This window comes from Coregonus lavaretus (genome assembly GCF_964263955.1).
Source record: "Coregonus lavaretus genome assembly, chromosome: 31".
Lineage (NCBI taxonomy): Eukaryota > Metazoa > Chordata > Actinopteri > Salmoniformes > Salmonidae > Coregonus > Coregonus lavaretus.
The window spans coordinates 18,288,760-18,432,938 of NC_140018.1; the positions used below are offsets into that span (position 1 = coordinate 18,288,760).

At 45.1% G+C, this 144,179-nt stretch overlaps 4 protein-coding genes across 7 annotated transcripts in view; 3 read left to right on the forward strand and 1 right to left on the reverse strand.

Annotated features, from left to right (window-relative positions):
* Window positions 1-48,362: 48,362 nt before the first annotated feature.
* Window positions 48,363-60,038, forward strand: LOC311106394 (adenylate cyclase type 3-like; the record flags this gene model as incomplete). The annotated part of the gene is made up of 20 exons (XM_084148728.1): window positions 48,363-49,040; window positions 50,868-51,017; window positions 52,346-52,482; window positions 52,652-52,763; window positions 55,020-55,147; window positions 55,322-55,480; window positions 55,603-55,768; window positions 55,909-56,010; window positions 56,100-56,209; window positions 56,341-56,502; window positions 56,644-56,731; window positions 56,831-56,947; window positions 57,845-58,116; window positions 58,228-58,309; window positions 58,522-58,680; window positions 58,828-58,974; window positions 59,104-59,220; window positions 59,354-59,480; window positions 59,559-59,683; window positions 59,850-60,038. The coding sequence occupies 20 exons, from the start codon at window positions 48,363-48,365 to the stop codon at window positions 60,036-60,038; spliced, it is 3,327 nt and encodes a 1,108-aa protein (XP_084004854.1).
* A 3,916-nt stretch (window positions 60,039-63,954) lies between these two features.
* LOC311107200 (WD repeat-containing protein 26) lies at window positions 63,955-87,163 on the forward strand. 3 transcript variants are annotated; one of them, XM_084149693.1, is made up of 14 exons: window positions 63,955-64,717; window positions 66,724-66,823; window positions 67,380-67,436; window positions 71,165-71,301; window positions 71,847-71,944; window positions 75,672-75,846; window positions 79,538-79,676; window positions 79,958-80,098; window positions 82,028-82,147; window positions 82,644-82,789; window positions 83,076-83,154; window positions 83,301-83,430; window positions 84,841-85,035; window positions 85,125-87,163. In XM_084149693.1, exons 1-14 carry the CDS (start codon window positions 64,428-64,430, stop codon window positions 85,148-85,150), a joined length of 1,833 nt encoding a protein of 610 aa, XP_084005819.1. In that variant the 5' UTR covers window positions 63,955-64,427; the 3' UTR covers window positions 85,151-87,163. The 3 variants fall into 3 exon arrangements, with proteins under 3 accessions (XP_084005819.1, XP_084005820.1, XP_084005821.1); XM_084149694.1 differs by having other exon boundaries at window positions 63,988-64,717; window positions 75,672-75,828; XM_084149695.1 differs by lacking the exon at window positions 63,955-64,717 and adding an exon at window positions 64,987-65,068.
* Window positions 87,164-88,910: 1,747 nt separating this feature from the next.
* On the forward strand, window positions 88,911-111,237 carry LOC311106916 (fasciculation and elongation protein zeta-2-like). Of its 2 annotated transcripts, none has more exons than XM_084149305.1 (8): window positions 88,911-89,548; window positions 103,222-103,330; window positions 103,538-103,654; window positions 103,778-103,919; window positions 104,712-104,977; window positions 107,522-107,597; window positions 107,793-107,858; window positions 108,539-111,237. In XM_084149305.1, the coding sequence occupies exons 1-8, from the start codon at window positions 89,247-89,249 to the stop codon at window positions 108,553-108,555; spliced, it is 1,095 nt and encodes a 364-aa protein (XP_084005431.1). In that variant the 5' UTR covers window positions 88,911-89,246; the 3' UTR covers window positions 108,556-111,237. The 2 variants fall into 2 exon arrangements, with proteins under 2 accessions (XP_084005431.1, XP_084005432.1); XM_084149306.1 differs by having other exon boundaries at window positions 89,158-89,548; window positions 104,736-104,977.
* Window positions 111,238-135,248: 24,011 nt separating this feature from the next.
* The window catches only part of LOC311106727 (estrogen-related receptor gamma-like), a gene marked incomplete at both ends in the record, with an annotated part of 22,489 nt that continues 13,558 nt past the window's right edge, over window positions 135,249-144,179 (reverse strand). Inside the window, 4 exons of the mRNA XM_084149128.1 lie at window positions 135,249-135,493; window positions 135,667-135,936; window positions 139,168-139,350; window positions 139,514-139,624. Coding sequence (XP_084005254.1) covers window positions 135,249-135,493; window positions 135,667-135,936; window positions 139,168-139,350; window positions 139,514-139,624 — 809 coding nt within the window. The remainder of the gene's footprint in view (window positions 135,494-135,666; window positions 135,937-139,167; window positions 139,351-139,513; window positions 139,625-144,179) is intronic.

Below are 144,179 nucleotides of genomic sequence, written 5' to 3' on the forward strand. Positions count from 1 at the left end.
GCTTTGTGTCAAGTCACTCCAGTTCAGACTGACCGTAGCGTGTGCAGAAAGTAGCCCATCACTTTTTCCTACTGATCTGTCGATAGCGCCTGCTAAATTCAGGGAATCGATGTTGTTGAGAAAAGTAGCAAAACTTTTGTAGTTCTCGATGGCTAACGTTAAATCTTTCAAAAACGGTGCGGTAGAAAGGACTGTCAACACATACTGAACAGCTCACGTTATAGACAGAAGCGTGCTACATGGCAGGCCAATCCAAACTCATCTCCCGGCATGTCCAGTCCATACATTATCTCAGCCAATAATGGCTAGTGGGAAGGTTCCTGTCTTTTTCCATGGCTAAACCAACTAGTCTCGTAACTTCACAATGTTATTTGTATTTATGGATGGAATACAAGTTTGTTATTAAGGCACATGAAAGTTCACATGTTCCAGAAGGCATTTCTGCCTAAATGCATTTTGATAAAAAATGTTTACGTTCAAATGGTGCTCCTGTAAAGTAGTGATGTGAGACATATGCCTAGTTTCCTGGAACGAGTCACATATGGCCCCCTGCTGGCCAAAGGCTCTTCCAAGACACAGACTCGTATAACACGCTTGTTTGGTCAAAGGCTCTGTCGTAAAGAGCTTTGTGATTTCTGTCTTTAAATGAAAAAACGCTCTACAAATGAAAGTATTATTATAATGAGAAACAGGTAAGGGACACCTATGACATAATGGTGAGTGGATATACAAATGACAGACGGTCATTATAGGTGAATAAATGGAAATGAAACAATAAGAAGCCTTATTATTATTCTTATCATTACTAAAGCTTTAAAAATCTTTCATCAGGGTACCTCCAAATGGGGAAAAACACTAAAAGACAAACTAAATTAACTTCAGATGGGCCACCTGCAAGCTAATGGTAATTCATTTGCGAATTGAAAACACTCTATGATGATTGGCTAAGCATGAATCATAGTCTCGTTCCATGACTCTTCTATTGCCTCCAAGCCACCACAGCTGTAACAGACCATTACTTTCTGGCTCGCTATACAGCTACGTGCCTGTACTGTTAGCCTGCCAAGCTACAATGGCAAACATTTTAAAAGCCATGGGAGATACGGCACTTTGCTCCCTGTGTTACTTGTTGGCAACGTAGACATATGACTCATATATACAGTATGTGAAAGTCTTCACATACCCTTCTCGATGTGATCAGCTGTCTTATCTGTGGCTAACTGTCTCTGTTACAGAGCAAAGAGGACATTTACATCAATGTTTTGAAAGTGTCTCTTTTGACACAAAGCGTCCACTGTGTTTGCTACATGCTGCACTGAGAGCATAGCTGTTCACATACTGGCTCCAAGGCTGTGAACACAAGTCTAGAGAGAGTCCCACTGCGCAGGTGGGCCCCCTGGTGCAGGTGGGCTCCACAATGCAGGAGGGCTTAAGTTTGGCAGTAGGTCCCAGTATGCAGGTGGGCCACATGGTGCAGGTGCCAATGCTAAGGTGGGCCCTATTGTGCAGGAGGGCATACATGTTGGTCCCAGTGTGCAGGAAGGCCCTAGCATGCAGCAGCATCAGAGGGACTCTGCTCTGATTGTGCCAATATAACAGGAGTCTCTGCACCCTGATCGGTGTTTGGTCAACTGCGTAACCAACTGATTATGGAACAGATTATGGAGGTTGAAGAACAATTTCTCTCTCTCTCTCTCTCTCTCTCTCTCTCTCTCTCTCTCTCTCTCTCTCTCTCTCTCTCTCTTTTTTTTCTCTCTTTCTCTCTTTCCAAGTCGCTCTTCACCTCCCTTTTTCTTTCACTTATGCTCTCTTACTATCTATCATACTAGACTTGTGTCTATGAGGGACAGTAGGTGAAACTTAATCAGTGTTAGAGTGCCACGCTTACAGCAGGTATTCGATTAACATCTCAAATCACTCTGCAGCATTCCAATGGTATTCCATTAACAGATTATTTTTCCCCAGGGTTAATGTTTAGAGGCATTATGCCTGCAGTGATAAAAAGCCTCAGCCCAGCAGACTGAATGTTATCCCTACAGCCACTGTTTGATATTTTCCCTCTGGAACGACAAGGGAGGAGGGGTTGGACCAAAGACAAGACACACACAGATCACTTAACCACTACAGCCTACTGAGGCAAAGTCAACAAGCCTACGTAAGGAGATTCGCTCACCTTGGTGCTGACAGAGGTAGGTCGTCAGAGAGAGAAAGGAGATAGGATAGGATACAAGACATCAGAATTAACAGCTTTTGGTTTTGAGAATTCATTAAGCATTATTTTTCCACATTGAAGTTATAACAGGAACTCTTGTAGGAACCGGTGTCGGAAGACTGGTAGTAGTTATCAAATCAAATCAAATTTTATTTGCCACATGCGCCGAATATAACAGGTGCTGCAAATGCTTACTTACAGCCCTTAACCAACAATGCATTTATTTTTTAATAAAAAAGTAAATAAAACAACAACAACAAAAACGTGTTGAGACAAAAAGAGCAGAAGTAAAATAAAATAACAGTAGGGAGGCTATATAGAGGGGGGTACCGGTACAGAATCAATGTGAGGGGGCACCGGCTAGTTGAGGTAGTTGAGGTAATATGTACATGTGGATAGTGTTAAAGTGACTATGCATAAATAATTAACAGAGTAGCAGCAGCGTAAAAAGATGGGGTGGGGGTGGGGGGGCAGTGCAAATAGTCTGGGTAGCCATGATTAGCTGTTCAGGAGTCTTACAAGCCATAAGACTTATAAGCTGTTGAGAAGCCTTTTGGACCTAGACTTAGCGCTCTGGTACCGCTTGCCGTGCGGTAGCAGAGAGAACAGTCTATGACTAGGGTGGCTGGAGTCTTTGACAATTTTGAGGGCCTTCCTCTGACACCGCCTGGTATAGAGGTCCTGGATGGCAGGAAGCTTGGCCCCAGTGATGTACTGGGCCGTACGCACTACCCTCTGTAGTGCCTTGCGGTCGGAGGCCGAGCAGTTGCCATACCAGGCGGTGATCAACCAGTCAGGATGCTCTCGATGGTGCAGCTGTAGAACTTTTTGAGGATCTGAGGACCCATGCCAAATCTTTTCAGTCTCCTGAGGGGGAATAGGCTTTGTCGTGCCCTCTTCTCGACTGTCTTGGTGTGTTTGGACCATGATAGTTCGTTTGTGATGTGGACACCAAGGAACTTGAAGCTCTCAACCTGTTCCACTACAGCCCCGTCGATGAGAATGGGGGCGTGCTCAGTCCTCTTTTTTTTCCTGTAGTCCACAATCATCTCCTTTGTCTTGGTCACGTTGAGGGAGAGGTTGTTATCCTGGCACCACACGGCCAGGTCTCTGACCTCCTCCCAATAGGCTGTCTCATCGTTGTCGGTGATCAGGCCTACCACTGTTGTGTCTTCGGCAAACTTAATGATGGTGTTGAAGTCGTGCCTGGCCATGCAGTCATGGGTGAACAAGGAGTACAGGAGGGGACTGAGCACGCACCCCTTAGGGGCCCCCGTGTTGAGGATCAGCGTGGCAGATGTGTTGTTACCTACCCTTACCACCTGGGGGCGGCCCGTCAGGAAGTCCAGGATCCAGTTGCAGAGGGAGGTGTTTAGTCCCAGGATCCTTAGCTTAGTGATGAGCTTAGAGGGCACTATGGTGTTGAACGCTGAGCTGTAGTCAATGAATAGCATTCTCACGTAGGTGTTCCTCTTGTCCAGGTGGGAAAGGGCAGTGTGGAGTGCAATAGAGATTGCATCATCTGTGGATCTGTTGGGGCGGTATGCAAATTGGAGTGGGTCTAGGGTTTCTGGGATAATGGTGTTGATGTGAGCCATGACCAGCTTTTCAAAGCACTTCATGGCTACAGACGTCAGTGCTACGGGTCGGGAGTCATTTAGGCAGGTTATCTTAGTGTCCTTGGGCACGGGGACTATGGTGGTCTGCTTGAAACATGTTGGTATTACAGACTCAGTCAGGGACATGTTGAAAATGTCAGTGAAGACACTTGCCAGTTGGTCAGTACATGCTCGGAGTACACGTCCTGGTAATCCGTCTGGCCCATGCGGCCTTGTGAATGTTGACCTGCTTAAAAGTCTTACTCACATCGGCTACGGAGAGCGTGATCACATAGTCATCCGGAACAGCTGGTGCTCTCATGCATGCTTCAGTATTGCTTGCCTCGAAGCGAACATATAAGTTGTTTAGCTTGTCTGGTAGGCTTGTGTCACTGGGCAGCTCATGGCTGTGCTTCCCTTTGTAGTCTGTAATAGTTTTCAAGCCCTGCCACATCCGACGAGCGTCAGAGCCGGTGTAGTACGATTCAATCTTAGTCCTGTATTGACTCTTTGCCTGTTTGATGGTTCGTCGGAGGGCATAGTGGGATTTCTTATAAGCATCTGGGTTAGCAGCAGCTCTACCCTTTAGCTCAGTGCGGATGTTGCCTGTAATCCATGGCTTCTGGTTGGGGTATGTACGTATGGTCACTGTGGGGACAACGTCATCGATGCACTTATTGATGAAGCCAGTGTCTGATGTGGTGTACTCCTCAATGCTATGTGAAGAATCCCGGAACATGTTCCAGTCTGTGCTAGCAAAACAGTCGTTTTGTAGCTTAGCATCTGCGTCATCTGACCACTTTTTTATTAACCGAGTCACTGGTGCTTCCTGCTTTAGTTTTTGCTCATAAGCAGGAATCAGGAGGATAGAGTTATGGTCAGATTTGCCAAATGGAGGGCGAGGGAGAGCTTTGTATGCGTCTCTGTGTGTGGAGTAAAGGTGGTCTAGAGTTTTTTTCCTCTGGTTGCACATTTAACATGCTGGTAGAAATTAGGTAGAACGGATTTAAGTTTCCCTGCATTAAAGTCCCCGGCCACTAGGAGCGCTGCCTCTGGATGAGCATTTTCCTGTTTACTTATGGCCTTATACAGCTCATTGTGTGCAATCTTAATGCCAGCATTGGTTTGTGGTGGTAAATAGACAGCTATGAAAAATATAGATGAAAACTCTCTTGGTAAATAGTGTGGTCTACAGCTTATCATAAGATACTCTACCTCAGGCGAGCAAAACCTTGAGACTTCCTTAGTATTTGATTTTGTGCACCAGCTGTTGTTTACAAATATACACAGACCACCACCCCTTGTGTTACCGGAGTCAGCCGTTCTATCCTGCCGATGTAGCGTATATCCCGTCAGCTGTATGTTGTCCATGTCGTCGTTCAGCCACGACTCGGTGAAAGATAAGATATTACAGTTTTTAATGTCCCGTTGGTAGGATAACCGTAATTTTAGGTCATCTAATTTATTTTCAAAGGATTGAACATTGGCTAATAGGATTGTTGGAAGAGGCAGTTTACTTGCTCACCGTCGGATCCTTACAAGGCACCCCGACCTACGTCCACGATATCTCTGTCTTCTTTCTCCTGCGAATGACGGGGATTTGGGCCTTGTCCCTGCTAATTCTCAGTTATTTCCATGATAACAATTACATTTACATTTTAGTCATTTAGCAGACGCTCTTATCCAGAGCGACTTACAGTTAGTGAGTGCATACATTTTTTTCATACTGGCCCCCCGTGGGAAACGAACCCACAACCCTGGCGTTGCAAGCGCCATGCTCGTGATAACTGACGAATCACGAATCTACAGCCATCAACATACTGTTGTCCTGCACATCTAATGTGCTTCCTTGTGTCTATCGTCAGATAGTTACATTTATTGTATTTTGTACTATTTTTGTCATTATGTTTTTTTTAACAAAATAACCAGTCTGATATCTACATGCAAGTGTCGAATCACGAATCTACAGCCATCAACATACTGTTGACCTGCACAACTAATGTGCTTCCTTGTGTCTATCATCAGAATAAACACCAATCAACTGGGACCACTGGCTGGGCATTCCTTTCTTTAAAAACACAACGCCAGAGAGTTACGAAGTATGATCACATCTGTTACACTGGTGTCCCGAGACCAGTCTTCTTGTTTTCTGTTACATATGACGTCATGTGAGATCCGGTGAAAATCTGGTTTAAATGTTATCTGAAAACGAGTCTGAACTCCATCTTAACCACTCCTTCTCTTCTATCTCACCTGCTCTTCTCTGTCTTCTCACAGTCCATGCTGCTTGAGGGTCGTTATTAAACACCCATCGGTCGCTCGTTGGTCGTCCAGCATTTGCCCATTGATAGTCAGTTGCCAGTTGTTCCTCGTGGTCTGTTGTCATCAAGCATCTGTGGCACCCAGCCCATTGTCAAATAATATCAAATAAAATGTAATTGTATTTGACATCCCTCTGGACACACACTGGTTGAATAAACATTGTTTTCACGTCATTTCAATTAAATTACATTGAACCAACGTGGATAGATGTTGAATTGACGTCTGTACCCTGTAGGGTGCTTCGTAAACAATCTGCATTGCTTGCTCTTTGGGGTTTTAGGCTGGGTTTCTGTATAAGCACATTGTAACATCTGCTGATGTAAAAAGGGCTTAATAAATACATTTGATTGATTGATTGATTGTTTGATTGAGGTGTAGACTAACAGTGAAATGTTTACGTACGGGTCCTCTTCCAACAATGCAGAGTTAAAGATAAAAATCAATAAATCAATAGAAATATTGACACGAGGAATAAATACACAGTGAATAACGAATAACAGTAACGAGTAAAAAATAACATGGCTATATACAGGGAGTACCTGTACAGTGCGGGGGTACGAGGTAATTGAGGTAGCTAGAGTATGTACATATTCAGTGGGGAGAACAAGTATTTGATACACTGCCGATTTTGCAGGTTTTCCTACTTACAAAGCATGTAAAGGTCTGTAATTTTTATCATAGGTACACTTCAACTGTGAGAGACGGAATCTAAAACAAAAATCCAGAAAATCACATTGTATGACTTTTTAAGTAATTCATTTGCATTTTATTGCATGACATAAGTATTTGATACATCAGAAAAGCAGAACTTAATATTTGGTACAGAAACCTTTGTTTGCAATTACAGAGATCATACGTTTCCTGTAGGTCTTGACCAGGTTTGCACACACTGCAGCAGGGATTTTGGCCCACTCCTTCATACAGACCTTCTCCAGATCCTTCAGTTTTCGGGGTTGTCGCTGGGCAATACGGACTTTCAGCTCCCTCCAAATATGTTCTATTGGGTTCAGGTCTGGAGACTGCCTAGGCCACTCCAAGACCTTGAGATGCTTCTTACGGAGCCACTCCTTAGTTGCCCCGGCTGTGTGTTTCGGGTCGTTGTCATGCTGGAATAACCAGCCACGACCCATCTTCAATGCTCTTACTAAGGGAAGGAGGTTGTTGGCCAAGATCTCGCGATACATGGCCCCATCCATCCTCCCCTCAATACGGTTTAGTCGTCCTGTCCCCTTTGCAGAAAAGCATCCCCAAAGAATGATGTTTCCACCTCCATGCTTCACGGTTGGGATGGTGTTCTTGGGGTTGTACTCATCCTTCTTCTTCCTCCAAACACGGCGAGTGGAGTTTAGACCAAAAAGCTCTATTTTTGTCTCATCAGACCACATGACCTTCTCCCATTCCTCCTCTGGATCATCCAGATGGTCATTGGCAAACTTCAGACGGGCCTGGACATGCGCTGGCTTGAGCAGGGGGACCTTGCGTGCGCTGCAGGATTTTAATCCATGACGGCGTAGTGTGTTACTAATGGTTTTCTTTGAGACTGTGGTCCCAGCTCTCTTCAGGTCATTGACCAGGTCCTGCCGTGTAGTTCTGGGATGATCCCTCACCTTCCTCATGATCGTTGATGCCCCATGAGGTGAGATCTTGCATGGAGCCCCAGACCGAGGATGATTGACCGTCATCTTGAACTTCTTCCATTTTCTAATAATTGCGCCAACAGTTGTTGCCTTCTCACCAAGCTGCTTGCCTATTGTCCTGTAGCCCATCCCAGCCTTGTGCAGGTCTACAATTTTATCCCTGATGTCCTTACACAGCTCTCTGGTCTTGGCCATTGTGGAGAGGTTGGAGTCTGTTTGATTGAGTGTGTGGACAGGTGTATTTTATACAGGTAACGAGTTCAAACAGGTGCAGTTAATACAGGTAATGAGTGGAGAACAGGAGGGCTTCTTAAAGAAAAACTAACAGGTCTGTGAGAGCCGGAATTCTTACTGGTTGGTAGGTGATCAAATACTTATGTCATGCAATAAAATGCAAATTAATTACTTAAAAATCATACAATGTGATTTTTTGGATTTTTGTTTTAGATTCCGTCTCTCACAGTTGAAATGTACATATGATAAAAATTGCAGACCTCTACATGCTTTGTAAGAAGGAAAACCTGCAAAATCGGCAGTGTATCAAATACTTGTTCTCCCCACTGTAGGTGGGGGTAACGTGACTAGGCAACAAGATCGATAATAGACAGTAGCAGCAGCATATGTGGTAGAGTGGGTAGAGTCCAGTGTGTGTGTATAGTCAGTGCAAGAGAGTTAGTTCAAAAAAGGGTCAATGCAGGTAGTCCGGGTAGCCATTTGATTAGCTATTCAGCAGTCATGTTTAGCAGTCTTATGTCTTGGGTGTAGAAGCTGTTCAGGGTCCTGTTGGTTGCAGACTTGGTGCACTGGTACCGCTTCCGTGTGGTAGCAGAAATAACAGTCTATGGCTTGGATGGCTGGAGTCTTTGAAAAATAGTTTGGCCTTCCTCTGAAACTGCCTGGTATAGAGGTCCTGGATGGCAGGGAACTCGGCCCCAGTGATGTATTGGGCCGTACTTACCACCTTCTGTAGCGCCTAGGAGGTTGGGTGCCTTGCAGTTGCCGTACGATGCGGTGATGCAGCCAGTCAAGTTGCTCTCAATGGTGCAGCTGTATAACTTCTTGAGGATTTGAGGGCCCATGCCAAATCTTTTCAGCCTCCTGAGGGGGAAGAGGCACTGTCGTGCCCTCTTCACAACTGTGTGGGTGTGTGTGGAACATGTTAATTCCTTAGTGATGTGGACACCGAAAAACATGAAGCTCACGACCCGCTCCACTACAGCCCCTTTGATGTCAATGGGGGCGTGCTCGCCCCTCCGTTTCCTGTAGTCCATGATCAGCTCCTTTGTCTTGCTGACATTGAGGGAGAGGTTGTTTCTGACCTCCCTATAGGCTGCCTCATCATGATCAGTCATACCACCATCATGTCGTAAGCAAACTTGATGATGGTGTTGGAGTTGTGCGCGGCCACGCAGTCATGGGTGAACAGGGAGTACAGCAGGGGACTAAGAACAGACCCCTGAGAGGCCCCCGTGTTGATGGTAAACGTGGCGGATGTGTTGTTGCCTACCCTCACCGCCTGGGGGTTGCCCGTCAGAAAGTCCAGGATCCAGCTGCAGAGGGAGGTGTTCAGTCCCAGGGTCCTGAGCTTGGTGATGAGTTTGGAGGGGACTGTGGTGTTGAATGCTGAGCTCTAGTCAATGAACAGAATTCCTACATAGGTATTCCTTTTGTCCAGGTGGGTGAGGGCAATGTTGGATTGGGTCCAGGGTGTCTGGGATAATGGTGTTGATGTGAGCCATGACCAGCCTTTCAAAGTATTTAATGGCTATAGATGTGAGTGCTACGGGGCGATAGTCATTTAGGCATGTTACAATGACGCTCTTGGGCACGGGGACTATGGTTGTTTGCTTGAAACAAGTTTGTATTACAGACCAGGTCAGGGATAGGTTGAAAATGGGCTAGGTTGAAAATGGCCTTGCGAATGTTAACCTGTTTAAAGGTGCTACACAAAGGACTTTTTTTTTTTTTTTTGCATTGTAATTTCAGAAAATGTCCATAATATATCTGCATTAATAGTGGAATGATAGTGTTTCACATTATTACTTACCCACTAGTGTTGTGATTGGCTGTGATATTCACCTACGTATTTCTCCCGCCGAGCCGGCTCTGTTGTCAATATGGGAAAGCTGTTTTTTTGTGGCTGTGTTATCTAGTGGAAATCGGGTCAAGTGGCTACTGTAGAAATTGCTCAGTCATTTCTTGGTTGCTAAAATTCTACACTTTTCGCTCAATTTCAGTTTATGTGAGAAAACAAGCACTGAATAGTGTAGGGATCATTGTACCATCTACACTGAGTGTACAAACATTGGGATACCTGCTCTTTCCATGACATAGACTGACCAGGTGAATCCATGTGAAAGCTATGATCACTTATTGATGTCACCTGTTAAATCCACTTTAATCAGTGTAGGTGAAGGGGAGAAGACAGGTAAAAGAAGGATTTTTATGACAATTGAGACATGGATTGTGTATGTGTACAATTCAGAGGGTGAATGGACAAGACAATATATTTAAGTGCCTTTGAACGGGTTATGGTGCCAGGCGCACCGGTTTGTGTCAAGAACTGCAATGCTGCTGGGTTTTTCATGCTCAACAGTTTCCCGAATGTATCAAGAATGGTCCACCGCCCAAAGGACATGGAGCCAACTTGACACAAATGTAGGGAGCATTGGAGTCAACATGGGTCAGCATCCCTGTGAAATGCTTTCGACACCTTGTAGAGTCCAGGCCCCGACAAATTGAGGCTGTTCTGAGAGCAAAAGAGGGGGGTGCATTTACATTTGCCCAATACCAATTATGAGTTTGCTATAACCTAGCCTACAAATGAAACATTATAACGTAGGTGCACAGGTCGAGATACGAATTGGAGTAATCAAGGTGACAGACAGTGACACATTCAATACCGCCTTGCACACTCTTACCTGCATCTACAGTTGAAGTCGGAAGTTTACATACACTTAGGTTGGAGTCATTAAAACTTGTTTTTCAACAACTCCACACATTTCTTGTTAATAACAATAGTTTTGGCAAGTCAGTTAGGACATCTACTTTGTGCATGACACAAGTAATTTTTCCAACAATTGTTTACAGACAGATTATTTCACTTATAATTCACTGTATCACAATTCCAGTGGTTCAGAAGTTTACATACACTAAGTTGACTGTGCCTTTAAACAGCTTGGAAAATTCCAGAAAATGATGTCATGGCTTTAGATGTTTCTGATAGGCTAATGGACATCATTTGAGTCAATTGGAGGTGTACCTGTGGATGTATTTCAAGGTCTACCTTCAAACTCAGTGTCTCTTTGCTTGACATCATGGGAAAATCAAAAGAAATCAGCCAAGACCTCAGAAAAAAATTGTAGACCTCCACAAGTCTGGTTCATCCTTGGGAGCAATTTCCAAAAGCCTGAAGATACCATGTTCATCTGTACAAACAATAGTACGCAAGTATAAACACCACGGGACCACGCAGCCATCATACCGCTCAGGAAGGAGGCGCATTCTGTCTCCTAGAGATGAACGTACTTTGGTGCAAAAAGTGCAAATCAATCACAGAACAACAGCAAAGGACCTTGTGAAGATGCTGGAGGAAACAGGTACAAAAGTATCTATATCCACAGTAAAACAAGTCCCATATCGACATAACCTGAAAGGCCGCTCAGCAAGGAAGAAGCCACTGCTCCAAAACTGCCATAAAAAAAAATGACTACGGTTTGCAACTGCACATGGGGAGAAATGTCCTCTGGTCTGATGAAACAAAAATAGAACTGTTTGGCCATAATGACCATCGTTATGTTTGGAGGAAAAAGGGGAAGGCTTGCAAGTCGAAGAACACCATCCCAACCGTGAAGCACGGGGGTGGCAGCATCATGCTGTGGGGGTGCCTTGCTGCAGGAGGGACTGGTGCACTTCACAAAATAGATGGCATCATGAGAAAGGAAAATTATGTGGATATATTGAAGCAACAGCTCAAGACATCAGTCAGGAAGTTAAAGCTTGGTCACAAATTGGTCTTCCAAATGGACAATGACCCCAAGCATACTTCCAAAGTTGTGGCAAAATGGCTTAAGGACAACAACGTCAAGGTTTTGGAGTGGCCATCACAAAGCCCTGACCTCAATCCTATAGAAAATTGGTGGGCAGAACTGAAAAAGTGTGTGCGAGCAAGGAGGCCTACAAACCTGACTCAGTTACACCAGCTCTGTCAGGAGGAATGGGCCAATATTCAGCCAACTTATTGTGGGAAGCTTGTGGAAGGCTACCCGAAACATTTGACCCAAGTTAAACAATTTAAAGGCAATGCTACCAAATACTAATTGAGTGTATGTAAACTTCTGACCCACTGGGAATGTGATGAAATAAATAAAAGCTGAAATAAATCATTCTCTCTACTATTATTCTGACATTTCACATTCTTAAAATAAAGTGGTGATCCTAACTGACCTAAGACATGGAATTTTGACTAGGATTAAATATCAGGAATTGTGAAAATCAGAGTTTAAATGTATTTGGCTAAGGTGTATGTAAACTTCCGACTTCAACTGTAGCTGATCTAGGGTGTAATCATTAGTCCAAACAGTTGAAAATCGTTACGTTTTGCAACTACAATGAGAGTTTCAATTGGACAAATTCAGGTAGGTCCATCCCCATTTCATTCCGTTTAAGAAACGTTTTGCAACAGAATTAAGGCACACACAGTTCACTTTCATAGCAGCCATACAAACAGCATCATCACATCTACACACTCTCCTCCTCTCACATTTTCCCTTTGCTTGTGGACTTCAGTGCACAACACAACAGCTGTCTGTGACCAGGCGAAAAATCCTCTCCAAACCAAACCTTCATACCATAACCGCTACACACAGCCTAGATCATTGTCACCAAATTAGCTAAAGTCATACTCAACATAGCTACTAGAAATTAGTAAACCCACAATCCAATCCATGTGTACAATCACGCAGTAGTGTATATCAAACAGTTTAGCAGTTACACCGGTGTGCCCCGGTGGCAATAAATTAATAAAACTGAAAGCTTACCTTGAATTGGAAGAGTTGGAGTGTTGGATATGTCAGCTAGCTTACATAAATATAATTCCTCTCTGTTTGAGTCAAGTTGTTGAGTAGGTTAAATTTGCTGCATTAGCTAGAGTAAGTGAATTCTCCTTAATTTTTTTAGAAATTAATTTGTTCAAAACTGTCTTCTCCCTCTTTGACTCAACTACTCACCACATTTTATGCACTGCAGTGCTAGCTAGCTGTAGCTAATGCTTTCAGTACAATTTTTATCTGCTCCTTTGATTGGATGGACAACTAGTCAGTTCATGCTACAATAGCTCTGGAAGGTTGGAGGATGTCCTCCGGAAGTCATCATAATTACTGTGTAAGTCTATTAAAGGGGGTGAGAACCATGAGCCTCCTAGGTTTTGTATTGAAGTCAATGTGCCCAGAGGAGGATGGAATATAGCTGTCCTCTGGCTACACAATGCTGTTACCCTACAGAGTGCTGTTGAAGCTACTGTAGACCTTCATTACAAAACAGTGTGATCTAATCAGTTATTTGGTGACGTGAATATATTTAGGATAATGGTTTTAATGGTTCATTCTTTTTATTTTTAGGAAATTCACTGAGTAGGATGGTCCTCCCATTCCTCCAAAAAATGCTAACCTCCCCTGTTATTGTAATGTTAGCATGGGGGTATGATATTTGTGCGTCTGTAACTTTCTCACTCATCATTATTCACGATTCATTCAGGATTATCCGTAATCATGGTTGCATCCACATTAATGTAGAAGTGTTTAGAAACATATTATATTCTTATTTACAATAAAAGTGACTCAGAAATGACACAATACATTATGTACCATTAATTTCTATTGGGCACAAAATAATCTGAAACACAACCAAAACAAAGATCAAATGCATCCAAGATTTAAGTCAAAAGATTGATATAATCATTGCGTGCTATGAATATGGGAACAAATACTTTACTACTTTAATAAACAGAAGTGAATTTGTCCCAATACTTTTGGTCCCATAAAATGAGGGGACTATGTACAAAAAGTGTTTTAATTTCTAAACGGTTCACCCGATATGGATGAAAATACCCTCAAATTAAAGCTGACAGTCGGCACATTAACCTTATAGTCATCAAAACCAAACTTTGGGAGTATAGTGCCAAAATATGAAAAAATGCTTCACTGTCCCAATAATTACAGAGGGCACTGTATATAATAAAGGTCACTGCAAACTATGCAAAATACACAAATGAAACAGTACGAAAAAGTATGAAAATATATGCACTCACTACTGTAAATCGCTCTGGATTAGAGCGTCTGCTAAATTACTATTTTATTTTATTTTGTATTATTAAAAACAAAAAGGGCTGGTCTCCAAATGGGGAAAAACTAGGCAAGGCAACATGGGACATTGACATTGGCCCATCTTGCTTTTCCCACACTTGAGACTTGGTCCAGATTGTGGGATCCTGGGGGGAGCCTGAGTTTTGTGCTGGTGCCCGGACACTGGAGTTTGAATACAGTCATAGAGAGAAAGGAAGAAAAGCGAGAGAGCCAAGTAAAGCAGTAAAATGAGAATACAGTACCAGTAAAGTACAGTTAGAGAGTGGGCCCACGCGCACACCCGTGCACACTCACACACACACACACACACACACAAACACACACACACAGAAGTAGGTAAATGTGTTTGCACTGTAGGATGCCATCCTGGAGTTGTGGGCCTACAATTTACAGTGTTCACAGAGGCACAGACCGAGGGAGATAAATACAGAAAGAGGGAGGGAGAGAGGGGGAGAGAGAATGTAAGGGTGTGGTAAAGAGCAGAGCTCAGTTATCATGCCCTCTCTGCATGTGTGTATCCTTTGCGCATAATTATGTGTGTGTGTTTGTACGTGTGTGCATGAGTGTGTGTCAGCGGTTTCTGGCTGGCATCTCTGACTTTGACCCACACAGTAGGCAGCTGACAGCCTGGCACGTCGCCACGCACACACTTAGCGCCGCAGCAACGTGCAGTTCGCCTCATACACGGCCTTGGCAACGTAGCGTCGTGGAGATGGCTGTGGCTGTTCCACTGAATCAACAGTAGCCACTGCCGGACAAATGGGAAACTCATTCATAAAAATCACACAGCAGTGGAATATGGCATTAGCTTTGCCTACCAATACATCCATATATGGCCATATAGGCCTACACAGAGTCATAAATAGCCATGCAAATAACATAAAGATTAGCAGAGAAATTACACATACAGCAACGTATTGTAAAAGCTAGAATCTGGCAATCTAGTTGACATTCTTTTTAAATGGTACATTCTGACCGTTTTTTCTATCTCCATCTCAGTCTCTCTCTGTGTGTCTCTCTATATGTGTGTCTCTCTGTCTCTCTCCCTGTGTCTCTCTCCTTGCTTGTCTCTCTCTCTGACTCTCTCCCTGTGTCTCTCTCTCTGACTCTCTCCCTGTGTCTCTCTCCCTGCTTGTCTCTCTCTCTCTCCCTCTCTCTCTCTCTCTCTCTCTCTCTCTCTCTCTCTCTCTGTCTCTCTCCCTGTCTCTCTCTCTCTCTCCCTGTGTCTCTCTCCCTGTCTCTCTCTCTCTCTCTCTCTCTCTCTCTCTCCCTGTGTCTTTCTCTCTCTCTGTGTGTGTCTCTCTCTCTGTGTCTCTCTCTCTCTGTCTCTCTTTCTCTGTGTCTTTCTCTCTGTGTGTGTGTCTCTCTCTCTGTGTCTATCTCTCCCTCCCTCCCTACCTCCCTCACTCTCACACACACACACATACAGTGCTCCCATTATTTAGCACAGTAGGCTATATTACTCACAGTATTTATGTATATGAATGGAAACATTTTTGCAAAGATAGACACAGTCTTACAAGCACACACAGCTTGACAATACTATTTTGGGGAATTGTACAGTACAGGAGGGGAGAATCACGCTCCCTTTGAAAAGCAGGATGACCCACATTCCCTCTCCTCTATCCCCCACCCCTCCATATCCCCCAGCCCCCCTGATGTAGCCACGTGCCATGCGGTCAAGCCCCTCCCCGTCCGGTCTCTCTTGGTGATTGAGGCGAGAGGCAGAAAGCGTGACTGGGAGCGTGACTCTGGGGGAGGTGGGGGGGAAGGACCAGATTTGAGGGCGGATGGGGGGGTGGGCGCAGGGGGACAAGAGTAGCAACTGCAGCTCTGCAGCTGTGGGCCTACGTGAGCATCGGCAGGAACACACTATTTTCCCCTCTCCCTGCCTCGTTCCCTTGCTCTCACATCTCTCTTCTTCTCTCTCATCTCTCTCTCCCCCTCCCTCACCCACTTGCTCCTTGTCATACACACTCTTTCTTTCGCTACCCCTCTCTCTTGCTCCCTCTCTCACACTCCCTTGCTTCTCTCTCTGTCTCTTCTCGTTCCCAAAGGGCGGAGACCTTGACAATGAGAGATGTGTCACATTCGTCCAGCTGGCGGATATCTGAGACGAGTGAAAGGAGGAGAAAGGAAGGCAAAGATCCCTTTCCCCGAAATACACACACACACAAACACCAAATGTGGCCTGAGACAACCTGCCACACCATGTGTGTCCTTGTCCGTGTGCATTTGCAGTAGCACATAACAAATTCTTATTCACACTTACCAATGTATATTATTCTTAATCTACCCAGTATAATCTGTAACATACTCAGACAAAATAAGCCATATAGCATTCAACAACACTTACGGTGTACTCTACATATCCAAGGCCCTATAGCATAAATACAGGCCCTCTGTCTTTCATTGCGATTAAGAGTAATCAAGTACGCTTATGTGTGTGCATGTGTGCATGCGTGCGGATATCAGTAGAACCCCTTCTTCCCTCCAGACAGATAAATCGCTCCCTGAGTTTACGTGTGTCACACAACACACACACTGATGTGTCTACCTTCCAATCATGTAACCAGACCAAAGGCTGCAATCTGGTCTGTGTGCACACACTCCTTTCAGGCCAAGGTCAGACACAATACAATTCACAAAGCACGGGAGGAGGAGGAGGAGGAGGAGGAGGAGGAGGAGGAGGAGAAAGGGAGGTATTGTCTGTCATTGTAGTATGAAGCATGTGCATGACACCATCTACAGCTTATGTGTGATTGCTCTTTTGTGTCTGACACTCCAGCAATTCCATTGCTGCTCAGCTGCATTCAAAAACTGTCTCAACAGCAATGCACTGTGGTCTACTGCTACCTCTACTGGCTAAATATAGATCTACAGCAAACGTCAATAGAGCTTCCCAGATACTGGTTTGGAAGCCGAGACCAACTGGTGAGTGTGTGATGTGTGTGTTTTATTTTAAGACCAGCACAGACTAAACAAACAACAATCCTCAGGTTCAAGGTCAGAGCACAGCCTCTTTCAAAGCACAGCTTACCCTCCACAACAGCATACTGTCTGTTATCCACGGAGTATACCAAACCTTAGCAACACCTTCCTAATATTGAGTTGCGTGTGTCCCATGTTGACTCCAATGCTTACCACAGTTGTCAAGTTGGCTGGAAATGCACGGCCCCATATCGCAAGGATCTGTACACATAATAAGAAAACAATTTTAAATAGTTTTTATTGAATAATTAAAGTCAATGTATTTAATTTACTACTTATAATGAACTTGTAAATAAATGTTTTGATATGCCTATATCAAACCTAAACCTGTTTTGATGTGACTATATTTATTTAATATAGAATTAATAAATAAAACTGTTTATTTTCTTTAAATTAATTTAATTTCAGGTTCTTAATTTTTGCCACTTCACTTCTTCAAGCTTTGGAGGATGTTTACTACAGTGATCTGTTGTTCCAGTAGTTGTTTCATCATGGCCATCTTCTCTGTGTGGCATGTCTGTGCTTTCAATGCCCTTTTTCCAGCTGCCAGCTGTCGTGTATCAACCTCCACCCTGTAATCTTGAAGCCAAGCTGGCTCCTCTGCAGGTTTCCTTTTCTTCATGTGGTGGCTTCACAGATTGGGTTGTTTGTCCCTCATCCTCTGACTGGTGTGCATTGTCCTCTGGCTCAGTGGACTCTGCTTGTGTCAGGTCAGGTTGAGCAGTGGGCTTTGGAGCAATTGGTAGACCTAACATGGGCTGAAACCCACTGGCGTTGCTGGCTATTCAAATCAAATCAAATCAAATTGTATTTGTCACATACACGTGTTTAGCAGATGTTATAGCGGGTGTAGCGAAATGCTTGTGCTTCTAGCTCCGACAGTGCAGTAATATCTAACAAGTAATATCTAACAATTTCACAACATATAACCAATGCACACAAAACTAGTAAGGAATGGGATTTAAGAATATATAAATATATGGACAAGCAATGACAGAGCGGCATGGACTAAGATACAGTAGAATCCTATAGAATATAATGCAGTATATACATATGAGAGAGTAGTGCAAGATATGTAAACATTATTAAAGTGACTAGTGTTCCATTTCTTAAAGTGGCCAGTGATTTCAATAGGCAGCAGCAGCCTCTAATGTGCTAGTGATGGCTATTTAACAGTCTGATGGCCTTGAGATAGAAGCTGTTTTTCATTTTCTCGGTCACAGCTTTGATGCACCTGTACTGACCTCGCCTTTTGGATGATAGCGGGGTGATCAGGCAGTGGCTCGGGTGGTTGATGTCCTGGAGGGCGGGTAGTTTGCCCCCCGGTGATGCGTTCGGCAGACCGCACCACCCTCTGAAGAGCCCTGCGGTTGTGGGCGGTGCAGTTGCCGTACCAGGCGGTGATACAGCCTGACAGGATGCTCTCAATTGTGCATCTGTAAAAGTTTCTGAGGGTTTTAGGTGTTAAGCCGAATTTCTTTAGCCTCCTGAGGTTGAAGAGGCTCTGTTGCGCCTTCTTCACCACACTGTCTGCGTGGGTGGACCATTTCAGTTTGTCGGTGATGTGTACGCCAAGGAACTTGAAGCTTTCCACCTTCTCCACTGCGGTCCCGTTGATGTGGATAGGGGGGTGCACCCTCTGCTGTTTCCTGAAGTCCACGATCATCTCCTTTGTTTTGTTGATGTTGAGTGAGAGGTTATTTTCCTGGCACCATACTCCCAGAACTCTCACCTCCTCCCTGTAGGCGGTCTCCTCATTGTTGGTAATCAAGCCTACTACTGTTGTGTCATCTGCAAACTTGATAATTGAGTTGGAGGCGTGCTTGGCCACACAGTCATGGGTGAACAGGGAGTAAAGGAGGGGGCTGAGCACGCACCATTGTGGGGCCCCAGTGTTGAGGATCAGCGAAGTGGAGATGTTGTTTCCTACCTTCACCACCTGGGGGCGGCCCGTCAGGAAGTCCAGGACCCAGTTGCACAGGGCGGGGTTCAGACCCAGGGCCTCGAGCTTAATGATGAGCTTGGAGGGTACTGTGGTGTTGAATGCTGAGCTATAGTCAATGAACAGCATTCTTACATAGGTATTCTTCTTGTCCAGATGGGATAGGGCAGTGTGCAGTGTGATGGCGATTGCATCGTCTGTGGATCTATTGGGGCGGCAAGCAAATTGAAGTGGGTCTAGGGTGACAGGTAAGGTAGAGGTGATATGATCCTTGACTAGTCTCTCAAAGCACTTCATGATGACAGAGGTGAGAACTACAGGACGATAGACATTTAGTTCAGTTACCTTTGCTTTCTTGGGTACAGGAACAATGGTGGCCATATTAAAGCATGTGGGAACAGCAGACTGGGAAAGGGAGAGATTGAATATGTCCATAAACACACCAGCCAGCTGGTCTGCGCATGCTCTGAGGACGCGGCTAGGGATGCCGTCTGGGCCGGCAGCCTTGCTGTGACACTCTGGCTCCATGGACTTTGATTATTGAGCCAGGGTTGTTCATTTTCATTGTTTGGGTGTATTTCTATGTTGGGTATTCTAGTTGTTCATTTCTATGTTTGGGTATTGTTCTTGATTAGTCATATGACTCCCAATCGGAGGTAACGAGTGTCAGCTGTCGGCTCGTTATCTCTGATTGGGAGCCATATTTAAACTGTGTGGTTTCTCCTTGGTTTGTGGGTTTTTGTTCCAGGTTCAGTCATAGTCACTGTAGGACTTCACTTTCGTCATTTGTTTGTTGTTTTCGTGGTTGCTTTTATTTAATAAAGTCATCATGTTCACTCCACGCGCTGCGTATTGGTCCGTTTCCTCAGACGATCGTGACACTTGCGGGGGTTAACATGCTTAAATGTCTTAATCACGTCGGCCATGGAGAAGGAGAGGCCACAGTCCTTGGTAGTGGGCCTCGTCAGTGGCACTGTGTTATCCTCAAAGCGGGCGAAGAAGGTGTTTAGCTTGTCTGGAAGCGAGACGTCGGTGTCGGCGATGTGGCTGGTTTTCTTTTGTAGTCCGTGATTGTTTGTATACCCTGCCACATACGTCTCCTGTCTGAGCCGTTGAATTGCATCTCCACTTTGTCTTTATACTGATGTTTTGCCAATTTAATTGCCTTGCAGAGTGAGTAGCTACACTGTTTGTATTCTGCCATATTCCCAGTCAATCTTGAAGCGTGGATTCCGATTGGTCAGACCAGTGTTGAATAGTCCTTAGCACGGGTACTTCCTGTTTGAGTTTCTGCCTATAGGAAGGGAGAAGCAAAATAGAGTCATGGTCAGATTTGCCGAAAGGAGGGCGGGGGAGGGCCTTATAACCATCCCGGAAGTTCGAATAGCAATGGTCGAGGATTTCAGCAGCGCGAGTACAACAGTCGATATGTTGATAGAACTTCGGCAGCCTAGTCCTCAAATTTGCTTTGTTAAAATCCCCGGCTACAATAAATGCCGCCTCAGGATATGTGGTTTCCAGTTTGAATAAGGTCCAGTGAAGTTCTTTGAGGGCCGTCGTGGTATCGGCTTGAGGGGGGATATACACGGCCGTGACTATAACATTTTACATTTTAGTCATTTAGCAGACGCTCTTATCCAGAGCGACTTACAGTTAGTGAGTGCATACATTTCCATACTGCCGAAGAAAATTATCTTGGGAGATAATACGGTCGGCATTTGATTGTGAGATATTCTAGGTCGGGTGAACAGAAGGACTCGAGTTCCTGTATGTTACTACAATTACACCATGAGTCGTTAATCATGAAACACACACCTCCGCCCTTCTGCTTCCCGGAGAGATATTTATTCCTGTCTGCGTGATGAACTGAGAACCCATCTTGCTGGACCGATTTCAACAGAATATCCCAAGAGAGCCATGTTTCCGTGAAACAGAGTATGTTACAGGCCTTGATGTCTCTCTGGAAAGAAATCCTTGCCCGTAGTTCGTCGACCTTGTTAACCAAAGATTGAACATTAGCGAGTAGAATACTTGGAAGCGGTGGGTGGTGTGCGCGCCTCCTAAGTCGAACCAGCAGGCCGCTCCGAGCGCCTCTCCTCCGCAAGCGATGTTTTGGGTCAGCCGCTGGAATCAGTTCAGTTGCCCTGGGGAGAGCAAACAAAGGATGTGCTTCTGATCTGATCTCCATCACCTAGGACTTGACATAGATTAAGTAGATTAATCAAATCTCACATTGTTATCAATTTCTGCTCAATCTGCATGCTTTCTCAATCAGCTTTAACTGTATGTGCACTCGTAAATCAGGTTATTTCTCGAGTTGGGCTCTGGGATATAACAGCCGTTGAGTATCTGATTTTATGGTGGATTGTGGAGGAGGGGGGTTGAGTGTGTTGGAGTATGTGAGTATGTGCATGTGTGCTTGTCTGGCATCTGTTGTGGGGGGGTGGGGATGTTGGGGGGGAGGGGGGGGTATGGGATGGACCACGGGAATTGTTTGCTAGGATAATAATTGCTTGTCAATGAATTAAATGTAATACAATGGCAATCCGGGTTATATGTTAGAATCCTACGCGTGAACTGCCGACATTATTACGCATATTAATTGATAATGACGGAAAATAGGATATGCATAATATTTTTTAAATAGTTATATAGATATATATATAGAGGTGAAAGCATTGGAAATGCTTTTGGCGGTTAATCTGCTTCTGTTTTGTAGGTGGCACTGTGTGCTGTTTTCGATGGATGGGTCCTGGCCTCTCGGGGCCTTAGGGATCCGGAGGGACGTGGGTGGGATGCTGATCACTGGGATGATGGCTCAACTTGGGATGGGGAGGGGCTTTAGCGGGGGAATTAGTGGAGAACAATTGAAGGTTTACTCCGTAGCAATGCAAATATCACGGTACAGCTATATGGACACTCAATCATTACGGTGTTTTTTATTGGTAAATTTACAAACATATATAATGATAAATAGACTTGAAACTTGTATCTCATTATGGTGTATGGTGAAATAAGTATAGCCAGTTATAATTGTGATGGCTTATCTGATAATAACAAAAGAATAACAATATTTACATGGCTCAAAGAGAAGGAATATAATATCTATTGTATACAGGAAACTCATTCAACAATTCGAGATGAAGTAGCGTGGAAAAAATAATGGGGGGGGGGGGGGGGGGGGGGGGGATATACTTCTCCCATGGGCAACAAAATTCAAAAGGGGTGATGATATTAATTAATAGTAATTTCGATCCGAATGTGCAAATTGTCCAAATAGATACGCAAGGTAGATGGATTATTTTAAATATGTTATTGGACCATAAACAGATATGGCTCATTAACCTTTACGGACCAAATAATGATGATCCACAATTCTTTGACAATATATATAATAAATGATCAACCCTGCAAGCAATTCAAGACAATATTATTATGGTGGGGGATTATAATACTGTTTTAAATAGCTCAATGGACCGTAAAGGAAATCACACCACAAACAATCACCCACATGCTCTTAAGGAAATTGTGAATGTCATGGATACATTAGAACTAGTAGATATATGGAGGCTTAAATATACTGATCTAGTGAGATATACATGGCGGAGACTGAATCAAGCTAGTCGTCTTGACTTCTTTCTTATCTCATTCTCGTTGGCACCAAAAGTAAAAAAAAGTGTTGATAGGGGACAGAATGCGGTCGGACCATCATACAATAGGCATATACATTACTCTTACTGAATTTCCATGTGGGCGAGGATATTGGAAATTTAATCAAAGCCTATTGGATGATAATTTATTTATAATTAGAACAAAGGAATTTATAACTGACTTTTTCCAACATAACATAGGTACAGTGAATCCCCTTATTGTATGGGACACATTTTAAATGTGCCTTTAGAGGCCATGCAATTCAGTACTCATCTCGAAAACAAAAGCAATTTAGGTCAAAAGAGTTTATACTAAGAAAGGAAATAGAAAGTCTAACAGAACAGATAGATGGCAATAAAAACTGTAACATAGAGGCTCAGAATAAATTAGAGGAAAAACAAAAAGAAATGGAGAAACCTATTCAAGAAAGATCAAGTGTAATATATTATAAAAAATAAAGCAAACTGGATGGAATATGGGAAAAAATGCACAAAATTATTTTTTCATCTTCAACATAGGAATGCTACCAAAAAGAACTTAATGAAACTGGTTACAATTGACGGAGTCACCCATAATTCACCAAATGATATTTTGAAGGAAGAAACAAAGTACTTTAAGCATATGTTTTCTTTTCAGTCGCCTCCAAATGACTACCGACCCGTAGCACTGACGTCTGTAGCCATGAAGTGCTTTGAAAGGCTGGTCATGGCTCACATCAACAGCATTATCCCAGAAACCCTAGACCCACTCAATTTGCATACCGCCCCAACAGATCCACAGATGATGCAATCTCTATTGCACTCCACACTGCCCTTTCCCACCTGGACAAGAGGAACACCTACGTGAGAATGCTATTAATTGACTACAGCTCAGCATTCAACACCATAGTGCCCTCTAAGCTCATCACTAAGCTAAGGATCCTGGGACTAAACACCTCCCTCTGCAACTGGATCCTGGACTTCCTGACGGGCCGCCCCCAGGTGGTAAGGGTAGGTAACAACACATCTGCCACACTGATCCTCAACACGGGGGCCCCTCAGGGGTGCGTGCTCAGTCCCCTCCTGTACTCTCCCCTCGTACGGTGGTACGGTGGTCGGGAGAGGTTGTGTTTTCTCTAGCAGGAGGTAAGCTTGGCTTCTTATATGGTGTTGAGTAAAGCTTAAACCATGTATTTAGATTGTAGGTAGGTATTGTAGTTAGGTATTATAGGTAGTTTACTCAGGTAGTTATTGTAGGTTATTGTAGGTAATTATTGTAGGTAAGGACTGTATTCGGCGGACCCCGGCGAAGCACGAGGCTAGCTTACCCACTACTTGGACCAACAAAGCTAGCTAGCTAGCTAGCGGGTAGCTACTGGTAACTTTTAGCAACAGTGGTTAATTGTTTCCAATGTTATTTCACGCTTAAGAGTACCTGTGATTGAGCCAGCTAGCCGTCACCATTCAGCTGTTTTTCTAACCTCATTATCATTAACGTTAGGTGGTTGGTAGCTGCTGTACTTAATTACGGCTACAGATTGCAGTCTGCCAGTTTGGCTTTATACATAGCTTGGGCTTTGTCGAGTAAGGCTTAAACTATGTATTTAGATTGTAGTTAGGTATTATAGGTAGGCATCGTGGGCTGTATATTATTAAGTAGTATAGGTAGGCATCGTGGGCTGTTGTGGGTGTCACGCTCTGGCTCCAGGACTTTGTATGTTGAGCCAGGGTGTGTTCGTTTCGTTGTGTTCTGTTTGGTTGGGTTGTCTATGGTGTTGTTTCCTTGTTTGGTCGTGTGACTCCCAATCAGTGGTAACGAGTGTCAGCTGTCGGCTCGTTATCTCTGATTGGGAGCCATATTTAAACTGTGTGTTTTCACCTTGTGTTTGTGGGTTTTTGTTCCATGTTCTGTCAGTGTTACAGAGGACTTCACGTATCGTCATTGTTTGTTGTTTTGGTATTGAGTACTTTAATTTAATAAAGTCATGTTCGCTCAACGCGCTGCGCTTTGGTCTCCCTCATTGGACGATCGTGACAGAAAAACCCACCGTAAAAGGACCAAGCAGCGTGTCCAGGAGCAAGGAGACTGGACATGGGAGGAAGCGCCGGGTAAGGAGATAGAGAGGCTGGCGATGGCCCAGGTGGGCAAATCGTGGTCCTGGGAGGACATGCTCGGGGGCAAGGGACCTTGGGGAAGGATCAAGGCCCTGGCGAGAGAGGAGCAACGGCGTCAGCAGGGCCATCGTCGGAAGGAAGAGAGGCAACCCCAAATAAATTTTGGGGGGGGGCACATGGCTTGGGCGGCTGGGCAGCAGGAGGCTGCCACAGGGCAATTTGGAGAGGAGGCCACCGGGTTTTGGGGGCCAGAAGGCAGATTGGCGAGGCCGGGATGGAGAGCGGAACCAACTTCCCGTACTCAGGCATGGCAGCATGGGACGGGGCAGGTTCCGCGGTATGCGGAGCAGCGTACGGTGCCACGAGTGGTCCGGCACAGTCCTGTGCGAGCACCCCGCACGTGTCGTGCGAAGGGGGGTATGCAGCCAGGACGGAGTGTGCCGGCTCAACGCTCGTGGTCTCCTATGCCTCTCCGCGGTCCCGGATATCCTGCTCCAGTATCACGTGCTGTCATGTCGGTACGGGTACACAGCCCTGTACGTCCTGTGCGGATGCCTCACACAGAGTGTGTGAAGGTAGGCATTCAGCCGGGACGTATTGTGGCCGCTCTTCATTCCAGGTCTCCTATCCGTCTCCACAGTCCGGTGAGGCCTGTTCCTGCTCCACGCACTAAGTTAATGGTGCGCGTCGCCAGCCCAGCCCGGCCTGTCCCTGCTCTACGCACTAAGCCTACGGTGTGCGTCGTCAGCCCAGCCCAGCCGGTCCCTGCTCCACGCACCAGGCCCACGGTGTGCGTCGTCAGCCCAGCTCGGCCTGTCCCTGCTCCACGCACCAGGCCCACGGTGTGCGTCGTCAGCCCAGCCCAGCCGGTCCCTGCTCCACGCACCAGGCCCACGGTGTGCGTCGTCAGCCCAGCTCGGCCTGTCCCTGCTCCACGCACCAGGCCCACGGTGTGCGTTGTCAGCCCAGCCCGGCCGGTCCCTGCTCCACGCACCAGGTCCACGGTGTGCGTCGCCAGCCCAGCCCGGCCTGTTCCTGCTACTCGCACCAAGCCAAGGGTGCGAGTCGTCAGCCTGGTCCAGCCCGTTCCTGCTACTCGCACCAAGCCAGGGGTACGAGTCGTCGGCCCGGTCCAGCCCGTTCCTGCTACTCGCACCAAGCCAAGGGTGCGAGTCGTCAGCCTGGTTCAGCTCGTCCCTGCTACTCGCACCAAGCCAAGGGTGCGAGTCGTCAGCCTGGTCCAGCCCGTTCCTGCTACTCGCACCAAGCCAGGGGTACGAGTCGTCGGCCTGGTCCAGCCCGTTCCTGCTACTCGCACCAAGCCAAGGGTGCGAGTCGTCAGCCTGGTTCAGCTCGTCCCTGCTACTCGCACCAAGCCAAGGGTGCGAGCCGTCAGCCTGATCCAGCCCACTCCTGCTACTCGCACCAAGCCAGGGATGCGAGTCGTCAGCCTGGTGAGGCCCGTTCCGGCTCCACGCATCAAGCCTAGGGTGCGTATCGTCAGCCAGGTCCGGTCCGTTCCTGCCTCACGCGCCAAGCCAGGGGTGCGCGTCGTCAGTCCAGATCCTACCAGCTGGGTCAGATCGGACCGGGGGCGCTACGGGGGGATTGAAGAAGGGTGGTGGTCAAGCCCGGAGCCGGAGCCGCCTCCGAGGAGTAATGCCCACCCAGCCCTCCCCTGTTTGGGGTTTTTGAGGCGCGGTCGCAGTCCGCGCCTTTAGGGGGGGGTACTGTCACGCTCTGGCTCCGGGACTTTGTATGTTGAGCCAGGGTGTGTTCGTTTCGTTGTGTTCTGTTTGGTTGGGTTGTCTATGGTGTTGTTTCCTTGTTTGGTCGTGTGACTCCCAATCAGTGGTAACGAGTGTCAGCTGTCGGCTCGTTATCTCTGATTGGGAGCCATATTTAAACTGTGTGTTTTCACCTTGTGTTTGTGGGTTTTTGTTCCATGTTCTGTCAGTGTTACAGAGGACTTCACGTATCGTCATTGTTTGTTGTTTTGGTATTGAGTACTTTAATTTAATAAAGTCATGTTCGCTCAACGCGCTGCGCTTTGGTCTCCCTCATTGGACGATCGTGACAGTGGGTAGCTGTTGTGTAGTTATTGTAGGTTACTTTTGTATTCGGCGGTGCCGGGTGTAGCACGAAGCTAGCTAGCTAACTCACCTCCTGGATTAGCTGGCGAGTAGCTATTAGCAACGGTAGCAACTAAAAACAATATCCTTTTAGCCAGCTACATTCGTTCGCAGCGACGCCGTTTTTCAAACAAAGTCAACACAGCAGCCATTGCTAGCCAGCCAACACTACCAGCTGGCTGTACTGTGGTAGCTAAATACAATATCTTTGTGCTAGCTACCCAACGTTTAATCATTGCTGCGTTATGAAAGGTAAGCTTGGCTTCTTATATGGTGTTGAGTTAAGCTTAAACCATGTATTTAGATTGTAGGTAGGTATTGTAGTTTGGTATTATAGGTAGCTTACTCAGGTAGTTATTGAAGGTTATTGTAGGTAATTATTGTAGGTAAGTATTGTATTCGGCAGACCCCGGCGAAGCACGAGGCTAGCTTACCCACTACTTGGACCAACAAAGCTAGCTAGCTAGCTAGCGGGTAGCTACTGATAACTTTTTGCAACTGTGGTTAATTGTTTCCAATGTTATTTCATGCTTAAGAGTACCTGTGATTGAGCCAGCTAGCTGCTACCATTCAGCTGTTTTTCTAACCTCATCCGAGGCATTAACGTTAGGTGGTTGGTAGCTGCTGTACCTAATTACAGCTACTGATAACAGTCTGCTGTAGTTTACAACAATTCTAATTTCTAAAGTGGAAGTTGGGAGAGTTTTACTCGGGTGGTTCAGTGAAACAATTATAGTTTCTGAGGTGGAAGTTGGGAGAGTTATATATATATATATTTTTTGGGTGAGGGAGGCCTGCTCTCTCCTTTCCCAGATGTTTAGTTCATTTCATTCCGATCTCCTCTGCATTATTGTAGCCATCTGCTGCAGCCTGTCAACTATGCCTCTGCCTATCCCTGTTCTCTCCTCTCCGCACAGGCTACACAAACGCCTCACACCGCGTGGCTGCTGCCTCTCTAACCTGGTGGTCCCTGCACGCACCACACACCTGGAGTTCCAGGTCTCAGGCAGCCTCTGGAACTGCCGTTCTGCCGCCAACAAGGCTGACTTCATCCCAGCCTATGCTACCCTCCAGTCCCTCGACTTCCTGGCGCTGACGGAAACATGGATTACCACTGAAAACACTGCTACTCCTACTGCTCTCTCCTCGTCTGACCATGTGTTCTCGCATACCCCGAGAGCATCTGGTCAGAGGGGTGGTGGCACAGGAATCCTCATCTCTCCCAAGTGGTCATTCTCAATTTTTCCCCTAACCCATCTGTCTATCTCCTCATTTGAATTCCACGCTGTCACAGTCACTAGCCCATTTAAGCTTAATATCCTTGTCATCTATCGCCCTCCAGGTTCCCTTGGAGAGTTCATCAATGAGCTTGACGCCTTGATAAGTTCCTTTCCTGAGGATGGCTCACCCTTCACAGTTTTGGGGGATTTCAACCTCCCTACGTCTACATTTGACTAATTTCTCTCTGCCTCCTTCTTTCCACTCCTCTCCTCTTTTGACCTCACCCTCTCACCATCCCCCCCCCACTCACAAGGCAGGCAATACGCTTGACTTCATCTTTACTAGATGTTGCTCTTCTACTAATCTCACTGCAACTCCCCTCCATGTCTCCGACCACTACTTTGTATCCTTTTCTCTCTCGCTCTCCTCCAACACTACTCACTCTGCCCCTACACAGATGGTAACGCGCCGCCGCAACCTTCGCTCTCTCTCTCCCACTACTCTCTCCTCTTCCATCCTATCATCTCTTCCCTCTGCTCAATCCTTCTCCCTCCAATCTCCTGATTCTGCCACCTCAACCCTCCTCTCCTCCCTTTCTGCATCCTTTGACTCCCTGTGTCCCCTATCCTCCCGGCCGGCTCGGTCCTCCCCTCCAGCTCCGTGGCTTGATGACTCATTGCGAGCTCACAGAACAGAGCTCCGGGCAGCTGAGCGGAAATGGAAGAAAACTAAACTCCCTGCCGACCTGGCATCTTTTCACTCCCTCCTCTCTACATTTTCTTCATCTGTTTCTGCTGCTAATGCCACTTTCTACCACTCTAAATTCCAAGCATCTGCCTCTAACCCTAGGAAGCTCTTTGCCACATTCTCCTCACTGCTGAATTCCCCCCCCCCCTCCCTCTCTGTGGATGACTTTGTCAACCACTTTGAAAAGAAGGTTGACGACATCCGATCCTCGTTTGTTAAGTCTAATGACACTGCTGGTCCTGCTCACACTGCCCTACCCTATGCTTTGACTTCTTTCTCCCCTCTCTCTCCAGATAAAATCTTGCGACTAGTGACTGCAGGCCGCCCAACAACCTGCCCGCTTGACCCCATCCCCTCCTCTCTTCTCCAGACCATCTCCGGTGACCTTCTCCCCTACCTCACCTCGCTGATCAACTCATCCTTGACCGCTGGCCATGTCCCTTCCGTCTTCAAGAGAGCGAGAGTTGCACCCCTTCTCAAAAAACCAACACTCGATCCCACTGATGTCAACAACTACAGACCAGTATCCCTTCTTTCTTTTCTTTCCAAAACTATTGAGCGTGCCGTCTTTAGCCAACTCTCTTGCTATCTCTCTCAGAATGACCTTCTTGATCCAAACCAGTCAGGTTTCAGGACTGGTCATTCAACTGAGACTGCTCTTCTCTGTGTCACGGAGGCTCTCCGCACTGCTAAAGCTAACTCTCTCTCTTCTGCTCTTGTCCTTCTAGACCTGTCTGCTGCCTTTGATACAGTGAACCATCAGATCCTCCTCTCCACCCTCTCCGAGCTGGGCATCTCCGGCGCGGCTCACTCCTGGATTGCGTCCAACCTGACCGGTCGCTCCTACCAAGCGGCGTGGCGAGAAGCTGTCTCCGCACCACGTGCTCTCACCACTGGTGTCCCCCAGGGCTCAGTTCTAGGCCCTCTCCTTTTCTCCCTATACACCAAGTTACTTGGCTCTGTCATATCCTCACATGGCCTCTCCTATCATTGCTACGCTGACGATACACAACTAATCTTCTCCTTTCCCCCTTCTGATAACCAGGTGGCGAATCGCATCTCTGCATGTCTGGCCGACATATCAGTATGGATGACGGATCACCACCTCAAGCTGAACCCTGGCAAGACGGAGCTGCTCTTCCTCCCGGGGAAGGACTGCCCGTTCCATGATCTCGCCATCACGGTTGACAACTCCGTTGTGTCCTCCTCCCAGAGTGCGAAGAGCCTTGGCGTGACCCTGGACAACACCCTGTCGTTCTCCGCTAACATCAAGGCGGTGACCCGATCCTGCAGGTTCATGCTCTACAACATTCGGAGAGTACGACCCTGCCTTACACAGGAAGCGGCACAGGTCCTAATCCAGGCACTTGTCATCTCCCGTCTGGATTACTGCAACTCGCTGTTGGCTGGGCTCCCTGCCTGTGCCATTAAACCCCTACAACTCATCCAGAATGCCGCAGCCCGTCTGGTGTTCAACCTTCCCAAGTTCTCTCACGTCACCCCCCTCCTCCGCACACTCCACTGGCTTCCAGTTGAAGCTCACATCCGTTACAAGACCATGGTGCTTGCCTATGGAGCAGTGAGGGGAACGGCACCTCCGTACCTTCAGGCTCTGATCAGTCCCTACACCCAAACGAGGGCATTGCGTTCATCCACCTCTGGCCTGCTGGCTCCCCTTCCTCTGCGGAAGCATAGTTCCCGCTCAGCCCAGTCAAAACTGTTCGCTGCTCTGGCACCCCAATGGTGGAACAAGCTCCCTCACGACGCCAGGACAGCGGAGTCACTCACCACCTTCCGGAGACATAAAGAACATAATTGGTTAAGGAAAACTGTGATAAATAAAAAAGTATATCAGTTTCACTTAAGGACCAAAGGATTGACAGCCGTCCCATATAGATTGCAAAATAGCTGGGAAGAGATTTTTGACATACGGATCCCATGGCATAGTGTTTATGAACTGACACGCAAAACGACACCGGATTCAAAAATTAGAATCTTTCAATTAAAATTATTATATAAAATTCTTGCTACCAATAGAATGTTATTTATATGGGGGATACAATCTTCCCAGCTCTGCAGATTTTGCTGTGAAGAGACAGAATCATTAGATCATTTGTTTTGGTTCTGTCCATTTGTAGCTTGTTTTTGGACACAGGTCCAGGAATGGCTAAAGGATTGCAATATTTACCTGGAGCTAACCTTGCAGATAGCATTACTGGGTGATCTGAAAAGTCATAGTCAATCGATCAATAATATAATAATACTTTTATCAAAAATGTTTATTTTTAATTCACAATCTGTAGAAGCAATGAGAATAGAAAGGTTCAGAACTTTTGTAAAACATCACAGTACGGTTGAAATATATATGGCAAATATAAATCCTATATGGATGGTGTTAAGAGATAGATGGGAGGTATTGAATAGAGTTGAAGGATGGGACTAATAACAAATAACAACAAATAACAACAAAGATAGCTAATAATGTAAGCATACTGTGTCCATAATAAGTATATAGGTTGTATGTTGGGAGCTTTTGGGAAAGAGCACAGTTAGAAAGATATGGCATATAGAAGCAAACCGGATGGACATCATGAAAATGATCGGAGAGGTTGAGAGTAGAAGAAGTTCAGGAGCAAAAAAAATATATATATATATATAATATAATTATTGTAAAATGAACTGTGTCCATAAGGTGTAGATAGTAAGTATAGACCGGAAGTAGAGGCCTGGGCATTGTTGTTCACTAATTAACTCCAAGTAGGGAAAGGATGGCGGGGTTGAAAGTAATAAAGGGGAGTATATATATATAAAAAAAACATGGGGGATTGGAAGTGATGCAGACAATTACATTGATAGAAGATACAATCTATCTGCAATATTAAGCTGATCCACCCCCCCCCCCCCCCAAAAAAAAAAAAAAAAAAAAAGGATGTGCTTCGGGAAAGTCATATTCCTGGTCGTAATGCTGATGAGTTACCGCCGCTCTGATATCCAATCGTTTTTCCCGGCTGTATGTAATGATGCAAAACACTTTCTGAGCTAATAATGTAAAACATAATACATAACAAAACTAAATACTGAAAAGTGTCCTAAGAGCTTGTCGCGAGGCCGCCATCTTCATCGGCAACAGAACATTACATTTTGTATAGTGTTGATGCAGGGTTGATGTTGGGGTATCTATGAAGGAGGGTGTCTAGTGCATTAAAATATGGGCATGTTGCCCTTCCTGAGCATGATTTTTTAGTTATTTGATATTATTGGTGGCCTATTGCCTTTCTTCTGCATTTCTAGTGCTATGAGCACCCAGGCAGCTTTTCAAGAATGGAAATTCGATCTGTATTGTTCGTAAAGTGCAATGAGGAGAAGGACGACTGCCTGTTCCCAGGTGAACCCTGCTGCCACTGACTCAATGGCTCCCTGACTAACTGCTGAGGTTTCCTCACTGGCTCCCTGAATCCTTGACACCCTTGCTCCATCACTGGTTGGCTCCTGCAGTGATCCTGACTCTACAAAATAACAAGAAATACAACAATATAAGGTTACTGTCATAGTAAAGTGCTATTTTATGGTGCAATTCTCTATTAACCCAGCTGATTAATTAATAGGTTGAAGATAACAACGCCTAGATCAATTCGAGGATGGAGAAATGTGTACAATAAATAACTATCTGGCTAGCTAACGTTAGCTATATTAGCTAGCTAGCTAACGTTAGCTAAGTTAGCTAGCTACTGTAGCTAACGTTAGCTTACCTAGTAAGTGAATGTAATAAATTAAATACACCTTCAATCTTCATGAACACATACATACGCTACATATCTCAATTACCTCCTGGGTTTGATGAATTTGTTTTTACAAAAGGGGCCTTATCAGACAGAGGGTGCCAGAACACCATGACAAACACTACCACAACCAGTAGTGAGTCAGATAAATAGAGAGAGAGAGAGAGAGAGAGAGAGAGAGAGAGAGAGAGAGAGAAAAATACTTACATCATTAAAACAAACTTTATTTCATTTTAACAGACTACAAAGTTAAAACGTCTCTGTGAGTCTTTTTCCACACCCAAAGCACAGCGCGGTAGAATGGCGTAATGGCTGACATATCGTCCTGCTCCATATCCAACAGGAACAAGTACCCATTTTACCCAAGGTCCCCTTCTCTCCTCAGAACAGCCCAAGCCGTGTCTCTCCAGCACATCCCCTGCTGGAACAGAAGTCTCTGTACAGCTTGTAAACAGAAAGCTGTCACTCTGGACTCAATGTCCTCATGCAAAGGGAGGTGCAACACCGCTGTGCGTGTCCAGTGTTGACCAGACCAAAAATAAATCCACCAGTAACCTCTGTAGTTGCTTGACGAGACACTGTGGGGGATCCAACACCATCAGCCTGTGCCAGAGCATTGAAGCGGCCAAGTTGTTAGCGACCAGGACACTTGCCCTGAAAGACATCAGTGGCAACAACCACCGTCATTTAGACAACTTATCCACCGGCCCCTCCCAGTTTCTCTCTTGAAACTCTGAGGTCCCAATGAACACCCCTAAGAACCTTATCCCTACTCTGCCCCACTGTAGCCCCCCAGGAAGACTAAGAGATCCTGCTCTGGCTCATCTCCCCATAATCAGACCCTCACTCTTCTCCCAGTTCACCTTAGCTGATGCCGCCCCCTCAAACAACACTAAAGCCCTGCTGACCTCTTCTAAATCTCCCTCCCCTCTAACAAACACTGTTACATCATCAGCATAAGCTGACAATGAAACTGACTCCCACCTACTACCCCTGGAACTGACAACCCCTGCAGCCTCTCCCTCAGCCTACAACCACTGCAGCCTCTCCCTCAGCCTACAACCCCTGCAGCCTCTCCCTCAGCTTACACAGCAGTGGTTCTATGGCTAAACAGTAGAGCTGACCCGAGAGTGGACACCCCTGCCTAATCCCTCTCCTAACTGGGACTGGCCGGCTCAGCCAACCCCCTCTCTTTTACCATAACAGAAGCCCCACAATACAATACCTTGACCCATGATCTAAACCCACTTCCCAGGCCAAACAGATAGGCATGACACACTCTATCAAAAGCTTTTTCTTGATCTATCGAAATGAGCCCTAGGTCCTGATCATACATTCTAGTGTTGTCTCTCAAAAGAAACAAGTTGTCCATTATTGCCCGCCCAGGCACACAGTATGCCTGGTCCCTATAAACTATTGTATTCAAACAACCTTTCAGCCGATTTGCCAAACACTTGGACAGTATTTTGTAATCCAAGCAGAGCAGCGATGCTGGCCTCCAGTTCTTCAATAGAGCTAGGTACCCCTTCTTCGGCAGTAGTGACCTCACTGCCCGCTGGCAGCTGACTGGTAGTACAGAGCTCTCAAAGGACTCCCGAAAGACCTCTAAGAGGTCCCTCCCCAATATACCCCAGAAACAGTTATAAAACTCAGCTGTCAGTCCATCGATCCCCGGCGCACGGCCTGGGGAGAGCTGCTGCACAGCAGCTGTTAGTTCCTGAAAAGAAAGTTCCCCCTCCAGCCCAGCACTCTGCTCAGGCCCGAGCTTAGGAAACCTCTGTAGAATCTCCTGAGCACACTGTGGATCAGTGTTGCTGTCACCGTTGAGGTCTGCATAGAAGTCCATAGTCTTCTTCCTCATCTCCGCTGGATCCGACATCAGAGACCCTGAAAAACGCCGCAGAACATCTGCTTCTGCTGCGCCGCCTTCCTCTCCAGGTTGAAGAAGAACGCACTCGAAGCATCCCTTTCCATCAGGGTAGCCATCCATGATCTAATAAGCTCACCCTTTACCTGATCCTGTAAAAAAAAGACCCCAGCTGCGTCCGCTTAGCCCTCAACTCCTTCTCTGACCCTACATCCTGCTGCCCAATGCCTCTAATATCCTGCTCCAACCTCTGAATAGTATACCTTATCCTAGCTTGCCTATGGGAAGAGTGCTGCTGGCAAAACATCCTTACTTGTGTTTTCCCCACCTCCCACCATTGTTTTAAGTTCTCAAACTCAGTTTTCCTCCCTTTGCAATTCTCCCAAAAGACACCAAACCCCTCACAAAATGATGCATTATGCAATCATTTAGCACTAAAGTGCCAGTAAGACCTCGGACAGGGTACAACTGAGAAGCTAAACTCAACTGTTACCATATGATGGTCTGAAAACCCCCTAGGGCAGATCCAGGAGCCCAAAACCCTATTACAGCTCCCCTTACTGACATAGATCTTATCTAGCCTTGCTGCATTAATCCTCCCCTCCACTACCTTCACCCATGTATAGCTCCTCCCTGATTTGTCACTCCACATATCTACTAATCCATACTGTTTCAACATATTAGTTAAAACTACCCCCTGAATGTGGATGAGCTTCCACCCAGTTCTTATCTAGTGTGTAATCTGTTGTTGTACACCCCCATTACGATACAGCTATCCCTGTCATACTGCAGCAGGTCCTGTCTACGCTTCTCAAAAAACTGCACCCAGTCAGCCCCCATACTGGCATAGACATTAACAAACAGAAACGGAAAACCCCCTATTTTTGCCTGAACCACAAACGCCCGCCCCTTCTCCACCTCTGATGTAGATGTTACTTTAAGATCTAGGCCTGATGAGAACAGAACTGCTGCTCCTGCACTTATATTAGACCCATGACTAAGGAAATACTCCCCCACCCATTCCATGCCCCACACTGCCTTATTACCACTATCACTGTGGGTCTCCTGTAAGAACACCACATTTAAAAGTTTATGCCTACTAAACTCATTCACTACAGCTCTCCTATTCCTGTCTCTTCCCCCATTTATGTTTAAAGAGCCCACTCTTAAAGCCTCCATAAAAAGGTATGAAAAGGAAAGCAAGAAAACCAACAGAGGTAACAGACAAGGGAAAGAAATCTCCCTGTGATGCATGATTATACCCATCATTTTTTGTTAACTTTTCTTTTCTACCACTTTCTTTCCTTTTGCTGGACCTTTTGCTTTCCTTACTCCTGCAACATGGCCATTCAGACTCCAACGCCCCCTCTGACTAACTTTATCCAAACCCCTATATGTCTTAATATGATTGACAGTCCTGATAAACTTCTCTACATAAGGAAAATAAATCCTGTATGTCAATCTTCTTACCAAATGAATCCTGCAAAAAAATCATCAACCTACTGTAATGTGTACAGTGAACCTGACTGGGACTCACCCTGAGATGCTACATCTTCATTTATGGGGATATCCGACAGCTGGTCAATCTCTTCCTCCATTCCTCCATCCTCACAGAATCCGAAGTCCCCCCACTGCCCCCAACCCCTCCACAATATCACCCTGTGTACTGTAATTTCACTGGATACATCATTTGTTGTCTGTGAGACAGGCGTATCAGCCTCAGAGTCAGTGTTTCCACTGCCCTCGGTAACCACTGCCGGGAGCCCCGCCCCTGAGCTCACCACTACGGCAACCTCAGCTACATTAACATTCACAGTATGGGCGACGGAACCTTGCAATTCCAATGGTTGGGGTTGAGTCTGGACCCGGGGTGGAGGCCGAGGCTGACCAGAAACCCCAAGCCTGCTCTCATATCTGGAGCCAGACGCGACAGAAGATCCATCAGTGCCCTGCTCGCCCCGTTCTCTGTGTGTGCATGCCTGCCGCTTGTGTCCAATATCCCCACGATCAAAACACTTCAGACTACCTGTAGTTGCATAAACCATGTAGGCTTTCCACTCATACCTCACCTGATACGAAATATCTACATTTTTTGTCGGTGAGTGTAAAAACATGAAAACCTGCCGTCTACAAGTGGTAACATGTTTCAACTGTGAGTTTTTACATCCAAGTAATAACTCTCTCATTGGGCTGGCAAATTTTGCGTAGCGTGTGAGCTCTAACATCAGGTCACTATCAGGAATGAACGATGGTACATTGGATTTAGTAACCCCAGTAGCCGGAGAGAACAGCAGCGTAATTTGCAAAAATACATCATTTAGAGTAACACGTGTCTCAACCATCCGGTTGACAAGGCGTTCCTCTTTCAGAAACACAACCACTGCTTTATTCATTCACAAAGCCGTTGAAAGATCTTCATGACCAACCTGTTCTCTCACAAGCGAGGAGAACATCCCCCACTGTCACATTCGGCTCAGGCATATATCTGAACCTATGGCGGAGAGAGGGATGGCTTCTCCTCGTGAGACGCCATCCCCACTCCCACCAAACAAATGCCACGCAAGCGACTAACTCACCTGACAATGTAGGCTATACCACTGTAGTGATGTCTGATAGATGTCTCCGTAATTGATTGGTTATGCGTGTCATCGTCATAACCGGATAGGACTAACCTAGCAATGAGGACTAGCAGATAGTAGCTCGATGGACTGCATGTTAATTGTCTGATTTAAGGATAATTCGCTGCCTGGTCTCCATCATGACGTGGTGTCAGAATTAAAGAACTCACACGCTGAAGATTAGTGAGGAAAATGTCGAAATTCAACCCACCAGAGCCGTTCGATTTGTCGCAGCCGTCGGCATGGCCGATCTGGAGACAACCTTTTTCCAGTTTTCGAGTGGCATCGAAACTGGATAAGGAGACCGGTGTGGTGCAGGTGAATTCACTACTTTATGCAATTGGGAAAGCTTCAGAGATTGTCCACAATGCATTCTCCTTTGATGACTTTAATGATGAGTTCGACTATGATGTGGTGATATAAAACTGAATTGAACATTTTGTGCCACGGCGCAACGTGATTCACGAACGAGTATGTTTCCATAAACGGATTCAAAAAGGGGGAGACAGTGGAATCGTTGAGGAATCTGCATGAGCTAGCTGAGCACTGCGAGTTTGGAACTACAAAGGACGAACAAATAAGGGACAGGATTGTGATTGGCATTATGGACAGTGATGTTTCACAAAAGCTACAGCTCGAGCCAGACTTGACACTGGAGAAGGCGATAAAAATCGCGCGCCAGTCAGAGCAGATAAAGAAGTAGCATGCTGACATGCGCGCGGGACCTGAGAACTACGTTGATGAGGTGAGACGCAAACCACAGAATTACAACAAACATTCTAAGCAGACTGCAGGCAGCCAGAACAAACAGTTTAAGCAAAGAAACAGTCAGTCAAACAGGGAAATTGCTCACGTTGTAATCGCAGCCATGATGACAGTGAAAATTGTCAAGCACGCAACAAAAGATGCAGGAAGTGTAACAAAATGGGGCATTTTGTGATTGCATGCAAAACAAAAATGGTCAAAGAAGATACAGCTGAGGATGAAGAGGAAATGCAAGGGGCATTCTTTTTAGGATCAGTTACTAAGCAGTCTGATTCTGAAGATCAGTGGCATCCCAATGAATGGCACACGTGTAAAGTTCAACATTGATACTGGTGCTGATATTACAGTGATGTCTCAGAGCACTTACCAGAGCTTGCCACAGCGCCTCCTGCTGGTTAACATTGAAACTGACGTTCGCAGCCTAGATGGCAGGATTGATTGTATTGGAAAATTCCTAGCCACGAGTGAAAGAAAAGGAGAAAAGTAAAAAATTCTGGATCTTTGTGATTTAAAGACCATATGCTAATAACCTACTTAGCAGAACCATGGCATGCAAGATGGGTTTGGTCCTCAGAGCAGATGAGATCAGCACAGATGTGTTTGGAAAGATAGGGCTACTGAACTGTGAACCGGTCAAGATTGAGCTTAGGCCCGATGCAGTCCCCTATTCTCTGACTTCGCCACGCAGAATTCCTTTTCCACTCCTTCCAAAAGCGGAGGAAGAACTAGACAGAATGGAAAGAAAAGGCATCATCGAGGGAGTAACCGAGCCTACAGACTGGTGTGCTCCCATGGTGCTGGTGATGAAGGAAAATGGCAAAGTGAGAACATACGTAGATTTAAAACGACTCAATTAAGCAGTGTAATGGGAGAGGTTCATCTTACCCACCTTGGAGGATATAGCACCAAAGCTATCCAGGGCGAGAGTCTTCTCCACACTCGATGCGTCTAGCAGGTTTTGGCAGATACCGCTTGAACCCAGCTGCAGAAAACTGACGACTTTCATCACTCCTGTGGGGAGATTCTGCTTCAAGCACCTTCCTTTTGGAATAACCAGTGCGCCAGAGATCTTTCAGAGGGAGATGAGCAAACTCCTGAGAGGACACGAGGAAACGATCGTCGTGATGGATGACATACGGGTCTACGGTGCAAACAACGAAGAACACGACAGGAATCTGAGCAAAGTGCTACAGACCATCAAAGAGTCAGGACTAAAGCTGAACAAAGACAAGTGCCACTTTGGGAAGTCGGAGAGGCAGTACTTCGGTCGTGTGATTGGAGCGGATGGGATAAAGCCGGATGACAGCAAAGTGAAAGCCGTCTCCGAGATGCCCAGTCCAACAAACATCACTGAGCTTCGCCAAATGCTGGGACTAATGAACTACTTGGGCAATTTCTTGCCGGGCCTGTCATCAGTGCTACACCCCATCACTGAGCTGTTGAAAAAAGAGACAGAGTGGATGTGGGGAGACCCACAGGAGCAGGCCTTCCACAAGGTCAAGGCTATGTTAGTGTCAACACAGGTATTGGCATACTGCGATGCCGATAAACCAACTGTGGTCAGTGCGGACGCAAGCAGCTATGGCCTTGGAGCTACCCTCCTACAGGAACAAGAGGGTGGCGAGCTCCGTACTGTTGCATTTTTTTCACGCACACTAACAGAGACTGAGAGAAGTTACGCGCAAATCGAAATAGAGTGCCTGGCAGGTGTATGGGCATGTGAACGATTTGCCCGCTACCTGCAGGGCATGGGCGGCTTTGTTTTACAGACAGACCATAAGCCACTCGTTCCATTGATCAACACATACGACCTGGACAAAGCACCACTCAGGTGTCAGCGACTGCTCATGTGCCTCATGCGTTCCAATGTGAAAGCAGTGCACGTTCCTGGGAAGCAGGATGGTTGACACACTGTCAAGAAACCCACTGAAAGAAAACACATCAGACACAGAAGAAGTCAAAGCATATGTGGAAGCTGTGGGGGAGAGCAGAACAGTGTCTGCACACAGGCTGGATGACATCAGAGAGGCGACACGCAACGATGCAGACCTCCAAATGGTCGTGGGCTACATCCGAAAAGGCTGGCCTCAGAGAATGGTGCAGCTACCCTACTCGCTACCGGGATACCACACAGCGAGAGCGCATCTATCAGAACGGGATGGACTTGTGCTATATCAAGACAGGATTGTCATCCCAGCTTCACAGAGAGAAGAAGTTCTACAACACATACACGAAGGTCACATGGGGCTGACAAAGTGCAGAGAAAGAGCCAAGATGTCAGTGTGGTGGCCGGGCATCAGCGCTCACATCGCGAGAAAAGTGATGTCATGCAGGTTCTGTACAGAGAACAAACCAACTCAAAAGAGAGAACCACTTGTCATGACACCTTTACCTAAGGGTCCGTGGCAGAAGATCGCATCCGACCTGTGTGAGCTAGAGGGCAAGAAATACCTCATAGTGGTGGACTACTATTCTAGGGACATAGACATAGCTCACCTGCCCACTACCATTAGCCAGCAGGTCATCACCCGCCTCAAAGGTATGTTTGTAAGATGGGGGATACCTACTGAGCTCGTTAGCGACAACGCTACTCAGTTTGTCTGCACTGAGATCAAGGAGTTCAGAAAGAAGTATGGTGTCGCTCATACCACCTCCAGTCCCACTTCCCGCAGGCAAATGGAGCTGCGGAGAGAGCTGTACAGACAGCTAAACAAATTCTTAAACAACCAGACCCACACATGGCTCTGATGTGCTACTGAGCCACGCCCCTCAACGCAACAGGAGCAAGCCCAGCACAACTTATGACTGGACGTCAGATCCAGACGACGGTCCCCGTGCTGGACACGGCAATCGCTTGAAGAAACAGGCGACACCTTCAGGCTTTTCCAGAGTCACCTACTATCACGAATCAGGATAAGACCAAGATGCAGACACAGGAGGCGGATAGTTCGATTCTCAGAAAGTTTATTTTAACACAGGGGGCAGGCAAACGGCAGGTTGAGGGCAGGCAGAGGTTCGTAATCCAGGAGAGTCAGGCAGGTACAGGACGACAGGCAGGCTCAGGGTCAGGACAGGCAGAAGGGTCAGAACCGGGAAGACTAAAAACAAAAACGGGATAAACTGGAAAACTGGGGGGAAAAACGAGCTGGTACAACCTGACAAGACAAACTGGCAAAAGACAAACAGAAAACGCAGGTATAAATACAGAGGGGATAATGGGGAAAAATGGGAGACACCTGGTGGGGGGTGGAGACAAGCACAAGACAGGTGAAACAAATCAGGGTGTGACACCTACTCCAGAGAGACAGAAGCAGAACAACGAAAGAGTCACCCGGTCTACCAGTGAGGACAGCACACAGGCCCCACCTGTGAGCCAGCCAACTCCCATCCCCTCACTCAGTCCACCACCTCAGCCAGCCTCACCACAACTGATGAGAATGACCTCTAGAGGTAAAACTACCACTGAGGTTCAGAGACGATTGAAAAAAAAATATGAAAAAAAAATGAGGTATAGGAACAGCAACTGTTTCAGGCAGAATAATCCTTATGTTGCTGTGGACAAATATATGTTATTGAAATACAAATAGATTGTATTTAAACGGTCCACAGGGTGAATATTTGTATTAGGTAGAGAGGATGTTATAGTTTTAATTTCTCTCAGAAAGGGGAGGAGTAGTGATGTCTGATAGATATCTCCATCATTGATTGGTAATGTGTGTCATCGTCATAACCGGATAGGACTAACCTAGAAATGAGGACTAGCAGATAGTAGCTCGGTGGACTGCATGTTAATCGACTGATTTAAAAGTTAGTAAACATAACTAAACCGGATAATTCACTGCCTGGTCACCATCATGACAACCACTCAAATATATCACTTAACCTACAAAAATATATATATAGAAAGATAGAAATAAGCACACAAAAAAAGGACAGCAAACCCTTTCACCACCCTCACACCACCATGTGTGCATGTGTCTATAGTGTGGAGAGGGAGAGAGACAATAGGCTGCAGGACATCTTGGTTGTTGAAGAACGAATCAGTGATGCTCAGCACACTACCCCATGAGTCCTTTATGTTGCTATAGTTACGCCACAGGTTGCAGATCTCTTCTAGCTGGTTGTAGTTCACCTGCAGAAGAAAATGTCAAATACTTCATATTGTCTGTATATAATATGGATTGACTAACGATAGGGTTCGATAACCCATCCTTATTAGTGATATTGGATTTATCTTGGGAGGGAGTCCACCCTGGTAGGCGGGCCAACTGCAGGAGTATCCAATGAGGCGTCCGGTAGCATTCAGAGCCTTAGACATGGCAAAGAAAGAAAGAAAGTAAGAAAGAAAGAACAGTGTTCAAGCGAGCAAAAAGCTGAGAGTTGAGTAACCCACTTATCTCCTGTTTCAAACTTCAGCATGTCCATCCCAATGTCTTTGTATCTCCCCTTATCCATCCATCCAACTTTCTCTCCCACTCTCCATCCATCTGTCCTCCCTTCCTCATCCCCCTCTCACCCTGCTCCTGCTCCGTAGCATTGGGGTAACAGCCGTCAAACTTCAGCATGTCCACTTTCCAGTCAGCAAAAGTCTGAGCATCTATTGTGATCTTGTCCAGGGGGGTACCAGGATAAACCCCACACGTATGTATGCCCATGCCCCCGTGATAACCAGCTTCAGCCCCAGTCATTGATGTAGCGCGCCAGTTTGGGGGAGCCACTTGGGAACCTGAGCGAGGAGGTTAAATATACACAGGTTAAACAAACATGTTACATTCTGTTAGAAAAAAAGCATAATGTGTGAGTGTGGGCACAACCAAATCAGAGTGCTGAATTTGCCATCATGTTGAAAGAGCCTGCGTGCTGGCCGCTCTGATGAACTCGCATTCTGAGTCAATACTTGTATCAACGTAAATCGTGTTATTTGCATGTGAAAATATAATGGGATCCATTTTTTATGTTTGCCCAGTCTTTGAGGGTATTCACAAATTAAGGAGTGTGGCATCCTTATCACAAGCTCCACAAACCCCACTGGCTTGCCAACTTCAACATGCCATCACTCTGCTTCCTCCATTCCTGAAGAGTGTGCCTTTAATGAAAGGGTGCATTGTGGTTTCAGTTTCCATTTCAAGTGACATAGTGTCTAGTCTTGACAAGGAAGCAAGAGTGGATTACTGACAGTTTTGTTTTCTAGCCTGTTCCACATGTTTACCAAACATATCACTGCATTCCATAGTGATACACTATCAATTCACTTTTTTAGCTCAAATGACAGTCCCTCAGTGCATTCAAGTGTTGGTTGTTCTACTGTTGTCCTTTACTGACACCTGGTGGACAATATGAGTGGTGGATATTCACAGTGGGTATAGATCAGAGTAGGCCTATGTGAGGGGAGCAGACCTGGAGCGGAGTGTGCCCAATTTGACTGGAGCACGGATCGAGTTTCCCAAAGGCTGGAGCGTTGGCCTTCTCACCCACTCCAATTTCGCTCCAGTACAGCTCCAATAGTGCTCACTTCACTTCACCAGCTCAGGGCATGCCCGGCCCAGCATGCATTTGTAGGCTACTTGTGTGCTGCTATAGCCTTGCTTTAGCTACTGTCATGGAGTTCGCAAAATATTTTCAGAAAAAGACTAATAAAACCCACAGGTGCAAAATCAAGGTGACATACACTAAACACAAATATAAACGCAACATGTAAAAAGTGTTGGTCCCATGTTTCATGAGCTGAAATAAAAGATCCCAGAAATTTTCCATACACACAAAAAGCTTATTTTGTGCACAAATTTGTTTACATCCCTGTTAGTGAGCATTTCTCCTTTGCCAAGATAATCCATCCACTTGACAGGTGTGGCATATCAAGAAGCTAAACAGCATGATCATTACACAGGTGCACCTTGTGCTGGGGACAATAAAAGGCCACTCTAAAATGTGCAGTTTTGTCAATTGGCATGCTGACTGCAGGAATGTCCACCAGAGCTGTTTCCAGATAATTTAATGTTAATTTCTCTACCGCAAGCCGCCTCCAACATCGTTTTAGAGAATTTGGCAGTACGTCCAACCGGCCTCACAACCTCAGACCACGTGTATGGTGTCATGTGGGCGAGCGGTTTGCTGATGTCAACGTTGTGAACAGAGTGCCCCATGTTGGCGGTGGGGTTATGGTATGGGCAGGCATAAGCTATGGACAATGAACACAATTGCATTTTATTGATGGCAATTTGAATGCACAGAGATACCGTGAGGCTCATTGTCATGCCATTCATCTGTCGCCATCACCTCATGTTTCAGCATGATAATGTACGGCTCCAGGTTGTAAGGATCTGTACACAATTTCTGGAAGCTGAAAATGTCCCAGTTCTTCCATGGCCTGCATACTCACCAGATATGTCACCCACTGAGCATGTTTGGGATGCTCTGGATCGACGTGTATGACAGCGTGTTCCAGTTCCCACTAATATCCAGCAACTTCGCACAGCCATTGTTGAGGAGTGGGACAACATTCCACAGGCCACAATCAACAGCCTGGTCAACTCTATGCGAAGGAGATGTGTTTTCTGATCCATGCCCTACCTTTTCTTTTAAAGGTATCTGTGACCAGCAGATGCATATCTTTATTCCCAGTCATGTTAAATCGATAGATTAGGGCCTAATGAATTTATTTAAATTAACTGATTCCCTTAAATGAACCGTAGCTCAGTAAAATCTTTGAAATTGTTGCATGTTGCATTTATATTTTAGTTCAGTCTACAACACAGGTGGCCGGTGGCACCTTAATTGGGGAGAACGGGCTCGTAGTAATGACTGTAGCGGAATCAGTGGAATGGTATCAAATACATCAAACACATGGTTTCCAGGTGTTTGATGCCATTCCATTTGCTCCGTTCCGACATTTATTATGAGCCGTTCTCCCCTCAGCAGCCTCCACTGGTATACAAAGATGAGGAGGACCATGAGCAAGAGAGGGAGTGCGGTGATGTAGAGTCCACAACTAAAGAATCATTGTGGAATCTGAAAAATTGTGGCCTATCCCGAAAATATGATGTGTACTACGTGTACATGCTAACAGAAAGGAACGAGGTGGGTAGCTAGCTAAGTGTGTCATTGTAGCAAAGGATTTATAAACAAAACATCTGATCTCTTAAAAGTTTCCTTCATTTTAGTTATATTATCTATACAATAGGCTATCATTGATTTTGTCCCAGTAGGCCTGACATATTACAGCTTTCCATTTGATAGGGTTATTTTGCCTAAAAACCTTTAGGCCTACCTATAGAAAAATACAGAAAAACAACTATGCATCCCTGCCCAGCCTGGCAAGAGTGGCCCGAAGGGTGCTTAGCATCCTCAGTGGCTCTGCAAGCGTGGAGAGGGTATTCTCCGCTGCTAGTCTGCTCTTTAGGCACCATCGCATGAGGCTGAAGCCACAGACTCTGGCCAAACTCATGTTTTTAAAAGTGAATTCAAAGGCACTGTAGGCTGAGCCTAATAAGGCATTTTTTTGTTTCATTTTTATTTGATTCTAAGTCAAGGCCTATATGCGCAATTTATAGACTATAATGCTGAGCTCTTAATGTTCCTGCCAGCCTAGTGTGTCGCAAATGCGTGTCACGATCGTCATAATGAACGGACCAAGGCGCAGCGTGATATGCGTACATCTTCTTTTATTACTTGTACACACACGAACAAAACAATAACAACAAACGATACGTGAAGTCCTCGGTTAACACCACAAACCAACACGGAACAAGATCCCACCAATGACAAGTGCACAAAAGGCTGCCTAAGTATGGTTCCCAATCAGAGACAACAAGCAACAGCTGATTCATGTTGCCTCTGATTGGGAACCACCCCGGCCAACATAGAAAACACATGAACTAGAAACTGAACATAGAACACAAAACATAGACACTACACAAAGAAATTAACACCCTGGCTCAACATACAAGTCCCCAGAGCCAGGGCGTGACAATGTGTCACAATTAATTTCTTTGTAGGCTATAGCCTTGAAATAATTAAAATAATAGGCTAATAATATAGCCTAAATAATTTATTTGTGTTCCTTCGTAGGCTCCCTGTCTGGCTCCTGACCTATTTAGAGTGTTTATATGCTGTTTAGTACGACATGTAGCCTATTTGAAGTGATGCGCTTCTTACAGTCACCTTTTCATGTTGCTTATTAAAATACTTTTCATTCAAATCATATGGTTTGGTTTCAATACTTCAACTGTGATGCTGGGGTCATTGCTGTGGGTGGGGATGCTGGCTGCAGGGTTGCTAGAAGCTGCTCTGGGAACAGTGGCTGTGGTGAGTTTCAGACTAAAAAGGGGCAGCGAGGGTGACGGTCATTCTCATCTGCCCTGAAACTCATTCTCCCAGCATGCTCTTTGCTGGGGTCGAAGGGGCAGCATGGGGGCCACGAGTTTAGAACCTCTGTAGCAGTAGGGGCGGTGCTAAGCTCGCAGGGTCTAGCATAGGGAACTGTCATACTGGGACCAGCAGAATTAATAACAGTAACCCTTGTTGCAGTGGGGTCCTTTATACTATGTGCACCAAAGAGTCCGTTCCATACTCAGATTAAAATGAGGGGTCCTCACAGGGGCCAGCATGATGGGAGGAATCTGCATGGAAACTGTAACCGTGGCAGCTGCATCTCTCTGAGCAGGGGCACTGGGAGCAGCAGTGCTAGGAACAGCTGCACTGGGGAGACTGGGGACATTGGGAGTACTGGTGGCAGCGGTACTAGGAAAAACTACATGTGGACTGGGAGACTGAGACAGTGGCTTACAGCAGCAGACTGTTGATTCTCTGTGTGTGTGTCTGTCTGTGTGTGTGTGTGCGTGCGCACGTGCGTGTTTGTACACCTATTTGTACTTTACTGAGACTTTACAGAGTGCACTGACATTATTTGCTGACCATGGCCAGTTAATGACCTATAAATCATAATCAACATGAAGGATAAGTCAAGGTGTGTATCCTTTGTCTATGATTATGATTATGGTCATTATGAGGATGTAGGATTCATAACTTGCTTATTGTGGGTTTAGTTAGGGAAGTATGAGAACTACCACCCTCCCTTCCATCTTCTCTCCATTCCCTACCTCCCTACTCCATCCTCCATTCCTCCCCCAAGACACAATAACAATCCGGTAGTTAGTTTGGTTTCAACTGCGTTAGCAACATCAGGGAGAGAGGGGGGAGGGAAGAGAGAAAGAGAGAGGGAGAGCGAGAGAGATTGGTCTGTTTGCTGGAAAGAAAACAGTTTAAAGAATCCTTCTGACTCCAAGAGGATTAAAAGCAATGATGCAATTGACAATGTTTTGCCATCCTTGATCTAAAACCATTCGTGAGTACTTATGGAATCTGTTGGATATTTACCTCAAACCTGACTAATTAGGGCATTTTAGGTGATGACAGTTGTCACAACTATTTGAGTTTTTTAAACAAACCTGTTGCCAAGTCTTTAAATACCACATTTGCACTAAGATTGTAATTGTTTTAGATAATATTGATTATATTGCATTTTATCAATTTCAAATGAATTTGTCTAATGCTTTTAGATTACTTTCGCCTACTTTAGAATAAATGAATAATGATATTGTGTATTTTACACATTTCAAAGTATTCTCATATTTTGTTTTCATACTGTAGTGTAGGATATGATGTGTCAGTGTTATGCGTAATTGGATAACTATCGGTTGTTATCCATCCAAGGCAAAGTGAATCAAGACAAGAAACAAGTTATGATGTCTTCTTGAGATCACCGAGTATCAGTCTTTATAAAAGGAAAACCAATATGATTGTATTGCATGCTGCTCTTTTGCAAGGTTTGCCATGGAAACGGTGGAGGACAGTGGCGCAGAGATAGTGACTGTGTGATCTGGTAGGCTAGGGAGACATTTTCAAGCATCGCAAATGTTATTATTTTTCAGAGCTGACATAATGGTGAATCGGAAAACATGGACATATTTTTTCATAGCGGTAAGGGGAGGTAATGTCAAACTTGGTGGTGTTAGTCAGACCAAGTCTTCTCTAGATATGGTGGACCTGGAGCACTAGGGCTTTAAACCCACCTTTACGAAATATAACTCCACAGACTTGTATTAACAAATATATTTATCCAAGTAAAACATGTTGTCATAATCTTGCCGGCTATGCATATATTGCGTTTCTCTTGTCGTTGAAATGACGGTCTGATGCGATTCACTGGAGACACTTTTAGTTAGCCTACTGTGGTTAGGCTATGGCATCATGTCATTAATTCACCTGTAAAGCAATGACAGGGTTTGCCAGTCGTGACATCTCACTGAATCTCTGAAGCAAAAAACACCCTGTCTGCCTGCGTACTCAAGGATCCAGTGCGTTTTGGAGAAAAGTAGGATTACGGATTACCTTCACTGAGACTGGAACTCTTACTTTGGAGCCAATATGTCTCTAAACCGGGTTTACACGGACACGGAGCAGTCTGCAGAGGATTCTGGAGAATGTTCGGCCACAGTCGCGTCGGACAACGGGCACGGGGCAGGTCGTACGCACGAGGTGACCGTGCGCAACTCCGGCTGCTGCGTGTGCCTGCCGCGCATCATGCGCCTCACCTTTGCGCCCGAGTCTCTCGAGCGGCTCTACCAGGTCTACTTCCGACGGCAGCGACAGGAGACTCTTCTGGTGCTGGTGGTGTTTGCAGCGCTTTTCAACTGCTATGTCATCGTCATGTGCGCAGTGGTGTACACGACGGACAAACGTACAATGGTCGTGGTCGCGGCAGTTGGCCTTGCTGCGGATATTGTACTCTACACGCTGTGCCGGCTGCGCAAGCTCCCCGCGGCGCCTGTTGTGAGCGGTGCGATACCATACATACTCTGGCTGATGATAGCCGTGCACGTGCTGTGCTACCTGGGGCTGAACTACCAGCTTTCCCCCCACGCCAGTGACACAGCGGGCTGGCAGGCCTTCTTCAGCTTCTCTTGCTTCCTGACGCTGCCCCTGACCCTGGTCCCTCTCCTGCTGCTCACAGCTCTGTCCTGTGGGATCCACACCCTGGTGCTGGGGATCACCATCGCCCAAAGGCACCAGGACAGCCTGCATGGAACCATACTGCTCAGACAGGTAAAGGAGAGGTGGATGTGGGCAGAGATTGGAATGGGGTGGGTGGAAACAAAGGTGGGCAAAAAGGGAAGGGGTGATGGTATGAGTGAGGGGATAGGTGAGTGCACAGCTAAATCAATGGTGTACATTTAATTAGGAAAGTGATACATTTACACTATTCTCAGTGAACATATGAGTCCCACTGAACTGGTGTTAAAATAACACTTTTGAAAGTGTTAAAGATGTAACTCTATTGCAGTGTTCCACATTCAACTCTTAAAGTGTAACAATGAACTTGATTGTGGTGTTTTCATAACTCTACTGTAGAGTAATATGCAACACCTACAGGGTAAAACATAACACTTGATTTAGAGTAAAATTGACTTACATTGCTTAGTGCTGACGCTGTTACACTTTCTCAGTGTACAAACTTAATACCTGTAGTGTTAGAGTAAATCATTTTGGGGTGTTGTTTTAACACTATATGGTGTATAGCCTAATATTTCCCAGGATGCCTTTTCTTTTTGAGTGAATTGTAGAGTTACTACCCATGACTGTATTTGTTAGTGACAGAGACATGGTTATTGCATTCTTTCATTTCATTTTAAAGGTATGTGGCTTTCACCATCATTATGCCATCAATGACAATACAATACTTATACGATTAAGACTTACATTGATGGCCTAGTTTCATCCTAACACAGTGGTGTTTGGAAACACCTGGTTTACAGGCCACATCAGGCCTGCAAGTCACATTATGCTGGCTTGCAAAGTGATGTGTAATACCTATTGGAATCCAGCCAGTGTTAGGATATCCAACAGTTGGAATTTTTATTCACCCGCAACCTGCATTCAGAATGACTGTCAGGGTTAGGGAAGTTGATAAGAAGACTACCTAAACCATTCAAACTGGAACAATTCAGTAATGGGTGCAATAAATCTAACTAACTGATTGGATTAGTTTAGGAAAATTTATGTTATTTATCTTTGTGTAGCGTAAGATTAATCAATCAAAAACACAGATATTAAAAATAATCCTAAAAAAGAACACTGAGGGTCTTTTACACCACTGAGTGTTAATTTCACTCTTACAACAGGACCCTGAACAGCTTCAACCCCCAAGCCATAAGACTGCTAAATAGTTAAATAGTTAACCAATAGCTACCCGGACTAACTGCATCAAACTATTTTTGACTCATCACATACGCTGCTGTTACTGTTTATTATCTATCCTGTTGCCTAGTCACTTTATCCCTACCTTGTACCCCTGCACATCGACTCGTTACTCATTGTGTATTTATTCCTTGTGTTATTATTTTTCTATTTTTCTATTATTTATTTATTTCTCTGCATTGTTGGGAAGGGCCCGTAAGTAAGCATTTCACTGTTGGCCTACAACTGTTGTTTCCGAAGCATGTGACAAATACAATTTAATTTAATTTTATCTAACTCCTGAATCAACACTAGAAATGTTACACTGAAAAATCAACACTGGACAATTTGCTGTGTGGGAAAGAGGACAGGGGAACACTGGCAGGTGAGATAGGGAATGACACAGGTGAGATGACCTGAAACATCACACACACTCCAAACTCAGCTAATCACCATTAAGTTGCCTTTGTGTGCCAGGTTATGCAAGCCAGCTGTGCAGGGACCTGTGGGACACCCTTCGAGCTGAGTGTAATTTTGGAAGATTGTTGTTGAACCTGCTCACTGTACTCAGTGAGAGTTGTCACTTAGGAACGCAACGCTCCCACTGCACCCCTCACAACCTCAGTCAGTCAGGACTTAGTTTTCAGCAGCATGTTGATATGTTCATCCCTTCCCCCATTTGCCCCTCTCCCCCAGCTCCTGGCTAACTGGGTGTTGTACCTGTGTGTGGTCACCGTGGGCGTGATATCATACTACATGGCCGACAGGAAGTACCGAACGGCCTTCCTGGAGGCGCGCCAGTCCCTGGAGGTCAAACTCACCCTGGAGGAGCAGAGCACCCAGCAGGTAGGTGTGTGTGTGTGTGTGTGTGGGCATCTGCATCCTTGTGTTTGTGTGTATGTGTGTGCCCTGATGCCCGAGTGCCCTGTTACCGGTGTGCTGTCACCTCTAGCTGTTAACAGTGTGCTGTCACCTCTAGCTGTTACCGGTGTGCTGTTACCTCTAGCTGTTAGCAGTGTGCTGTCACCTCTAGTTGTTAGCAGTGTGCTGTCAACTCTAGTTGTTAGCAGTGTGCTGTCACCTCTAGCTGTTACCGGTGTGCTGTTACCTCTAGCTGTTAGCAGTGTGCTGTCACCTCTAGTTGTTAGCAGTGTGCTGTCAACTCTAGTTGTTAGCAGTGTGCTGTCAACTCTAGCTGTTAACAGTGTGCGGTCAACTCTAGCTGTTAGCAGTGTGCTGTCACCTCTAGCTGTTAGCAGTGTGCTGTCAACTCTAGCTGTTAACAGTGTGCTGTCAACTCTAGCTGTTAACAGTGTGCTGTCAACTCTAGCTGTTAACAGTGTGCTGTCAACTCTAGCTGTTAACAGTGTGCTGTCAACTCTAGCTGTTAACAGTGTGCTGTCAACTCTAGCTGTTAACAGTGTGCTGTCAATCTGGCTGTTAGCAGTGTGCTGGATAACCCAGCACTGCTCTAATTACAGTGTGTTGTCTCTGGCTCTGGGCTAATGGGCTAATTAGACAGACTGTTGTTATCTTTACAGTAGAGGCATTGTTAGGGAGGTGCAACAGTTGGATGCTTTAAGTTGGTCACATACATTCTGAGGTATGCAGAGGTGTGGGACCAGGGCTAATGTCTCTTTCCTCTCTCTTTCCATCACTTCCCTCTTTCTTTCTTCTCTTGCCTTTTCCTCTCTCCCTTTTCTCCTTTCCATTCTCTGTCATCTCCCACTTCTCTCTCCTCCATCTCCTGTCCCCTCACACAATCCCCTCTGTCATTACTGTCAAATTAACTGAGTCGACCCTAATTCACTGCAGCTGATGAGCCAATTATTATTGAGTCCTTTCCATCCTCTATCCTCTGTTATGCTTTTCCCTGACTGCTACTATTTGTAGAGCAAACAGTATGGGCCCTGGAGAGAGAGAGAGAGAGAGCGAGACAGAGGGAGAGAGAAAGAGATAAGTTAGAAAGACAGAATTCCCAGAGTGCCAAAGAGGCAGTGTAGGCTTCTGGGAGACGGGTGCATCCAGCCAATCAGAACACATCTGACTGCTTCACATTGCCATGACGACGCAGCCCTGAGAGGATGCTCACAGAAATTATACTCCTGTCTCACACATGCAGTACGCAAAGTGCGCAGGCACACACACGTCTGTCTCTGTCTCTGTGTGTGCAGGAGGAGTTGTTGCTGTCCATCTTGCCCAAACACATAGCAGAAGAGATGCTGGAGGGCATGAAGAAACAGGCTAACCAGAACGAAGTACAGCAGCAGCAGTTCAACACCATGTACATGTACCGCCATGAGAACGTCAGGTTCGACAATGTTAATATAACGTAATGCCAACGTGAAGATGTGCTATTGTTCAGAAATACTCATGACAATAATCTGTACTCCAACACATGGATATTGAGTGAACCTATTAAGCAATTTTGTTTTCTCGGCCTCCCCCTTTCTCTCCCCCTCTCTCTCCCTCTCTTACAGTATCCTATTTGCTGATATAGTGGGTTTTACCCAGCTCTCCTCATTGTGTAGTGCACAGGAGCTGGTCAAGTTGCTCAACGAACTGTTCGCCCGCTTTGACAAGCTAGCTGCTGTGAGTCTCTCTCTATACCAGGGATCATCAACTACAGTGCCTTCGGAAAGTATTCAGACCCCTTGACTTTTTCCACATTTTGTTAGGTTACAACCTTATTCTAAAATTTTATAAATAGTTTTTTCCCCTCATCAATCTACACACAATACCCCATAATGACAAAGAAAAAACAGGGTTTTAGAATTTTTTGCAAATTCATTAAATATAAAAATAAATTACATAAGTATTCAGACCCTTTACTCAGTACTTTGCTGAATCACCTTGGGCAGTGATTACAGCCTCGAGTCTTCTTGGGTATGATGCTACAAGCTAGGCATACCTGTGTTTGGGGAGTTTCTCCCATTATTCTCTGCAGATCCTCTCAAGCTCTGTGAGGTTGGATGGGGAGCATTGCTGCACAGCTATTTTCAAGGCCCCTCCAGAGGTGTTCAATCGGGTTCAAGTCCGGGCTTTGGCTGGGCCACTCAAGGACATTCAGATACTTGTCCCAAAGCCCCTCCTGCGTTGTCTTGGCTGTGTGCTTAGGGTCGTTGTCCTGTTTGAAGGTGAACCTTCGCCCCAGTCTGAGGTCCTGAACGCTCTGGTGCAGGTTTTCATCAAGGATCTCTCAGTACTTTGCTCCGTTCATCTTTCCCTCGATATTGTCTAGTCTTCCAGTCCCTGCCGCTGAAAAACATCCCCACAACTGCTACCACCATGCTTCACCTTAGGGATGGTGCCAGGTTTCCTCCAAACGTGACTCTTGGCATTCAGGCCAAAGAGTTCAATCTTGGTTTCATCAGACCAGAGAATCTTCTTTCTCATGGTCTGAGAGTCTTTAGGTGCCTTTTGGCAAACTCCAAGCGGGCTGTCATGTGCCTTTTACTGAGGAGTGGCTTCCATCTGGCCACTCTACCATAAAGGCCTGATTGGTGGAGTGCTGCAGAGATGGTTGGCCTTCTGGAAGGTTCTCCCATCTCCACAGAGGAACTCTAGAGCTCTGTCAGAGTGACCATCGGGTTCTTGGTCACCTCCCTGACCAAGGCCCCTTCTCCCCCGATTGCTCAGTTTGGCCGGGCGGCCAGCTCTAGGAAGAGTCTTGGTGATGAATGATGAGGCCACTGTGTTCTTGGGGACCTTCAATGCTGCAGACATTTGTTGGTACCCTTCCCCAGATCTGTGCCTCGACACAATCCTGTCTCGGAGCGCTACGAACAATTCCATCGACCTCATGGCTTGGTTTTTGCTCTGACATGCACTGTCAACTGTGGGACCTTATATAGACGGGTGTGTGCCTTTCCAAATCATGTCCAATCAATTGAATATACCACAGGTGGACTCCAATCAAGTTGTAGAAACATCTCAAGGATGATCAATGGAAACAGGATTCATCTGACCTCAATTTTGTGTCTCATAGCAAAGGCTCTGAATACTTATGTAAATAAGGTATTTCTGTTTTTTATTTTTTATTAATTTGCAAAAAAAAAGCCTGTTTTCACTTTGTCATTATGGGGTATTGTGTGTAGATTGCTGAGGATTGTTTTTTATTTGATCAATTTTAGAATAAGGCTTTAACGTAACAAAATGTGGAAAAACTAAAGGGGTCTGAATACTTTCCAAAGGCACTGTAGATTCAGCCACGGTCCAATTTTTTCTTGAGCGGATGGTCGGGGAGCCGGAGCATAATTACAAATAATTTGTAAATTGAAAATTGACCGTAAGAAGTCCAAACAGATTTAATATTTGACTAAACCATAATCAATTCAAATTATTACATTTGTGTACGATCACGTGTCTTCTCTATAGGGAATACTTGGGAACAGATTTCCTAAATTAAAATCACTTGGAGTAGATTTCCTGGTGTTTGTACAGTCTTTTATGTCCAACAATAAAATTATTATAAAAAAGTAATTAATTTTCTTTGCTCAGAAAACTTGGGGGGCCAAATAAAAACACCCACTGGCCAAATTTGGCCTGCGGGCCGCCAGTTGGAGACCCTGCTCTATACCTTGCTTTGTTTCTTCATGGTCGTGTTTCTGTCTCCTTGTGTTGTTCGCTCTCTCACAACAATACGTTATCTTAGGTGTCTTTCACATTCATCCGACTCACCTATGTCTTCTTTAAGGAAACCTCTGCTGTCTTTAAAATACACTGTTTATTTCTCTCACAAACACACACAACTCATAACATACTGACATTCATATCATGTCTGTCATTGTGTCTCTCCTCTCCTCTCTCTACTCTCTCTCTATCTCCACCCTCCCTCCCTCCATACAGCAACACCATCAGCTGCGTATCAAGATCCTGGGAGACTGTTACTACTGTATCTGTGGCCTGCCTGATTACCGTGATGACCACGCAGCCTGCTCCATCATGATGGGCCTGGCCATGGTGGAGGCCATCTCGTAAGCGAGGGGAAGGAGGAGAGGAAGGAAAAGGAGGAGGAAGGGGGGGGGAGAAGAAGGGTAGGATAGGTGGGAGAAGAGGGTGGAAGAGTGAGCTTGAGGGGTGTATAATTTAGAAAAGGATAGCATTTACAAAAACTGAATTGAATTGACCCCTTTTCCTTCCAACCTCAGGTATGTGCGTGAGAAGACTAAGACAGAGGTTGACATGCGTGTGGGGGTGCACACAGGCACTGTGCTGGGAGGGGTGCTGGGACAGAGGAGGTGGCAGTTTGATGTCTGGTCCACTGATGTCACTGTGGCCAACAAGATGGAGTCAGGAGGGATACCTGGGTAAGAAACGTACAGTAAGACCATTGGCCAGGGAGAGGTCACTAGCAATGTCTCTGAGTGTCACTTACGGTGCCAAGAGGTTACATAGGCAGTGTGTGTCTGTGTGTGTGCGTGTTCTCCAGGCGTGTCCACATCTCCCAGAGCACCATGGAGTGTCTGCACGGAGAGTTTGACCTGGAGCCGGGGAACGGAGGGGAGAGGTGTGAGTACCTGCTGGAGAAAGGCATAGATACCTACCTGGTGCTGTTCTCCAAGGAAACCACCCAGGTCAATGGACTCAACGGGGTGGTAAGGGATGACCTCTCTCTGTCTGGCCTGGTTCTGTAAATTAAATGTTTAATATTCCTCTCTCTCAGTCTGACCTGGTTCTGTAAATTAAATGTTTTATATTCCTCTCTCTCTGTCTCTCCCCACTCCTCATTTTTCAGAATGGAAACTCTCCCCAGTTGATTAACACCACAGAGACCAATGGGAGCATCGGTTCGGTCCGGGCCACACCCACAGAGTGCAAACAGGAAGCAAAAACACAAGTACACCTAACCCCTAACTTGATTAGATTTGACTAATTGTATGAATTTCACTACGAGCCTATCCATGAACTCTGACCTGTGTTGCCTAGGTGACGAGCCCTCAGCATCAGATAAAAAAGAAAGTGGATGCCAGGGAGAGTGAACAGGAGCTGAACAGACTACTGCACCTGGAACTGCTAGAGAGAGAGGACGAAGAGACGTAAGAGGAGGAGGAGAAAGGGAAAGAGAGAATAGGATGGGGGGACAAAGCAAAGAGGGAAAAGTATATACTCATCCATATAATCTCTCTTTTTATCTCTCACTCTTTCTATCTCTCTCTCTTTCCATCAGTGCGAGGGAGCGTCGGACCAACCCTGTGTCCCTGCAGTTTGTGGATGGGGAGTTGGAGGGTCGTTACTCTGCAGAGAAGGAAAGACAGAGTGGTGTAGCTTTCTGCTGCAGCTGCCTGGTCCTCTTTTTCACTGCAGGCATGGAGGTCCTCATAGACCCAATGTGAGTTCACACATTATATTCAACACAAAACATTCAATATACTGTACTACAACATATAACATGCAACATACAACTTGCAAAATGTAACATACCACATGCTAAACACATGACCCTGCTAGTATGTGTGGCTCTGTTTGACAGGCTGGTAGTGAACTATGTGACCCTGGCGATTGGAGAGGTGTTGTTGCTCATTCTCACTATCTGCTCCATGGCTGCCGTCTTCCCTCGTGTGAGTCTCCTCCTCTGATGATGATAATGATGGAGGTGGTGATGATGATGGCGGTGATGATGGTGATTATAATCATGTTTGTGTGTGTCTGTGTAAAAGATGTTCTCGAAGAGGCTTGTGTCGTTCTCGATGTGGATCGATCGAACCCGTTGGGCACGGAACACCTGGGCCATGGCAGCCATCTTTGTTTTAACCATGGCCGAGATTGCCGATATGGTGAGCCTATTTTCTCAGCTTGTGTGTGTTCTTACCTTGTAGCTATCATACTCTTCAGTGACTTCTAAACTGCATGTGTTTGAGTACCTATCCGGTTGTGACGAGATGGAGTACAGCTACGACCGGAAGTGATTTTTTGTAGCTGGTTAGGAGAGCATTTTAGCTAACCCTATCCCTAACCCTTTTCCTAACCTTAACCAGCTATGTTAATTGTCCTAACCTGCTGCGTAAGTTCTCCTAACCTGCTACAAAAAATCACTTTCAGTCGCAGCTGTATACCACCAGAGAGGAAGCGGCAAAGCGACAGGTTTCCTTCTCACCAAAATCTGTCCAAAATAAGCCCAATGCGTTTCTATGGGCTTATTTTGGACTTAAGCTTGTCGCCTGCCTTCCCGCCTTTGGGACAACGACTCCCATTGTTAGGGCGGAGACATGAGCATCTCGTCATTATATACAGATTTCTTATACCACCTAGTCAAAACCTACCTATCCCCATAGGGATCCATTACAGAGAGTTAAGTGTCTGTCTCACTGCCTGCTCGCTCATTTGGAAGGCCCCACAGGGACAGCCTGTTCCACACTTTACTGCTTTTTCTGCTAGGCAGGAACAGGGCTCCCAAATGTCAAGAGAGGAAAGATCAGTGGTGCAGAGATGTCTAGTGGAGTGTGGAGCATAGAGAATATGGGGCCACTGTTATTGCAATGTTGGCCAAATTATGCTTGAGTTAAAATATTGCTTTAGTTTGTTTTTGTTTAAATGTTACACTGACGTTTTTGTAACATTATATGTTAACATAGCATTAGGGGAGCTTTAGTGCATGCCATCACTGGAATATTGCCTTAATTTATCGATAGAACATTTCTCTGACGTAACCCCAACCCCTCCTGACATTGTAGCTGAGCTGTGTCCAGCCTCCATTCCTGCTCCTCAACACCAGTGCTGGCCTCAACCCAGAGTTGCTAGGCGACGGGGGTTGCGCAGAAAACCCCAAACACTACAGCTACATGGCGGTGCTTTCGCTTGTTGCGACCACCATGCTGGTGCAGGTGAGCCACCTGGTCAAGCTGGGGCTCATGCTGCTGGTCATCGTGGCAACGGGCGCCGTCAACATCTACAGCTGGAGGGACATCTACGACCTGTATGACTTCATACGATTCACCAGCTACAGGTGAGGAACTATAATCCCTCAAGTGGTGCTAAAAACATGGTAGTTACATTGGCAGGTAAAGTGGAAAGCTGTGGATACTCAATATGTTCTCTCTCCCTCTCTCGTCTTCAGGATGTCTATAGTCCCTTCCAAGTACCTGATGACAGTGATGATCATTATCATGATGATCTGCTTCTACTACTTTGCCAGACATGTGAGTTACCTCCTCCAGAACATTCTCACAATCACACCTCCGATTCAAATTGAGTCAGACCTCAATGAGCATTAGCCTCTAACTCTGAAATAATACAAACTGAGAAAGACTTGATGTTGTTACTGATTCCCCTGACAGCACTAGTCTGTATGAGCTTGCTTAAAACACTCTCTCTCTCTCTTTCTTTCACTCCACCCTCCACTTTTTCCTAGGTGGAGAGGCAGTCACGGAAGCTTTTCCTGTGGAAGATTGAGGTGCATGACCAGAAGGAGAAGGTGTTTGAGATGAGGCGCTGGAATGAAGCGCTGGTCACCAACATGCTGCCTGAACATGTCGCCAAACACTTCCTGGGTTCTAAGAAGAGAGACGAGGTGAGAGAGGGAAGGGGGAATAGAGAGAGGGACGATTAAAATACAAAGAAGGGAGAGAGACTCTCAAAGAAAGGGCATAAAAAGATACAGGAAATTGTAAATGTATGGATGTTTTTCTTACCCATCAATTTTGTTTCTCCTCTGTAGGAGCTGTACAGCCAGTCATATGATGAGATAGGAGTGATGTTTGCCTCCATCCCCAACTTCTCAGACTTCTACACAGAGGAGGGCATCAACAACGGGGGCATAGAGTGTCTGAGGATCCTCAATGAGATCATCTCTGACTTCGACAGTGTGAGTCATCTAAACTGTGTGCGTGTGTGCGTGTGTGTGTGTGTGTGTGTGTGAGTGTGTGTGTGTGTTGTGTGTGAGTCTTTTAGTACAGTAACAGAATAATTAATTTCCTTGCTCTGCCCCTGCCAGCTGTTGGACAGGAATGAGTTCCGCTTCATCACTAAGATTAAGACCATAGGAAGCACCTACATGGCTGCGTCTGGAGTCACACCCGAGAGCAACACCAACGGATACTGCAACCGCCCGGTAACCACAGCAACTGACAACACAGAATACAGCATCAAGCTCAATGCATATCAGCATGACTAATGGTGTTGATGATGATGACGATGATGATTGTGATGATGATCATGATGAAGGCTCTATTGCTCCCCTACAGATAGAGGAACAGTCATTATTAGAACGTTGGCAGCACTTAGCTGACCTGGCAGACTTTGCTCTGGCCATGAAGGTCACTCTCAACAAACTCAACGATCAGTCCTTCAACAACTTCATGCTACGCATCGGTAAGTGTGTGTGTGTGTGTGTGTGTGTGTGTGTGTGTGTGTGTGTGTGTGTGTTTGATTGACATCTCTTCCTCTTAGGTCTGAATAAGGGCTCGGTGTTGGCTGGAGTGATCGGTGCTCGTAAACCTCATTATGACATCTGGGGCAACACAGTCAACGTAGCCAGCAGAATGGAGTCTACTGGGGTGATGGGCAACATCCAGGTAACACACATTCTCACATTTCCTCACCTGTCTACTACCTTCCTCACTTTTCCCCCTCAGTCTTTTCCAATCTTCTCCTCTCTTTTATCTTGATAGACAGTTTTCATTCTACGCCCTATAATGTCCCATTTTTATCTGTCATTACCCTATGATGTGCTGCCCCCAGGTGGTGGAGGACTGCTATGACATCCTAAAGGAGTACGGATTCCGCTTCGTCAGGAGAGGCCCCATCTTTGTCAAGGGGAAGGGGGAGCTACTAACCTTCTTCATGAAAGGGAAAGACAAAACTAGTAGCAATGGCACTGGTCCCACCACTACTACTACCCTTCCTCACCAAGTAGTGGACCATTCCTGATCCTGACCCACACCTGCTGAAACATTTACATTTACATTTACATCATTTAGCAGACGCTCTTATCCAGAGCGACTTACAAATTGGGTCATTCAACTTATGATAGCCAGTGGGACAACCACTTTTTTTTTTTTTTTTTTTATGGGGTGGGAGGGGGGGGGGGGGGGGGTAGAAGGATTACATTATACTATTACAGGTATTCCTTAAAGAGGTAGGGTTTCAAGTGTCTCCGGAAGGTGGTCAGTGACTCCGCTGTCCTGGCGTCGTGGGGGAGCTTGTTCCACTATTGGGGTGCCAGAGCAGCAAATAGCTTTGACTGGGCTGAGCGGGAACTGTGCTTCCGTAGAGGTAGGGGGGCTAGCAGGCCAGAGGTGGATGAACGTAGTGCCCTCGTTTGGGTGTAGGGTCTGATCAGAGCCTGAAGGTAAGGAGGTGCCGTTCCCCTCACAGCTCCGTAGGCAAGCACCATGGTCTTGTAGTAGATGCGAGCCTCAACTGGAAGCCAGTGGAGTGTGCGGAGGAGCGGGGTGACATGAGAGAACTTGGGAAGGTCGAACAACAGACAGGCTGCAGCGTTCTGGATAAGTTGTAGGGGTTTAATGGCACAGGCAGGGAGCCCAGCCAACAGCGAGTTACAGTAATCCAGACGGGAGATGACAAGTGCCTGGATTAGCACCTGTGCCGCTTTCTGTGTAAAATAGGGTCGTACTCTGCGAATGTTGTAGAGCATGAACCTGCAGGATCGGGTCACCGCTTTGATGTTAGCGGAGAACGACAGGGTGTTGTCCAGGGTCACGCCAAGGTTCTTTGCACTCTGGGAGGAGGACACAATGGAGTTGTCAACCGTGATGGCGAGATCATGGAGCGGGCAGTCCTTCCCCGGGAGGAAGAGTAGCTCCGTCTTGCCGAGGTTCAGCTTGAGGTGGTGATCCGACATCCACACTGATATGTCTGCCAGACATGCAGAGATGCGATTCGCCACCTGGTTATCAGAAGGGGGAAAGGAGAAAATTAATTGTGTGTCGTCTGCGTAGCAATGATAGGAGAGACCATGTGAGGATATGACAGAGCCAAGTGACTTGGTGTATAGAGAGAATAGGAGAGGGCCTAGAACTGAGCCCTGGGGGACACCAGTGGTGAGAGCACGTGGTGCGGAGACAGATTCTCGCCACGCCACCTGGTAGGAGCGACTTGTCAGATAGGACGCAATCCAAGAGTGAGCAGCTCCGGAGATGCCCAACTCGGAGAGGGTGGAGAGGAGGATCTGATGATTCACAGTATCAAAGGCAGCGGATAGGTCTAGAAGGATAAGAGCAGAGGAGAGAGAGTTAGCTTTAGCAGTGCGGAGAGCCTCCGTGACACAGAGAAGAGTAGTCTCAGTTGAATGACCAGTCTTGAAACCTGACTGGTTTGGATCAAGAAGGTCATTCTGAGAGAGATAGCAGGAGAGTTGGCTAGAGACGGCACGCTCAAGAGTTTTGGAGAGAAAATAAAGAAGGGATACTAGTCTGTAGTTGTTGACATCGGAGGGATCGAATGTAGGTTTTTTGAGGAGGGGTGCAACTCTCGCTCTCTTGAAGACGGATGGGACATGGCCAGCGGTCAAGGATGAGTGGATGAGCGAGGTGAGATAAGGGAGAAGGTCTCCGGAAATGGTCTGGAGAAGAGAGGAGGGGATAGGGTCAAGCGGGCAGGTTGTTGGGCGGCCGGCCGTCACAAGTCGCAAGATTTCATCTGGAGAGAGAGGGGAGAAAGAAGTCAAAGCATAGGGTAGGGCAGTGTGAGCAGGACCAGCGGTGTCATTTGACTTAATAAATGAGGATCGGATGTCGTCAACCTTCTTTTCAAAATGGTTGACGAAGTCATCCACAGAGAGGGAGGAGGGAGGGGGAGGAGGAGGAGGATTCAGCAGGGAGGAGAAGGTGGCAAAGAGCTTCCTAGGGTTAGAGGCAGAGGCTTGAAATTTAGAGTGGTAGAAAGTGGCTTTAGCAGCGGAAACAGAGGAAGAGAATGTAGAGAGGAGGGAGTGAAAAGATGACAGGTCCGCAGGGAGTCTAGTTTTCCATTTCCGCTCGGCTGCCCGGAGCCCTCTTCTGTGAGCTCGCAATGAGTCGTCAAGCCACGGAGCAGGAGGGGAGGACCGAGCCGGCCGGGAGGATAGGGGACATAGAGAGTCAAAAGATGCAGAAAGGGAGGAGAGGAGGGTTGAGGAGGCAGAATCAGGAGATCGGAGGGAGAAGGATTTAGCAGAGGGAAGAGATGATAGGATGGAAGAGGAGAGAGTAGCGGGAGAGAGAGAGCGAAGGTTGCGACGGCACATTACCATCTGAGTATGGGCAGAGTGAGTAGTGTTGGAGGAGAGCGAGAGAGAAAAGGATACAAAGTAGTGGTCGGAGACTTGGAGGGGAGTTGCAGTGAGATTAGTAGAAGAACAGCATCTAGTAAAGATGAGGTCAAGCGTATTGCCTGCCTTGTGAATAGGGGGGGACGGTGAGAGGGTGAGGTCAAAAGAGGAAAGGAGTGGAAAGAAGGAGGCAGAGAGAAATGAGTCAAAGGCAGACGTAGGGAGGTTAAAGTCACCCAGAACTGTGAGGGGTGAGCCATCCTCAGGAAAGGAACTTATCAAGACAGTAGAGATTACACATGGATTCATCATTCTTATGTAACATACTCTAGACATGCTATGACAGATCAAACTTAAATATCATAGGCAAGTGTACAGTTAATGCATAGGCAAGCATACTGTCTCTACAGACTAAGAAAAACAAAAACACACTCACTTTTGTACTCCAGTAGTCGCTTCTGGATTCTATGGTAACTGATAGTTCAAGTGAAAAATATGAAATAATGTACAAGATATGAGCTTCTGTGTATATATTCAGATATAGGCAACTACTTCATAGAACAATATATATCACTACACCCTGTTATGACATCAACTAAACTCACTAGTGTGACAGTTTGCCTTGTGTATGATTATCCTCTATGTTCTTTTATTGTTTTTAAACAGTTGAGCTCAGGTTTTGTACTATAATGACGCTTGAAGGATTTTGTATTTATAATGTGTTGATAAAAAAAAAATTCATTAACTTTTATGTGGTCTGTGTGTATTTGAAACTACTACAGTACAGTATTTCTGCAATCCTCAGCACGGTGAAATGACCGTGAGTTGCAGTATTATTTCTGGCCTCTGGGGGTAATTGTTGCTCCATGTATGAATTTTGCATCCCATTGAAAATCTGTCAGAGACTGTGCATATTTCCCCTCGAAGCACTATGCCTTGCAGATGGGTACTATGAGACAGTATGAGGATGTGACTATTTTTCACCCCATTGTAAAGCTCTCAAACATTCAGTTCAGATTCAAATTTAAGAGGAAGACGTGTAACAGATCCACAGAGAAGCAAGAGAGGACTAAAAACTGATGTATGTCGTATTACTACGCAATTCTTTCAGAATACCACATATTTCGAATTATTTTGGTTTTGGAAGCACTGCAATGTTTTACACACCGTGAGACTGTGTAGGATGGTACCAATAATTTGTTGGTGGGATGGCGTGTCGTGTACCGTTCGTTAAACCAATGTCAGAACTTAAATAACGTTAATCTTGTGGACGACATAGAAAAACGAATTAATTTGATTATCTGTCTTTGTTGTTTAAATTCAGATTTTGATTGAACGAACCGAACCGTACACGGATCGATCATCCTGGCTGTTTCCACAGAATATAAACCATAATAAAAACACTGACAATGAGTAGAACATCTCGCCACACGTATTAATTCCATGTATCTGAAGCAATTTCTGCCTGACATTTTCTCATAATGTATTTATTGTTATCATAAAAACATAATCAATATGCGAAATTGGTTCTCATGCGCCACCTATGGGTTATATAATTATACCCGGAAGCAGGGTAGTATAGGAATTTCCGGTTACGTCAGCGTGTCTGGACCAATGATGTGTGTCTGGACTCCATTAGGGGGTTGCAGCTGTTTTGAGAGAAACAACAACAAAAACGGAGCGACTGACGGGACTAGCTACCACAGAGTCAGTTCGTTCTCAGCCGGTTACGAAGGCTGAATCCTGGGAGCTAAAACCTCCTTTCCCACCCGGGGCTTCGCCGGCTTCTAACCACGGCCGCTCTCGGTGAGGAAACTCTGGCCTCCGCTTCCTTCTCCTCCGGCTCGGACACCGACGGAGCGTCGCCGCCCCCGCGGAAGAAACACCGAGCCTCGGCGGCGGAGGGAGCAGGAGAGCCCGGGGCTTCAACAGTTGCGACAGGCCTTTCTGGAGTTGTTTTGGGACTTACTACTACTTCTCCACATCTCCAAGCCACCTCTGCTATTCACTTTAACAGAACCCCTGTCAACAATCTCAGCGGCAATAACATGCAGTCAAACGGGGCAGGACAGGGACAGGATCCGGAGCTTTCCTGCCTTAACAGTGCACCTAACGGGGAGTCATCCTCGGCTGCGGGAACGCACTCCAATGGGGTTCTGACCAGCACAAACAATGGGAATAGTGTTGGAGCGGGACTGGGGTCTGGGTCCTGCGTCGCCTCCACATCCTCGGGTTCGGGCTTGGAGGTCGGCTCCATGAAAAAGAAGAAACGACTTTCGCAGTCTGAAGAAGATGTTATCCGATTAATAGGACAACATCTCGACGGGTTAGGGCTAAAGTAAGTTTACACGATGTGTCATTCGAACGAAAAGCTCCTGAAGTATACAAGCACATTAAATATTATTTATTTGTGCGTGTTTAGAGCGAAACTGCATGGTGGCAGTTGATAAAAACGGAATTCTGCGGTTGACAGACAAACATGGGGGAGGGGGTAGTTAGCTAGCAAGCTAACGTTAGTTGAAGGAGAAGGGGTCCATCTTGCACAATACAGAGTGGTAGCTAGATAGCACAACTAACTGTTAGCTAGCCTTCGTTATGGTGTTTATTCTGATGTTTATACAGAATAAAAACACAAGACATTTCACAATTTGGTTGGCTACATTGACCTCACATCAACAACTTTTTTTCAGTGAGTAGCTAGGCTAGTTAGCTAGTTGAACTGTGCGTGTTGTGGCTTGTATAATGTTATCTAGCGATATTTTTTACACGGATTGAAATCGCATTACATCACCTTGTAATCCAGCGAAACAGCCATAATGATTTGTGGCTACAAATTACGTATATAACCATAGGACGTATTTGATCATAGCCTGTCATATGAGAGGGCCGATTAGATTTGGCCTGTTTTATTTATACTGTGGCACCATGTAGAGTAGTTTTCTGAAATGAAATATCTGCATTTAGAGGATTGCGCAGAAGTGCGTAGGGAAAACAACAATACGCTGTTTCAGTGTCTGTTAGTTTTTTGTTCTGTTATCCCTTATTTGTCCCGTTCGATGGCGTAGGTTTTATTATTACATTGACATTTGGTTTTTACAACGGGAACGTCGGTATTATAGGAGTTTTGTGTGATAAATTATTGTGAAGTAGAAAAACGGAAGGGGGCATTTTGTATCCACTCAGTGGTTCTTTTGAAACCTTTGAGTGGCGTTCGTCTTCAACGACAACAACCATTAGCTATCATATAGCCCCCTTATCATACCACTGCACTGTTACGTTTATCTTTCGAACTGCTTATGTGATCTGAGGTTATTGTCATCTTCTTTATTTGTCTGCAAATAAGTATGTGTCACTCATGTCAACAATGCCAGTAGTATAAATAAGGACATACAAAATCGCAATGTATAGCACTGGATGCACTTAGTCAGAGTGATATTTAACTCGTTTTATCATTATTGGTGGTAGTGGCTCGTGAAGTAGTCAGAACGGCTTCCCCACTGGGGTATGGTTTCATGGCGGCTCTTGAATTCGCGTCTAACCAACTGTTTCAGATTAGAAACGTTGGTTGAATCTAATAATAGATAGCGCAAGCTGAACCCATCGGGACTCCGCAGGAACACTATTTTGAGCCCTCCATGGCTAAATTGGCCCCTGTCACCATAATGGACTGTTAATGCAGTGTTCGATAGACCAAGACTGCTACTGCTCGCCACTGACTGTTTGCCAGTGGAACTGCCATTACACGGCCTGTTTGGGTATGTTTATATGGGGAATATATACATGCATTGTCTGCTATGGAACTGACACCCATACGTTTCAAATGTGGAATGGCAAGTGAGAACCGTGTTGGACCCAGCAGGGTGATGCTGAAAACACTGCTGCGCCAATCTCTTCTTTGATACCTGAGGATGATGTCATCGTGCCTTGGTGTCAGTACACCCTCCCTCCACTCCATTTTAGCACAGACACCTTTTCAGCACACTTATAGAGATTTACACAAAGGCACTCAGTTGTCAGGTCTGTTCTAGAATGATAACTAATGCCACTTCTCTTATTGCTGGATATGGTTTAGATGTTATGTCTGTTTTTCTCCCTCATTCTCTCCTTTGTCTGTCTGGTATAACATATCAGGTCCATTGCCTGGCTTGTTGGCCAATATTAAGGAAACATTTGCTATAAACATTTAGGCAATTAATGTTTAATCCGCCTCTGGTCAATTTGATTTTGTGCTGACATTTCAGTTCCTTTACATTCTGTACGTTCATGTCTGTCTTGTTGTTCTAATGTTCAGTTAACGTTTGCAATACACATTGAGGTAATGTTTCCCCCCTCTCTTCTCCGCAGTCAAACAGTGGACCTGCTGATGCAGGAGTCGGGCTGCAGACTGGAACATACCTCAGCCACGAAGTTCCGCAACCACGTCATGGAGGGGGAGTGGGACAAGGTGGGTCCCAGGTTACCATAGTTACACCTGCACCTATAATGCTATGCTTAACTTTAGAGACTGTACCAATAGCATGGTTCTGTTACTAAGTATAAGTATCTATCACATGTACAACACCAACGTTAGGCTACATATGGAGTAAATTAACAGTGCTATTAATAAACATAGGTGCCAATCAAAAGATTGGAACTCTGTGATTCAAATATATGTACGTTCCTATTAAGGGGTCTTTTTAAGAATGTGTTATTTGATCATAAAACTAGCTCAGTTTGCTGAACTTTCTCTTCTACATTGACCCAAAATGCTCCCATTCCAAGAGCCTTGGGCTTGTAAAATCCCATAAATGTACAGATACTACTGCGCACTATCTGAACTGTAGCAACAAAATGGCTTCGCACACCATGATAATGACAATTATTGACTTCCTCCACTGAGAAAGTGTTGTTTCTGGTGGTACCTTGTAGTGGTCAACTGTTTTGATTTGTCGTTTTTGTGGAGAGAAAGTGCTGAGCCAACTATTTGTCTCCCCTGCCTCTTTCTCTTTGTTTTGGTCCAGGCTGAGAATGATCTCAACGAGCTGAGAGCACTGATGCATTCTCCCAACGCTATTGTGGTAAGCCCAAACCTGACCATATAGACAGTCAGCCATGCAGTGAAAGGGTATACACAGGTTCTAGAACGGTTCTGTCCCAAACCTGACTGTTCTAGATTAGAAAGTGGGCGGCAGGTAGCCTAGCGGTTAAGAGCGTTGGGCTAGTAACCGCGAAAGGTCGCTGGTTAGAATCCTCGAGCCGACTAGGTGAAAAATCTGTCCCTTGAGCAAGCCACTTAACCCTAATTGCTCCTGTAAGTTGCTCTGGATAAGAGCGTCTGCTAAATAACTGAAATGTAAATAGAAAGTCCCCCCTTTGTGAGGCGTATCCTTTCTGACTGTGGAATTTCAAGTGTTCTGAAATGCCTTGGAGGGACTGAATGGAATGTTTACAACAGATATCCTCATACATGGGGGTATAATATCCTGCATTTAGTCATTTGCTAGTCAGATGGCAAGTGTAGGGAATGTTTCTCAATTACATTTTGCCACCACTAGTATTATTCGACAAAAGCATAGTTGTATAATCACATTGCTAGTGTTTAATGTTGGATTATTGAGTTAATCATTGATTAATTCAGTCAACTGTATATCTTGTATATTTATATATATATATTTTATATCTTATAGCCTAAAATCCATGCATATTCTGGTGGAGCCCTGAGATGGAGTTCATATGTCATTCAGCTCTTCTGCGATTGTAAATGAGGGGAGTCGCCTCTCCCATGGGTACAGCACATTCAGAAGTCAACTAAAGAACACTCAGAGGACTGCAGCTAGACTAAATTATACTTATCAGACCTAGCTAGCTCATTAGGAGACAGGATAGGCTAGATCTCAAAATGGTCTCCTGTGGCTTAGCTTCGTCTTGCACCTGTGGGGTTTTATGTTGCACTTACTAGCTGTAAGCCAAGGGCTTGTTATTGCAAATGCAATCCATTTTAACTGTAAGAGGTTGGCTATCCTATTTTATGCATGTCTAAAAACAAATAGCATTTTTTTTGCCCTGCATTATAGCAAGACTGCATGCAAGATACTTTTATATACAGTGGGGAGAACAAGTATTCGATACACTGCCGATTTTGAAGGTTTTCCTACTTACAAAGCACGTAGAGGTCTGTAATTTTTTATCATAGGTACACTTCAACTGTGAGAGACGGAATCTAAAACAAAAATCCAGAAAATCACATTGTATGATTTTTAAGTAATTAATTTGCATTTTATTGCATGACATAAATATTTGATACATCAGAAAAGCAGAACTTAATATTTGGTACAGAAACCTTTGTTTGCAATTACAGAGATCATACGTTTCCTGTAGGTCTTGACCAGGTTTGCACACACTGCAGCAGGGATTTTGGCCCACTCCTCCATACAGACCGTCTCCAGATCCTTCAGGATGTCGGGGCTGTTGCTGGGCATTACAGACTTTCAGCTCCCTCCAAAGATTTTCTATTGGGTTCAGGTCTGGAGACTGATTGACAGTCATCTTGAACTTCTTCCATTTTCTAATTGCGCCAACAGTTGTTGCCTTCTCACCAAGCTGCTTGCCTATTGTCCTGTAGCCCATCCCAGCCTTGTGCAGATCTACAATTTTATCCCTGATGTCCTTACACAGCTCTCTGGTCTTGGCCATTGTGAAGAGATTGGAGTCTGTTTGATTGAGTGTGTGGACAGGTGTCTTTTATACAGGTAACGAGTTCAAACAGGTGCAGTTAATACAGGTAATGAGTGGAGAACAGGAGGGCTTCTTAAAGAAAAACTAACAGGTCTGTGAGAGCCGGAATTCTTACTGGTTGGTAGGTGATCAAATACGTATGTCATGCAATAAAATGCAAATTAATTACTTAAAAATCATACAATGTGATTTATTGGATTTTTGTTTTAGATTCCGTCTCTCACAGTTGAAGTGTACCTATGATAAAAAGTACATGCTTTGTAAGTAGGAAAATCGGCAGTGTATCAAATATTTGTTCTCCCCACTATATAGTGTATGTGGACACCCCTTCAAATGAGTGGATTCGGCTATTTCAGCCACACCGGTTGCTGACTAGTATATAAAATAGAGCGCACAGCCATGCAATCTCCATAGACAAACATTGGCAGTAGAATGGCCTTACTGAAAAGCTCAGTGACCTTCAACGTGGCACTGTCATAGGATTCCACCTTTCCAATAAGTCAGTTGGTCAAATTTCTGCCATGCTATAGCTGCCCCGGTCAACTGTGAATGCTGTTATTGTGAAGTGGGAATGTCTAGGAGCAACAACGGCTCAGCCGCGAAGGGGTAGGCCACACAAGCTCACAGAACGGGACCGCTGAAGGTTTGTCTGTCCTTGGTTGCAACACTCACTACCGAGTTCCAGACTGCCCCTGGAAGCAACGTCAGCACAATAACTTTTCGTAGGGAGCTTCATGAAATTGGTTTCCATGGCCGAGCAGCCGCACACAAGCCTAAGATCACCATGCGCAATGCCAAGCGTCGGCTGGAGTGGTGTAAAGCTCTGAAGCATTGGAAACGCGTTCTCTGGAGTGATGAATCACTCCTCACCATCTGGCAGTCCGACGGACAGATCTGGGTTTGGCGGATGCCAGGAGAACGCTACCTGCTCGAATGCATAGTGACAACTGTAAAGTTTGGTGGAGGAGGAATAATGACCTGGGGCTGTTTTTCATGGTTCGGCCTAGGCCCCTTAGTTCCAGTGAAGGGGAAATATTAATGCTACAGCATACAATGAAATTCTAAACGATTATGTGCTTCCAACTTTGTGGCAACAGTTTGGGGAAGGCCCTTTCGTGTTTCAGCATGACAATGCCCCTGTGCTCAAAAGAAAGGTCCATACAGAAATGGTTTGTCGAGATCGTTGTGGAAGAACTTGACTGGCCTGCACAGAGCCCTGACCTCAACCCAGTCTAACACCTTTGGGATGAATTGGAACGCCGACTGTGAGCCAGGCCTAATCACCCAAAATCATTACCCGACCTCACTAATGCTCTTGTGGCTGAATGGAAGCTAGTCACCGCAGCAATGTTCCAACATCTAGTGGAAAGCCTTCACAGAAGAGTGGATGCTGTTAGAGCAGCAAAGGGGGACCAACCCCATTCCATGATTTTGGAATGAGATGTAGTGTATGTCAACCTGGAATGGCTGCTACTATGATTATGGTTGGCACTTGCCGATGGTAATTTATATGCCAGAGTCATGGTTATAATTGAAAACGTAAGACTGTGTTGGTCCTTCTCACAGGGTGTGTGTCTGTTGTGTGCACATGCTGTATGTTTTACAGTGCGTTAAGTCGTCTCTTGGGCTGTGGCAGACACTGCAGGCCCAAGATAAGACAAACTCCCTTTATTAATACCAGAAAAGTCACAACTGACCAAAATACCCAGACTGGTTAACACTCTTGTTTGTTGTCACAAGTATTAAGTTAATAAGGAAGTGGCCAGTTACAGCTGGCACAGTGAGGTCTCCGGGGTTAAGCCAACGCCCACCACGTGTGCCCAAGGCCAACCATAGGCGCCGGTTCACTCTCACCATGGCAATGCTGCCTGTCACACAAACGATGTTGGTATGAGTGCCTGCCCCCTTTGGAGCACAGGATTAGTCGTTGGGGGGTTGTGTTTTGAATCTATCAACCCCCCCTCCCACTTATTTTCTCAAATTTCCTCGCCCCTCTGTCTTCATCTCCCGCTCTCCACCTTTCTCTTCTCCATCTATCTCTACCCCTTTCCTTGCCTCCCTCTCTCTGTAGCGTATGAAGTTCCTGCTCCTGCAGCAGAAGTATCTGGAGTACCTGGAGGACGGGAAGGTTCTCGAGGCGCTGCAGGTGCTCAGGGGAGAGCTCACTCCGCTCAAGTATAACACGGACCGCATCCATGTTCTCAGCGGGTACGTCATTACATATCAATCACTTTATTAATCTAGCTAGCCTAATAAAGATGTCACTCAACACACTTCCCCCCCACACAGTCAGTATGCCATTGTAGTCCCTTCCGATCATATCAATCAACTATCTGATCAATCAAGCACAAACATCATCCACATATTCAGTGGGTTCGTCTATTACTTGATTAACATAAGTCAAGTAGTCAACACAAGTCAATCATCAACTGTTATGCTGTCAAGTACAACTTGGACATTATCCAAATATTCAGCATGTAAAGAAAACAATCATGCCAACTGCTGCATACTCAGTAGGTATATCAGTTATTGAAAACATGTATATTATAAGGACAAACTAACAACCAACTTTGCATCAGTGGTTGATCAGTCGTCACATTGTCCTAGTTCGATCTGTGTCTTTGGATTAATAACCAGGTTATACAGTGTTATTACAGTAAATACAGGTTAATAATACTGTTATTACAGGTCATGCATAACAGTGATTTATCCAGAGGTGTGTGTTGTAGGCTGACTCGTGTTGTGTTGTGTAGGTATCTGATGTGTAGCCATGCAGAGGACCTGCGTGCCAAGGCTGAGTGGGAGGGCAAAGGCACAAACTCCCGCTGCCGACTACTAGACAAGCTACAGAGTGAGAACACTGAGCACACACATTTTAAATACTGCCAATAACTGCTGAAACGGAGCAGACTACCTAGCCAGTTGTTTTGCTCTACTCTTAGGCAGGCCTGTAATCTGAAAGCCGCATACCATAGGCCTATGTATGTACTGTACGTGGCCCAGACTGCCAAATATAACACCACTAACTTGCATTTGTATCCCAGGCTGTCCAAGCGTGACATGAGGGGCTGGTATTGAAGGAACTTTTCAGAAAAGGCCTGCTCCATGTAACAATGGAATGAGCAGCCCACTTCCCAAATCAGCTTCTCCCTCTTGCCTCCCCCATAACAACAGTATCTGACTTATTCGGTATTCAAGAAAACACATTATCATCATCAAATCAGGCTCTTCTGACGAGAATGTTTGTGTACAGTGCCATGAGAAAATATTCACACCCTTTGATTTACAAGGTGGGGTTAAAATGTATTTAATTGTCATTGTTTTTGTCAACTATCTACACAATCATTTGATAATAAAACACTAATATATCTTGATTACATAAGTATTCAACCCCCTGAGTCAATACATGTTAGAATCACCTTGGCACCGATTTACAGCTGCAAGTCTTTCTGGGTAGGTTTCTCTTAAGAGCTTTCCACACCTGGATTGTGCAACATTTGCCCATTTATTATTTTCAAAATCGGTCAAATTGGTTGTTGATCATTTCTAGACAACCTTTTAAAGTGTTGCCGTAGATCTTTAAGTAGATTGAAGTCAAAACTGTAACTCTGCCACTTGGGAACATTCACTGTCTTCTTGGTATGCAACTCCAGTGTAGATTTGGACTTGTTTTAGTTTATTGTCCTGCTGAAAGGTGAATTCATCTCCCAGTGTCTGGTGGAAAGCAGACTGAACCAGGTTTTCCTCTAGGATTTTGCCTGTGCTTAGCTCCATTCTGTTTATTTTTTTTATCCTGAAAAACTCTCCAGTCCTTAACAATTAATATTTTTGGGGCAAATCCAATAAAACACAACACTTTGTATTCAGGACAAAAAGTGAATTGCTTTGCCACATTTGTTGCAGTTTTACTTTAGTGCCTTGTTGCAAACAGAATGTATGTTTTGGAATATTTGTATTCAGTATAGGCTTAGTTTTTTTCACTCTGTCAATTAGCTTAGTATTGTGGAGTAATAACTATGTTGTTGATTCCTCAGTTTTCTCCTATCAAATCCATTAAACTCTAACTGTTTTAAAGTCACCATTGGCTTCATGGCGAAATCCCTGAGCGGTTTCCGTCCTCTCCGCCAACTGAGTTAGGAAAGAGGGCCTGTATCTTTTGTAGTGACTTGGTGTATTGATACACCATCCAAAGTGTAGTTAATAACTTCACCATGCTCAAAGGGATATTCAATGTCTGCTTTTTTTTCTTATTTTTTCCCAGAATCTAACAATAGGAAACCTTTGAGGCATTGGAAAACCTCCCTGGTCTTTGTGGTTGAATCTGTGTTTGAAATTCACTGCTCAACTTGGGGACCTTACAGATAATTGTATGTGTGGGGTACAGAGATGAAGTAGTCATTCAAAAATCATGTTAAACACTTATTGCACACAGAGTGAGTCCATGTAACCTTTTAAACCACATTTTTACTCCTGAACTTATTTAGGCCTGCCATAACAGAGGTTGAATACTTATTGACTCAAAACATTTCATTTTGTTAATTTTTGATTAATTTGTATACAAAAAATTGAAAAACATCATTCCACTTTGACTTTATGGGGTAGTCCAGTGCTGCTGTAGCTACATCCGTCTGATACTGAGGAGTGTTGTCTTTGATGTAGGATGAGATGTTCCACACACACAATACTTTTTTACATTTAATTTAGCTAGGCAAGTCAGTTAAGAACAAATTCTTATTTACAATGACGGCTTACCTCGGCCAAACCCTCCCCTAACCCGGATGACGCTGGGCCAATTGTGTGCCGCCCTATGAGACTCCCGATCACGGCCGGATGTGATACAGCCCGGGATCGAACCAGGGTCTGTAGTGATGCCTCTAGCACTGCGATGCAGTGCCTTAGGCCACTCGGGAGCCTAAATACATACTCAGCAAAAAAAGAAACGTCCTCTCACTGTAAACGGTGTTTATTTCCAGTAAACTTAACGTGTAAATATTTGTATTAACATACGATTCAACAACTGAGACATAAACTGAACAAGTTCCACAGACGTGACTAACAGAAATGGAAAAATGTGTCCCAAAGGGGGGGTCAAAAGTAACAGTCAGTATCTGGTGAGGCCACCAACTGCATTAAGTACTGCAGTGCATCTCCTCATGGACTGCACCATATTTGCCAGTTCTTGCTGTGAGATATTACCCCACTCTTCCACCAAGGCACCTGCAAGTTCCCAGACAATTCTGGGGGGAATGGCCCTAGCCCTAGCCCTCACCCTCCGATCCAACAGGTCCCAGACGTGCTCAATGGGATTGAGATCCGGGCTCTTTGCTGGCCATGGCAGAACACTGACATTCCTGTCTTGCAGGAAATCACGCACAGAACGAGCAGTATGGCTGGTGGCATTGTCATGCTGGAGGGTCATGTCAGGATGAACCTGCAGGAAGGGTACCACATGAGGGAGGAGGATGTCTTCCCTGTAACGCACAGCATTGAGATTGCCTGCAATGACAACAAGCTCAGTCCGATGATGCTGTGACACACCGTCCCAGACCATGATGGACCCTCCACCTCCAAATCGATCCTGCTCCAGAGTACAGGCCTCGGTGTAACGCTCATTCCTTCAACGATAAACGCGAATCCGACCATCACCCCTGGTGAGACTAAACCGCGACTCGTCAGTGAAGAGCACTTTTTGCCAGTCCTGTCTGGTCCAGCGATGGTGGGTTTGTGCCCATAGGCGACGTTGTTGCCGGTGATGTCTGGTGAGGACTTGCCTTACAACATGCCTACAAGCCCTCAGTCCAGCCTATTGCGGACAGTCTGAGCACTGATGGAGGGATTGTGTGCGTTCCTGGTGTAATTCGGGCAGTTGTTGTTGCCATCCTGTACCTGTCCCGCAGGTGTGATATTCGGATTTACCAATCCTTTGCAGGTGTTACATGTGGTCTGCCACTGTGAGGACGATCAGCTGTCCGTCCTGTAGCGCTGTCTTAGGCGTCTCACAGTACGGACATTGCAATTTATTGCCCTGGCCACATCTGCAGTCCTCATGCCTCCTTGCAGCATGCTTAAGGCACGTTCACGCAGATGAGCAGGGACCCTGGGCATCTTTCTTTTGGGGTTTTTCAGAGTCCGTAGAAAGGCCTCTCTAGTGTCCTAAGTTTTCATAACTGTGACCTTAATTGCCTACCGTCTGAATGCTGTTAGTGTCTTAACGACTGTTCCACAGGTGCATGTTCATTAATTGTTTATGGTTCATTGAACAAGCATGGGGACACAGTGTTTAAACCCTTTACAATGAAGATCTGTGAAGTTATTTGGATTTTTACGAATTATCTTTGAAAGACAGGGTCCTGAAAAAGGGACGTTTCTTTTTTTTTTTGCTGAGTTTACAATGGTACCTCCATAAACAGCTGCACACACACATTCTACTTAATATAAATACACACGCTACCTCACACAGCCTCATGACACCTTATACACAAACACTCACATGGGGCTTCACAGGGGTCTAGGGATGTACTTCAGACTGGACTATAGTTTAACTCCTGGTCCTTCTTTCCAACTCACTTCCTCTCCAGCGTACCTGCCCCCGTCGGTGATGCTGCCTCCACGCCGGCTGCAGACCCTGCTCAGACAGGCTGTGGAGCTGCAGAGAGACCGCTGCCTCTACCATAACACCAAACTGGACAGCAGCCTGGACTCTGTCACCTTGCTCCTGGACCACGTCTGCAGCCGGTCAGCAACACACTCAGGGTGACAGTTTCTGCCAAACACAGCTGAAATGTGCAAAAAAACAGACAACCTGACAACCTTTTCTTTTTACGATGCTTACTGTAGACATCTGTAAAGATGGTGGCAATTATCTATGCGGATATACAGTGACGGAAAAAAGTATTTGATCCCCTGCTGATTTTGTACGTTTGCCCACTGACAAAGACATGATCAGTCTATAATTTTAATGGTAGGTTTATTTGAACAGTGAGAGACAGAATAACAACAACAAAATCCAGAAAAATGCATGTCAAAAATGTTATAAATTGATTTGCATTTTAATGAGGGGAATAAGTATTTGACCCCTCTGCAAAACATGACTTAGTACTTGGTGGCAAAAACCTTGTTGGCAATCAGAGGTCAGACGTTTCTTGTAGTTGGCCACCAGGTTTGCATACATCTCAGGAGGGATTATGTTCCACTCCTCTTTGCAGATCTTCTCCAAGTCATTAAGGTTTCGAGGCTGACGTTTGGGAACTCGAACCTTCAGCTCCCTCCACAGATTTTCTATGGGATTAGGGTCTGGAGACTGGCCAGGCCACTCCAGGACCTTAATGTGCTTCTTCTTGAGCCACTCCTTTGTTGCCTTGGCCATGTGTTTTGGGTCATTGTCATGCTGGAATACCCATCCACGACCCATTTTCAATGCCCTGACTGAGGGAAGGAGGTTCTCACCCAATATTTGACAGTACATGGCCCCGTCCATCGTCCCTTTGATGCGGTGAAGTTATCCTGTCCCCTTAGCAGAAAAATACACCCAAAGCATAATGCTAATCCAGGCACTTGTCATCTCCCGTCTGGATTACTGCAACTCGCTGTTGGCTGGGCTCCCTGCCTGTGCCATTAAACCCCTACAACTCATCCAGAATGCCGCTGCCCGTCTGGTGTTCAACCTTCCCAAGTTCTCTCACGTCACCCCGCTCCTTCGCACACTCCACTGGCTTCCAGTTGAAGCTCGCAGCTGTTACAAGACCATGGTGCTTGCCTATGGAGCTGTGAGGGGAACGGCACCTCCGTACCTTCAGGCTCTGATCAGTCCCTACACCCAAACGAGGGCATTGCGTTCATCCACCTCTGGCCTGCTAGCTCCCCTTCCTCTGCGGAAGCATAGTTCCCGCTCAGCCCAGTCAAAACTGTTCGCTGCTCTGGCACCCCAATGGTGGAACAAGCTCCCTCACGGCGCCAGGACGGCGGAGTCGCTCACCACCTTCCGGAGACATTTGAAACCCCACCTCTTTAAGGAGTACCTGGGATAGGATAAAGTAATCCTTCTACCCCCCCTAAAAAAAAAAAAAAAAAAATGGTAAAGTGGTTATCCCACTGGCTATAGGGTGAATGCACCAATTTGTAAGTCGCTCTGGATAAGAGCGTCTGCTAAATGACGTAAATGTAAATGTTTCCACCTCCATGTTTGACGGTGGGGATGGTGTTCTTGGGGTCATAGGCAGCATTCCTCCTGCTCCAAACACGGCGAGTTGAGTTGATGCCAAAGAGCTCGATTTTGGTCTCATCTGACCACAACACTTTCACCCAGTTCTCCTCTGAATCATTCAGATGTTCATTGGCAAACTTCAGACGGCCCTGTATATGTGCTTTCTTGAGCAGGGGGACCTTGCTGGCACTGCAGGATTTCAGTCCTTCACGGCGTAGTGTGTTACCAATTGTTTTCTTGGTGACTATGGTCCCAGCTGCCTTGAGATCATTGACAAGATCCTCCCGTGTAGTTCTGGGCTGATTCCTCACCGTTCTCATGATCATTGCAACTCCACTAGGTGAGTTCTTGCATGGAGCCCCAGGCAGAGGGAGATTGACAGTTCTTTTGTGTTTCTTCCATTTGCGAATAATCGCACCAACTGTTGTCACCTTCTCACCAAGCTGCTTGGTGATGGTCTTGTAGCCCATTCCAGCCTTGTGTAGGTCTACAATCTTGTCCCTGACATCCTTGGAGAGCTCTTTGGTCTTGGCCATGTTGGAGAGTTTGGAATCTGATTGATTGCTTCTGTGTACAGGTGTCTTTTATACAGGTAACAAGCTGAGATTAGGAGCACTCCCTTTAAGAGTGTGCTCCTAATCTCAGCTCGTTACCTGTATAAAAGACACCTGGGAGCCAGAAATCTTTCTGATTGAGAGGGGGTCAAATACTTATTTCCCTCATTAAAATGCAAATCAATTTCAAAAATTTTTGACATGGGTTTTTCTGGATTTTTTTGTTGTTATTTTGTTTCTCACTGTTCAAATAAACCTACCATTAAAATTATAGACTGATCATTTCTTTGTCAGTGGGCAAATGTACAAAATCAGCAGGGGATCAAATACGTTTTTCCCTCACTGTATAGAAAAGCATGTTTCAAAATAGGGTCTTTGTGTATTATAGAGTTTTCCTGACCCCTTGACCTGACTTGGGGAAACTCGGGGCCCACATGGTCAGGAAAAACTCAGAACCTATGTATAAACGTTGCATGTAATGCAATGGCGAGCTGCAATTTTCTGAACTCATTTTGTACAGAAGTGTCCTGTGTATTTGGAATGGTACGTCGTTTTTTTATTTATGTTATTTTTGAGCACTGCAAAAGTTAAGAGGACATAAGATATCACCCTCAATCGTTTACCAACTCCGTCTCACCCGTAGAGCCTCGATCCTCCACTCCTCTTCATTCTATACCTGTCTCTCTCTCTCCACTATCCTCCACTCCTCTTCATGCTATACCTTTCTCTCTCTCTCCACTGTCCTCCACTCCTCTTCATGCTATACCTTTCTCTCTCTCTCCACTATCCTCCACTCCTCTTATAATACTCATGCTATACCTTTTTCTCTCTCCACTATCCTCCACTCCTCTTCATGCTATACCTTTCTCTCTCTCCACTATCCTCCACTCCTCTTCATGCTATACCTTTTTCTCTCTCCACTATCCTCCACTCCTCTTCATTCTATACCTTTCTCTCTCTCTCCGCTATCCTCCACTCCTCTTCATTCTATACCTTTCTCTCTCTCCGCTATCCTCCACTCCTCTTCATTCTATACCTTTCTCTCTCTCTCCACTATCCTCCACTCCTCTTATAATACTCATGCTATACCTTTTTCTCTCTCCACTATCCTCCACTCCTCTTCATGCTATACCTTTCTCTCTCCACTATCCTCCACTCCTCTTCATGCTATACCTTTTTCTCTCTCCACTATCCTCCACTCCTCTTCATTCTATACCTTTCTCTCTCTCTCCGCTATCCTCCACTCCTCTTCATTCTATACCTTTCTCTCTCTCCGCTATCCTCCACTCCTCTTCATTCTATACCTTTCTCTCTCTCTCCGCTATCCTCCACTCCTCTTCATTCTATACCTTTCTCTCTCTCTCCGCTATCCTCCACTCCTCTTCATTCTATACCTTTCTCTCTCTCTGCTATCCTCCACTCCTCTTCACTCTATACCTTTCTCTCTCTCTCTGCTATCCTCCACTCCTCTTCATGCTATACCTTTCTCTCTCTCTCTGCTATCCTCCACTCCTCTTCATGCTATACCTTTCTCTCTCTCCACTATCCTCCACTCCTCTTCATTCTATACCTTTCTCTCTCTCCACTATCCTCCTCTTGTATTTTCTTCTCATCCTCCCCTTTTTTTCTCTGGCCTTTTTGTTTAATCCTTGGATGACCTCTCTCTCCTGGTTGACCCCATCCACAGGAAGCAGTTCCCGTGCTACACGCAGCAGATCCTCACAGAGCACTGTAACGAGGTGTGGTTCTGTAAATTCTCCAACGACGGCACCAAGCTGGCCACCGGCTCCAAAGACACCACCGTAATCATCTGGCAGGTGGACCCTGTGAGTACCACGCTAAGTCCATTTCCCCCACACCACCGGCTGTGTACATTCCCACTATATGCCATATAGGAGGAGTCATCTGCTGCTTTAATGGCAAAGATAGCCACCATCTACTGCAGAGGTAGGCAACTAGATTCAGCCGCGGGACGATTTTTGTTGGAGCAAACAAAATTATAATACACTGCAAATTGACCGCAACTAAGCCTGTTGCAGACCCCTGATCTACTGTCTTCACATTAGTGCTTTACGCTAACCCAGAGCCTGGTCTGTGTGGTGTCTAGGAGAGCCACCAGTTGAAGCTGCTGCGGACCCTAGAGGGCCATGCCTACGGTGTGTCCTACCTAGCCTGGAGCCCTGATGACACCTACCTGATCGCCTGCGGTCCTGATGACTGCTCTGAACTCTGGCTCTGGAATGTCCAAGTATGGAAATCCCCATACATACATACATACATACAGTGGGGGAAAAAAGTATTTAGTCAGCCACCAATTGTGCAAGTTCTCCCACTTACAAAGATGAGAGAGGCCTGTAATTTTCATCATAGGTACACGTCAACTATGACAGACAAAATGAGAAAAAAAATCCAGAAAATCACATTGTAGGATTTTTTATGAATTTATTTGCAAATTATGGTGGAAAATAAGTATTTGGTCAATAACAAAAGTTTCTCAATACTTTGTTATATACCCTTTGTTGGCAATGACACAGGTCAAACGTTTTCTGTAAGTCTTCACAAGGTTTTCACACACTGTTGCTGGTATTTTGGCCCATTCCTCCATGCAGATCTCCTCTAGAGCAGTGATGTTTTGGGGCTGTCGCTGGGCACCACGGACTTTCAACTTCCTCCAAAGATTTTCTATGGGGTTGAGATCTGGAGACTGGCTAGGCCACTCCAGGACCTTGAAATGCTTCTTACGAAGCCACTCCTTCATTGCCCGGGCGGTGTGTTTGGGATCAGTCATGCTGAAAGACCCAGCCACGTTTCATCTTCAATGCCCTTGCTGATGGAAGGAGGTTTTCACTCAAAATCTCACGATACATGGCCCCATTCATTCTTTCCTTTACACGGATCAGTCGTCCTGGTCCCTTTGCAGAAAAACAGCCCCAAAGCATGATGTTTCCACCCCCATGCTTCACAGTAGGTATGGTGTTCTTTGGATGCAACTCAGCATTCTTTGTCCTCCAAACACGACAATTATATTTTGGTTTCATCTGACCATATGACATTCTCCCAATCCTCTTCTGGATCATCCAAATGCACTCTAGCAAACTTCAGACGGGCCTGGACATGTACTGGCTTAAGCAGGGGGACACGTCTGGCACTGCAGGATTTGAGTCCCTGGCGGCGTAGTGTGTTACTGATGGTAGGCTTTGTTACTTTGGTCCCAGCTCTCTGCAGGTCATTCACTAGGTCCCCCCGTGTGGTTCTGGGATTTTTGCTCACCGTTCTTGTGATCATTTTGATCCCACGGGGTGAGATCTTGCGTGGAGCCCCAGATCGAGGGAGATTATCAGTGGTCTTGTATGTCTTCCATTTCCTAATAATTGCTCTCACAGTTGATTTCTTCAAACCAAGCTGCTTACCTATTGCAGATTCAGTCTTCCCAGCCTGGTGCAGGTCTACAATTTTGTTTCTGGTGTCCTTTGACAGCTCTTTGGTCTTGGCCATAGTGGAGTTTGGAGTGTGACTGTTTGAGGTTGTGGACAGGTGTCTTTTATACTGATAACAAGTTCAAACAGGTGCCATTAATACAGGTAACGAGTGGAGGACAGAGGAGCCTCTTAAAGAAGTTGTTACAGGTCTGTGAGAGCCAGAAATCTTGCTTGTTTGTAGGTGACCAAATACTTATTTTCCACCATAATTTGCAAATAAATTCATAATAAATCCTACAATGTGATTTTCTGGATTTTTTTTTCTAAATTTGTCTGTCGTAGTTGACGTGTACCTATGATGAAAATTACAGGCCTCTCATCTTTTTAAGTGGGAGAACTTGCCCAATTGGTGGCTGACTAAATACTTTTTTTCCCCACTGTACATACATACACCACACACACACACACACACACTGGAACATCCAGGTATTGCAACCCACACACACACTGCCCGGCAACGCCGTCTGTTATTGCTGGTATTCAATTGGTGCAGGCATACACTGCAACCGTCCAGGATGGGGCTTGAATGATTGATTGGAGTTAATTAGATAAATAGAAACATCAATTAATGTAATCTATTGGCCAGATAGTCCCTGATTTTAAATGCGACTGATAAAAACAACCACGCAGTAGACCTCCAGGCTGGGAACTCTTCAGTGTCTGTACTGACTGAGTGGTGTTTGTCCCTTGGTGGGCAGACAGGAGAGTTGCGGACCAAGATGAGCCAGTCCCACGAGGACAGTCTGACCAGTGTGGCTTGGAACCCTGATGGGAAACGCTTCGTCACCGGGGGACAGAGGGGACAATTCTACCAGTGTGTAGGTATTGGTGTGGGAAGGTGTGTTGTACCAGTTTGCTGTGTGTGTGTGTGTGATCTATCCACCAGATATACCAGTTAGTTCTTTCAGTTTGTCCTGCCAGTGTGTGAGTAGAGGGGAGAGTACAGGGTGATATGTGAGGAGGATACAGGACAGCAGGAATGAATACACTACAGCGGGGAGGGACTAATACAGGATAGCATATGGACTGGCTACTTTTAGATTTGCAGCTTCACACCTTTTATTGATTAGCTGACTAGACAGGAACCTGCTGACCTCCAAAACAGATTGTCAGGATCTAGTGTGTCGGTGTGTTTGTTACAAACTGTATTTGTGCAATTGCTAAAATGTGTGTCTGATTTTTCTATGAGTTTCTAGGGGCATGAGTGATTTAACATTTTGGACTGGCCTGTGTGTGATTGATTGATTCCCAGGATCTGGACTATATCCATTTGGACCTATGTATTTCATTGATTGATTGTTGTGTTAATGGTAGGACCTGGACGGTAACCTGTTGGACTCATGGGAGGGCGTGCGTGTGCAGTGCCTCTGGTGTGTGGGGGACGGCAGGACGGTGCTAGCTTCAGACACACACCAGCGGATCCGGGGTTACAACTTTGAGGACCTAACGGACAGAAACATGTGAGGGCTGTATTCATCAGTTGATTAACTCAAAATATGTAAAGGGAATGTTGACAGAAGTCTTAGTAATAAATAATGCATGGTTTATATATTAACAAATGATACATGAGTTACTAAGTGTTTATTGTTTTATAAATAGTTTATTAATAGACCTACAAATGAAGCAATACTGGAGCATGTAATGCGCTCTGAATTACTAATCTTACTTATACAATTGTCTATACAGATATTGAACAGAACACAGATTAGTAATTGACCATATTTGTTGTGAATTTGTCTCTTACAGAGTTCAGGAGGACCACCCTATCATGTCTTTCACTGTTTCCAAGAACGGAAGATTAGCTTTGTTAAATGTAGCAACTCAGGTGAGTGGGGATATGGTGCTATACCTGAACACTGAAGCGGGTGTGTGTGTGTGGAGACGTTGGAGGAGTAGGAGTTTGTGGCCGTGCTAATGGCTGTCTTTAGTGTCTAACTGCTCCCCTCCTCCCTCCATTCTACCCCCCCACAGGGAGTGCATCTTTGGGACCTGCAGGACCGGGTGTTGGTGAGGAAGTACCAGGGTGTGACCCAGGGCTTCTACACCATCCACTCCTGCTTCGGAGGACACAATGAAGACTTCATCGCCAGCGGCAGCGAAGGTACCCCCACAGACCCAACAGCAGCCATTTTAGGCATCAGCTACTCCTTAAGCTCAGGATTGGTGTAATGGCTGATATTGAGCCCTAGAACAAACATGTTTGGGACCTGCAGGCTTCAATCGAACGCTGCTGGCACCCGCCCACCCGACTAGAATCGCCACTCTCGACGGGTCTGACCTAGAGTATGTGGACAACTACAAATACCTAGGTGTCTGGTTAGACTGTAAACTCTCCTTCCAGACTCACATTAAGAATCTCCAATCCAAAGTTAAATCTAGAATCGGCTTCCTATTTCGCAACAAAGCCTCCTTCACTCATGCTGCCAAACATGCCCTCGTAAAACTGACTATCCTACCGATCCTTGACTTCGGCGATGTCATTTACAAAATAGCCTCCAACACTCTACTCAGCAAATTGGATGTAGTCTATCACAGTGCCATCCGTTTTGTCTCCAAAGCCCCATACACTACCCACCACTGTGACCTGTACGCTCTTGTTGGCTGGTCCTCACTACATGTTCGTCGTCAAACCCACTGGCTCCAGGCCATCTATAAATCACTGCTAGGCAAATCCCTGCCTTATCTTAGCTCATTGGTCACCATAGCAGCACCCACCCGTAGTCTGCGCTCCAGCAGGTATATCTCACTGGTCATTCCCAAAGCCAACACCTCCTTTGGCCGCCATTCCTTCCAGTTCTCTGCTGCCAATGACTGGAACGAATTGCAAAAATCTCTGAAGCTGGAGACTTATCTCCCTCACTAACTTTAAGCATCAGTTGTCAGAGCACCTTACCGATCACTGCACCTGTACACAGCCCATCTGAAATTAGCCCACCCAACTACCTCATCCCTATATTGTTATTTATTTTGCTCTTTTGCACCCCAGTATCTCTATTTGCACATAATCTCTTGCACATCTAGCATTCCAGTGTTAATACTAATTGTAAATATTTTGCACTATAGCCTATTTATTGCCTTACCTCCATAACTTGCTACGTTTGCACACACTGTATATATATTTTCTGTTGTATTTTTTGACTTTATGTTTTTTACCCCATATGTAACTCTGTGTTGTTTTTATCGCACTACTTTGCTTTATCTTGGCCAGGTCGCAGTTGTAAATGAGAACTTGTTCTCAACTGGCTTACCTGGTTAAATAAAGGTGAAATAAAAATAAAATAAAATAAAAATAAATGTTCACCGCTGTATCCCTCACTATGGTTGCATCCCAATTATCTCTCACACACATACACATGCAGTGACTTTGTCAGTGACTTTGCCTTGCAGCATATCATAGGAAGGTCGACCTTGCCACTTTTTCAATATTAATACCATTGTACTCCCTCTTCCTCCCCTCTCTTACCCCCTCCACCCCACCTCACTCTACTCTCCCCCTCCCCCTCCCCCTCAGACCATAAGGTGTATATCTGGCACCGGCGCAGTGAGCTGCCCATCGCTGAGTTGACAGGGCACACTCGCACAGTCAACTGCGTTAGCTGGAACCCTGTCATCCCAGGCCTCATGGCCTCCGCCTCGGACGACGGCACCGTGCGTGTCTGGGGCCCCGCACCCTTCCTCAACACACAGGAGATGGACGGACTCAACGGTAACTACGGCTAGCATTTTGTTAGCTCAATGGCCGTAAAACGGCTAAAGGTTTTACAGGTAATTCATGTCCCTCTCATCTCTCCCCAGAGAACTGCAGCAACATGGACAGTTGATGGTGACTGGAATGGAAGACTTGTTCTCTTTTACCAACTGACAACAAATAAACATCAAAACGAATCCTAAACCTAACAAAACACAAAACAAAACAGAAACAAAAGTAAATCAGTTGCGTCTCATGACCTGGCAAAACTGTGGAGGTGAGGATGAACACACTCTTAGAAAACCAGGTCTTCATCCAGAACCAGTGACCTGGAAAATCCGATCCACTGGTACTCCCTGCTGGCTTCCTACTCCTCCACCCCTCTCCCAAACAAGGCTACAGCCACAACAGGGGCTTTCCCCTGAATCTTCCCCTTGGAAACCCACCTCCTCCCTGGGTCACAGGCCTGGTGTCTCTCCAGACAGCCATTACAGACCAGCCACACTGATTGGACCGTGTCTGTCTTCTGTCTCTATCATGTACCCATGTGTGTCTGGGGGGGGGGGGGTGTTAAAAGAGGTGGGGGGAGTTATAGCAACTCTTCCTTCTGTTTGTTTTTATCTTCTCCTTCTGACTCTAGCTCCTTTCTTTGCACTTGAGTTGTTGGACGAAGGCTGAAAATCTGCACAAAACCAACCGACAAAGTAAAACGCAAAGGCTATGCTTATTTTGATTTTTTTTTTGCGATAGTCAGCATTCTTATTATTATCATTTAACAGGTGAATCCTAGGGTTGAACTAGGGGTAGTGGCTGTGGAGTGCTTTAGTGTGAACAAAACGCTCTCAATTAGGAAAAGCTATTTTTATCCCTTTATAGTCTAAAATGAACAAACTCGCTACAAAGTCTCACCCTCTGACACCCCCTATCTCCCCCCTCCCACTTCGGCTGTTAACTGTTCCACTAGATCTACCTGTGGGGAGGGGGGGAAAGGTGAACTGTTAAAGGGGAGGGTTCAGTGGTAGCTGGTCTCGTGTGAAGCAGCCCTCGTGTTGAGTATCTCTCTAAGAAGGACATACTGTTGTCTGTACATGCAACTTTTCTGTACACTGAGGACTGCATCTGTCCTTCCTCTTTGTGTATGTGCGTGTGTCAATGTGTGTCTGGGTGCGCTTCCGTGTGGTTTGTTTGAATGCAGGTGCATGCAGACCTGTGTGTTTCTATTCACACCAGCAGAAGATCATGCTTTCCCCCCTCCTCCCAGTGACATTTTAAAGAGGCTTTTAAACCCATTCAGAGTTAATCCAAAGCCCCATAGAGGTCGCTATCTGTGGAACAAATAATACTTTAGAGCCATTTTCTAAACTTTTTTTAAAATCTGGGGCTTTTCTTTTTACATTTGACTTTGCTTTTTTTATATTTCTCCTTACCACCACCTACCATTGGAAAGGCACTGAGGGATCGGCGTTACATCTGTATTGTGGGAAAACTTTTAAAAAAGAAAAGTGAATGACATGCATTTCAAAAGAGCTGTAAACAATGTTGTGAGAAAAGGGTCATTTCATATGAGGAGTTAACGATTGTAGCGTTGGAGAAAGAGGTTTATTGTTCCACGTATAGAATTACAATTTTAGAGCGTTCTAACACAAACACCCCACACACCCACATGTATACCCAAAACACAACGCTTCACATTCAGAGGTCTACCCCAAGTCACACCTACAAACGCTCAATTACAATATGATCGCCTGCTCTTATCCCCCAGTCTGACAGGACTGGGTAGGTATAGGGCAAGGTCTTATGGATGAAGTGATCATATTGGAATCTGGCCCACGCCACAATTCCATGCACCCTACACAGTAGTACAGCATTCTTGAAGTTAAAGTTACATCTTACATACAGCCCATACGGAGCGAGAGGGACTTCTGCACAACACCCCTTTCCTTCTCTCCAGTCCAACTTATCAGTGGTGAAAGCACCATACAGAGCTTTCTTCCTTTCTGATTCGGGGTATGTAATGACTATTTGCTATGAACTGATATTACATGTTTAAAAATTACTGAATATTTTGTTTTATTTTTTGTTCTCATTTCATTAGTTTTTTGGTTGACCCCTCCCTGTATTATCATATTAAAATATAACCAGACAACTGGTGTCCTCATTCTTTTTTATTCCGCTTATAATTAGTTTTGTCTTTTGGGTAAAATGTTTACCTTATCCACCACTTCTTACATTTTTATCAGTGAATATTCGCAGTAACACTCATGCCAATATGAGTGTGGTGGTTTATGCTTTGGGAGTGTGTTACCTTATAAGAATCAGGTTTAAACTGTCCACCCCTTTAAAAAGAGACTCAATGTACGGTGATTGAATACTTGCATGTCTGTGGAATAAGACCGGGGGGGGGGGGAATCTATTTTTGTGGCACTGTTGGTTGCAGTTACCATTTCTGCCCTTACTAAAACGCTTGAGACCCAAAAGTGGCTCTGTGGGTGTCGTGTGTGTGTGTGTGTGATTCCATGTTGTAAGGTTAGTCTGGAATGGTCCTTCTCCCATTCTTGAACCTTCCATCTCCTGGACCCCTGAATGGACTTGAACTCCCCATCCACACCTTATGTCATGTCTGAAGATTTGAGGCAAATCAAAAGTGAAGAACTCAAAAGCTTTCACAAAGTTATAATTCACCTGCTGGTGACATATTCTATGTCTGTATGCAACTTGGTGTCTACTCTGTTCTTTTGTCTTTTGATTTTTTTTAATGATTTGATGATGCTAATAATAACTATTTCTCTCTGGAGGTGATAGGGCTTGGTGGGGGAGTAAGGGTTTTTGGTAGCAGATTAAAATAGTTATTGGGGGATGGGGACCTGTTTGCGTTTTTAATGTGTTATTACAAAAGTGATTTAACTGTTTTGTATTGTTGTGTAGGAGAAGTGTTATGTATGCATATTTTCAATAAAGCATTCAGGGTTTTGAAAAAGAGCTGTGGCCCTACATGGAATATCAAGGGGCTGGAGCATAGTCACTCCCTAAGCACAGATACAGGATCAGTTTACCTTATCCAATCCTATCCACAGTCCTCCATAATCATGAGGGGGTACAGAGCTAAACTGACCTTCGATCAGTGTAAAGGGACAACACCTCTCAACACACTTTAGAGGAAAGCTTGAGTTCTCAGACTGAAAAGAGCTATCAATTTTCCTGTGTTTAACTTTGTATTGTTGATTGAGTCACACTTGAAAATTTGATGACATTTGGTGTTAATTCAGAGAAGCCACATGGCAGGAAAGAAGAATAATGTGCATCAGAGGGGATCAAATGCCAAATGTAGGGGAAAACAAGATCTGTTGCCAATAAAATGTGACTATTTTGACTAAACCATCTTGTTTGAAATACATTTCTAATTTGAGATGCATGTGTGTTGACGCCATTATCTTCGCCAGTTATTATACAGGTCATAGACTAAATGTATTACCTCCATATATAGACCAATTGTCTCCATTCCTCTTTACATTAGCTCAACACCGCCCCCAGGTGGGAAATTATATTATTGCAATAACATTTTCCATAGTATTTTATTTACATAACATAGCCTACATACAAGAACCCAGTCCATGGTTCAAAGCCGAAATAACCAAGTCAATACAATATTCAACATTTATTTATTTGTTTGACCTGTTCCTCCAGTTTGCAACAATAGGGAAAATATGCCAAATGTGTATTTTAAATGAGAATCCTATATGCTACTGACCACAGTCACACATACTCGAAGATTAAATAGTAAGAATTGCATAGTTTTAAAAAAGGTACTCTAAAACACGTCAAAAACCATGTTTGTTTTGATCTTCGAGAGGGAACTCACATTTGGGCTCCCAAGTGGCGCAGCGGTCTAAGGCACTGCATTGCAGTGTTAGAGGCGTCACTACAGACCGTGGTTCGATCCTGGGTTGTATCACAACCGATTGGGAGTCCCATAGGGCGGCGCACAATTGGCCCAGCGTCATTAAGGTTTGGCCAGGGTAGGCCGTCATTGTAAATAAGAATTTGTTCTTAAAGGTTAAATAAAAACTACAAAATCTCCAATAGTAGAGGATGGAGGCCCACCAATCGTGACGTCAGAGTCCGCGAGCTTCCACCCACTGTTCTACAGTCCCGGTTCATCATTTACATATCGCGGACGATAGCGCACCATCCAGGGTTAGCGCAGCCCGAACCGAGTCCCTGCATCAGTCATGGCGGCGCCGTTAGCCCACTTCGACGAAGACTGGCAGGATTTCAATGAATTCAAGGCGGCCTCTGGGTCGCCGAACCGACTGGACCAGCTGAACTCGAACATGGCTGACACGGGCCTGGTGGAAGATTTCTCAGACCTCGACAGCTTCTCGGGGGACATATGCAGCTTCACATCAATGGAGGACCTTGTCCACGACTTCGATGAGAAACTGACAGTTTGCTTTCGAAATTACAACACCAAGACTGAAAACATAGCCCCCATTAAACCTATCACAGAAGATAATTTCCTCAAAGACGACGAGTGAGTGTGAATTTTGTAGCTACTACTTTATCAGTTAAGCATTGATAGCTTAACATCTACAATCTCAAGCTAGTTAGTTAATTTAGCATACCATTGCTAATGTTAACCTGCTGCTAGCTAGCCATTTTACAACAGGGTTGTTAGTTAACAAGCCAATGTTGTTTGGAATGCATGTAAACCTGTAAAGATAACGTAGAAAATCAGGACTTCAAGACAAGAGCCTTCAAGATAAGCATAAGTGTTTTGTTGTTTGTTAGCAGGTAGTTCAAATACTTTAGCTGAGCTGGGTTTTCAAAGTAACTAGCTAAGTAAGCTAGTAGCTAGCTACCCAACTTTAGTTTGTAAACGACTTGATAGTTTCAAGTTTCACATGTCACATGCACAAGTACAGTGACGTGCCTTTCTTGCAAACTCAAAACCCAACAATGCAATAATCAATAACAATGTAATACTAGAAAAAAACACGAGAAATAAGAAGAAATATGAAGATCACAATAATTAATCATTAATAATTAAGTAAGCATACTAACGGTATTTACAGAGTCAGTTCCATGACCATATTTACAATGTGCAGGGATACTGAAGTGATGGAGGAAGATATGTATAGGGGTAAGGTGACTAGAAAACAAGATATAAGATAAACAGAGTAGCAGCAGCTTGTGTGTGTAGAGTCAGCATAAATGGATGTGCATATTATGTGCGAGTGTGTAGGGCCCTGGTGAGTGTGTATAGAGACAGTGCAAAAATAAAAGGTATCTTTATTGACAAGGTTAACTCCGATAGTCTTTGTAGCTATTTTGTTAGCTATGTAGTAGTCTTATTGATTGGGGATGGAAGCTGTTCAAGAGCCTGTTGGTGTCAGACTTGATGCACAGGTGCCGATTTTCTGGGCCTTCCTTCCACTCTGCCTGATATACAGTGAGGGAAAAAAGTATTTGATCCCCTGCTGATTTTGGACGTTTGCCCACTGACAAAGACATGATCAGTCTATAATTTTAATGGTAGGTTTATTTGAACAGTGAGAGACAGAATAACAACAACAAAATCCAGAAAAACACATGTCAAAAATGTTATAAATTGATTTGCATTTTAATGAGGGAAATAAGTATTTGACCCCTCTAAAAACATGACTTAGTACTTGGTGGCAAAACCCTTGTTGGCAATCACAGAGGTCAGACGTTTCTTGTAGTTGGCCACCAGGTTTGCACACATCTCAGGAAGGATTTTGTCCCACTCCTCTTTGCAGATCTTCTCCAAGTCATTAAGGTGTCGAGGCTGACGTTTGGCAACTCAAACCTTCAGCTCCCTCCACAGATTTTCTATGGGATTAAGGTCTGGAGACTGGCTAGGCCACTCCAGGACCTTAATGTGCTTCTTCTTGAGCCGTGTGTTTTGGATCATTGTCATGCTAGAATACCCATCCACGACTCATTTTCAATGCCCTGGCTGAGGGAAGGAGGTTCTCACCCAAGATATGACGGTACATGGCCCCGTCCATCGTCCCTTTGATGCGGTGAAGTTGTCCTGTCCCCGTAGCAGAAAAACACCCCCAAAGCATAATGTTTCCACCTCCATGTTTGACGGTGGGGATGGTGTTCTTGGGGTCATAGGCAGCATTCCTCCTCCTCCAAACACTGCGAGTTGAGTTGATGCCAAAGAGCTCGATTTTGGTCTCATCTGACCACAACACTTTCACCCAGTTCTCCTCTGAATCATTCAGATGTTCATTGGCAAACTTCAGACGGGACTGTATATGTGCTTTCTTGAGCAGGGGGACCTTGCGGGTGCTGCAGGATTTCAGTCCTTCACGGCGTAGTGTGTTACCAATTGTTTTCTTGGTGACTGGTCCCAGCTGCCTTGAGATCATTGACAAGATCCTCCCGTGTAATTCTGGGCTGATTCCTCACCGTTCTCATGATCATTGCAACTCCACGAGGTGAGATCTTGCATGGAGCCCCAGGCCGAAGGAGATTGACAGTTATTTTGTGTTTCTTCCATTTGCGAGTAATGGCACCAACTGTTGTCACCTTCTCACCAAGCTGCTTGGCGATGGTCTTGTAGCCCATTCCAGCCTTGTGTAGGTCTATAATCTTGTCCCTGACATCCTTGGAGAGCTCTTTGGTCTTGGCCATGGTGGAGAGTTTAGAATCTGATTTGATTGATTGCTTCTGTGGACAGGTGTCAAGCTGAGATTTAAGAGTGTGCTCCTAATCTCAGCTCGTTACCTGTATAAAAGACACCTGGGAGCCAGAAATCTTTCTGATTGAGAGGGGGTCAAATACTTATTTCCCTCATTAAAATGCAAATCAATTTCTAAAATTTTTGACATGCGTTTTTCTGGATTTTTTTGTTGTTATTCTGTCTCTCACTGTTCAAATAAACCTACCATTAAAATTATAGACTGATCATTTCTTTGTCAGTGGGCAAACGTACAAAATCAGCAGGGGATCAAATACTTTTTTCCCTCAATGTAGATGTCCTGGATGGCAGGGAGCTCGGCCCCATGCGATCGAGGGTGGTACTATTGCCATACCAGGCAGTGATGCAGCCAGTCAATATGCTCTCAATGGTACAGCTGTATAACTATTTGAGGGCCCATGCCAAACTTTTTCAACTTCCTGAGGGGGAAAAGGCGCTGTCACGCCTTCTTCACGACTGTGCGTGTGTGTTTGGACCATTTTAAGTCTTTAGTGATTTGGACACCGATGAACTTGAAGCTCTCAACCTGCTCCACTGCAGCCCCGTCGGTGTGGATGTGGGCGTGCTCGCCCCCCTGTTTCCTTGTGGGCGTGCTCGCCCCCCTGTTTCCTGTGGTCCACGATCAGGTCCCCTGTCTTACTGACTGACCTCCTCCCTGTAGGCTGACTCATCGTCGCCGGTGATCAAGCCTACCACCGTTGTGTCGTCAGCAAACTTGATAATGGTGTTTGAGTCGTGCGTGGCCACATAGTCGTGGGTGAACAGGGAGTACAGGAGGGGACTAAGCACAAACCCCTGTGGGGCCCAGGTGTTGAGGGTCAGCTTGGCGGAGGTGATGTTGCCTACCCTCACCACCTGGGGTCGGCTAGTCAGGAAGTCCAGTTGCAGAGGGATGTGTTCAGACCCAGAGTCCTAAGCTTGGTGACGAGGTTGGAGGGGACAGTGGTGCTGAACACTGAGCTGTAGTCAGTGAACAGCATTCTAACATTGGTATTCCTCTTATCTAGGTGGGTGAGGGCAATGTGGCAAACAATTGAGATTGCGTCATCTATGGATCTGTTGGGACGGTATGCAAATTGGAGTGGGTCTAGGGTAGCTGGGATGGTGGAGTTAAAGTGTGCCATAACCAGCCTCTCAAAGCATAACCAGCCTGTCATGATTACAGAAGTGAGTGCTACAGGGCGGTAGTCGTTGGGGCATGAAGCCTTTGAGTTATTAGGGACAGGAATGATGGTGGTCATTTTAAAACATGTAGGGATTACAGACTGGGACAAGGAGATGTTGAAAATTACCGTGATATTTGCATTGCATGATTTCGTAAACTGTCCCTCCTTTCACATTAGTGACTTAAAAATATTAGCTAGGCTACCGTTTTCTCGTGCATTAGCTAGCTATGTGCACAGCAATTCATTTTCCCAATTCTAGCACTGTAGCTAGTTATTGTATTGAATACTGACTTTGATCTTCATCATAGACTCGTCTGAGTCTGTCTAAATTGACAGGACCGGACAGATAGGAGTCTGGGCTGTTCTCCATTGACTCACTGTTGAATAACCAGATCTTCATTCATTCATTGTGACATTTTAAACAAGTTCAAACACATACACAGAGGTAAATCTTTGTAATTGTTTTTGAAAAGGCACACTTCAGCTTAGTCTGATTTAATCAGGCAGTAATACACAATTAATGGGTATATACAGCCTGAAACAAATCCCTGCAAAATCCTGTAAATGTACCTTACAAGCCAGAATTTTTTATAAAATTACATTTAAACTTCCGGTTGAGACAAAATATCTACAGGAAGGTATTGTTTACCCGACTGTTTAGAGTGATGGTGGGTGTATGGTGGTTCAACCTGGTCTCAGAGCATTTCTTATTATTCTGTGTGTAAATCTGAGAAACTCCATTTAGTGTGATGTGTTACGTTTCATATTGTATGTATTAATTTGTTGATGTCCATCATCCATTTCGTATAATATGTTACGAATTACAAATCTTATGTTACGAATTTACAAAACCTACAATCTGTTATGAATGTGCAAAACTTATGATATGTTACGAATTACAATTTGTTGTTGCTAACGTTAGCTAAGTGGGTAACGCTAACGTTAGCTAGCTGGCTAACGTTAGATAGCTGGCTAACGTTAGCTAGGCTAGGGGTTAGGGGAAGGGTTAGCTAAGTAGCTAAAAAGTAGTAAGTAGTTGCTAATTATCTAAAATACTAAAGTTGTCCTTGATGGGAAGAAACACAAAATAACTGTCAATCTCCCTCGGCCTGGGGCTCAATGCAAGATCTCACCTCATGTAGTTGCAATGATCATGAGAACGGTGAGGAATCAGCCCAGAACTACATGGGAGGATCTTGTCAATGATCTCAAGGCAGCTGGGACCATAGTCACCAAGACAACAATTGGTAACACACTACGCCGTGAAGGACTGAAATCCTGCAGCGCCCGCAAGGTCCCCCTGCTCAAGAAAGCACATATACATACCCGTCTGAAGTTTGCCAATGAACATCTGAATGATTCAGAGGAGAACTTAGTGACAGTGTTGTGGTCAGATGAGACCAAAATGGAGCTCTTTGGCATCAACTCAACTCGCTGTGTTTGGAGGAGGAATGCTGCCTATGACCCCAAGAACATCATCCCCACTGTCAAACATGGAGGTGGAAACATTATGCTTTGGGGGTGTTTTTCTGCTAAGGGGACAGGACAACTTCACCGCGTCAAAGGGACGATGGACGGGGCCATGTACCGTCAAATCTTGGGTGAGAACCTCCTTCCCTCAGCAAGGGCATTGAACATGGGTCATGGATGGGTATTCCAGCATGACAATGACCCAAAACATACGGCCAAGGCAACAAAGGAGTGGCTCAAGAAGAAGCACATTAAGGTCCTGGAGTGGCCTAGCCAGTCTCCAGACCTTAATCCCATAGAAAATCTGTGGAGGGAGCTGAAGGTTCGAGTTGCCAAACGTCAGCCTCGAAACCTTAATGACTTGGAGAAGATCTGCAAAGAGGAGTGGGACAATATCCCTCCTGAGATGTGTGCAAACCTGGTGGCCAACTACAAGAAACGTCTGACCTCTGTGATTGCCAACAAGGTTTTTGCCACCAAGTACTAAGTCATGTTTTGCAGAGGGGTCAAATACTTATTTCCCTCATTAAAATGCAAATCAATTTATAACATTTTTGACATGCGTTTTTCTGGATTTTTTTTGTTATTCTGTCTCTCACTGTTCAAATAAACCTACCATTAAAATTATAGACTGATCATGTCTTTGTCAGTGGGCAAACGTACAAAATCAGCAGGGGATCAAATACTTTTTTTCCCTCACTGTAGTCTATTTCAGAAGAACAGAATAGCATACTCTGAGTTGTCCGTATGTTAGGTCCTGATCTGGCTATGCCAAATGGCTGTGGGCTACACAGGTACATTTAGCAAACAAGAATGGCTTAGAATTCCGTGGCATTATTTTATAGAATGAAGAATACAATTGAACAAAGCTGAATAAAATAGAAAGGATATTTTCTCCAAACGATTTGAGGGAGTGTGCACATGCGGCTGTTATGTGTTGAGTGGTTAACAAAGAAATAGGTATTCCTATATGCTTCATTTAGAGTTATTAATGTAACTTTAGTTGTTCTACAAACGTTGGGCTATATGTTTAGATTTTTAATACATTGTAAGGCTGCATGATGCGACTCTAATGATGATTTGAATAAAGTCGCTTGAAAGGCATGTGTTCTGCTTAGTTTTTTGCGCAGTATCTCATTCACAATTTAACAAGCACTTGATAATGGCTCAAATTTCACAGCGGCATCCCTTTTGTGTGGCCGTAATGCACCCTAAAAAAATCCATGCCTTTTGCGGCCAGTGATGTGGTCTTTCTCACAGGCTACAAGTGAAGACGGACATGTCGGGGACGCAACTGCGCGCGTCCTTATCCAATTCCGAGGTGCATATTGAAGATATTGGAAGAACTGTCCACATTTACTTTTCGTCAGCCAACAAGATGATTTGCCCTAACGAACAGCAAAAGCACTAGCCTATGTCAATATACTATCCCCCATAGTACAAAGGTCAACCTATTCTATTCTGTGCGAGAAATAAATATTCCAAACATAGTCTGGGACAGTTGTGGGATGCGATAGATCCCAAATTAATACAACCACTAGCATCCCAAAAACCTTTTTATGCAATGTGGCTGATGCAACAGATCAGAACGTTTAGCTTAAGATGTTGATAAACTATTAGGCTTATTCTTCACATTATAAGCGCAGCAATGCGCACCTGGTAGTAGACTATAAGCGCAAATGTTCCATTAGCAGAAAACACCTTTATCAAAAGTCACCGCAAATGCAATTATGCATGTAATGCTTGTATTATAAAGGTGCATTTGTATGGTGAAAATTATCTTCCCCAAACTTGAAACTCACGCGCTGCTTATGTATGCCAGTTAGGCTCTACACCCCTTGTAAAATGGATTTAATGTGCTTAATTTTAAGAAGTTATTTGGCCACTTTAGTTGTGATACAAACCTTATTAAAACATATGAGGTGTGAGACTATGATTCGAAAAGTCGCAAAAAAAGGCTTTGTTTCTTACGCTGGGCGTCATTAACAAGTGATAGGCTAATATTGTCACCCATCAGACTATTCTTGATTTAATCTTGTCTTTACATATACTAAATAATATGTGTGAAATTTGTTTTGATTTTGAATGGACCATTATCATGCACCTGTATCGAAACAGGGACAGCGGGAAAAAATGGAACGCTTTTCCCCGTGGTTTATTTTCATGCCAGCCAGGTAGGCTATACTCCTGTTGTAAATATAAGCAATGTGCTTAATATTAGGAAAGTTGACATATAAAAATAGTAGGCCTAGCCTATTGAAAGCTGATCCTCCTCTTTTCAGTGGAGGCCATCACTCTGTTTTCTTGCGCAATTTCATAGCCTATTGAAATGTTGCGCAACATGAGCTCATGGGCTCTCATGAAGTGTGTGTGATTAGATTTTCGATTACATTTGCATTGATGTCAGAGTGATTAGAGGGACAATAGAGTGCTGAGTACCAGGAAGTTAGCAAGTTTGGTAGGCTACTAATGACCATCAGCAGCATCAGAGGTTGGAGGAGCCTAATTACCGTGACTAAACGGTCACGTGGAATATGACTGCCTTCAGTACTCGTGACCACTGGTGTGGCGGTAATACGGTCACCGCAACAGCCCTACTCCCATATGTAAGCCTTAACTGAACAATCACTGTTATCTTAGAATGGGGTTATTTTATAATAGTAACACGTTAAAACAAGGGTAGCTAGGCTATCAATATCATTGACATTTTACATTTACATTTTAGTCATTTAGCAGACGCTCTTATCCAGAGCGACTTACAGTTAGCACATACATTATTTTATCGAACCCACAACCCTGGCGTTGCAAACGCCATGCTCTACCAACTGAGCTGACTCATCAGCAGCATGGTCTGACTTCAGCACAGTCAGTGTCATCTCCCTAAAATGGCCTCCTAGGCTGTCACACTCAATACAGATACAGCAGTGACATTGTCAGCTCCGTTTTGGGCATAATATCAATTTCCAGGAAAGAAGAGTTAAATTCACACACAGACATGCACACATACACACAGAGAGCGCACATATACACACAGTACACAAGGAGACTAGGGTGAGGAGGATGTGTGGGTGAGGGAAGCGGAGCATGGGGAGGTGGAGGGGGTAGTTTGGACAAAAGTCTTAGCTGGGCTGAAAGAGCAGTGCACTGAGGGCAGAGGAGTCCTTTCATGAGTGACTGCCCTTTTTGGAGGACGTGCCTTGCCTACTAACAAGCTCTACTGTAGCTGGCTAATGACCTAGCTCCAAGCAGAGATGCACAGCTAGGATGACATGGAGATGGAGGAATGAGTGTGAGAATGTGATTTGAAGGAGTCAGGCGCAGGAGGGTAACTCACTGAATACAGAGTTTATTCCGTAGGACACAGTTACACTGGATAGCGTCAACAAAATACAGGCACTCGGGGAACAATATCCCCGGAAATACAAGGTACGGGTAGCTCAACCGAGCTACACTCAACTCACAAATAACAATCACCCACAAGGACAAGGGGGGCAGAGGGAACACTTATACATGTACTAATGAGGGGATATGAACCAGCTGTGTGTAATTGACAAGACAAGACAAATGGAATGATGAGATATGGAGCGGCAGTGGCTAGTAGGCCGGTGACGAAGAACGCCGAAGCCTGCCCGAACAAGGAGGGGAGGCAGCTTCGGAGGAAGTCGTGACAGTACACACCCCCCCCCCCCCCCCCCCCGGCGCGCAGCTCCAGCAGCGCGCCGACCCCCGGCCTCGGGGACGGCCAGGAGGATGCGGAGCAGGGCGAGCCGGATGGCGACGGTGGAAACCCCGCAACAGGGAGGGATCAAGGATATCTCTCACCGGAACCCAGCACCATTCCTCCGGACCGTACCCCTCCCACTCCACGAGGTACTGAAGGCCCCCCACCCGACGCCTCGAATCCAGGAAGGAACGGACAGAGTATATCGGGGCCCCCTCGACGTCCAGGGAGGCGGAGGGACCTCTCGCACCTCAGACTCCTGGAGCGGACCAGCCACCACCGGCCTGAGGAGAGACACATGAAACCTACCCACATCCTGATTTACCCGTTCCACCTGCCCATTAGACTCTGGGTGGAACCCAGAGGTCAGGCTGACCGAGACCCCCAGACGTTCCATGAACGCCTTCCAGACCTTGGATGTGAACTGGGGACCTCGGTCAGACACTATATCCTCTGGTACCCCGTAGTGCCGGAAGACGTGTGTAAACAGGGCCTCCGCAGTTTGCAGGGCCGTGCGGAGACCGAGCAGAGGAAGGAGGCGGCAGGCCTTTGAAAAGCGGTCCACAACGACCAGGATGGTGGTGTTACCTTGGGAGAGGGGAAGATCAGTCAGGAAATCAACACTTAGATGAGACCATGGTCGTTGTGGAATTGGTAAAGGTTGTAACTTACCCGCTGGGAGGTGCCTAGGTGCCTTACTCTGGGCGCACACTGAGCAGGAGGAGACATATACACCCTCACGTCCTTAGCCAAGGTAGGCCACCAGTACTTTCCGGTCAGGCAGCGCACTGTACGACCGATACCTGGGTGACCAGAGGAGGGTGACGTGTGTGCCCAGTAGATCAGACAATCACGGATAAGAGCATGCACGTACCGCAGTCCAGCTGGACACAGGTGGAGATGGATCTGTGCGTAATGCCTGCTCTATATCCGCGTCCATCGCCCATACTACCGGCGCCACAATGCAGGAGCCGGGAGTATGGGGGTGTTGTCTCTGGGCCTCTCCTCTGTGTCATACAGCCGTGACAATGCGTCTGCCTTCACGGTCTTTGTACCCGAGATGTATGACAGTGTAAAATCGAACCGGGTGAAGAATAGCTTAGTGGTTAAGAGCGTTGTGCCAGTAACCGAAAGGCCGCTGGTTCTAATCCCCGAGCCGACTAGGTGAAAAACCTGTCGATGTGCCCTTGAGCAAGGCACTTAACCCTAATTGCTCCTGTAAGTCGCTCTGGATAAGAGCGTCTGCTAAATGACCAATTTATTTATTTTATTTAATAGGGCCCTCCTGGTCTGGCGAGGATTCAGCCTCCTTGCTGCCCGGATGTACGCCAGGTTACGGTGTTCCTACCAGACGAGGAAAGGGTGTTTCGCCCCCTCGAGCCAATGCCTCCACACAGTCAAAGCTCAGACAACAGCCAACAGCTCCCGATCACCAACGTCGTAGTTCTGCTCCGCCGGGCTGAGCTTCTTAGAGAAGAAGGCACAGGGGTGGAGCTTGGGTGGTGTGCCCGAGCGTTGAGATAGGACAGCGCCTATCCCTACCTCGGACGCATCCACCTCCACTACGAACGGTAGTGATGGATCGGGGTGGACCAGTACCGGGGCTGAGGTGAACAGACCCCTCAGTTTCCTGAAGGCCGGGTCAGCCTCAGCAGACCAGCGGAGCCGGGACGGCCCACCCTTCAACAGAGATGTAGTGGGAGCTGTGACCTTGCCAAAGCCCCAGATAAACCTCTGATAGTAGTTGGCAAAGCCCAGAAAGCGCTGCACCTCCTTAACCGTGGTGGGAGTCGGCCAATTACGCACGGCTGAAATGCGATCCCCCTCCATCTCCACCCCTGAGGTGGTAATGCGGTATCCGAGGAAGGAGACGGACTGCTGGAAAAACATACACTTCTCTGCCTTGGCATAAAGGTAATTTTCCAACAGTCGGGGCAGCACTTTGCGAACCAGGGACACATGCTCGGCGCACATAGCGGAATACACCAGAATGTCATCGATGTAGACCACTACACCGCGACCAAGCATGTCCCGAAACACCTCGTTCACAAAGGACTGTAAGACGGATGGAGCATTCATCAAACCGTAGGGCATAACCAGGTATTCATAATGCCCCGTGGTTGTGCTGAATGCTGTCTTCCACTCATCTCCCTCCCGAACACGCACCAGGTTGTACGCACTCCTGAGATCTAATTTGGCGAAGAAGCGCGCCCCATGCATTGACTCGATCACTGACGGAATGAGGGGGGGAGGATAACTAAACCTGATCGTCTCCTTGTTCAGTGGTCGATAATCAATGCAAGGGCACAAACTGCCGTCTTTCTTCTTCACAAAGAAGAAACTCGAGGAGGCGGGTGAAGTGGAGGGACGTGTATATACCCCTGGCGCAGGGACTCGGTGACATTTGTTTCCATAGCCGCCGTTTCAGCCTGCGACGGGGTACACATGACTCCTGGGAGGTACAGCATCTACCCGGAGGTTTATCGCGCAATCCCCCGCCCAATGAGGTGGTAACTTGGTAGCCTGCGTCTTTGAAAACGCATGCACCAAATTGAGGTATTCGGGGGGGAACGCGCACGGTGGAGGTACTGTCTGGACTTTCCACCGTGGTTGCACCAACAGAAACACCTAGACACCTACCCTGACACACACGTGACCACCCCGTGAGAACCCCCCCATGAGAAGGTGGGGTTGTGGAGTGCTAACCAAGGGATACCTAATACCACAGGGAAGCAGGGGACTCAATAATTTAAAAAAAAGTGATCTGCTCTCCTGGGTAATCATGGTGACTGGTGCAGTAACTTCCTGAACAAACCCGGACCCTAATGGTCGACAATCAAGTGCTCTGATGAAATACCTAGACGGCGTGAGAATGCCCTGTCCATAAAGTTCTCAGCTGCACCTGAATCGAGTAACGCCTTACATTGGGGAACTACCATGTGATCGGGAAAGTAGATGGGTAGGGTACAGTGCGCAGCAGAGGGCTCTGAACGAGTGTGGGTGTTCGATACCTGGGGTGATGCGAGTGCCCTGCCTGCCGCCTCCAGACCCAAAAGAGCGTTGACGACTCCGTGTGGTGTACTGTCGCTGTCGTCCTCCGCTCTCTCGGATGGCGGCTCCACCCAGCTCCATCAGCTCGGGGTGGGAACGAGCAGACCCCTTCCAGGACATCCTCTGGCTGCCAGCAGGTTGTCCAAACGGATGGCCATGTCCGCCAGTTGCGTGAAAGACAACATGGTGTCCCGGCAAGCTAGCTCCTGTCGGACGTCCTCCCACAGATGGCACCGGAAATGGTCCATAAGAGCCCGCTCGTTCCACCCGGACCCCGCTGCCAGTCCGAAACTCCAAAGCGAAGTCCTGCGCGGTCCTCGTCCCCTGCCTCAGGTGGACCAGCCGCTCGCCAGCCTCTCGACCCTCGGGCTGGTGATCGAAGAACGCCCGAAAGAGGCGAGCGAACTCCCCGTAGTTCTCCAACGCGGCTCCTCCTTCGTTCCACACCGCGTTGGCCCACTCCAGGGCTTTCCCCGACAGGCAGGAGACGAGGGCGGACACCCTCTCCCGCTCCGATGGGGCCGGCCTGATGCTGGAGAAATAGAGCTCCAGTTGGAGGAGGAATCCTTGGCAGAGCGCCGCCGTCCCGTCAAACTCCCGTGGTCGGGAAATCTGGATCCCTCCGGGTGCTGGGGTGTGGGCGGCTGGATCCGGTTGGCCAGCTGGTCTCGACAGATTGGGTACTCTCCTCTCCAGGCGTTGGACGACCTGAAGAACCCGATCCATCGCTTCTCCCAAGCTGGCCAGTATCGTGGAATGCTCCTGGACCCGTGCCACGACTCCAGGCGTGCGCTCCTCTCCCGCTGACTCCATAGTGCGGGTGGGTGATTCTGTGAGAATGTGATTTGAAGGAGTCAGGCGCAGGTGGGTAAATCACAGAATACAGAGTTTATTCTGTAGGACACAGTTACGCTGGTAGCGTCAACAAAATACGGGCACACGGGGAACAATATCCCTAGAAAGACAAGGTACGGGTAGCTCAACCGAGCTACACTCAACTCACAAATAACAATCACCCACAAGGACAAGGGGGGCAGAGGGAACACTTTTACATGTACTAATGAGGGGATATGAACCAGGTGTGTGTAATTGACAAGACAAGACAAATGGAATGATGAGATATGGAGCGGCAGTGGCTAGTAGGCCGGTGACGACGAACGCTGAAGCCTGCCCGAACAAGGAGGGGAGGCAGCTTCGGAGGAAGTCGTGACAATGAGTGTGTGTTTTCATGTATCTGGATGTGCTTTAGGGAAAAGTTTCATGAGCAACTTTCCTTGGCATAGGAGAACTACCCATGGAGCTACACAGAGAGGCTTGTGTGTGCTTGTTTTTGTTTATGCAGGGCTTGCATCTGTGTGTGTGTGTGTGTGTGTTCTTGACTGCCTAAAAATATAGCAATGCCAGAATCACAGGGTGACAGCCGCAGGGCCAAATCATTTCCTGCCAGCATTGCCCCATTTAGAGAACCTTTCCTTGATGATAATGATGCTGTGTTAGTATGAGAGCGAGAGGGATGGAGAGACTGGGGTTATATGAAGAACACGTGTATTCAGTTGAGTGTGTGTGCAGCAATCTCTGACGCAAAACCTTTCTGACACATGGGTTCACAGTGCCCATCCTCGCATCGCTCATAGCAGTCCGGGTCAGACACACACACACAAACACATCCTCACATATCTTACACATGTTCACTCCCATTGTGTAGCGGTATCTATGTACAAAATGTATTCTCTATTTCCTGTAGTATAGCACAAAGCAAAGATCTTTTGACAAAGGACTTGGACAATACATTTGGCATAAAAAATGACTAGGCTATTAAAATGTTAGATTCCTCGCTCTTATCAGGCAGAGGCGAGCTGCGTCAGGGACAGAGGGAAGTGGTGTGGGTGGCTGGTGAAAAGAGGATGACTCAACTGCCAACTAATGCTGTGTCACTGGGGGAAAGTTTTTTATGTGCAGTGTATTAACATTTTCTGTCTTTCTTCCTCCTTTCTCTCACCCTCTTTCTCTTCATTCCCCTCACCATTTTTCTCTTCCACCGTTCTTCCTCTCGCTCTCCCCCTCAGGGTGTGGAATGCCCTGACAGATAACTATGGCAACGTGATGCCAGTGGACTGGAAGACATCTCACATTCGCTCCCTGCATCTCCCCACACTCAACCTCTGCAAGCAGGGGGTAAGACACACACCCACACCCATAGGCAAACACTCACACACATGGTCTGCACTGCCCCACTCTGTACACATTCCCCCGCTCAGCACACCTGTTCGTTAGCTCAGCCAAGCTGACTCATCTCTCTTTTTTCCTCTCTCTCCCAATCTCTCTCTTTTTGTCCATCTTCTCGCCCTCTTCTCTCTCTCTCTCCCTCTATGTGATGGACAGAAGCTGGACAACATGCCTCTGGACCTGTCTGATGATGAGGAGCTGAGGGAACAGATGGATATGCACTCCATCATTGTGTCCTGCATCAATGATGAGCCGCTCTTCACTGCAGAGCAGGTACAAACACACACACACATTTGACAGACAACGCACTCTCTTTCTATCATGTCTCAAATTCACCACACACTACTACTTACAAAGCCACACTCTTAACACAAACTATGCGTGTGTGTGTTGCAGGTGATTGAGGAGATTGAGGAGATAATGCAGGAGTCTCCAGACCCAGAGGAAGATGAGAGCCCGTCCCAAACAGACCTGTCCATGCTCTCCCAAGACCTCAGCAACCTCAAACGCTCCAGCTCCAACACCAGCTATGAGGACCGTGAGTTATTCCTAACTCTCATCTAAATCACTAACTGCTCAAGTATAAACAGCTCCTTGCAGCTGTATTACACAACCCCATACATATACACTGAGTATACCAAACTTTAGGAAGACCTTCCTAATATTGAGTTGTGCACCCCCCACCCTCACCCCCCTGTTCCAAAGGGATGCTGGCCCATGTTGACTCCTATGCTTCCCACAGTTGTGTCAAGTTGGCTGGATGTCTTTTGGGTGGTGGGCCATTCTTGATACACACGGGAAACTGTTGAACAAACCGGTGCACCTACTACCATACCCCGTTCAAAGGCACTTAAATATTTTGTCTTGCCCATTCACCCTCTGAATGGCACACATACACAATCCATGCCTCAATTGTCTCAAGGCATGAAAATCCTTCTTTAACCTGTCTCCTCCCCTTCATCTACACTGATTGAAGTGGATTTAACAAGTGACATCAATAAGGGATCATAGCTTTCACCTGGATTCACCTGGTCAGTCTATGTCATGGAAATGTTAATGTTTTATATACTCAGTGTATATACAACTGGACCGCAGATACAGGCTCACAGTAGCATTGTTACATAATAGACATTAGATACAACTGGACAGCAATTACTGCATACTTGTTATGTAACTTTAAATGCACATCATATCAAGATGTAATGCAAACGTTTGGGACTGACCATGTAAGTATGTGATGTGTTATCCTGCCATGTGTTAATGGTATTTGTCAAGCCCTATATAAGTATGCGTTTAGTATGTTTATGTTCTAATCCCTACCTCCCCCCAGGCTTGCGTCTTCTTTCGTTCTCAGAGCTGAGCGAGGCCTTGGAGGAGGTGGAGACTGCCATCAGGCGCTACAGTGAGGAGCTGATCCAGGCCCTTGCCCTGAGAGACGAGCTGGACTTTGAGAAGGAGGTGAAGAACAGCTTCATCTCGCTGCTCATCGACGTGCAGAATCGGCAGAAGGAACACCGCGAGCTGCTCCGCAAGAAGAAGAAGATCAGGCCCACAGGCAGCGCTCAGAGGGCCGACAGGACACATGTCCCTGGGACGGTGAGCGAGATGGGGCACTGATACACAGATTCGTACACATAGTATTGTATAAATTTAAATGCATATAATACACGTTGTGATGCACACATACGCACATAGATAGAGGGGTCCGAAATTATTGACGCCCTTGATAAAGATGAGCGATAATGACTATATAAAGTAAATAATTCAAGTACTGACCTAATTGTATGCTCCAAAAAATTGGGAAATTATTTTATACTAATACAATTGCTCAGAGAAAGAGATTTTGTTTAACAAGTCATAATTTTTAAACTCAAATGTAGTGGTCAAAATTATTGACCCCCCCCCCCCCCCCCCCCAAAGATTCTTATGAATAAAGTAGTCAAAAGTTTAGTATTTGGTCCCATATTTCTATCACACAATGACTACATCAAGCTTGTGACTACAAACTTGTTGGATGCATTTGCCGTTTTTATTGATTTGATTTATTTTCAGATTATTTTGTGCCCAATAGAAATGAATGGTAAATAATGGATTGTGTCATTTTGGAATCACTGTTATTGTAAATAAGAATATAATAGGTTTCTAAAGACTTCTACATTAATGTGGATGTTACCATGATTACGCATAATCCTGAATTAATCGTGAACCATGATGAGTGAGAAAGTTACAGAGGGTCAAAAGATCATACCCCAAGACATGCTAACCTCCTGTTATTGGTAATGGTGAGAGGTTAGCGTGTCTTGGGAGTATGATCTTTTGACCCTCTGCAACTTTCTCACTCACAATAATAATTGGGCATAAAATAATCTGGGGGAAAAACACCTAAACAAACTGCAAATGCATCCAAAAAGTTTGTATAGTCATAAGCTTGATGTAGTCATTGTGTGCTAGGAATATGGAACCAAATACTAAACCTTTGACTACTTTAATTATTTCTGACACCACTGTAAGTGTATTGTGCACACGGGTAGATGCATGCACTGGAAACAGAAGAAATGCATGAGAAACATGCATGCATGGAAGTACTGTACTAACTTCTGCCACTCACCCTGTAGACCCTGTTGGGTCTCTCTCTCTCCTTACGCTTTATTATACAGTCCGCTATTTACCTACTATTTACATGGTGGAAATGTCTTTATTTACATCATTACATTGTAATTATTGGGCTTTGTTGTATGCCATTTTGACATGTCTTTGTAAATACCAGCTGAAATCAGGACTGTAAAATAAAGCATCCAGTAGGTCTGAATTCACCCTGCCATTGTTTTTGTCCAATCTGAACTGTTGGACTTCAGTGTAGATAATTTGTCCTTTTTGGAACCAGAAACGATGGAGGGTTGAATCCAGTTCTATACCCCTCTTCTTATTCTCCTGCTCTGTAGAGCTCTCATGTCTTGGAGGGTTTCTCATTCTTTCTCTAGTTTTATCTCTCTTGCATTCTCTCCCTCATCTCCCTTCCTCTAGCTCTTCACTATGGAAGGGCTGTCCACTGTCATTCAGAACGGCCTCCGTCAAACTTTCGGCATCACAGGAGGGGACAAACAGGTGCCCCTCTCTCTAGCTATCCTCTCGTCTTTTTTTTAGTTTTTCTTATACTTTTTTGGACAGTTATTTTCTCTACAGCTTTTGCCGCTGCTGTGTTTTCCACGTGTCCTCTTTATTTTACCATCTTTCATTTTCATTTTTTCTATCAGTTTTTTAACTCAAGCCCTCCTTTCTGCTCTCACTCATCCTCTGGCTCATTCTCTCTGTCCATCAAACACAAATTAAGCAGCTCTCCTTCTCAGCTTTCATATCCTTCTCTTTTTATGACTTATTATTTTCCCCCAATGCTTTTCCTGTCTTGTTGACTGAGCATTTAGCCTTGAGATTGGCTGTAACTATTGTCTGTAACTTGATGCTGAATCATCCAATAGTGTGCACTCCTTATTTCCTGCAAATAAGCATCCTCCTATTACTAATGCCCAACTGTCTCCCACCAAGCTAAAACCAACCAATGGCCTTAACCCAATCGCTCACCTACAGCCACACGCCAACCAATCACAACTTACTTTCACTCATTATTGGCTCAGAGTCGACCAATGACTTTCTCTCTCTCAAATAATCAGTTTCTTGAATTCAACAATTTATACAAATGGTGATGGTAAGGTTTAGGGTTGTGACGGTCATGGAATTTGGGATGACGGGAATTGGCCAGCCAAATGACACGGTCTCTTTTAATAACCGTTCGAATAGTAAAACACTGCAAAGTAGTTAAAATGCTGTTGGTTCCACTTTAAAGGAAATATTCACCCATTTTGAATGTTATATTGTATTTGTGCATCACTGGGCGATGTTCTATCGATTCCCGGGGTCATTTCATGTTTTTATGTGTATCTGATCTATTTATCGTTCAAGCAGGCAGAACTACAGCCTGTATGACGAGTTTTGCATCATATGCTAAATTCTCAATAACTTTCTATTGTATCATGGTGCAGTTTTTCATTTTCTTTCTGTTCTTCCATCCTTTACATTCCCTCTCTCCTGTGTCTTGTTCTCTCTCCTCTTGTTCTGTGGTTGTGACGTGTTTCTCGCTCTCAGTATCTGACCACAGTTATCCCATATGAGAAGAACGCTGGCTCCCCCTCTGTGGAAGACCTTCAGATCCTCACCAAGAGTGAGTACTGACATGTTCCTGTTGATTACAACGGTTTATTTCTTTTACAAACCACACTTTGTCTGTCAACTTGCAATTCACCATAGGCCGACTGATGAAAGCTGTAATGTGAAGACTGAAATGTCATATTATAACCATGATATTAACTCATCCCAAGTCTGTGTTTGTGTTTTTCTCACTCTTCTCTCCATGCAGTTCTGCATGCCATGAGGGAGGACAGTGAGAAGGTACCCAGCCTCCTAACAGACTACATTCTCAAAGGTACACCCTCCCTACCAGTTACAAAACTCTTACTCCCGTTATTACCGCACAGGGTGTACATTCTCAAAGGTACTCAATTACTTTGAGAAAACATTGCGCCCATTCAAAACAGAGCTTTTGTCTAGATTGACAGTCTCACTACGACCTAGTGCCTGAGAAAGATACTGCAGGACACGAGGGTTCAGTTAGGACACATGTTATTAGGAGGGTCTACTTCCAGTGTGTACTTTGTTCCCTGAAGGCCTGCAGGGTTGTTCTGAGCCTTTCATCTTGACCTTTACCCTCCTTGTCTCTCGCCTCTGCTGCGCCGCTCTGTCGCTAGCTCTGGTATGAGAGTGGTGGACGTGGAGGTTTGTGAGGCTCTCACACACACACACACAATCACATACATACAAGAAACGCGCACACACACGTAATGTGTGGAGAGCCCGCTCTCACACACCTCCGAGACAGCCCCCTTCACTGGCTATGTGCTGTAGTGTAGTGTGCCTTTGCTGTGCTTGTGATTATGGTGTACACTCACTTAACCACTATCTTACACACACTCCCTCCTCCTACTCACTCACACACTCTTGCACTCAATCCCCCCCCCCCCCCATCCTTTCTTAATTGCTCTCCTCAATGTGGTAGATCATTTTAGGTTGACAGCTGTTTTCTGGGTGTTCTTCTTGTCCCTGCAGTGCTGTGTCCCACATAGAGCCAGTGGAGGAGCCACCCGTTCTACAACACTGAACACTCCAGGCATAAGCACCTTTTTTATTTTATTTTAGGTACTCAGCTTACTGTCCCTGACCTCCAGGGGGCCCCCATTGATTTTGTTAGTCACTCTCACTCAGATATCAATAACATGGCATAAGTCATGGTAAAATGTGTTGAATTGTAGGAAATTAACTTTAAAACTGCAGAGATTTTTTTATCCCATGGTAAAATGGGTAGAAATGCTTGGAGGGCCCCCAACCAAATCTCTCTTAGAGCCCCCAAAAGGCTAGAGCCTGCCTGCAATCAGGAGATGCAGAGTTCTAGAACATACCAATGGAAGGAGAGTCACCCACCCCACCCTCCTAATAATGTGGACTCTTCCTGATGGAGTATTTTATTTCTCCACCACAACTTTTCCCGCGACCTTTGAGATTCACATTTTAATGCCTGTTTTACATTATAATTTTCTCACATTTTACGTGTAATCTTAAATGTTTTTTAATGTTGTAATGCTATAATCTCACATTAGTTTTAATGTCTTCTCTGCATGTTAGCAGTATTACTCTTCATTGTCTAAAGTGGCTTCCTGTACTCATCTCCTATCCTCCATTTGCACTGATGTGAAGGAACTGGAGACAGAAAACAAATTCCTCTACCTTCACCTGCCTGCCTTTTCACATCAGTAAAGATTAGGGTGAGGAGACAAGGAGAAGAAGTCACTTGACAATTGGGATGCAGCTTTTCTCTGTTAAACTGGCCAATGCCCTCTGTGTATATATAGGAGGGATGGGGAAATAAGACTTCTTCAACCAGTCTAACTAGGGTGGGATCAGTCATGGTGTCCAATGAGAGCTCTCCACTTTATCAGAGAGCTCCTATTGGTTCAGAGCAATTAATGATTGACAGACCATGGGGATTAGTGGGGTTCAGAAGCCTTGTTTTCCCCATCTCTTAGGTTTTACGTTTCATAAACCCCCTGAAGGGTTGTGTATGTCTTTGCATGCTGCTACATAGGATTAGGGAGCTACATCGGTCAAATGTTATGAAGCATTATTTTGTATACTACAATGTGAAATTGCACAGATCTAAAATGTTTTTTTAAGTGATGACTTCTCGAAACAGGGAAAAATAATGACAGAAGTTAGTAAGGTAACTGAAAGAACAAACTTTTTTTTTTCTGTATTTTTAGAGAGATTTTCACTGCCAGTAGTGTGTGTGGCCACTTATTATGACATCACCATTGTTATGTAAACACTAGCCGTCAACCTCTGACCCCTCCTAGTGATCACCCTGTATACTTGCCTCATACATCCTCTGTAACGTACAGTAAGTTAAGGGTTATTTGAGTAATTTAATGGATACAGCAATAATATTAGGACGTTAAATTGCTATGAGTTGATCCTGCCATGTTGTTTTTAGAACCAATAACTCTTTGATGTTGTGTAAAGGTTGGGGATCTAGTGATGACATGTTATCTTGTCTTGTCCAGTGGACGTAGCAACAGTAGTCGATCACCAAATCGTTGCATGTACTTATGTAGACAATTTAAAGGATGTACGGAGGTTTCTGTACAAAAGTAGGAGAGATCCTTCAAACATAAACATTTCAAAAACCCATTGTCTACATCCACAACCACTAACCTTCAGCACTGTCTATAATATCACCTGTGTACGCCACAATCCTTTCAAATCGTCAGCAGTAACTAAGCTCAGTGCACAATAATTACAATAGCACACAAACCGATCAGGCACGGTCTATCACTACTCAGGTACACCCAGAGCGTTTGTTCTACAGCAGCCAGCCTGTCCACAGAAGTACAGCAATATGGATCGTGTTAGGATGAAGAGTGTAGATGTTGTTACTCCATGCTTGGGGATAATGTTGTAGCATTAGCAAGCCCATCATCCTACAGCTTGAGTAGCCATGTAGTCGTTTTTGTCTGTCCTAGGCCTGAGTAGTAGTATACTAACATCAGTGATAAAGCTTCAGACAAGTATAGGCTAGTACTTGAAGATCTAGCTAAGTGGTCGTTGTAGCACCAGCTTGCATTAACTCTGTAATAAGGCAGCCTGACACCTATAGACAGCAACTAGATATCCCAGGTACTCGGCGGGCCGCTGTAAATCGATGGTAGTGCCAGTCCTCACTATTAGAAGTCCAGGGTAGTTAGCGGGAATCATGGAGTCTAACGGAAGCTCTCTTTTCCCTGTATGAAAGTGTATGTTATGAAGAGATGTTGGGTTTTAGTTGAGGGTCTCAGAAGGCATCTTTCTTTATTAAGTGAAGCCAGCAAAGTTAGTAGACCTCTACGTACTGTACAGAATCATATGTAACTATCTTTCAACTGTAGCAAGCTTCAAAAGCATTCAGAACCCCTAGCATGCGCTTTATCTACTTTTACTTCAAGGAAATAAAATGAATGATAAGGAATAAGGTCACCAAGTGGCGCAGTGGTCTAAGGCACTGCATCGCAGTGGTAGCTGTGCCACTAGAGATCCTGGTTCGAATCCAGGCTCTGTCGTAGCCGGCCGCGACCGGGAGACCCATGGGGCGGCGCACAATTGGCCCAGCGTCGTCCAGGGTAGGGGAGGGAATGGCCGGCAGGGATGTAGCTCAGTTGGTAGAGCATGGCGTTTGCAACGCCAGGGTTTTGGGTTCGATTCCCACGGGGGGCCAGTATTTAAAAAATTAAATAATGTATGCACTCACTAACTGTAAGTCGCTCTGGATAAGAGCGTCTGCTAAATGACTAAAATGTCAATGTCACACTAAAGGGATCCTTAGCATTGAACCACATTGTAATAAGAAAGTTAAGCCGAACTGAAATGTATACTAGCTTGTGTGTGGTTTGGACTCCTTGAAACTGGAGTTGAGTTGAGAACTAGTATTATTCTGGTTGTCTTGGAGCGGCATGGGGTTGTCACGGAGATCAGAGAAGGTTATTGACTCAGGCTGAAGCCCCGCCCCTCGTTGCCTGGTCCCTCTATTTTAGCAGACATATCAGCGTATATACACGCTTTATCTAGAGATGTATATTTATATAAACACATGCAACAAATAAGGCTGCCTTTGTAAATGCCAGAAATGTATAATAGAATCTATTCATTTATTTTTAATGCAATATACTTCTTCCCCCATTTTGGGTTTTTATGTTTACTTGTCGTCTTGTCATGATGTACTAATGTACATTAATTTATTCAGTAAATGTTTGTTTTGTAACCATATCGACTGTAGTGGTACAAACGTTTTGTGCCAGAATTGCATTGGAACTAATTTCAAATAAAATGTTTACTTTGGTGTCATGCTATTGGTTTGTAGGTGCATCCATGATGATCAATAGTTGGTATTAAATCACCTTTTTACTCTAATTCAAGTTACTATCAAAATACATTGGTCCACACTTTTAATTGATAAAATCTGTAAACAGAAATTGTGCAGAAACCTATCAAAAGGCATTCTTACATGCAAGCAACAGCAAGTCAATGTACAAATATGTTTTATATCAAATGAAAAATACCTTACTCTTCTCTTTCTATGTTAGGTCAGTGTAGCTATAAGAGCAAATGTGAATATAAATGGATGCCTTAATACTGCTAATTGAAACAAGGATATGTTCTTCTCTCAGTGAAACAGAGCTTTTCTCTCTACCTCCTCGGGAGTCTTCTCCTATTTCATGAAAGCACTCATGCATATCTGTCCCAGAATTATGTCATAGTCTTGCTCACGAGACAAGTCCTTTTCTTAGACAATCTGAAGTGAGTCATTTATTTGCACGCATTTCTTTTTATTCCATTCTATTTAACCCAAGCGTGCTGTCTGGTAGGTCGGCGTGAGCAGTAAAACCAAACTGCACAACATTGCAGTCATAGCCAAATAGGATTAATTCTAAGCAGAGCCCCACCTGTTTAGCGAAAAAAATAAAATATATATAACTATTTTTTTGCAAGTTATTTTGGCATTAATGTGTGTCACATATCAGTTTGCAAACAATGTAAAATAAAAAATATTCCTTGAGTTAATAAAGCCGCATACAAACATGGTCTCTTTCTTGAGTAAGTCAGCTCCAAAATGCAGGTGTTTCAGCCTAGCTCAGTGCTTTCTGTGGTGGAGGGGAAGCCAGTGAAAATACAGAGCGTAGGCATTGGTAATCTTCTCTAGTTGCGTCGTGATAGGCTTAGTGTTCTGTCACTCATGGGGACACTGTCACCGCAGAATCTACAGGGAGAGCTAGGCAGTTCAAGCCCTCTTGGGTGATGCCATACAGTAGATTTACATTAGAAGTGCCCCTCCAAGAAGGCTCAAGGCCATTGGCCACAGATGAAATGAAGTCAAATCACATATCTACCCTTAACTTTGATTTGACTGATCATGTCAACATCATACTTTCAAAATCTTAGCTAGCAAGCTAGACAAGCAGTCATTATTATGAATCATGTGGACAATATTCTGGCAAATCCTTTTCAATCCTTGCTATATGAAGAGAAATTATAGATAATCGGCCATTGGACATAAATATGACACAACAAGTCGGAAATCGCAAGTTCAACGAGTGGTTTGGAAGGAATCAATGGCTAACAGCAAGCGTCGCAAAGCAATCACTATTTTGCTTCCCCTGCCTGCTATTCGGTGGAGAGGGTGTGTGGTCCAAGTCTGGGTTTAAGGATTTAAAACATCTGTCTGAAAGGGTCTCTTTTCCAAGCTTAAAAGGATAAACATTCAAACCAACACCATGGGCCAGAAAAGGTTGAATACATTGGCCATGTTTTCAATCCAGCATGGCTTCTGCCATGTTCAAAACAACTGGAAACTCAGAAATGGGAAATCTCAGACTTCAGTGTGTTCAAGAAAACTGGGAACTCGGGGGAAAAAACTAGCTCCGACTGGGAAAATATGTTTTGACCGTCATTCAACTCTGAATTCCAAGTCGGGAACTCAGGTCTCTTTCTAGAGTTCCGACCTGAAGATCACTGACATCATGAAACCTTGTTTTCTTCCGAGTTCTAAGTTGTCTTGAAATAGGGTGACCATACGTCCTCTTTTTCCCGGACATGTCCTCTTTTTGGACCTAAAAAAATGCATCCGGCCGGGATTTCTAAATCGCCCAAAATGTCCGGGATTATGCTTTCTACAGTCGCCATTCATTGTGTGCGTTTTGGGGGTTTTGCATTGTTTTTACCTTTCTCTTTAGGTCCCGCCTTCTCACACGCCACCATTGGTCGGTCATGTAGGCCTACGCAAACATTGGTCAAACTGCATCTCAATCATTACCCTCACCATGGCAACAGCCAAGAGACAGAGCAGCAGCTTGCTTGTCAACAGTGGCACATGGCTCCAGAACAACGTAAAAATGGCCAGAAGCAAATGTAAATTCACAGACGATTTACAGAGAAAATTCCCGTGTTTTCGTCTTGGTCGGGATCGGTGTGAAGCAGAATGCATGACCTGCAAAGCTGGCACGTGTCAAATAAAGGTGCTAGCGACCTAGAAGCCCACATACGCTCCGCAAAACACTAAGTTGCAGGTAAAGGAGAGAGTTCGTCAGGTAAATTAACTGACTATTTTGTGAGAGCAGGTAAAACAGAAGATGCTGTTACTGCTGCGGAGGGAATTTTTGCATTCCACACCACGAAGCATCACAATAGCTACAGATCAATGGACTGCACGTCTGCCTTGTTAAAAAAGGCTTTTCCTGATTCCGAGACTGCGCAAAAATGTTCAAGCGCTCGTACTATGATGGAAGCAATTGTTAACGCTGTGATAGGACCACATTCTGTCTACATAGCTCTGAAAGCACTAGAAGACATACCTTACTGTGGTGTTTCTACTGATGGGAGCAATCACGGTGCTGTGAAAATATTCCCTCTGCTTATTCAGTATTTTGATTGGAAGAATGGTGGCGTGCAAAGTAAATTAGTCGAAGTTAAACACTCCAAATGAGACAGCTGATATGATCGCGCAATACATCAAAGAAACACTGGAAAAGAATGGGATTTTTTCCAAATGTATTGCATTTACAGGTGACAACTGCAATAAAATGTTCTGGGGAATCCGGCGTGATGAAGAAGGAAATAATGTTTTCGCAAACTTAAAGAAGTCATTGCAGAACAAGTCTTTAATCGGTGTGGGCTGCCCAGCACACATCTTGAACAATTGTGTTCATTACGGGGCAGACACACTAGATGTCAATATTGAGAACATAATCTTCAAAATATGTCAATACTTTCACATCTACACTGTGCGCACAGAGAATCTGAAGTACTATGAATTTGTTGATGTTGAATACAGAAGTCTCCTTTCTCACAGCAAGACGCGATGGCTGTCATTATTCTCAGGTATTGAGAGGCTGCTACATATATTTCCAGCCTTGAAAGCATTATTTTTGTCACAGGAAAAAACACCCTCCTTGATCAATTCGTTTTTTGAAGATGAGTTCAGTGAAATCTACCTCTGGCAAATGCACTCACTCATGTGTGTGTTTCATTCACACATTCAGGAGATGGAAAGGGAGAGCAATTCAATTGTGGAAGTGAAGAACCTTTTGAACAAAGTCCACACCATGCTTCTTGAACGCAAGACCAATAACTTAATGTCCCTTAAAGTTAAGATATTGGCACAAAAGCACAAGGATGGACTTGGTAAGAATTATGACCATTTCAGTGCTCAAGTACAGGGTCTGTACAGTTCATGTCTGGAGTATCTGAGTATCTGGAGAAATGGATGGCACCCATGGAGGAGTTCTCCTTTTTCATGTGGATGGATATGAGTGAGACACCTGACTGGAATGACATAGAAGCCTGTATCAAACACCTGGGAGAAAAGGGGGTGCCAATTGATGATGCAAAGTGCTTTGATCAGGTCACCAACCTAAAGAAATTCACAGAAAGGTGTAACAGTGATGGAGAGTTCAGTAATCTGCAAGCACACAAGAAGTGGACCAAATATTTTGAAAGGTCCAAAAGCATAGATTTTCATTCAGAGCTACTGAAGATTGCACAGTTTTTCTTTGCTATTCCTTCTCACAATGCAAATGTAGAGAGTTTTTTCACTGATGCAAAGCCAGTGGACAAAGGAAAGGAATCACTTGTCTGTTGAGTCACTGAAGGGGCTTCTGTGTACACAATACAACTTTAAAAACATGTCTTGCAAATACTTTCATGCCTACTTGATTGGTAATCAAGGACTGTTGGGAAAGATTCGATCTTCGGAAAAGTATACCAGAGAGCATCAGGAGGCCTGACATTATTTTTGACAGAAATATATATATATATATATATATATATATATATATATATATATATATATATATTTTTTTTAAACCTATGGCCATGAAAAGAAACAGTGTCATGTAAAAGGTGTTAAAAGCTAAACTATATATCTTTTTTTGTTTGTTATTATTCTATTGTTGAGGGCCAACAGTTGAATGGAAAGGATGTATTACTTTATGTATTAAAGTTCAATAACCAGTTGCATGGTTGTGAACGCATTTATATTTACCACCCACTGCGGGTGTCCGTCTGCCTCCCGCTCCCACTGTCCTCTTTTTTGAAAATTAAAATATGGTCACCCTATCTTGAAAGCACCATAAATCCAGAGAATGCCAGACCGATGACAAAGTTTGCCCACAAGAAGGACCGCCGCGCCACCTTCCTGTTCAAGGGAGCGCAGCACAACAATGGGGAGTCCAAACATGTCTTGTATACTGCTGCATAAATTATTTAATATGCCAGGGAGATATGTATACAGTAGCTAAGAAAGTAATACTAAGTGTATGTTGTGTAGTAAGCTTTTAGTAGCCCATGTGTCTCACCCAAATAATTTGGTCCCTTTCCCCCTCAGAACTTAGCCTACTGTTCTGACGTGGTGGTGCACATGCCTATAGCCTGTTTTAGAGAAATGTCATCATCGAATATTGTAAGAGCTTTCATTGTCTGCCTATATGGCCTCTTTATTTATCCTACGGTTCTAACTTGGTGTACAGGGAGAATACTGTAAGAACGGCCCATGTTCTGAATTCTGTCGCTTTACATTTCAGAAAGGCGATCACACACACAGCAAGAGAGGAGTTAACCAGGTAACTAGAGACGCACTTGTTCACATGGCCTACTTTCTATCCGTCATCGATCCATCTCCAGTGGTGTAAAGTACTTAAGTAAAAATACTTTAAAGTGCTACTAAAGTACTTCACAACATTCCTAAAGAAAATAATGGACTTTTTACTCCATACATTTTCCCTGACACCCAAAAGTACTCGTTACATTTTGAATTCTTAGCAGGACAGGAAAATTGTCAAATTCACGCACTTATCAAGTGAACATCCCTGGTCATCCCTACTGCCTCTGATCTGGCGGACTCACTAAACATTATTTGCTTAATATAAGGAATTTGAAATTATTTTTTACTTTTGATACTTAAGTATATTTAAAGTCAAATACTTTTACTCAAGTAGTATTTTACAGGTTGACTTTCACTTTTACTTGAGTTATTTTCTATTAAGGTATCTTTACTTTTACTCAAGTATGACAATTGGGTCCTTTTTCCACCACTGTCCACCTCTTGCTAACCCGCTGCTGTGGCATTTACACTCCCAGTCCAAAGTTTGGACACACCTTTATTTTTTTTATTTTTATTTTTTCACCTTTATTTAACCAGGTAAGCCAGTTGAGAACAGGTTCTCATTTACAACTGCGACCTGGCCAAGATAAAGCAAAGTAGTGCAATAAAAACAACACAGAGTTACATATGGGGTAAAAAAACATAAAGTCAGAAATACAACAGAAAATATATATACAGTGTGTGCAAATGTAGCAAGTTATGGAGGTAAGGCAATAAATAGGCTATAGTGCAGAATAATTACAATAGTATTAACACTGGAATGCTAGATGTGCAAGAGATGATGTGCAAATAGAGATACTGGGGTGCAAAAGAGCAAAATAAATAACAATATAGGGATGAGGTAGTTGGGTGGGCTAGTTTCAGATGGGCTGTGTACAGGTGCAGTGATCGGTAAGGTGCTCTGACAACTGATGCTTAAAGTTATTGAGGGAGATAAGAGTCTCCAGCTTCAGAGATTTTTGCAATTCGTTCCAGTCATTGGCAGCAGAGAACTGGAAGGAATGGCGGCCAAAGGAGGTGTTGGCTTTGGGAATGACCAGTGAGATATACCTGCTGGAGCGCAGACTACGGGTGGGTGCTGCTATGGTGACCAATGAGCTAAGATAAGGCGGGGATTTGCCTAGCAGTGATTTATAGATGGCCTGGAGCCAGTGGGTTTGACGACGAACATGTAGTGAGGACCAGCCAACAAGAGCGTACAGGTCACAGTGGTGGGTAGTGTATGGGGCTTTGGAGACAAAACGGATGGCACTGTGATAGACTACATCCAATTTGCTGAGTAGAGTGTTGGAGGCTATTTTGTAAATGACATCGCCGAAGTCAAGGATCGGTAGGATAGTCAGTTTTACGAGGGCATGTTTGGCAGCATGAGTGAAGGAGGCTTTGTTGCGAAATAGGAAGCCGATTCTAGATTTAACTTTGGATTGGAGATTCTTTATGTGAGTCTGGAAGTTGAGTTTACAGTCTAACCAGACACCTAGATATTTGTAGTTGTCCACATACTCTAGGTCAGACCCGTCGAGAGTGGTGATTCTAGTCGGGTGGGCGGGTGCTAGCAGCGTTCGATTGAAAAGCATGCATTTAGTTTTACTAGTGTTTAAGAGCAGTTGAAGGCTACTGAAGGATTGTTGTATGGCATTGAAGCTCGTTTGGAGGTTTGTTAACACAGTGTCCAATGAAGGGCCAGATGTATACAAAATGGTGTCGTCTGCGTAGAGGTGGATCTGAGAGTCACCAGCAGCAAGAGCGACATCATTGATATACACGGAGAAAAGTGTCGGCCCAAGAATTGAACCCTGTGGCACCCCCATAGAGACTGCCATAGGTCCAGACAACAGGCCCTCCGATTTGACACACTGAACTCTATCTGAGAAGTAGTTGGTGAACCAGGCGAGGCAGTCATTTGAGAAACCAAGGCTATTTAGTCTGCCAATAAGAATGCGGTGGTTGACAGAGTCGAAAGCCTTGGCCAGGTCGATGAAGACGGCTGCACAGTACTGTCTATTATCAATCGTGGTTATAATATCGTTTAGGACCTTGAGCGTGGCTGAAGTGCACCCGTGACCAGCTCGGAAACCGGATTGCATAGCGGAGAAGGTACGGTGGTATTCGAAATGGTCGATGATCTGTTTGTTAACTTGGCTTTCGAATACTTTCGAAAGGCAGGGCAGGATGGATATAGGTCTGTAGCAGTTTGGATCTAGAGTGTCACCCCCTTTGAAGAGGGGGATGACCGCGGCAGCTTTCCAATCTCTGGGGATCTCAGACGTTATGAAAGAGAGGTTGAACAGACTAGTAATAGGGGTTGCGACAATTTCGGCGGCTAGTTTTAGAAAGAAAGTGTCCAGATTGTCTAGCCCAGCTGATTTGTAGGGGTCCAGATTTTGCAGCGCTTTCAAAACATCAGCTGTCTGATTCAAGGGTTTTTCTTTATCTTTACCATTTTTACATTGTAGAATAATAGTGAAGACATCACAACTATGAAATAACACATATGGAATCATGTAGTAACCAAAGAAGTGTTCAACAAATCAAAATATATTTTATATTTGAGATTCTTCAAATAGCCACCCTTTGCCTTGATGACAGCTTTGCACACTCTTGGCATTCTCTACGGTTATAAATATAGATGGAACTCCTGAGTGCTGTAAAGGTGTCCTCACCCCAGAGATCTCCCTTCAACCCCTGCTTCCCCCCAGCAGCGTCATGGCAACAGCCAGGTGTCAGGTATCAGCTTACCTGGGGAGGAACAGTGGCGGCCAGTCAGACAAGCTACCATGCCTCTCACATACACACATCTAACAGTAACTGCCTAGCCCTAGATCTAGTTCCACCTCACTGGCTGCCAGTAGTATGCTAGTGGAAGGCCTAAATGGCTGTGTCCGAATACCCATACTAGCGTAGGTCAGTTAACATGACCTTTATGGGCCTCCCGAGTGGCGAAGTGGTCTAAGGCACTGCATCGCAGTGCTAGAGGCGTCACTACAGACCCGGGCTCGATCCCAGGCTGTGTCGGCTGTGACTACGAATTGGATATCACGAAATTGAGGTTTCAAATTCATAAAAATAGACGTTAGCTGATTAAGATTATCTAATAGAACACAACGTATTAGATTTCCTTTACCAGTGTTTATTCCAAAAGCCTATTCTTTCCCCATTCCTTCTAAATTGTATGCAAAGAAATAATGTTTTATAGTATGTGATATTTCTAAAAATAGTAATTTGAATGAGTAATCTAATGCGCGATTGCATTGGCTCCCGCCATTCATTCGTTCTTCTTCTTCTTTGGGATTTGGTTGGCGGATCGCATCCAACTTTTAGGTGAATACACCGCCACCTACTGTACTGGAGTGTGAGGCCAGTCACGGCCTACCTACATTAAATTATCTTCATTAGTCCTGTTCCTCTAAGAAAGTGAAATATAGCCCTAGACACCACTACCTACACTCATTAAAAACCCACTACCCCATTCCACTAATTTGACCCTATACTCCTGCACCATGCCAACCGCCTGGGAGGACACGATACCACCCCTCAACACACCCTGTAATTCTTCTGAAGTCAAATCTTGTATACCCAAATATTTCTCTGCAGCTACCACCACAACATCAATGATTTACGTTCAATTTCTGCGGTACAGTTAATAACCATTGCTATGAACGCTAAGAATCCAACCTTACTGAAGCATAACTCACTCGTTGCCCATTCCCTCTGTGCGGACACAAATCTACTACTCACTGGGATCCTATCAGAATCCCTCACCCTTGACCCATCCTCCTCTACTTTCTTCACTGCCTCAGCATACGACACCTTCTGCACTACTCTGACTCTGGCCACTTCAACCTGCCTCTCTCGCACCGGACACTTCCAATCCCCAGCAACATGAGCACCCCTACAGTTGACACACACAACTTTATCCACCAAAACTCCACAACCTTCTGTCCCATGCCCTCCTGCACACTTCCCACATCTTGGAATCTCCCTCCTACACACTGCTGCAACATGACCATGTGGCACCTGAAACGCGCAATGGATTCAGCACAAAAGCTCTAACAGGATAACTGATATATCCTAACATGACTTTGTGTGGTAGAGACAGACTCAAAACTCAAAAGGACTGACAATGACTCCTCTGTTTCACCACGCTCCCCACCTGTTCTACGTTGCACCAAACGGCGGGCGTCACAAACATCAGGAATTTTCAACTTCAATTGCTCCACCTCCACACTTTTATATATATACAGTGAGTGAAAAAAGTATTTGATCCCCTGCTGATTTGGTACGTTTGCCCACTGACAAAGACATGATCAGTCTATAATTTTAATGGTAGGTTCATTTGAACAGTGAGAGACAGAATAACAACAACAAAAATCCAGAAAAATGCATGTAAAAAATGTTATAAATTGATTTTCATTTTAATGAGGGAAATAAGTACATACATACATACACACAAACACACACACACACACACACACACTGGAACATCCAGGTATTGCAACCCACACACACACTGCCCGGCAACGCCGTCTGTTATTGCTGGTATGCAAGATTGAGCAAAAATTGAAAAAAATATGAGATTTGATTAACCTACAGTGAGGGAAAAAAGTATTTGATCCCCTAAATGTACCCGTGTAGCCCACAGCCATTTGGCATAGCCAGATCAGGACCTAACATACGGACAACTCAGAGTATGCTATTCTGTTCTTCTGAAATAGACTACAGTGAGGGAAAAAAAAGTATTTGATCCCCTGCTGATTTTGTACGTTTTCCCACTGACAAAGACATGATCAGTCTATAATTTTAATGGTAGGTTTATTTGAACAGTGAGAGACAAAATAACAACAAAAAAATCCAGAAAAACGCATGTCAAAAATTTTATAAATTGATTTGCATTTTAATGAGGGAAATAAGTATTTGACCCCTCTGCAAAACATGACTTAGTACTTGGTGGCAAAACCCTTGTTGGCAATCACAGAGGTCAGACGTTTCTTGTAGTTGGCCACCAGGTTTGCACACATCTCAGGAGGGATTTTGTTCCACTCCTCTTTGCAGATCTTCTCCAAGTCATTAAGGTTTCGAGGCTGACGTTTGGCAACTCGAACCTTCAGCTCCCTCCACAGATTTTCTATGGGATTAAGGTCTGGAGACTGGCTAGGCCACTCCAGGACCTTAATGTGCTTCTTCTTGAGCCACTCCTTTGTTGCCTTGGCCGTGTGTTTTGGGTCTTTGTCATGCTGGAATACCCATCCACGACCCATTTTCAATGCTCTGGCTGAGGGAAGGAGGTCCTCACCCAAGATTTGACGGTACATGGCCCCGTCCATCGTCCCTTTGATGTGGTGAAGTTGTCCTGTCCCCTTAGCAGAAAAACACCCCCAAAGCATAATGTTTCCACCTCCATGTTTGACGGTGGGGATGGTGTTCTTGGGGTCATAGGCAGCATTCCTCCTCCTCCAAACACGGCGAGTTGAGTTGATGCTAAAGAGCTCGATTTTGGTCTCATCTGACCACAACACTTTCACCCAGTTCTCCTCTGAATCATTCAGATGTTCATTGGCAAACTTCAGACGGCCCTGTATATGTGCTTTCTTGAGCAGGGGGACCTTGCGGGCGCTGCAGGATTTCAGTCCTTCACGGCGTAATGTGTTTCCAATTGTTTTCTTGGTGACTATGGTCCCAGCTGCCTTGAGATCATTTACAAGATCCTCCCGTGTAGTTCTGGACTGATTCCTCACCATTCTCATGATCATTGCAACTCCACGAGGTGAGATCTTGCATGGAGCCCCAGGCCGAGGGAGATTGACAGTTATTTTGTGTTTCTTCCATTTGCGAATAATCGCACCAACTGTTGTCACCTTCTTACCAAGCTGCTTAGCGATGGTCTTGTAGCCCATTCCAGCCTTGTGTAGGTCTACAATATTGTCCCTGACATCCTTGGAGAGCTCTTTGGTCTTGGTCATGGTGGAGAGTTTGGAATCCGATTGATTAATTGCTTCTGTGGACAGGTGTCTTTTATACAGGTAACAAGCTGAGATTAGGAGCACTCCCTATAAAAGACACCTGGGAGCCAGAAATCTTTCTGATTGAGAGGGGGTCAAATACTTATTTCCCTCATTAAAATGCAAATAAATTTATAACATTTTTGACATGCGTTTTTCTGGATTTCTTTGTTGTCATTCTGTCTATCACTGTTCAAATAAACCTACCATTAAAATTATAGACTGATAATTTATTTGTCAGTGGGCAAACTTACAAAATCAGCAGGGGATCAAATACTTTTTTCCCTCACTGTATGTCAAGTCTTAGGTGATGGAGATCAGATCCACCCCCTTCCCCTGAAACACACACACTCTCCACCTCCACACTTAACTCTACCCCAAAATGGTGCCCTGTTCCTAAGAGGAAAGCAAGAAACAGATATTGACCCAAGTTGCGTGACACGGAGCACCTGCTCCCTCTGGTCAGAAGAAACACAAACAAATATCACAAGTCCACTACAGGTTACCTTCACTGATTCAACTGACCCAAACTCCTTTCTCACCCACCCTGAAACCACAAATGGATCAGTCAAAAGGCAGGGGTCCACTTTCTCCAAAAAGTTCACTCCTACTGGTCAAATCAAATCACATTTATTTATAAAGCCATTTTTACATCAGCAGATGTGCTTATACAGAAACCCAGCCTAAAACCCCAAACAGCAAGCAATGCAGATGTAGAAGCACGGTGGCTAGGAAAAACTCCCTAGAAAGGCAGGAACTTAGGAAGAAACCTAGAGAGGAACCAGGCTCTGAGGGGTGGCCAGTCCTCTTCTGGCTGTGCCGGGTGGAGATTATAAGAGTACATGGCCATTAAGGCCAGATTGTTCTTCAAGATGTTCAAACATTCATAGATGACCAGAAGGGTTGAATAATAATCACAGGGGTTATAGAGGGTGCAACAAGTCAGTACCTCAGGAGTAAATGTCAGTTGGCTTTTCATAGCTGAGCATTCAGACGTCGAGACAGCAGGTGTGGGAGAGAGAGGAAAACAGCAGGTCCTGGACAAGGTCAGGGTTCCATAGCCGCAGGCAGAAGAGTGGAAACTGGAGCAGCAGCACAACCAGGTGGACCGGGGACAGCCAGTAGTCATCGGGCCAGGTAGTCCTGAGGCATGGTCCTAGGAATCAGGTCCTCCGGGAGGGGAGGGAGAGAGCTTCTTCTTTGTCATGTCTGACACCATTCTTCCTCAACATACATCTTCACACTCAGCTCTTCTTCTTCTTCCTCGCTGTCTATAATCACATCTATCCGTTCACCACGCTCTTGCTGCGCCTTCATCCACGGCTTTACTTGCAGAGCACGCACTGATGGCGTTTCTCCAATAACCAACTTCTGTTCCTTAGCCCATTTTACAAGTCTAGCTATCTCTGACCTCTCCATGCTTCCTTCATCTTCCAAACCCATTTGTTCATTTTGGTACAGTGCGTCAATTTATCTGATTATCAGCTGTTGTCAAACACCTGAGTCGGAAAAGACGACTGTGAATTCTACTCATAGAGAATGATAGAGGCCTCTAGTGGCCAAAAGGCCGTTTTAGCATGGGCAGCGCCATAGAGAGAAATAGTAATGTTTTTTTTTTGTAGGCACAAACTCCGCAATGGTTCGTTGGACAAAGCCTATGGGGAAAATTAATAGCGTTTTTGTATGTTTCTTAGATAAACGCAGAAAATAAGGTCTGTGGTAAGCGTTTGTCATGCAGCGAGAGTCAAGTGGAGACGAACGGATTCGGTTCAATCAGTTCAGTCCAGTCAGTCATCCTGATTAACCCTTACCAGCTAGCTAGTTTATGCTCTTGGCTAGAAACTTCAGCGAGAATTTGAAACTTGTCTGCTGAAGTTGGGAGTGTTCAGAATCATTCCGTTTTTATCTGAGTATTTAAATGTTTTATGTAACATTACACATTAATGTAGATCTACATTTTCTGTGAAAATCACTACAATAAATGTGCTTTAGCTGCACCCTGGCCTGATATTGGTTACACTATCTATCAACTTCCCTCTCCTTACAGCAAGCGGGACCGAAGGACACTGTGCCCATGTTGTTGTGTTGTTGGCAGTGTAGTGTAGACTGTATCACGGTGACATCCAGATGGTTACTACCAATATTACAAGTTATTTATTGTGTATAAATAACTGTCCTTCTCTAATTAAAATCAAGTGAGTTGGAACAAATTGGAGATGGTGACCAATACTAAAAGTTATTTCTCCCTCGCCCAGAAACATCACTTTCTTTTACAAGTTTTAACTAGCGTCATGCTGCTGCTGTTGCCAGCGTAAACTAGCTGGGAAGAGCTTATCAGGATGATGACTGACTGAACCAAATCCATGATCTCTACACTCGACTCAAAACTGTGCGACATATGTCATCCATTTGGGCACCAAGCATGTCCGTATAGCCTCTCCCGATTCCAATGGGTTGTAGCCTCAATGGCGCTGCCCATGTTGTCAAAGACACTATAATGGCACAGACATAAAGATGAGTCCTCTATCTATCTCTATGATTCTACTAGATCAAACGCCGAAATGAGTATGCAGTTTAAGTATGTAGTATGCTACTATGGGTATTCGGACACCGCCACTGTCTTTATTTTAATTTGATTTATTTTACCTTTATTTAACTAGGCAAGTCAGTTAAGAACAAATTCTTATTTACAATGACAGCCTACACCGGCCAAACCCGGACGACGCTGGGCCAATTGTGCGCCGCCCTATGGGACTCCCAATCACGGCCGGTTGTGATACAGCCTGGAATCGAACCAGGGGGTCTGTAGTGACGCCTCAAGCACTGAGATGCAGTGCCTTTATGATTCTCAGGAGTTGGCATGTTCTGGTGAAGGTCACTTTCACTTTGAAGGTCACTTTCAAAATGTCTACCCTGTTCTGTATGGATTTCGAGGTGTGTTCCAAAATGAGAAATATAGGATTGGTAGTAAACACACAATCGGCCTTGGCAGGCAGGCAAAACGCAACAGATCCAAGTCAAAGGGACATGAATGCAGTGAAGTATGTACTGAGCTGTTTTGCCACATGGTGGCGCTGAGTAACAACTCAATATTACCTCATGGCCCGTTACTGTGCAGTACGTGCTCTGAGTCTAGTATTATATGTTCCATTATGGCATGTGGAACACTGTGGAACACATCGCCTTATAAGCTAAATGAAAAGAAGCCTACTAATAGTAGTGCACTATACATGAGTGTGTGCGAGATAAAGCTACCCTATACATTTATTTTGAGAAAGCAAAACACTTATGCAGATGCATGTGAAAGTCTAAAAAGCATTGTTTGCTGTTGGAAAAGGCTGAAACATCACTGTGCATGTGTTGTTTTGTATTGACTTCCTCCTGGTGGCTTTGGTAATTGCTTGATCATGGTCTGACTAGCGAGAAGAGGCCCTTATATCAAACCACAGCTCGTCTGATGTATTTAGATGGGAAGGAGCGCCGCTCAACCCTATAATACCCTAATCAGCATTCATACCTCGCCAGGATGATTCGGGACAATGGCTTTTTATTGTGGAAGTGATCTCATTGCAGAGTGGCAGAATCAGCCTTTTACAGCCCATCTCCTCCAGGCCTCATCCATCACTGGGTGTCTGGGAGACTGAGGCGGCGGACACACACTAACTCACTTAGAGAAAGTGACATATAGGGATGTCACTCACACACTAACTCACTTAGAGAAGGTGACATATAGGGATGTCACTCACACACTAACTCACTTAGGGAAGGTGACATATAGGGATGTCCCTCACACACTAACTCACTTAGGGAAGGTGACATATAGGGATGTCACTCACACACTAACTCACTTAGAGAAAGTGACATATAGGGATGTCACTCACACACTAATTTACTTAGGGAAGGTGACATATAGGGATGTCACTCACACACTAACTCACTTAGAGAAAGTGACATATAGGGATGTCACTCACACACTAACTCACTTAGAGAAAGTGGCATATAGGGATGTCACTCACACACTAACTCACTTAGGGAAGGTGAGATATAGGGATGTCACTCACACACTAACTCACTTAGGGAAGGTGACATATAGGGATGTCACTCACACACTAACTCACTTAGAGAAAGTGACATATAGGGATGTCACTCACACACTAACTCACTTAGGGAAGGTGAGATATAGGGATGTCACTCACACACTAACTCACTTAGGGAAGGTGACATATAGGGATGTCACTCACACACTAACTCACTTAGAGAAAGTGACATATAGGGATGTCACTCACACACTAACTCACTTAGAGAAGGTGACATATAGGGATGTCACTCACACACTAACTCACTTAGGGAAGGTGACATATAGGGATGTCCCTCACACACTAACTCACTTAGGGAAGGTGACATATAGGGATGTCACTCACACACTAACTCACTTAGAGAAAGTGACATATAGGGATGTCACTCACACACTAACTCACTTAGAGAAGGTGACATATAGGGATGTCACTCACACACTAACTCACTTAGGGAAGGTGACATATAGGGAAGTCCCTCACACACTAACTCACTTAGGGAAGGTGACATATAGGGATGTCACTCACACACTAACTCACTTAGAGAAAGTGACATATAGGGATGTCACTCACACACTAACTCACTTAGGGAAGGTGAGATATAGGGATGTCACTCACACACTAACTCACTTAGGGAAGGTGACATATAGGGATGTCACTCACACACTAACTCACTTAGAGAAAGTGACATATAGGGATGTCACTCACACACTAACTCACTTAGAGAAGGTGACATATAGGGATGTCACTCACACACTAACTCACTTAGGGAAGGTGACATATAGGGATGTCCCTCACACACTAACTCACTTAGGGAAGGTGACATATAGGGATGTCACTCACACACTAACTCACTTAGAGAAAGTGACATATAGGGATGTCACTCACACACTAACTCACTTAGAGAAGGTGACATATAGGGATGTCACTCACACACTAACTCACTTAGGGAAGGTGACATATAGGGATGTCCCTCACACACTAACTCACTTAGGGAAGGTGACATATAGGGATGTCACTCACACACTAACTCACTTAGAGAAAGTGACATATAGGGATGTCACTCACACACTAACTCACTTAGGGAAGGTGACATATAGGGATATCACTCACACACTAACTCACTTAGAGAAAGTGACATATAGGGATGTCACTCACACACTAACTCACTTAGAGAAAGTGGCATATAGGGATGTCACTCACACACTAACTCACTTAGGGAAGGTGAGATATAGGGATGTCACTCACACACTAACTCACTTAGGGAAGGTGACATATAGGGATGTCACTCACACACTAACTCACTTAGAGAAAGTGACATATAGGGATGTCACTCACACACTAACTCACTTAGGGAAGGTGAGATATAGGGATGTCACTCACACACTAACTCACTTAGGGAAGGTGACATATAGGGATGTCACTCACACACTAACTCACTTAGAGAAAGTGACATATAGGGATGTCACTCACACACTAACTCACTTAGAGAAAGTGACATATAGGGATGTCACTCACACACTAACTCACTTAGAGAAAGTGACATATAGGGATGTCACTCACACACTAACTCACTTAGAGAAAGTGACATATAGGGATGTCACTCACACATAACTCACTTAGAGAAAGTGACATATAGGGATGTCACTCACACACTAAATCACTTAGAGAAAGGGACATATAGGGATGTCACTCACACACTAACTCACTTAGAGAAAGTGACATATAGGGATGTTACTCTCACACTAACTCACTTAGAGAAAGTGACATATAGGGATGTCACTCACACACTAACTCACTTAGGGAAGGTGACATATAGGGATGTCACTCACACACTAACTCCCTTAGGGAAGGTGACATATAGGGATGTCACTCACACTAACTCACTTAGAGAAAGTGACATATAGGGATGTCACTCACACACTAACTCACTTAGAGAAAGTGACATATAGGGAAGTCACTCACACACTAACTCACTTAGAGAAAGTGACATATAGGGATGTCACTCACACACTAATTCACTTAGAGAAAGTGACATATAGGGATGTCACTCACACACTAACTCACTTAGGGAAGGTGACATATAGGGATGTCACTCACACACTAACTCACTTAGAGAAAGTGTCATATTGGGATGTCACACGTCATTACTAACTCACTTAGACGCAGCCAATGTGGCAAATAAGAATTGGGCTGCCCAACTCCCATGATGCCCCATTTCAGCTTGAATGACTGGTAAGTAAACTGATTAATGCTTTTTTGGGAGATGTCGGCTACACTCGTTCTTTCATTCATCCGTCCATCCATCATGAGTATGCTCTGTGCAATTAGTCTCACCGCTGACACTCTGACCCAGGCTGTCCTCTCCTCCTCTCCTTTTCTCTTGTCCCCTGTCTTCTCATCCCCTCTTGTCCCCTCTCCTCTCATCCCCTCTTGTCCCCTCTCCTCTCATCCCCTCTTGTCCCCTCTCCTCTCATCCCCTCTTGTCCTCTCTACTCTCCTCTTGAAAATGGGTTTTCTTAAGTTGTGTTATAATGAAGAGAGTACTTGACAATTACATTGCACAATTCTGTAGTCACAGTGTCTGAATCCTATTTGTAGATGTAAAGAGCGCTCACTGCATTTGTAATAAACAGTAATGATATATTGATATTTAAAGCCATGCAACCGTAGCTAATGCTTCCATTATTGACTCTGAACACAATAGTTGAGCGTGTAATGCAATAGAAAGGTTTGCTCCATCCTTCTGTACTCTGAAAATGAAAGACATACAACGGTTCATCATGATTGTAATTCTCCAATTACTTTTTTTCTGTAATGAACGTCTACACTCATCCTTTTGAGTGATGATTTGTAATTCATTTAGTTACATTGTGCTGGATTAAATCATTAAAGCATACTGAGAACGGTTTCACTTGGTTTGAATTTGTTTTCCTTTGATGGAAATATAATGTAGTAGTGTTACTTGCAACTCAGTCCTAGCGTTACATGTAGGTGTCTATTAACAGACCCACATTCCCATTCTACAAATCAGCTGGGCTAGACAATCTGGACCCTTTCTTTCTAAAATTAGCCGCCGAAATTGTCGCAACCCCTATTACTAGCCTGTTCAACCTCTCTTTCGTAACGTCTGAGATCCCCAGAGATTAGAAAGCTGCCGCGGTCATCCCCCTCTTCAAAGGGGGTGACACTCTAGATCCAAACTGTTATAGACCTATATCCATCCTGCCCTGCCTTTCGAAAGTATTTGAAAGCCAAGTTAACAAACAGATCACCGACCATTTCGAATCCCACCGTACCTTCTCCGCTATGCAATCCGGTTTCCGAGAGCTGGTCATGGGTGCACCTCAGCCACGCTCAAGGTCCTAAACGATATTATAAACGCGATCGATAAAAGACAGTACTGCGCAGCCGTCTTCTTCATCGACCTGGCCAAGGCTTTCGACTCTGTCAACCACCGCATTCTTATTGGCAGACTAAATAGCCTTGGTTTCTCTAATGACTGCCTCGCCTGGTTCACCAACTACTTCTCAGATAGAGTTCAATGTGTCAAATCGGAGGGCCTGTTGTCTGGACCTCTGGCCGTCTCTATGGGGGTGCCACAGGGTTCAATTCTCGGGCCAACTCTATTCTCTGTGTATATCAATGACGTCGCTCTTGCTATTGGTGATGCTCGGATCCACCTCTATGCGGACGACACCATTTTGTATACATCTGGCCCTTCATTGGACACTGTGTTAACAAACCTCCAAACGAGCTTCAACGCCATACAACACTCCTTCCATAGCCTCCAACTGCTCTGAAACACTAGTAAAAACGAAATGCATGCTCTTCAACCGAACGCTGCTTGCACCCGCCCACCCGACTAGAATCACTACTCTCGGCGGGTCTGACCTAGAGTATGTGGACAACTACAAATACCTAGGTGTCTGGTTAGACTGTAAACTCTCCTTCCAGACTCACATTAAGCATCTCCAATCAAAAGTTAGATCTAGAATCGGCTTCCTATTTCGCAACAAAGCCTCCTTCACTCATGCTGCCAAACATGCCCTCGTAAAACTGACTATCCTACCGATCCTTGACTTCGGCGATGTCATTTACAAAATAGCCTCCAACATTCTACACAGAAAATTAGATATAGTCTATCACAGTGCCATCCGTTTTGTCACCAAAGCCCCATATACTACCCACCATTGTGACCTGTACGCTCTTGTTGGCTGGCCCTCACTACATATTCGTCGCCAAACCCACTGGCTCTAGGTCATCTATAAATCACTGCTAGGCAAATCCCTGTCTTATCTTAGCTCACTGCGCTCCAGCAGGTATATCTCACTGGTCATCCCCAAAGCCAACACCTCCTTTGGCCGCCATTCCTTCCAGTTCTCTGCTGCCAATGACTGGAACGAACTGCAAAAATCTCTGAAGCTGGAGACTCTTATCTCCCTCACTAACTTTAAGCGTCAGTTGTCAGAGCAGCTTACCGATCACTGCACCTGTACACAGCCTTTCTGAAATTAGCCCACCCAACTACCTCATCCCTATATTGTTATTTATTTTCCTAATTTGCACCCCAGTATCTCTATTTGCACATAATCTTTTGCACATCTATCATTCCAGTGTTAATACGAAATTGTAACTATTTTGCACTATGGCCTATTTATTGCCGTACCTCCATAACTTAATACATTCGCACACACTATATAGATTTTCTATTGTATTTTTTACTTTATGTTTTGTTTACCCCATATGTAACTCTGTGTTGTTGTTTTTATCGCACTGCTTTGCTTTATCTTGGCCAGGTCACAGTTGTAAATGAGAACTTGTTCTCAACTGGCTTACCTGGTTAAATAAAGGTGAAATAAAAATAAATAAATAAAAGAGGTAACTCTGGGTATTTATAAAAAATCGAATACATCTCCACAATTAATCTTCTCCTTTCCCCCTTCTGATAACCAGGTGGCGAATCGCATCTCTGCATGTCTGGCAGACATATCAGTGTGGATGACGGATCACCACCTCAAGCTGAACCTTGGCAAGACGGAGCTGCTCTTCCTCCCAGGGAAGGACTGCCCGTTCCATGATCTCGCCATCACGGTTGACAACTCCGTTGTGTCCTCCTCCCAGAGTGTGAAGAGCCTTGGCGTGACCCTGGACAACACCCTGTCGTTCTCCGCTAACATCTAGGCGGTGACCCTATCCTGTAGGTTCATGCTCTACAACATTCGGAGAGTACGACCCTGCCTTACACAGGAAGCGGCACAGGTCCTAATCCAGGCACTTGTCATCTCCCGTCTGGATTACTGCAACTCGCTGTTGGCTGGGCTCCCTGCCTGTGCCATTAAACCCCTACAACTCATCCAGAATGCCGCAGCCCGTCTGGTGTTCAACCTTCCCAAGTTCTCTCACGTCACCCCGCTCCTCCGCACACTCCACTGGCTTCCAGTTGAAGCTCGCATCTGCTACAAGACCATGGTGCTTGCCTACGGAGCTGTGAGGGGAACGGCACCTCCGCACCTTCAGGCTCTGATCAGTCCCTACACCCAAACGAGGGCATTGCGTTCATCCACCTCTGGCCTGCTGGCCCCCCTACCTCTGCGGAAGCACAGTTCCCGCTCAGCCCAGTCAAAACTGTTCGCTGCTCTGGCACCCCAATGGTGGAACAAGCTCCCTCACGACGCCAGGACAGCGGAGTCACTCACCACCTTCCGAAGACACTTGAAACCCCACCTCTTTAAGGAATACCTGGGATAGGATAAAGTCATCCTTCTACCCCCCCTTCCCCCCCCCAAAAAAAAAAAAACATTGTAAAGTGGTTATCCCACTGGCTATAAGGTGAATGCACCAATTTGTAAGTCGCTCTGGATAAGAGCGTCTGCTAAATGACGTAAATGTAAATGTAAATATATCCCTCTAAACTCATGTTAATGGCAATCATTCACTATTATGTTTTGGTACTGAAGCAATTATAAATCAGGTTGGTATTTCAATAATTATGTTCTTATTAGTTTTCCCTGTTAGGTTTGTGCTGTAAGACGCAGTCTGTGATTGTCTCTGCGACTGTGTCATAAAAGGCAATAATCCTGGGAGGCTGTCACAACCTTTGACTGAGAGGAAGTCAGGTGCCTGTGTTCATTCATTAACTTCCTCAAAAACCTTGACACACTTTTCCCAGGAGTGGATTTTAGACTTCATTAAAACAATGTAGTTAATTATGGATCCTCTCTTATGGGACACTCCCCCTCCTCCCAGCCCATACACTTCCTACTCACCTGTCCAATAGACGCCTCAATCCAACATTTATGGCCACCTTGGGACAGGAGGCGCTGTCATAGACAATGGTTCAAAGTCTGACACAAGTCACTACGGTAGCCTCTGGGTGTCTATAATTTATACTAACGTCCCACAGAGTGCCTCCATCTTTCCCTACATCACCTCTTCTCTTCTCCTCACTGATCACCTCGATTCATTTCTACCCCTCTCCATTCCTTCACTATATCCCTCTTCTCTTCCCTCCTTTCATTTCCCCTCTCTTTATCAGTAGCCCCGTTTATACCTGGTGCTAACATGGGTCCTTTGTCCTGATCTTGTCTACATTCTGATTGTGCCCATATTTCCAGAAATGTATCTACACATGGTATTAAAATGTGTCTGTTATCCATCCACTGTGTCTGAATTATGACCAGAGTTCCTGGTCCCTTCCTTTCTGCAAGTTATTTCAAAGCTATTCTTTCAAAATATGTTTTATTTAAGGTAAGACACATATTGATGTAATCAGCCAATGGTTTCTCTGTCCAGATCTATCTATATATATCCAGACAATGCGTGTCTGACTACCTCCAGAGGTGGGCACAATGATCAGATCACAATGTGTCTTTTGATTGTCTACACCGGTCTAAAAATGTGGCACAATCAGAATGTGGACAAGATTCAGGACAAAGGACGCAAGTTAGAACCAGGTTTAAACGGGGCTTGTGATGATGTCCCATCTCCCCCTCCCAAGAGTCTGACTGGGAATTATAATTGTGTCACAAACCTAGAACAAGATGAAGACTCTTTCAAACTGAAAGCATCTTTATTGCCCTAGAATCCTGAGAATGGTAGTAGTAGTAGTGAACATCTCATCTGAACATGGGTTACATCGCTGTTGGCGCTGGACTTTATATAGGCCTATAGAATACATACATTTACATCACCTCCACACGGTATTGCTGGATCACACTTTATAATATACTTTGTCACAAAAATATACAGATTATTCCGTTACAGTGCACAGATGGAGCAAATAATGGACTTCTGAGATAAATGCATGACAGTTGTCAGTAGTCACATTCCTACCAATTTAGTTTCCCTTCATTTGAACATTTATGATTTTCAGACATTTCTAGTTTCTGAAACAGAAACACACAGAGACACATTTGAAATACCACCACCAGATCTTCATCATAAGAAAGAAAAGCAGCGTTTTGCACAATTTTGTATTCTACAACTCAATGCAAAAAATACAATGTGTCAATGCACTGTACATCACATTATTATATTGCCTTAGATGCTATGGTATAGTACAGGTATCAGTGCCATGAGTGTAGTTGTGAAGCTAGTACAAAATGTTTTATTTACTTATTAAAACAAAAGTACTTAAAAATCTTACGAAAATGATCTATATTTGTTCCTCTATTATTTTCCATTAATGCCACACTGATAAATAAAAAAAACTAAACTAAATAATCAAGCCAACAATAAATAAATCTTATTTTCAATTTCTCTCCTCACCTTCATAATCCGTGAGTTCAATTTACTTCATGTCTTTCCCTGAAAATAGTTCAGTAAAATCAAGTGACACTAACTTCTGCAAGGTAAGTGTCTTACAGGACACCATACGTTATTGTGACCGTTTGCCGCATTGTTTAACTGTGTATCCCACACCATTCTTTGGCAAGACTGTCCACAGTTCTTTAAAAAAGAAAAGTTATTAAAGCACTACAATGCAAGATGAACAGGCTTAGAGCTGGTTTCAAACAAATAATAATCCTAGAGGATCTTCAAGTTTTGGGTGTCTTTCTTCCTTTTCACTAGCATTGTTTACGTACATATAAATAACTACCATCAAAATCCCTCGGAAGGTAGTTATCCCTGTCACTGAGGTGATGTCAGTCCTTCCTCCTCTCCTCTCCTCTCCTCTCTTCTCTTCTCTTCTCTTCTCTTCTCTTCTCTTCTCTTCTCTTCTCTTCTCTTCTCTTCTCTTCTCTTCTCTTCTCTTCTCTTCTCTTCTCTTCTCTTCTCTTCTCTTCTCTTCTCTTCTCTTCTCTTCTCTTCTCTTCTCTTCTCTTCTCTTCTCTTCTCTTCTCTTCTCTTCTCTTCTCCTCTCCTCTCCTCTCCTCTCCTCCTGAGTTTGTAATGTGAGCAGGGCTGTGTTAGCCTTGTCAAGTACCACTTCCTGCATTCATCTTGACCTTTATGACATCACTACCCTATCCTTCCTTTATGTGATCCTAGTCCCACATGGCCGGTCAGGCCTTGGCTTCCAGCAGTTCCAGGAACAGCTTGTGCATGGGCACACGGCCTTCCTGCTTGATGCTACAGAAGTGCTGGACGGCCCTGGCAGCCGTCTGCCGGAGCAGGGGCAGGGTCATGATGATCTTGCCTGCCCGCCGAGGGTCCTCTGTGTGCTGGGCACTCTCATAGTCCTGCAGGGCCCCATGGAGCACATCCTGGAGCCTCTGGACTGCCTCCACATCCTCTATCTGCATGGAGTCTGTGGAGAGGGGGAGAGGGAAGACAGATGGAAAGGGAGAGGAAGGAAATGTTGTGAGATGTTGTTGGTATATTGTATGCAGAGATTGAATGCAAGCAAAGCCAAACAGTCATTGGAAAAGACATGTCTAACTCAACCTCGATTACACCAATATCAACAGTGAAGTTCCATACCTGAGTTAGCCAGTGCAATGGCCTTGACAACAACAAATTCCTCCTTTTCTATTCTCATGGCTTTGTATTTCTTCACCAGCTGCAGTATGGCGTTGTTTAGGTCCAGTACACCTGCTAGTTTGGACTGCTCCTCATCCATGATGTAGTCCTCAGCATACACCAGCTTATCCTCCAAGGCCAGCGAGCGAAACACCACACGCAGGACCAGAATCTCCATCCAACCGCTCTGCAGGAGACTCATCTGGTCTGCCAGCGAGAGTGAGGGGAAACCTGTAGAAAGAGGGATGGAGAAAAGGAAGAGATGAAGAGGTTAGAGCTAGCTAGATCTAATTAGGGATAAAGAGAGAAAGGGAAATTCTGAAGACATGATATCTTCATTGAAAAGATACAAACTAAAAATACATAAAGGTTTCAAAAACATCTGCACTCAAAAATGTCATTGTGATGGTTTCAGTCAGAATGTCTGGACCTATTGGAAACATTAGACCAAGCTCAACCGAAGGGTTACTGGCTGAGGGGTCAGTTGGGCTAGAGGGACAGAGGCAGGGGGTGTGGAACAGTTTAATAGTGAAAGCCCTAAGTTGTCCATCCAATAAAGACACCCCCTTTGAACGACAGATACACCCCCATGTGAGCATGATTAGATCCACACACTCTGTAGTCTCGTCACACACACCCACACAGCATAATTAAAAAACAGATTGATTACTTTACAGAATGGAGGAGGGGAAGGCTTTTATTTTTGACACCATCAGTGATTCTTATCAGGGTCCGGGCACTTTTACAATCGCCATAGGGACGCCTGTGGCTCCCGCCCCTCTCTTATCTCTCCCAGATTGATTGGAACGCCGTCTGTGGACTCTTTCATTGGTCGATAGGGATCTGCTTTCCAGTATGGAACGATTGATCAGTAGAGGAGAGGGAGAAGCATTGTTTGAACCTGTATGTGTGTCTTTGTCTTTGAGGATACCTCTATATGGACACACACAAGGGCACACACACTGTAAAGGAGCATCAACGACATCCTCTGTCCCACAGAGACAAGACAATGCCGGCAGAGACAAAGAGGTCCTCTTTTTTAACCATGGAATGGCATTCTCAAAGCTGTAGTAAGGGTCGCGGGTATGTGGAGATCTTGGGACAGTGATATGCTCACAGGCTTTGATTTGAGAGGGTTATCTGGGCTTGAAAGGTTCAGCTGAGCACCTACAGATACGCAGACATACTTACCTCACAGCCAACTTACGGCAGGCTAAAAAAGGCCAAAGCATGGGGTTAGAGATGGTCTTAAGCCAGCTCATCTTCTACCAGCCTAGCCCTCAGATAGAATCAACGTCAGTCTTCATGACAGGACCAGACAGGGGAGGGGGGGTCACCTCCCCCTGGGCAGTAGCAAATACAGCCTGGGCCCCTCTGCCAGGACACTGGTTCCTCCAGCCATGGGCTGTAGCCTGCCACTCACACAGAGCTGATGTGACACCACCATTACGGTGCTACAATTGGTCTAGAGCTGAGAGTACTTTCTCTCTTCCTCTCTGTCCCTCCTCTCTTTGTCCTTTTCTACTGTATCTCTCTCTCCCCCTCTCACAACATCTATCTGACTATCTCTATCGCTCTCTCTCTCTCAATCCCTATCTTCCCACTCTCTCAGTCTCTCTCTTCTCTGTCACCCCCTGAGGTGGGTCCCTGGTGTGTCTGTGTCTGTGTCTGTGCTCTGGTTGTTTCTTATGGATGCTCCACTCCCCAAGACAGACAAACACTCCACTGGCAAAGTGCTACAAATACAGACATCCATATGACTGACTGTTTGACTCCCACTCTGACAGTAAACACTGGTGACAAGCAGAGAAGAAGAGTTCCAAGGCAGCCAGGAGGGGAACGCTTTGTTGCTCTTCCTCCTTTATTTGAGAACAATGAAAGTGCTGATCAAGAAAGTCTGCACACACACACACCTGCTTAGGTAGCTTGTTGTGTAAGCATTACTGGACAAAAATCAACAAACATACAGGTGTTTCCCTGGTGATGTTTTGGGTGTGAACAGGACATTAACTGCTGATAGAGGAGAGAGACTTTCATCTGAGTGAGAGAGAGAAAAAGCTTGGGGAAAGAGAGAGAGAGGTGAAAAAGATACTGGATATATGGTCATATCTACCTTCACTGCTATCTACTTGGGGAATGTCATTCGATTTCTACAAGTTTGTGTACCCTGACAAATTTAATAACAATACTTATGTAAGGAAATTCAACAGGAAATATAAAATACAGCTAAAGTATATTAAACTAAATCTGACGTTTGGTTAAACGAGGCAGGACAATTATACAGTTAGACAGATATCTAATCCTGTGTGTCACCATGGGTGTAGTTGTGGGAGGGACTAGTTTTCCCAGTTAGACCAGATAAACACAGCTGGCCCACACCCAAGGGCCTTTCCAAAATAAAGACTTCCTAGAGAGAGAGACTGAGGGCTGTCACAAGCTCAACCATGTATCCACAACAGGGTGGAATGCAAACTCAACCGTGGGGGTGAAGAGAGATGGCCTCTTCCTCTTTATCTCCACCATTAGTGTGTGTCCGATGATCCATATGTGTTGTCACTACACAACTAAACCCTGGCTTGCTTAAACAGGCTTAAACAGCTTATTTTGCCTCCTATGCCCTCCATCCTGGAGAGCACTAATCTAGGAGGAGTTCTCCCTACACACTCCTCTTATCAGCAGGGAGGAAGGGGGGAAACATTAAGAGTACTACTACTAATACTTTCAGGTGGTAGTAGGCTCTGGCACATGGTCAAGTGACCACTGGCATAGCACACACACCCACAGCCCCAGCAAAGCTGGGGGGGGGGCACAAGCTTTTGGGGCCCCCAACCCCCCCCTCCAAAAAGAAAAACAATATTATTATATTGTCGGGCCCATTTCAACACATCATTACACTGAACAAAAATATAAACACAACATGCAATTATTCTACTGTTACAGTTCATATCAGTCAATTGAAATAAATGTAATAAGCCCTAATCTATGGATTTCACATGACTGGGAGTACAGATATGATTATGTTGGTCACAGATACCTTTAAGAAAAGTAGGGACGTGGATCAGAAAACCGTTCAGTATCTGGTGTGACCACCATTTGCCTCATGCAGCACGACACATCTCCTTTGCATACATATGCTTAAACAATTTAAGTATTTTTTGTGCTAGACCTAAGGGATAATGGGTCCCCGCGGAACTGCGCTACACCACTGCAAATGACACATCCTTACCATGGCTTAGCAGAGCACAGACACATACATACACACAGATTCACACTGTTTTCTGTTTCTGGACTAAAGTCTTAATCCAACTCAGGGGGCAACAATCTCCACTCTGAGCTGATAAGAGTTTTATTGACTATGATGTGTGTGACTATTATGTGTGTTTATGCCTCTGTGTGTGTGTACGTGTGTTTGTGTGTTTGTACAGTATACCCATTTATTCCTGTATCTGTGTGTTTTCCTACCAGGGATGTGTTTGGCCCAGCCGATGTTGACCACCAGTTCGCGGTCGGCAAGGTCACACAGTATGGTCAGGGCTTTGATGTCACTGTCGGGGACGGTGGGGTCCGGCATTGCAAAGATACTCTCTGGTTCAGCCACCAGCAGGAGAGAGACCACCTTATTCTCTACCAGACCACCTAGAGGAACTGTGAGACAAAGACAGAGAGAGAACGAGAGATGTTCATTTAAAATAGCCTTTATTAATATCTAAATGCACAAATGTGAGCCTGTTATGAGAGAGAGACAAAGACAGAGAGAGCAAGCGAGAGAGAGAAAAAGAAAGAAAGGGAGAGTGTTTTGTGTTCTTACATGTTCTCTTCTGTGGCAGGCCGTGTTGAGGGTTGAGGTAGGGGTTGTTCTCAGAGTCTATCCTTCTCTTGTACTTCTGTCTGCCCCCACGCACCCGGTCCAGCCGCACACCTGGGACACACACACACACTCAACTTTAGGTACATTAAACACTTGCATGTGTACACAAAAACACAGTATTCCTGTTTAGCACACTACCACAATTTCAAAACCAGGAGAGTGATACACTCTTCAAGTTCATTTGATTGACATTTGTGACATCTCTAAGATTATAGGGAGCCTTAGAGAGAGATGTCACAACCCTGTCACACCATAAGCAACAACACACACAGGAACACGATGACAACTGCTCATCTTAACAAGCTCAGTGGTAACCATCCCCATGGAGATGAGGAGCTAACATCAAGATTAGGGGGGTAAAAAGGGGCACGTGGTGGGGGTTGAATTTGGGGTAATTCACAGCCACAGCACACAAACACACACAAACACACGGACATGCACGCACGCACATTGGCACACTCCACCATCCAGTGACACCCTATCCCCCTCCAAAGAGAATGCATCTGTTATACTAACGTGATTTAGAGAGCTTCTATTAGAGGTCAGAACAAAGGCTGCTGTCGAATCAAGTCTCTACAAATTGTAGGAGAGGATTGCCATAAATATGCAGCTCCAAAAATTGTTAGGTGATCAAGAATATTAACTGTTTACTTTGCAAGCTCACCAGCAATGGGGCATCAGGCAACAATTACTAACACAGGGCTACTTGTCTTTTTGTATGTCAAAATTGCTTGAAATTGTTAATTTACTCATGAAGCTTGCATTTGGATAAAACATTTTTTTATTATTATTACATAACCAAATGTGTTCTAGACGAAATAATCAAACGGCTGTCTGGTAGCCTCAATAAATAGACAAAGATTTGTATTTAAATAAGTCATGGCATGTCTCTTTTTTATTTTTTTACTTGACTTGAGACTTGAGACTCCACTCGACTTGACTTGGTCTTATGCACGACTTGGACTTGACTCGAGACTCTACCCGTTCTACTAGGACTCGACTTGAGACTCGGACCTTGTGACTTGAGACTTTCTTGTGACTTGAATAATAGTGACTAGGTCCCACCTCTGGCCTGAGGAGATGAGAGGGGTATTAAGGAGTGAACAGGCGGGTAAGCTAGGACCCCTGGAACTTTAGTGATGTCAGTCCTTCCACTGTGGTCGGAAACACGGTCTGGATTAGTCTAGCGGTTGGCAGGTGCCACAGTTTGAAGTTTGGGACGGGTGATGATGAGGGATGAGGATGTGTGTGTACTGGGAGGGATTTCACTGTGTTGACACACACACTATTGCCCCTTTGCTTTCACATAATCCAGTGTATGTGTCAACACAGTGAAATCCCTCCCAGTACACACACATCCTCATCCCTCATTACCCGTCCCAAACCTCAAACTGTAGCAACTGCCAACTGCTAGACTAATCCAGACCTTATTTCCGACCACAGTGGAAGGACTGACATTGCAGGTTAACGTTTATTGTCATGAATCTTGCGATTTCCGCAAGATGGGCCAGCTGCAAAGTCAAAATTGGCTAGCTATATTGTAAATATTCATTAAAACAAAAATTAGATTTTTGGTCTTCATTTAAGGTTAGCAGTATAGTTAAGGTTAGGGTTAGGGTTAGGTTTAAAATCAGATTTTATGACTTTGTGGCTGTACCAGCTAGTGACAACTGCAGTGCTGCCTCCAGAACAAGATTCATTACGAAAAATGCTAACCTCCTTTAGAGGTGGTGAGGTTTGATGTGCGTGTGTGTGTTTGTGTGAACATGTAATCTGATTACCCCCCAAAAATTTTACCGTAATCAGTTACGTTACCAGCAAAAATATTATAATCAGATTACAGATACTTTTGAAAAACTAGATGATTACTTATAAATTCAGAAATAACTTTTAAATTACTTTAAAATGTAAATGTTTGCGAGAAAAAAATGACATCTTTCTGTTTTCTCAATGGCATTCAATTCAGTATTGAAAAAATGCTGAAGTTTCAGTTTGTTCCACCTGAGCGAGTTTGACCACAAGTCAGAGACCACTATGATGACACCAAATGCGTTTGATGGATCCTTTTTGTCATCTAATACCCCTTAAGGGGAAAGTAATCAAAAGGTAACTGAAAGTAATCAGATTACGTTACTGAATTTGGGTAACCCAAAAGTTACGTTCATGATTACAATTTTGGACAGGTAACTACTAGCCAAGTGGGTAGTAACTAACGGATTACATTTAAAAAGTAACCTACCCAACCCTTTGTGTGTGTGTATCTGTGTGTGTGTGTGTGTGTGTGTGTGTGTGTGTGTGTGTGTGTGTGCTGGAAGGTGTCTTTCACCTCTGCTATGCAATTAGTACTTAAGTTTCCCCTGTTTTTTCAGTAGCAGCTGTAAGCGGTAGTATTGTCAAGCGTCGGCATTGTCGCCGAAACAAAGACTGTCACCGAAACAAAGACGTTTCTGCCGGGTTGTTTCGAGGAAGGAAAGAGGAAGGCTCCACACCACTCTCTTATCTTACCTAGTTATCTTACCTAGTTATTTTCTGATGATATCATTTTGGCTGCAACCTTTCTAATTTAGTTTACCCTGTATGCACAACCCATGTGGAATTCCTAGTCTCGGGCAGCATTTGGAATTGCCGATCTGCGGTCAATAAGGCTGAGTTAATCTCAGCCTATATTGCCCTTCAGTTTCTACATTTCTTGCCACTGACAGAGACATGGATTACCCCAGAGAACACTGCTACTCCAGCTGCTCTCTCATCATCTGACTATGTGTTCTCTCATAGTCTGAGAGCATCTGGTCGTCGCGGTGGTGTCACAGGGCTACTCATTTCTCCTAAGTGGAGATTTTCACTTTTCCCCCTCTCTCACCTGTCTATCTCCTCATTTGAATTCCATGCAGTCACTGTCACTTGTCCACTCAAGTTTAACATTGTTGTCATCTATCGCCCACCAGGTGCCCTTGGAGAGTTCCTCAATGAGCTTGACGCCTTGATAAGCTAATTTCCTGACAATGGCTCACCACTCATTGTACTGGGCGACTTTAACCTCCAGATGCCTGACATCAATTAAATTCTTTCCACCTCTTTCTTTCCACTCCTTTTCTCTTTTGACCTCACCCTTTCCCAGTCACCTCCAATCTTCACTAGAGGCTGTTCGCCTATTAATCTCCCTGCAACCCCCCCTCCATGTCTCACTACATTGTTTAATTTTCTCTCCATCTCTCCTCCAACCCAACCCTACCACTCCAACCCTGCCCCTACCCAGATGGTCATGCGCCGCAGCAATCTTTGCTTTCTCTCTCCAACTACTCTCTCCTCTCCTCTTCTATCCTATCATCTCTCCCTTCTGCTAAATCCTTCTCCCTCCTGTCTCCTGACTCTGCCTCTTCGACCCTACTCTCCTCCCTTTCCCCATCCTTTGACTCACACTGTCTCCCTTTCCTCCCGGCCGGCTCGACCTTCCCCTTCCCCAGCTCCGTGGCTGATTGACTCACTGCGTGCTGGCAGAACGGGGCTGCGGGCAGCTGAGCGGAAACGGAGGAAAACTAAACTTCCGGAGGATCATCCTTCCTCTCCCTTCTCTCTATCTACTCTTCCTCTGTATCCGCTGCTAAAGCTGCTTTCTATTACTCTACATTTCAAGCTTCTGCCTCCAACCCTGGGAAACCCTTCTCCACTTTCTCCTCCTTCCATAATCTTCTACCTCCTTCTCCTCCCACTCTGCGGATGACTTTGTCAACCACTTTGAAAAAAATGTTAACGACATCCGCTCCTCATTCATTCAGCCTACTAAGCCCACTGATCCCACTTACACAGAACTGCCCTATGCCTTGACCTCTTTCTCCAGATGAAATCCTGCGACTAGTGATGTCCAGTTGCCTAACAACCTGCCCACCTGACCCCATCCCCTTCTCCAGACCATCTCTGGAGCCCTTCTCCCATTCCTCACTTCCCTCACCAACTCATACCTGACCACCGGCTGCGTCCCCTCTGACTTCAAGATGGCCAGAGCTGCTCTCCTCCTCAAGAAACCAACTCTTGACCCCTCTGACATCAAAAACTACCGACCAGTATCCCTTTTTTTCTTTTCTTTCCAAAACACTTGAGCGTGCTGTCTTGTCTCTGGCCAACTCTCCCATTATCTCTCTCAGAATTTTTTTTTTACCCTAACCAGTCAGGCTTCAAGGCGACTCAACTGAGACCGCTGTCCTCTGTGTCACAGACGCTCTCCGCTCTGAGAAAGCTGACTCTCTCTCTCCTCTGTTCTCATCCTCCTAGATCTATCCGCTGCCTTCGACACCGTCAACCATCAGATCCTCCTCTCCACCCTCTCAAGAATGGCCGTCTCAGGCTCTGCCAATCAGTTCTAGGCCCTCTCCTCTTTTCTCTTTATACCAAGTCACTCGGCTCTGTCATATCCTCACATGGTCTCTCCTATCACTGCTATGCGGATGACAATCAAGTACTATTCTCCTTAACCCCTTCTGACACCCAGGTGGTGACACGCATCTCTGTGTGCCTGGCAGACATCTCAGCATGGATGTCGGCCCACCACCTCAAGCTCAACCTCGTCAAAACTGAACTGCTCTTCCTCCCGGGGAAGGCCTGCCTGCTC

Excerpts from the sequence above, each read along its gene's own strand:
- LOC311106916 (XM_084149305.1), top strand. The coding sequence starts at position 89,247 with ATGGCGGCGCCGTTAGCCCACTTCGACGAAGACTGGCAGGATTTCAAT. Across the intron at positions 103,331-103,537 it reads TCAACCTCTGCAAGCAGGGG|AAGCTGGACAACATGCCTCT; the intron begins GTAAGACACACA and ends TGTGATGGACAG. Across the intron at positions 103,920-104,711 it reads CAACACCAGCTATGAGGACC|GCTTGCGTCTTCTTTCGTTC; the intron begins GTGAGTTATTCC and ends ACCTCCCCCCAG.
- LOC311107200 (XM_084149693.1), top strand. The coding sequence starts at position 64,428 with ATGCAGTCAAACGGGGCAGGACAGGGACAGGATCCGGAGCTTTCCTGC. Across the intron at positions 66,824-67,379 it reads TGGAGGGGGAGTGGGACAAG|GCTGAGAATGATCTCAACGA; the intron begins GTGGGTCCCAGG and ends GTTTTGGTCCAG. Across the intron at positions 71,945-75,671 it reads ACTACTAGACAAGCTACAGA|CGTACCTGCCCCCGTCGGTG; the intron begins GTGAGAACACTG and ends CTTCCTCTCCAG.